The 144,179-nt window shown below is 37.6% G+C and overlaps 4 protein-coding genes and 1 long non-coding RNA gene across 15 annotated transcripts in view; 1 reads left to right on the top strand and 4 right to left on the bottom strand.

Annotated features, from left to right (window-relative positions):
- Positions 1 to 23,991, top strand: part of LOC121894133 (dedicator of cytokinesis protein 3-like) — a 215,056-nt gene extending 191,065 nt beyond the window's left edge. For 8 of the 11 annotated variants that reach the window (XM_042406509.1, XM_042406510.1, XM_042406504.1 and 5 more), the window contains 27 exons: positions 160 to 254; positions 414 to 489; positions 997 to 1,097; positions 2,127 to 2,185; positions 2,439 to 2,587; positions 2,763 to 2,848; positions 3,020 to 3,046; positions 3,808 to 3,903; positions 4,236 to 4,296; positions 4,750 to 4,843; positions 4,935 to 5,083; positions 6,070 to 6,156; positions 6,559 to 6,663; positions 6,992 to 7,133; positions 7,402 to 7,568; positions 8,717 to 8,803; positions 9,264 to 9,443; positions 10,627 to 10,710; positions 11,059 to 11,175; positions 11,679 to 11,809; positions 12,465 to 12,609; positions 13,278 to 13,359; positions 13,515 to 13,633; positions 14,101 to 14,188; positions 14,366 to 14,485; positions 18,458 to 18,543; positions 19,677 to 23,991. In XM_042406509.1, coding sequence (XP_042262443.1) covers positions 160 to 254; positions 414 to 489; positions 997 to 1,097; positions 2,127 to 2,185; positions 2,439 to 2,587; positions 2,763 to 2,848; positions 3,020 to 3,046; positions 3,808 to 3,903; positions 4,236 to 4,296; positions 4,750 to 4,843; positions 4,935 to 5,083; positions 6,070 to 6,156; positions 6,559 to 6,663; positions 6,992 to 7,133; positions 7,402 to 7,568; positions 8,717 to 8,803; positions 9,264 to 9,443; positions 10,627 to 10,710; positions 11,059 to 11,175; positions 11,679 to 11,809; positions 12,465 to 12,609; positions 13,278 to 13,359; positions 13,515 to 13,633; positions 14,101 to 14,188; positions 14,366 to 14,485; positions 18,458 to 18,543; positions 19,677 to 20,369 — 3,426 coding nt within the window. In that variant the 3' untranslated portion in view covers positions 20,370 to 23,991. The remainder of the gene's footprint in view (positions 1 to 159; positions 255 to 413; positions 490 to 996; positions 1,098 to 2,126; positions 2,186 to 2,438; positions 2,588 to 2,762; positions 2,849 to 3,019; positions 3,047 to 3,807; positions 3,904 to 4,235; positions 4,297 to 4,749; positions 4,844 to 4,934; positions 5,084 to 6,069; positions 6,157 to 6,558; positions 6,664 to 6,991; positions 7,134 to 7,401; positions 7,569 to 8,716; positions 8,804 to 9,263; positions 9,444 to 10,626; positions 10,711 to 11,058; positions 11,176 to 11,678; positions 11,810 to 12,464; positions 12,610 to 13,277; positions 13,360 to 13,514; positions 13,634 to 14,100; positions 14,189 to 14,365; positions 14,486 to 18,457; positions 18,544 to 19,676) is intronic. The other 3 variants (XM_042406506.1, XM_042406512.1, XM_042406507.1) reach the window with 3 other exon arrangements.
- An 8,853-nt stretch (positions 23,992 to 32,844) lies between these two features.
- Positions 32,845 to 126,713, bottom strand: LOC121894142 (butyrophilin-like protein 1). The gene is made up of 10 exons (XM_042406525.1): positions 126,517 to 126,713; positions 120,299 to 120,634; positions 119,594 to 119,632; positions 116,705 to 116,983; positions 82,268 to 82,291; positions 66,090 to 66,290; positions 43,342 to 43,479; positions 39,140 to 39,418; positions 35,516 to 35,641; positions 32,845 to 35,034 (listed from the first exon to the last, which is right to left on the bottom strand). Exons 1-10 carry the CDS (start codon positions 126,614 to 126,616, stop codon positions 35,015 to 35,017), a joined length of 1,542 nt encoding a protein of 513 aa, XP_042262459.1. The 5' UTR covers positions 126,617 to 126,713; the 3' UTR covers positions 32,845 to 35,014.
- Positions 99,178 to 105,220, bottom strand: LOC121894137. Its single transcript, XM_042406514.1, has 2 exons — positions 99,426 to 105,220; positions 99,178 to 99,260 (listed from the first exon to the last, which is right to left on the bottom strand). Exon 1 carries the CDS (start codon positions 105,210 to 105,212, stop codon positions 99,780 to 99,782), a length of 5,433 nt encoding a protein of 1,810 aa, XP_042262448.1. The 5' UTR covers positions 105,213 to 105,220; the 3' UTR covers positions 99,178 to 99,260; positions 99,426 to 99,779.
- On the bottom strand, positions 109,971 to 114,197 carry LOC121894150. Its single transcript, XR_006095491.1, has 2 exons — positions 113,139 to 114,197; positions 109,971 to 112,639 (listed from the first exon to the last, which is right to left on the bottom strand). It is a non-coding gene; the product is annotated as an uncharacterized LOC121894150 (long non-coding RNA).
- Positions 126,714 to 129,215: 2,502 nt separating the features above from the next.
- LOC121894148 (butyrophilin-like protein 9) lies at positions 129,216 to 138,993 on the bottom strand. Its single transcript, XM_042406537.1, has 5 exons — positions 137,997 to 138,993; positions 137,596 to 137,668; positions 136,406 to 136,684; positions 131,974 to 132,049; positions 129,216 to 131,479 (listed from the first exon to the last, which is right to left on the bottom strand). The coding sequence occupies exons 2-5, from the start codon at positions 137,648 to 137,650 to the stop codon at positions 131,431 to 131,433; spliced, it is 459 nt and encodes a 152-aa protein (XP_042262471.1). The 5' UTR covers positions 137,651 to 137,668; positions 137,997 to 138,993; the 3' UTR covers positions 129,216 to 131,430.
- Positions 138,994 to 144,179: the final 5,186 nt, after the last annotated feature.

Raw genomic sequence — 144,179 nt, 5'->3', positions numbered from 1 at the left:
GTATAGTCATAAACAGGACATAGTGCAGGCGAAAGGAAAACAACAATTTTGCCCAAATTCCTAGTTTTGCCATAAATTGATGGCAGTTTTTGTGGAGGTTGTTTAAGAGAAGCTAACACTTATACTCCTCCATCTTCTCCTCTCGTCCCCTCCCTTCAGGAGTTCTTGTTGAAGATTCTGTGTGTGTTTAGGAATCTGATGAAGCTCAGTATTTTCCCCCGCGACTGGAACGTCATGAGGCTCCTCACCAGCAAGTAAGACACAATAAACTCCTACACAGAGAGCTTTGACGGTGTTTGTACAGATGTTAGTGTTTGTGTAACAGTGTTTAGCATACATCACAGACTCAAGCTGGATTGAATAAGACAAACTCAGACTACCAACAACTGTCTGTGTGTGTTTCCTCTCTGCAGCATCATCCTGACCACAGCTCAGTACCTGTCTCCCGCTCTGCACAAGAACTTTATAGAAGCCGACTTTGACTTTAAGGTTTGTGGACTTAAACTGACACACTTTCATTCACGCACAAACCTACAAATTTGTCTGTTCAAACTGGGAGTCATCATGGTAACTGGGATGTGAGCCTAACCACCAGTTTCTCTCTCCACTGAGTTCAAAAGAAAAGTTTTTCTGTTTTTTATTCTTTTCTCTTGGACAGAAAATACCTGCTATCCAGATGCTATTTGAATGTAATGTTGAATATTTCTTTCACATAATTGCTCTTTAGTCACTTTCAATGACAAAAAGCTTAAAGCATGTCCTCACTCCGAACCACATAACACTGAAACTAATAGCAGTGAATCCATCGCTGAGAATGAAAACCATTTGAACTTCTGTCAGAGAAGGCCGCAGGCTGCTGGCAGTCACTCAGCAGCAGGAGGAGCAGGGACTGTCGGAGAACCAGCTGAGCGCTCTGAACAAAAAGAGTAAAGACAAATGTAACCTCAGGAAGTGGAACCTGTGTGTTTGTTTGTTTGTTTGTTTGTGTGTGAGCAGGTCTGGAACTCCTACTTCAGTCTGGCGGTGTTGTACATCAACCAGCCCAGCTTACAGCTAGAAAACCTGAGTCCTGTGAAGAGGAAGAAGGTCTTGGACAAGTAAGGACACACACACACACACACACACACACACACACACACACACACACACACACACACACACACACGCACACACCAACACCAGCAGACATACAGGAAGAGAAGAAACCACGCAGTTGAAAAACAGATACACTCCTTCTCTCTCACTACTACTTACAAAGTGCAGACAACATTACACACATAAAGGCACACACATGTAGTTTTTCCGTGCTTGTTTGCGTAGCACTGCATACACAGACATGTGGCAACACACACACACACACACACACACACACACACACACACACACACACCATCATACAGACTTGGCTGCCAGCATCTTTTTCATCAGTGTCATTCTCAATGTTGTGTGTCGTCGGCAGCTAAAATGCTGAGAGTCAGAAGTTGAAAGAAGCCGTTTTCCTCTTTGAAGTACAGCAGCGCTACAAACTTGGCGACCTACTTTATCAATCCTGCAGGAACACTTCTTTACTCCAGGAAAGCTCATTTCCCTCTTTATCAGGCCTTTTCCACCAAATAGTTCCAGGAAGGAGGGAGCCCCTGATACTAAACTATTAAAATACCTCAGGCGTTAGAAGTTCCTCCAGCTTCTCTACATCTCCGTAATACTGAAAATTAGGCATATTAGGTCGATATGAATTTAAAAGTCGTGACTTGGATTGAAAAAGCAAAATCTTGTGGGACTGTGATGTTTGAGAGGATGTAGGGAAGGAAAAGTGCAGCGGTGGAAAGATACAATAAAAACAGCAAGACAAGACACCTGTTTCTGAATTATTGATCATCTGCTAGTTCATTTTCCTCTTCAGTATTTATCTGTATTAAAACAATTAGCAAAGAAAACTTATTTTAAAATTTGTCAGGAAGTCGACTACGCAACAGTCATTTAAACATCAATAATGTAAAAATAAACCACTGTAGTAGATTTACTTATTTATAAAAGGAAACAGAGGAGCTGAAAGACTGCACTATGATCCAGAGAGTATTAGTAATGTAAGTGGTTCGACTTATTACTTTATCTTTCATCTGCAGGTATGGTGACATGAGAGTGATGATGACCTATGAACTCTTCAGCATGTGGCAGAACCTGGGTAAGATTTTCTCTACACCTCACCAAAGAGATGAGTTTAGTTTACATTACTTCAGTAGCTGCAATGTTAAAGTCTCAGTTCTCTTTGATTAACGTCTGTACAAAGAAATGTCTTTTTCATTCTTCTTCGTTCTAAAATCTGAAGTATAAGATCTTTAATCCTCTTAATCTTTCCTGATATGGCTAATTTACACACACACTAATTGATTTACTGGTTGACTGAAGATGAGTTGATACATGTGTGATTGTTGCAGGTGAGAATAAGATCCATTTCATCCCCGGTATGATCGGTCCGTTCCTGGGAGTGACGCTGGTCCCTCAGGTGGAGGTACGAAACATCATGATCCCAATCTTCCACGACATGATGGACTGGGAGCAACGCAAGAACGGAAACTTCAAACAGGTACACAAACACACACACCTGGGAGCAACAACAACCTTAAAACAAACAGCACTTACAGTATTTTTGTGTGTGTGTGTGTGTGTGTGTGCGTGCGTGCGTGTGCGCGTGTGCGTGTGTGTGTGTGTGTGTGTGTGTGTGTGTGTGTGTGTGTGTGTGTGTGTGTGTGTGCATGCAGGTGGAGGCTGAGCTGATTGACAAGCTGGACAGTTTGGTTTCTGAAGGGAAAGGTGACGAGAACTACAGAGAACTCTTCGGTTTGCTGTAAGCAGCTCTTCTTTCTCGTCGTCTCTGCCTCTAACTCTTCTTGTCTCGGTCTGATTTATAACCAGTGTGAATCCTTCTGTTCTGTCTTTGGTAACAAAGATTAACTCTCAGTTTTTCTGCTCTAACGCTGCTGTTGTGTGTTTGCTTTGCTCTGTGCTGCGGGACTAGAACCCAGCTGTTTGGGCCCTACCCCAGGTATGACATCACTAACTCATAAGGAGACAGAAGGGCTGATATTTTACTGATATGGTGGCGTGAGTCTGTAAAACCTGCAATTATGTCTCAGTTAACCTACCTTGAAGAGTCAAAAAAATGTCTGGTTTTCCAGTTTTTTGTATTGTAAAAAAAACAACAACAATCTATTAACCCACAGTTTGGACATTGAAGACGTTTTTTATTTGTTTGTTGTTTCAGAGGTTTGTTTACTCTCCTGAAACCAAAGTCTTTATCACTTCACACATTGTAGTTATGAAAACTCATAAAAACAACCAGAGTTTTCAGATAGACTGATTGATTTGTTCTTTGATTGATTAAAGATTAAGTGATACATGCTGGTTGTAACTTTGTTTTCAACAATCAGTTCTTGCTAATGAACAGACCATCACTCCTTTGTTAAAATACATTATTCATATTTTAGTTAACGAGATACTTTAAAGGATGAATCCAAATAACCAAGAAAACCACATTTGCTACCATTTGAACTTACTAACTCAGGTTTACTCTCTGATTTTCTTCTAACCAGCAATTTTCTGGGGCTCTTCGACATTAAGCCTCATTATTTTTCTGCTGTCTCACAAAAACATTGCGTCTTCACACGTTTAAGATAACTGTTAAGGAAAACAGAAACCAGATTATATAAATGATCGAGGCTCCAGCAACTACATTTCTGTTCTGGTTTTTGCATAGATCGCAGGGTTGTAACATTTGTGACTCATTTTTGTCTGTTTTCTTTGAAGTTTGTTGGAGAAGATCGAGCAGGAGACGTGGAGAGAGACGGGGATCTCCTTCGTTACCTCGGTTACACGGCTGATGGAACGACTGCTGGACTACCGGTAACATACATGTGTTTGTATTTGTAGTACATAAATTATTATCTAGTATTTGTCCAGGATAGCTGTCTGTTGACATGTTGAGCAGCATTTTGTTTACATCAACATCTACATTAGACTTTGACTCATGGGAAATGTTGTTTTTTTCTGCTTAAACTTTTATTGTCCAGTACAGTATAAGCTTGGAATATCAACAACAAACTCCAGGAACATGTTTCAGCATCTGTAAGAAAACCCACTGAGTTACAATCACAGGTGGAACAGAGGCTCATAAGGAGAGAGACGGACTTCAGCTTTTTATTGTTGTTCATTAACTTGGTCCATCTTGTCTTTAGGGACTGTATGAAGGGAGATGAGACAGAGAACAAGAAGATTGGCTGCACTGTTAACCTCCTGGTAAGATTTATGTCTTATTCAGCCAACCACTGTCACAAATGCAAAACCTTTAGTATTTAGCACAGTATATGACCAGTGAACCAAATACTATTGTAGGTTTGGATCAAAACTGACATAACATATAAGTAGAAACTGACACTGGATTGAGAAGTTTTGTATGTGGTAACATGTCGTGTCTAAAGGCGTGTCTACACGGGGTGTTTCAGACTCATGCACATCTGATGGAACGGATATACTTCTGTTTTAATCAATAAATCTGTCTACACTGGGCATGTAACAGCAATCTTTACACTTCAAGAGTATTTTCTTCCGTTTAAACACGTAACTACAGTGTTACACCGTCATCACTGTGCCTGAATGCATCCTGTATAGACCCACAGATGGAGAACTGAAGCTGCTGCTACGCTACGCCTCCTGTGTAGACACGTTGTAAGTTTGTCTGTATCTTTTTAGAACTTTTACAAGTCCGAGATCAACAAGGAGGAGATGTACATCCGCTACATCCATAAGCTGTGTGATATGCATCTACAGGCGGAGAACTACACTGGTACAGCACACAAACACATACACACACATACATACACTGTGTGAAAGAGGTATGACTGCTGTCCTATTGTACCTGGGTTGTTTGTCCACAGAGGCTGCGTTCACTCTGCTGTTATACTGGGAGCTGCTGCACTGGGACGAGCGGCCTCTAAAAGAGTTCCTGCATTATCCCGCTCAGACAGAGTGGCATCGCAAGGAGGGGCTCTGCCGCAAGGTTATCCACTACTTCAACAAAGGCAAGGTAAGGGATCCCACATACACACCCACTCAACACACACGTTAGGATTCATCCACTAAATGATCAAATAAGATAATACATGTTGAGTCCTGATATATGAAATAACTGACACGGTGGAGGCAAAGAACGCTGCAATACAAAACAAGTCAACTCTGCTCTCTATGTCAGGACGCCTCAGTGTGTTATCAAGCCGCTGATAACAGGCAAGAAGAAAAGCTGTCATCCATTTTTTACATTTTGTTTGTAGTCTGTCTGTTTTTCAAGCTTGTCTCAATCAACAGCCAGGTGCCGATATGAACATTGAAACAGGTTTTGCATGCTGTAATCGTTCCTCCTGCTCATACTAACCATGAAAAGTTTTTCATGGCTTTTCAAGTGATGGGAGACAAAATCCACTTTGTCCTCGTTCTCTGCAAAAATGTGTTCCACAGTTTATCTGAAGCTAATATGAAGCTTCGGCAGACTGAGGTAGACAAATCAAGTCTAAGTAGATCAAAATTCCTTCTTTGTGCAGCTGTTTGTGTTTTAATGTTCATATGAGCAGCTGACTATTGTTCTAAGACAGACTTAAAAATTGTGAACCCTATGTCTTTTTCACTAGTGGATTATTTGGTAACATAGCATGAAGCAGAGGCACTGTTGCTATGGTTACCTTCAGTTTAATCCACCTTGAACAGTGATTTGGAACTGTGTCTAAACTGTTGTATGGATCTGCGCTTGTGGTACTTTATTATCTGCCAGTTTAATGTGAGGTCATATTACATGATTTTAATGGACGTCTGCCGTCTAATCTGGAACATCTTCTGTGACTCTGGTATAAACACACACACACACACACACTCATAGCTGTTCATTCACTACTCCAACAAGATTAGGGAAGAGAGAAAGATAAGTGTAGTGAACATCATGAACACCATTTTTGCTTAAAACCATACTAAAAAAGTTTGTGTGTGTGTGTGTGTGTGTGTGTGTGTGTGTGTGTCCTCCAGTGTTGGGAGTATGGTATTCCTCTGTGCAGGGAGTTGGCCTTTCAGTATGAATCTCTCTATGACTATCAGAGTCTCAGCTGGATACGGGTGAGCTGCATCACACTCAAACTGTGGTTTCATATCATGACTCAGAAACCACATCACTACTAAATCTGGCACACTGTTACACAACTTTCATATCACTTCTATCAGCGTTCTCAGTTACCATAGATGCCAAAAATATTTCATGATATTCTGAAACTCATTATTTAGGGTCCATATAGAATGATCTAAAAACAAGAAATAAACTAGTAGTGTCTTTATTTGTCCCTCACTGGCACCTGTAGTAATTATATAGTTCTCTATTTCACTGTTTACATATAAACTGACAGTGAAACAAATAAACAAACATACAAATAATGAACATAATTTTAGAATTTAGTAATGAAAGGTATAGTAAATATGACTTTATCCTCCTCATCATCTTCCCTGTGTGGCCTGTGTGTGTAGAAAATGGAGGCAGCATATTATGACAACATCATGGAGCAGCAGCGTCTGGAGCCGGAGTTCTTCAGGGTCGGCTTCTACGGCAGGAAGTTCCCCTTCTTCCTCAGAGTGAGTCACACCTTTATCTTTTAGATTTGTTTCACAGTATTCTTCAATGTTTACCAATTCAAGTATAACATCAACAAGTTATCATAAAAGTAACTGTCATTAATACAACAGATAAAAGCCTTAAAGATGGCTCACTAGTTTGCTGGTTACCGCAAAGAAATGTAAACTTTAGTATCTCTGCTTTTATATAAGAGTAGAGATAAACATTGTGTTGAGGAAATACATTGGTATGTATTTTACTATAAATAATCAGACTAATAAAGTGATTTTCATTAAAACTCTGATCTCTTTTACCCTCTTTTGTTTGGTTTTGATTTATCATCACCAGAATAAAGAGTTTGTCTGTCGCGGCCATGACTATGAAAGGCTCGAGGCCTTCCAGCAAAGGATGCTGGGAGAATTCCCACAGGCCATTGCAATGCAGCATCCCAATCAGCCGGATGAGGCCATTCTGCAGTGTGACGCACAGTGTATCCTTCAGCAAAAGAGGAAGCACTTTACATTGATGTGTGTGTGTGTGTGTGTGTGTGTGTGTGTGTGTGTGTGTGTGTGTGTGTGTGTGTGTGTGTGTGTGTGTTACATGTGATTCATTTTAATATTAATACAGGACTCACATGTTCATAAGCTAATTATTCTGTGGCATCTCTTCTAAACACCACTACATTAGTCTCATTACAGTGCCAGTGCATGGTGTATCACATTTATTCAGTTAGTTCTTTGACCTCCTTCTCGGCTCAGACCTCCAGATTTACGCAGTAACACCGGTACCAGACAGCGTCACCGTCCTTCAGATGGACCGAGTCCCCGACCGCATCAAGAGCTTCTACCGCGTCAACAACGTTCGCCGTTTCCGTTACGACCGGCCCTTCCACAAAGGACCCAAAGACCGAGATAATGAGTTCAAGGTGAATGAGACGTTCAAACTCAGGACTGCTGTGTGTTTGTCTGTTGTATCTGTTTTTTTTTTCCTTTATTTGAATGTGTCACATTTACTAGATCTGTATTTTTTTACTGTTAAAATGTGAAAATGAATAAAAACTTAAACGACAAAAAAATGAGGACTGCACACAGACTTGCTTGTTATATCAATTTCTTCTTTATTCAAACAGCATTGTGCTGAATCAAAGGCCAAGGTTTCAGCTTCATCAGGAGCCAAACAGGAATAATGGGTTGAAAACCACCTTTTATGAATTTTCAAACATCACACAAGACGTCCTTTAGGATAAATACATCATTCAGTAATCAAACCATCGTCAGCATCACCTGTTACCTGTTACCTGTCTTTGCTTTACAGATTGTAGCACCATCTTGTGGTTAAATCAAAACAAACAAAACATCTAATTCTGATTTAATTTCCAACAAACTGTAACAAAGCTAAATAATAACAGTTAAACTCAGTTTGTAAAGAAACACCTCAAGTCTTCATTCAGTCTATGTGGCAATAATGTGTTTAATTTGTGTATCCAAACTGCTTCACTTTCAAAAGCAGTAGATCCAATAGAAGCCACCTCACTCATTGCAACTCACTGTCTTAATGCCTTGAAAGTGAGCTGGTTCTAGAAAATGTTTTTCTACAGGAGAAGTTGGATCCTGCTTCATAATGGTGCTTTTGTGTTGTACTGGTGTCTCAAGTAACACCCCCCTTTACATGAAGGTCTGTCCTGAACAGGGATGCCTGAATTATCTGAGATGTTCAGACTAAACTCTTCCTCACAGCTGGTTCCAGTTTCTACTGGTTTGACTAAACTTAAGCTATGATCAACATCTCATAACATTGGATAGAAATGTAAATAATAACTTCTGTCCAATTCGTTATGATGTTTGAAACGACTCCAAAAGACCAAAATTAAAAACAACAATCATTAAACATTGCTGAATTCCCATTAAACGTGACCTGAACAGCACATTACAGTGTAATTTATAATGATTGAATTGAATGATTATTGTACCTGTACATCAGAATGACCTCAGTGATGCTGATGTTGGGATTAAACGTGTCACCTTGTAGATTCTGGACAGTCCGTCTCACTGGTTTCTGTGTGATGTGTTTCAGAGTCTTTGGATAGAGAGGACGACTCTGATCCTCACTCACCCTCTGCCTGGTATTTCACGCTGGTTTGAAGTGGAGAAGAGAGAGCTGGTGAGTGAAAGAAAAAATATCTTAATAGTTGAAGGGAGATACATATTTTCTGTAGAGCTGCAAAGATAAGTCAATTAATCATTTAGTTGCCAACTGTTGCTTTGGGAAACAGAATTTTATGGACCAAACAACTTAAATCAACAACTTAATAATTGGCAGATTAATTGATAATAAAAATCATTAGTTGCAGCCCTCATTTTCTGGTCTCTATCACCAATCTCTAGTAACCTACTCTACCAGTTAATGAAAGTCTTCATATGTCCTGAACACTCAATGTTTGGTAGTGTTTTATGTTCCAGCAACAGCAGTTAGTGTTGAGCAGAGATATAACTGGGTAGTTAGCTGAGCAGTGATGGGCTCTGTATCTGCAAACAGGAAATCTCAATGTATCTCTCTTTATACGTCCGTCCACCCATTTCTGTTTGTATTTCTCACTTTGACTCCCTCATCTCTCACTCAGGTCGAGGTGAGTCCGTTAGAAAACGCCATCGCTGTGGTGGAGAATAAGAACCAAGAGCTGCGGACTCTGATCAGCCAATACCAACACAAGCAACTGCACGGCAACATCAACCTGCTCAGCATGACCCTGAACGGAGTCATCGACGCCGCCGTTAACGGAGGCATCGCCAGATACCAAGAGGTCAGCCAAAAAGCGTTAAAGTCCCTCTCCACTCAAAAATAGATTTTTCCTCTTGTTCCCACAGTTGTAATGTGCAGAGTTTGACACTAGAAGGCTGTTTTCTGCTCAAAGTGGAAAGTTAATCTGAGCTCATCCTGGTCCGATATGAGGGAGAAGAAGGAGATGTAATTTTAAGGATTTTAACAAGATAATTGAACTTTTGGTGGAGAAAAAGCACAAATTATTATTCAAAGTAGAGATTTTATATGCATCTTAAAACATGTCTGGAAGGATCTTTAAAAACATTGAGTCAGTCCCCATGAGGCTTAAATACATTTCAAGCAAGTGTAAAAAACCTGAAAATGTAAACTTGTATTGTTGTTCATTTGAATATTAATATGCTAATGGAGATTCAGTGTTGCTTCTGCTAAAAGCATTTTCCTTCCAGATGGAAGTTATTGATTGTTTTTATTTTATATGCATAACTTAACATACGAGACTCATCTGTTTTTTTTCTCAGGTTATTTATGATAATGACATGTTACATCATTAATGTGTATGTCCTTCTATAGAACTAATTTTCAAAAAAAGCTGCGTTCCAGGAACTTGTCAGGTGCAAGGGAACAAATTAAAATTCAAAAAAGCTTTCGCACTCAGAAAGATGTCTCAGAAATCTCTTTTATTAAATAACAGAAACATAGAGGCAAAGAGATTTCTGAGACATCTTTCAGAGTGTGAAAACCTTTTTGACTTTTTGCTTTTATAAAAGCAATAAACCAGTTAATGCTGTATAATGACTTTAATGCACATCAACTTACAAACACAGTCACAGATACATAGAATCATAGTTTATATACACGCATATAAAATATTTTGCTCAAACTTCTGTGTGCATCACAAACAATCCAACATGATCTTCTAATCAAATGACATTACAGATAGTTTTAGCATGAAGGTAACTGATGCATTCATCCGTCGGGTGCTGGGTAAAGAGGTGAGTTAGGGTGAAATCTTCTTCCTGCTTCTCTTCACTGGTAGTTTGCATATCTGTTAAAACAGGGACGTTCTGTGCTCTAACAAGGCTCAATATAGCCTCAGGTTATTATGAAAATTCACCTGCCATCACTGTTCAGGTAGTTGCATAAGAAAATAACATTCATTAGTGATAATAGCTTATAATGATGTTTTTTTTCTTGGTGACTAGGCTTTCTTTGACAAAGACTACATCACCAGCCACCCTGAAGACACAGAGAAGATCACACAGCTCAAAGATCTCATGCAGGAGCAGGTGAGATATTATTTAAAGGCCCTAAGTGTATTCTCATTTACAAGAAATTAGAAGCCTTTCATTGATGTTTCGTTTATGGACAGCTGACTAACTAAATAATCAGATAAGACAAATCTGTCTCATAAACCTCTTAATATGAGATTTTTATCCTTTGGCCTGTTCCTTAGTCTGACTGATTCTCATGTCAAACACTGAAGAAATCCAGCCAATAGTTGATAATTGATAAAAAGATACAGTTTCTCATCAAGTGTTGGTCAATGAGGAAAGTTTGACCTAATAGTCGCACTAGGACGTCCACTCTCTCTACACACTAAAAATATTCAGTGATGTTTGGTTGGTTTCCCACAGGTTCACATTCTAGGAGTCGGCCTGGCGGTGCACGAGAAGCTGGTGCACCCAGAAATGCGTCCCCTGCACAAGAAGCTGATAGATCAGTTCCAGATGATGCGGAGCAGCCTCTGCCACGTGAGTGCAGAAAAACATTCACACCAACAACTTTCAGTCTGTTCTACTTCAACTTTTTTTTAAAGCCGCAGAGCTCAGGGAAGAAAAATAATGAGAAAAACATACACATAACAGTTGTTCAGAAATACTTTTGTAAGCTCTTCAAAGCCAAAATACAGTATGACTAACCAAAACTAAACTAATGTTGAGTCTAGAAGAGGATTCCTTCTATTGTAAACATGCTGGAAGCATGAAGATCATCACAGTGGAAAAAGCTAATTAGCAGCTTCTTCAAAGAGGATGTTATTATGCTTCTAGCTAGCTTGTGACACTGCCTGTGAAACTGAACATTTCACCTTTTAGATCCTACTCAGCAGCTTCAAGTGATTTTCCCAACATAACTATATGTGAATTTGTCTGGTCAACACTCTTGTTTTAAATTTAGAGTCTCTTTCAAACATGCATGCATACATACACATATGATACAAGCATATATCCGAAGGCAGTGTGAATATTCAGAGCAGTGTTTCTACGTGGCGTTGCAGGGTCTGCCTGGTTTAGACAAAGCTGGTTCAGGAGCCAACACTCCCAGAGGGATCCTGGCTTCTCACAGCCCCATGAGCCCCGAGGGCTTCAAACTCATGCACCGGCACAGGTCAGCAACACACACACACAAACGTTCACTTTAACCACGACTGAGACTTTGCACTGTAATATTGTTCTGCTTCGTCTTCATTGAGCAACGGCCTGTCACACTCACATGGTGTCACATCCTCATCACACTTTATAGTCAACACACATACACCTCTCAGCTCTTCTCCATCTCTCCTCACAATGACGTGTGCTGTTATCATCTGCTGTATCTGTATCATTAAGGATCTCTGCTAATTTCCTCACTGCATCTGTGTACTTTCTACTCTTTACTTCACACATCACACTGACTTTCTACCATTTTTCTCTCTCTTTCTCTCTCCCTCTTTCTCCATCATCACTCTACATCTTTGCTTCCTGCATGTCTTGACTCCAAACTCCTGCTTCATTCTCATTCTCATTAAATCACCTCATGCATGTTTTGGGTGTTGCTTGGTCTCCTTCCTATTATTTTCTGTTGTATTCTGCACGGCTCCTCGTTTGGACCTTCTTCCTGTCCATCCCCTCCCCTCCTCTCCTCGCCATGCCTCTTCCCCCACTCTGTTCTTGTTTCCTTCCTCTTGGCCTCCTTCCCTACCCTCCTTCTCTTTCTCCTCCCTCCCTCTACTTCAACCCCCACTCCTCTTTTTCCCCGCCGTCCCTCCTTTCCCTCCTCCCAGTCCCATAGCCGTTTTGACTCCAGTGCGCAACTCCTCCTCCTCTCTCTCCTCTCACAACTCCAGTGAGACGGGGAATGTTGGCAGTCTGCTCATCCTGGCCGATGGCATGGTGGTGGAACACCCAGAGGACTTCTACCGCATGCAGGTCAGTGGTGCTCAGGGCTGTCAGGGTCAGTAAAACAAGTGCACATTGGGGCAAATCCATAAGAGGACAACAGATATTTATCAATTTGTTGTTGAAACTGTGTGATTTTGTCAAATAAAAAATACATACAGCAATTTAAACCGATGCTTTATGACAAGGAACAGTAGTTAAATTTGATTGGATGAACTTCCAACTTTATAATATATTAAATTATACAGTATGAAATATAATGTGCAACAAGGTAAATTGGAGCATGCATGGGAGCAGTTATTGACACACAGGATAAAAGGAAACAGAGAAACTAATCTCAGAAACTAAAAGTCCTTTTTGTACATTTATGTTAGTGTTTCCACTACGTCTGAAAATCATGTAGAACAGGCTGATTAGACCCATGGCGAGTTAAAAAACACCACATTACATCAATAACACAACTTTAAATGCTATCTTTTAACAAAGATTGATCTCCATGTTAAAACTTTTTAAGACTAAAATATAAGGCTGCTTTAATTAGTAGGTTTATGAAAGAATTAATATTACAACTCTAGTTATAATTATCTCTTTTCTTTTTCATTTGTTTTTACATAGTTGAACGTCACTGCTTTCAAGTTTCCACAATTTTGTGTCACTGTAGTTCATATTTTCTTACTATCACGACTTTCTCGCTGCAGGCAAGCCCCTCCTCCTCCAGTCTTAGCTCCACCCACTCAGCACCCTCTCAGATGATAAACTCCGCCCCCTCCACCATTAGAGGTAAGCAGCGCAGATACAGATACATAACTGCACTATTTCAACACAGAAAAATGTGTTTACATGAGGTTACATGAGACATTGTTTTTAGACGCATGCATTTGTCAGAATTTTACAATATACATTTTTTTCTGGTACATTTTATCTCCTGTCTGCAGTTGGCTCTCCTTCTCTGCCAGACAAATACAGACACAACAGAGAGATGCTGATGCTGCTGCCACCACACAGAGACAGACCGAGCAGTGCAATGTACACCAACATCACAGAGAATGGGCAGGTATGGAAGGGATGGAAGCAATATGACGCAATGATGCTTTTAAGTTTTGAAACTGACTTTGTCTATATCTCTGCCTGAACCACAGTAGTGACAGTCGTCTGTGGTGAACAGTGACAAATTATAATCTGACCTTTCAAACAGAAGTAATACATAGGCCACATGCCTCAGGACTGGTTTTGTACTACAGTCTATGTCATCCAGGTCCATGTTTTTCTGTTCACTGACTAGAAACCTTCAGTTTAGTGGGAGAAACACACACTGTGTCTATTAATTTATCTTGAGGTGGCTTTTGGATGGCTGAGAAAGAAAAAAAAGTAATCTTTCAAAATATTGTATTTCCAACAGTGTCAGCAGGATGCAGGATGAACTGTATGAGATGCATAAAACAGTAACTTTTTATACAGTGATTATACTTTAGCTCATCAAGTATAATTAGTTGTATAACTGTTAATTTACTTTCTCTTCAGCCAACAAACTTCCAGCGAGCGTTGTTCCATCAGGTGATTGGTCCATGTAAACCCTGCAGTGACCCCAACCTCTCTGTAGCTGAGAAAGGTAGCACAAACACTCATACAGACGTACACAGTGTGCAAGATTATATGTAAAAATACAGTCCATTGATCTTCTTCCCCCTCTCCTCCTCCTCTCCTCTCCTCTCCTCTCTGCTCCTCTCCTCTCTTCTCCTCTCCTCCCCTCTCCTCTCCTCTCCTCTGCTCTTCTCTCCTCCTTCAGTCCTCACCACCCCCAGTAGTTGGAGTTTGGACAGTGGTACCAGAGAAGCCCTCCCCTTCCTCTCTGCCCACGTTGGCAGTGTCATGGCGCCTCCTGTGCCCCCACGCAACCAGCCTCATGGTATGACACTACTGCTAAGTGTGTGTGCGTGTGTGTGTGTGTTTGTTCTGTGTTTGTATGCATTTTTGTGCATGTGTTTGTCCATCTCTGAATTGGGTCAAGTGCTTTCTGCCTGTTTAGAATGGTGGTTCCCAAACTTTTTTAAGGAAAAGCAAATGTTATGGAACCCCGAGCAATCAAACCCTCAATATAATATGCATATATATATACACACATGCTTATCAGTTTTAACAATTTTAGATTGAATTAAAGCTGCAAGCAGCGTTGAACGGGCCCTCGCGCCTCCGTGCATGTCGGGCTGCGGTGCAATCGAAGGGCTTCTGTCATGGGCATGTAGATGTCTTCAGACCCGGACTGTTTTCAGACAGTGCAAGAAGGAGATAAACATCACTTCCTTTGTCCACTATTTTGCCTGCTGCTGGCACTGCGTCACTGAAATTTCGTAGGGGGCGCTATTCAGCCAGTTTCTATCACTGATGGAATATTGTCATGTAGACGTGTTCAGCTCAAGTTTTGGGCCCATTCACTTGAATTTCAATTAGTAAATTGAAAACTCTTGATGAGTTTGTGTGTAAAACAAATTAATTTCCTAATTTTCATCAAGTCTATTTTTAGAAAAGTAAAGACTTTTAACCCACATGACCTGGTGAAAGTCTGATTGAAATGTGTACTGTCAGGTGTGTAGAGACAATAAGTAACTGCAGCTCGACACAGAAAAATACTCATATATTTGAATGGAGAGTGTGAGCAAACCGCTAGGTGCTCGGGCCCTAATAAAGGAAAAACTGCAGTACAGAGCTACAAATTTTAGTTTCGATGGTATTTTTCTACAGCACTGTTTTACTAAACTATCACGCTCACTCAAAGAGACAGAGAGAGAGAAGCTGTATCTGACTCACGTTATCTGATGTCTTCTTCTTTCTATCATAGAGATGAAGTATGCATGTCATAACATCCATTTATGACTGTTTGTCATCTTGTTTGTTAGTTAACAGAACTTTATGGCTGCTGCTTAAACAATTTGCTATCATTAGCAACAACGCTAACTCTCCTAGTTGTGTCTTCGGTTGCTGCTTTCTCTAGCCGCTCCCTAGTGGTGTCCTGCTGCTGCTGCGCTGCACAGTCCAGATAATTTCTCCCATTAGCTTAGCAACAGTCCTTAACAGTCCTTCTATGGATGTCTTAAGAGTCCTTCAGGCTACTACAACAAGCCAGCTGTTGCATTGGCTAACGCAAGGAGCTATCTACTGCTCGTTGTCTACTGCTGCTACTCTGCCTTACAGTGGAGAGAATTGAAGATGAATTCTGGAAACTATCATTGGACCAACTCGATGTCAATATTGCATTCTGGTTGTTGATTGGTCAGGGAGGCCGTCATCCCTTGGAGCATCATTTTACTTGTCTCTTCCAAAGAAGAGAGAAAAAATATGTTGTAAATAATACTGAGATTTGGTAATTGTTTATTTCAACCAAATATTTGAGAGGAGAGGAGAATTTCAGAGTGCTCTTCTTGTGAAATCTCCTCATTATTTTGGCCAAATCTTACATTAAAATCATATTTTCTTATAGGAAATTTCGTTGCAAATCCATTGATACAGGTTGGAAAAGTGGTTAGACTTATGGTTAAGACGTCAAAAGCCTCTGTTTGACACAAAGTACATGCCTCCCCATTGCTTTACATTGTAAGGGTGATGTGGCAGTGCAACTGTCTGGGCTTATAAAATCCAAACTGTTCGAGTTATTACAGTTAAAATCGATACCATTAACGCCCTGGGAGGAGATAGCGTTTGTTCGGGGGCCAAAATTGAGGCAAAGTCTTATATTGACAGGCTAATTGCGGACTCCCTGTTGGATTTAGGTCAGGGGTGTATTATTTGTAGGTCTTGATGAGACGAATAATTGAGTTTTGGTTTGATCTCTCTACGACATTCCTACGGGCCTTGGTGGCCATTTTAGTTACACATAGGTAGTTCTAGAGAGCACATTTTGGCACTTTGGGTGTTCATTTTTACATTTTATCAAATATTTCATGAGACCTGATGTGCGTGCCAAATTTGGTGAGTTTTTGAGCATGTTTAGGGGGTCAAATTTAGGTCTGAAGTGGGGGAATAATAAGAAAGAAACAAACAAACACACAAAATACAATAGGCCCTAATAACAGCAATAAAATTGTTTCATCTCTCAGGAGAGAAGTTCCTAGTACGGCAGACGCCACTGCACATTTCATTTACAGAGCTTCAGTGCTACATACTGCATCACAACCTCTTGACTTTATTCTGATGTTCCTTGAGAAATTTATAATGTAGTGCAAAGTCAAGAGGTTGTGATATGTAGCACTAGCCGAGCCTGACCAAACTCTTCATAATGAAGCAAAATGTCTCCCAGTGCAGCGATGTGGCTCACATAACAACGGAGATCTACAGCACAGAGGAATAAGATATATCAGACTTTGATACAGATGCAGCTATATTCTTTAAATAATATAGACCCATTCTCAATCACTCGGAATTAAAGCCAGTATATGCTGTACACATTTACAGATAAATATTTAACATGAAATAAACAATTAACACTATTGGATATAATCATTGTAATATTAAATAACATGTATTTCTTTCATTTTCCTCTAAATTAAAATGAGCTTGTATTTAAGATGTACAAGGACAAACAAAACAAAACAAAAACAAAAGGTTGCAGGCATTTTAAAGGGTTATGTGAGCTGCTGAGCTGCAGGTTTGACTCCACTGATCAGCCGTTTGTCTTCATGTTTACCAGCGACGAAACCGTCTCAAACTGTTCCGTCACGTGTTTTCTGACTGCTGAGCTCCTGAAAAACTCAGAGAAAGTGTGTTGTGTTACTTTGACAATTAACAACCATGAGTTGTCACCTTATTAGCTACAGAGTTTTTAATATGGTAATTTTAATATTTATTGTTTTTTTATTCCGTTTTTATATATTTAAATATGTAACATAAAACTATTTTTAAATTGATTAAATACTCACAGTAAATGCACAATGATATGATTAATCTTGTGGTGTCCATGTTGGGAACCACTGGTTTAGAGACTAGGTGTATTGTGTGTGTGTTTGTTTGTGCATTTTGTTATGTGTGTGTGTCCCAACCTCCACTCAGGTCCCTCAGCAGTGTATTTGCATTGTTTGTATGCTGGTGTGTGTGTGTGTGTGTGTGTGTGTGTGTGTGGTGCTTTGTTGAGATGTGGTTTCATATGTGTGAGATGTTGTTGTTGTGTATATCTCAGGTCTGAACTTTGACTTACAGCTGAAGCTACAGCTCAACAACTTCTGGTGGTTTAACTCATAATCAGGATTAATTGCAGTAACTTTGGTCATTCTAGATGTTGAACTACTTTCAACTGAAGACATTTTCACACTGACAGCTGAGTAACTGAGACTTGTTTCTGGAAACATGTCACCACAAATGATACTCCAAATGACACTGAATACTGTGGAGTTGTGAGGTGGATATCTCTCTCTGCATGGCTTGATACCACTGTGGGTAAGAGAGAAAGCGTTTTTGAGTGTGTGATTTGGTCAAACTGTCCCTTTAACTTCTGTTCATCAGTACAGACTGATCTCGTTTAAAATAAGTTGAAAATTATTTATAGAATCAAAACCAGTTGACCAGTGTAGCAGCTCCCTCCCCCCTCCCCACACACACACGCACACACACTCCTCCACCTCCTCTCTTCTGGTCCTTCTCCCTACTTCTACTCTCTCCTTTTCTTCCTCTCCCTTCTCTCCATCCTCTCTCTCTTCTTCCTCCCTGCCCTCCCACTCCTCACGTCCTCTTCCCCACTTCTACTTCACTCTCTCTCCCTCTGCCTTCTCTGCCCTCTCCTCCTCTCCTCCTCCTCCTCCTCCTCCTCCTCTTCTTCTCTGGTCTGAGGTGTGTGTGTGTGTGTGTGCGTGTGCATCTCTCTCAGTCAGTCCTGCTGTGTCTCCCCCTGTAGGGCAACACCTGTCGATGCACTTTGACGCTTTCCACCACCAGGTCAGCGACCTCCCTCCAGCCCTCCCTGCGCGCTCCTTAAGAAAGGTACCCTCCTCCTCCTCTTCCTCCTCCTCCTCACTCCTGCTGTTGGTCTGGATGATTGTTTGTCTGTCTGCACTCCCCAAGAAAGACACATCAGTTTGTCTGAATTTCTTTGTGTCAATTTTTGTTTGAACTATGTTGAATAGTTTACAATTTCACTGACTGTCATCACATCAGATGTTTTCATCTACATTTCTGCACAATTTTGTGCAAAATGTGAAAAATCCACAACTTTCAAGAACACTGAAGAAATGTGAGACAGCATTAACAACAAAACAAGCCATCCAGAGAAAGACTTTGTGAAAGTTTATGAGCAAAATTCATTTGAGTTCATTCTGTCCCTGTGTGTTTGTTTTTTTTTGATACTTCATGCAGTTCACTATTGAGTTTTAACTCTGAGATGAGAGGAGATGAGTGAAGGAGATCTCTCTAGTTTCTGTCTGGTTTCCTGCTCATAGTTGATGCTTTTCAGATACCTTCCTCTCCGTTTCTCTATGTCGTCCTGTTTTCTGTCTGTTATTCAGTTTTCTTTAGTTTGTACTTTTCTAACCTCCCTGTTGTCGATTTCACGCGTAAACACAACACAAACACTTAACTTATTCAGTTCATCCTGTTATTTTGCCCAAGAAAATACTTCACACACGTTTATTCTTACAGGTTATTATAAACACTGTGTTAATGCTACAGTACTGACCTTTGAACGAGAGCAAAGAGAAGACAGCTCTTATCTTTGATTTATCTTCGCTGTACACAAGACCTTTATTACATGTTAACACCACCAGCTGTTGCTCCAGCTGTTGAGCAGTTTTTAAACACACTTTTTGTATTTCTAAATAAATAATATACAGATTATATGTTTACCTGAATACTGGATGGAACTATTTGCTAATAGCAGCTTGTTTAAAGCAAATACATACTGTAGCTTTATTATTTTTAAGCAACGTATCATCACTGCTAATGACACCATATTTGAGCATTTTTATGTAACTGCTGTCAGCCACACTGGGCAAATTTTATTGTATAAATGTTTTTACATGAGGATCATCAGATCATTATGTTACAACACATGAATCTACATACAGTGTGTATAAATATTTGGATAAATCAATGCTAACTCTCTCTCTCTCTCTCTCCAGTCTCCCCTGCACCCTATACCTGCCTCGCCCACCAGTCCACAGTCCATCCTGGATGGCAGTAACTCCACCTTGTCAGGCAGCGCCAGCTCTGGAGTCTCCTCCCTCAGTGAGAGCAACTTTGGTGGCCCCGCCTCCTCCTCTGACCCCCCAGCCAGCCGCACAGACACCCTAGAGTCCGTCCCCAGCAGCCAGGCCTGGACCACTGACCAGGAAGACCTCGACTCGCCTTACCAGCCTGTCAGGTACAGCGTCTCTGAGCCTGAAGTCCTGGACGGAGTCAAACCCCCACCCTGCCGCAGCCACTCCGCTCCAGGAGGCGTCACCCCGGCCCAGGCCGGGGGCCAAATCCAGCCCCAGGCTCCGGGTTTGGCCTCCACCGGAGCTCCAGCACAACCACAGCAGCAGGATGGCCTGCCGCACCCCCAACACATCTACTATCACCACCACTTCCACCCACACTACATCCCACACCACCCGCCTCTTTACCATCTCCATGAGCCTCCTCCAGCCCTGCCCCCCAAACCTTACCTCAGAGAGGGGTGTATCCCTGAAGAGGACCTGAACACCCAGTCTGCACCACCACAGCCGTCTGCACCCCGGCCCATGCCACGCAAGATCTCCCAGCCCATAATCGCAGCAACTAAGGAGGAGCAAGCTAAGGTGGCGTGGGGACACGGCGTCAGTGAGGAGTGAAGTGTCGGCTGATAACTTGGAGGATTTAAATAAACAGAATATAAACTCTTTCCAGAAGAGAGCGAGAGGAGAAAGAAGTGAGAAGTGATGTTGAGAGAAACCCCCCAGGTGTCCTGGTCCAGTGACCAAACTAAACTAATCACTGAAGGTAAAAATCTGAAGGTCCTAAGTGAGCAGGAGAGATGAAGGTTAAAGTATTCTGCTCTCTCACATCCCATCTTCAGCAAGCCAACTCTGTGTCCTCACACCTGGAAATGTTTTCCTTTAACCAAACAACCGTTCTGATGTCATTACATCCTGATACGAGCACATCAAGCTTCATTTGCTTTGTTACATTAAGAAATATGTTTTAATCAAGTAATTTAATTCTGACACACGTGTGCTTTATTGATTTTATTGTCACTTATAACATTAATCAGATATTATGATTCAGAAAGGTTAAAGATCTTTAATTAAAAAGGTAAATAGAGGTTATATCCTGTTGATACCTTGTTCTGAAGATGTTAAAACAAGCAGCACTTTAATGAAGCAACAAAGCACCAAAACATATAAGAATTATAATCTTCACATATTTGTTTAGAAATGCAGAAACGTTGAGGCTCGGGATTATTTAGATGCTGCGTACAAATAAAGTGATGATCAAACTGAAACAAAAAGAGGAAAAAGTGAAGAAGAATAATAATGAAGACGTCAGTATCACTCACACGCACAAGTTAGTTCTTCCACCTGAGCAACAACCAGCCAAATAACATATAGAAGCTGTAAATGCTTCTGCTTCATTCCTCACATCTTCACTTTATTCACGGGATAAACAGAAAGTGTTTTTTATGCAAACAGATCGACAGTGTGACGACTGAAAGAAGCCATTTCAATCTCACTTTCCCCCGAAGTATTAACAATAAACAACGGACATGACGGAGCCGAAAAGTATTTATATTTTCCAACAAAAGAATCAAAGTATGTAGATAAATGTAATACAGTATATAGAAATATATAAATATAATTTATATTTAATCCTTATACTTTTGATCGAAGGTGAAACCAGTGTAGAAATATGCAAGATAAATGGCCTCTGGAGCCATCAGTAGCTGCTTGATGAAACATGATGTGCACTTGTTTAAAGGGACGACGTGAAGACGCCTTACACACAAACACTGGCAGGTTTTGATGTCGTAGCTTCCTGAAAATGTTGTATTCCAACATTTCAGGGGTCAAGAAATAATTGAATTGAAGGTTGTGAAGTTGAAGAGGATTTGTTAACCTGTGAGGGTTTTATTTTAGCTGATGATGCGTTCAAGGGAAGAAAGACAAACCTGTAAATGTGTGCGAGGCATCAGATGGATTTATAGAGAATAATTAACTATAATAAATATACACTTTTTGCCATTTTTTTATGAAAGTAATGAACTGTAATGACTGTATTTTTTTTAATCAGGGTACTGTTTTGTATGCATGTTCATTTATTGAAAGGTACGGCTTAAATAGAGACTGTGAGAGATCCACAAAGATAAATTACTGGAACACTGGAGGAGTTCTGTGCACTGATGTCTGTTTATAGTTTTAAGAAGCAGAACCACTTAAATCACCAAGAACATTAAATCTACAAGATTTCATCTGGGTGATACTGGTGTAAAAGTACTGTGAAGGACTATACTCTTGTGTTTTTTTGTTTTAAAAAATGTCAAACTTTTTATTTTTAGCCACCAGCTTAGAGTGTGTTGATGCTGTCGCCCTGAGCCACCAACCCCTCCTCTCTGTTTTTTGGTTGAGATGAAGAAAACATAAGTGAGAACAGCTGTTAGCTCACCAGATTTAGCTGGTTAACCACCACACCTTGCTTCTGTCACAATGCTCAGTGTATTCTGCCTGATTCTGGATCATATTCTCACTATAACAAGAGAAGACGCTGTACATTATGAGCTGTAACTTTGTATGAAAAGCATTTGAGTCCAGTCAGATTTATGTGTGTAGATCTTAATCACAAAGTCTCAAACATACAAGAAACTCAAAATCATACATTTGTTTCTAACTAGATGTTGTTTTTATCTGCTTTGTTTTTGCTCAGTGCCACAAACACACCGTCCTGCTGCTGTAAATACTCACTAGAGCACCAAATGTGTATTAATCCGCCGCTGAAAATAGTCCTCAACACACTACTTAATCCTGTTTGAGCAACATTTGCTAGAAACTGTTTTAGGAAATTATGAAGCCTTTTTGAAAAATTAAACTACATATTTGTGACTAATTTTTAAAGATCTACAGCTGGAACAAATGTGCTTGGAGCTGAGAGCCAAAGAGAGAGTAGAGAAGTCAGAAAGTATCAAGAGACAAACACACACCAACAACACATCGTCGGTTTTGGTTTTTGGAATAACACTCGTCTCATCCTTTAAATGTGTTGGTGAATATGAACATGAATATTTTATTTCCTGCTTCAGATGCTGGCTGTGTGGATTGACAGGTCATTAGATTAATGAGCTGTGCAGGAGAGACGTTTGTTCACAGCAGATATTTTAATGTGTCATACTGTAGCAGGAAAAGCACAGGTGTGATTAACGACATTAACGACGGCTGCATTCCATTCAGGTGTGTCAGTTTCTGGGTCCTAATGCATGTTGACTCAATGGGATGTTATTAGTTCCAGCTGGGACAAGTCCACATGTGCTGTGGAAAAGGTGTATTAAACAACACAAGTTGTGAAGGAAACATCAACCAGAACTGGACACAAACCAGCTTCAGTTCAGTGAAGGTTTAGTGAGTAGAGTGGGAGGGTTTAGGACGCTGCCTTGTGGCTGTCGTTGGATTTCTAGTGTTTCCAAATTAACTTTCAATTGACAATAAAACATTTGTTTTCAGTATTTTACTGTTGCAGCAGCAGCTTCGTTCAGACATGTAAAGTGTTGAACTGATTTGGTGCAGGAGATGTTTGGTCAGTGTTTGGTTGAAGTTGGTGAAATTTCAAACATACAGTTTAATGGCTGTAGGTTTCCCAGTGTTCACTTTAACTTTATGTTGCCATAGCAACCTCAGCCACATGGGTTTGTTGGTGTGTGAGGCTTCGACAACATTAGTTCTGTGGCCGTTCTTCATACAGTGTTCTGGGAGATGAAATTCTGAGTTAAAGTAGTAAATCCTGTTTACTTCTTTATGTGCTTGAAATGACTTTTTCACAAAGCAAATTCATTTGTATCTCTGACGTGCATACTGTGATTTAAATATTTTTTTCTTTAACTCATATATGAAAGGAATCTGAATCTTGTATTTAAACTGAGTTTCTGGCAGGTTTGATTCAGAATATTTACTGATGGACGAGTTTGTTGTACTTATGTTGCTGAATCAGGACAGTTCATCAGACGGTTCATCTTCACCTTGTTTCCTTCTTTCTTTACCCATTTTTAATGCCTGTGAATCCAGAACTGTATATCTACTGTATCTGTCTCCATAAACCTACAGTCCTAATACAGTGATGATCACTGATGACTCGGTCAGACCTGATCCTGCCCATCAAAACATTAAGAGCACCAACTGTTTGACATTCATCCACTTATTATCTATTATTTATCTATCTATATATTTGACAGCAGCACAACACAGAACATAAAACAGATTTCAAAATATATAACACAGACTTCTAAAGAATTTGACAAAATGTAAATTCATAAAGCACATGAGATGAAATATAATTAAATAAGATGAATTAAAGTAGCAGCAATACATAGAAACAGAAATAAACTCTGCTGAAACACCTGCAGTCTATCAACCAAACTCTCTCAATTACTGATATAGAAAAAACCGTAAAATCATAATTGATCTCACTCTGAACATGACCGTTGTGAATACTCTGGTGTCAGTGTGAGAGTTTAGGATGTAAAGCCTTGCTTGTATTTTTCATAATGTCCATTTTAAAGTATTCAACTTCTATTTGTTCCCGCTGGGCTTCTTAGTGTTTGAGTTATTTAATAAAGAATCAAACAGTATTCAAGCCTGAGAGCGAGGAAATGTTATAAGTGTTGGTTCTTTACAAAAGTGACAAAAGCAAAGTGTCCTACTGATTGTGAAATGTTTGTTAAACATGTGAAAAGGTGACTGGAGGAAGGGAGAGGGCTACAGTCTGTGAAATAGTCTGTAAAGATAATTCTCTCTAAGTGATGCACAGGTTAGACGAGCAACAGCATGACGTGACACTAAAACCACTGAACACAGTTTGTATGTCTTTGTTTTTTATAAACGCTGCGACGGATAAGAAGAGGAGGAATGTGAAGGGAAAGACGACATTCGGTGATTTCTGTGTACATAAACTAGCAGAGAGTGTATTTATACCGATCATAAAGGGCAAACCTTGTATACATGTAGACTGTGATCGTCTTGCCTTGTACTTTCTGATGTAAAACTGTTTTTAAACCTAAACAACAGCAAACATTACGATTTCCTTTTGTCTAATTATTCTGATTATTTCAGGGCAGCTGATGGGAGGTTTATTATTTTGTGTATTTTGCATCAATGACAAATCCAGATAGTGAGTTACTATGATGGTACTCCTTTGTACAATGATGCTAAGAAGTATTTCTTGTATATATATAAAAGTCTTCATGGTGTTAGCATGGGTATAAACTGTGACGTGTATGACAGTAGATGTAAATACTCACGTTTTTTTTTCCTACTCACTAAACTGCTGTGTTGTGGATTCATGATTAACATTAAACAATAATGTTTTATTGACTCAGCTGTGATTCAGTCTGTCTTCATTTCACATGTTTAAAGTTAAACTACAAACACACAGAAGCTGCAGGAGCTGACTGTAAGTACTGCAGTGGTGGAGGAAGTATTCACATCATTTACTGCAGTAAGCAAAACCTCAGTGTAAAAGTACTTCATTATAAGTAAAAGTACTGCAGTTTTACCTAAGTAAAAGTTCAAAAGTATTATCATCAAAATGTACTTAAAGATCTCCTCCAGACATGTATTAAGACAGATGAAAATACTCTGCTTGGAACAATAATGTGTGTCTGATGTATAATTACCACTTTAAAATCCATAACATTACATCTCCTCCTTCTCCCTCATTAAAAATCCAGAATCTATGAATATGCAAATATTGTTTGTTTATGGAGTTTAACTGCTGGACACAAGATGTTTCCTCCTTCACTGTAAAGTTCATTCTCAGTGTTTGTGCACTGGAGGCTTCAAGTTTCCACATCACACCTGTGTAAGTTGAATTTTGGACCACGATTGGCTCCAAACTAGTTGTGATGTCACAAATCCTGCTCACAGGTTCACGCTTTAAACTCAGATTTTGAAAAAACAGATAACATGATTTTGAGAAAACATGTTTGTGAGTGGAGGGAGACTTTAAAGTATAAAAAGTAAAAGTTCTCACTGTGCAGGTAAAGTGGTCTTATTGCAGAGGTGAACTTGGTTGAGACGCCAATATGGACACTGACTCCAGTTAAAGAATCAGGATCCAGAGAAGAGACGTCTTTCTAATGTCATATTATGTCCAGTGCAGTCTGTGTCCATATGTAGGACTTCATCCTCTCACATTACAGATTTACATGATGCATATGCAAAATATTTACATCTTCCACATTTGATTTTTAAATGAGAACTTTGATAACTACATTTAACACACTGTCATAAATATGTATAATCTTATCTCTCACCTTTTCTCTAGTTTTTCAGTTCACAAACACAATGACCAATTATTGTTGCAGAAATATTTTATTTTAAAAAGCAAACATAAAACAGCAGAATCATGGTTCAATAACTGTAATATGACAAAAAAATCTTGTCATGGAATGAATTTTAGTGGTACAGAAAGTGGAAGTTTCAGGCATATGAGAAATGCAGCATGAGTAAAAAGGTGCTGCTTACTTTGTACACCTGAAAACTAATTTGCTCTGTATATAATGTATCACTTGAAATTCATGTCATATGTCAAGATCACTTTGTAAATTAATTAACAATGATTAATTACAGACAGTAAATGTTGTGACTGCAGTATATGCAGCTCCAACCTCTGCTTCATGAAGGAGTTCCTGCATCTTCATCCAGGACTGTCTCTCCGGGGGGGAGCCTCCTCATCAATGGTGATAATATCAGAATCAGAGTGTGACATCATCCCTCTGTGCTCTCTCTGCCTCCCTCACTTCCTTCCTCTTCAAATACTCTAACATGTCACTACTCTTCCTCTTGGGTTTGGCTTATCTGGGCATCACTCTCACTCTCACTGATCAGAGGGGTATTCAGATTGTTCATTTTTAACATTTGTATAAGTTGATTTAAGAATACATTTACTACTTAATTTGATATGTCAGGTTTATCATTGTTTTGTATGATCAATAACTGGTTTGTGGCTTCTGTAAGATTTGGTTTGAAGATTGATTTATTAATTAAATATCACTCAGTACAGTACAGATGATGTATTATGAATTCATTTTAAATCTGTTCCTCATGTTTGACTGATTGTCATTCACATATTTTGATACTCGTAAAAAGATAATTGTAATTTCCAAAGTGTATTTGTTTAGTCTGGTTTATTTTTCCATCATTAAATGGTGGAGGAAGGCAGACAGGCTAGTTGATATAGACTGATTGAGGATTTGATGAGTTCCCAGTTTGGGTTTATGTTCACAATGTAGATTCTAGTGATGATGAAAATGTAATTGAGCCTGATGTGGTACAGAGAGCTCTTCTCCTGGATAAAATACTGTCCTTCCTTACAAGCTATATTTTGTTGATTGCTTTGCCTTGTAAAATTATGCTGCTGGTTCTTTTTCTCTGCACAGTGTGTTTAATGTGCTTCTAAACTAACATGTACGATCCAGAATCACAAAGAGAAGGAAAAACAAAGATGACAGGCAATACAGTCACACTGAAGCTGTGATTTTGGATGTAAATCGCATTTCTTTGCATTTTACATTTTAGCTCTTTGTCATGTTGTAATTTTTGAGTCTTTAAGAGGGAGTTCCTTTCATCAACGTTAACCTGCAGGAAGGAAAACAACATTTTATTAAAAAAAAAAAAAATCCCAACAGTCTTGATCCCATCCTGAGTGCAAAATCTATCACAGTATTTCCCTGTACACACTATATATATCAGAGAGGTTGACCTACAGTGGTGTGAAAGTGTTTGCCCCCTTCCTGATTTCTTTTTTTTGTGCATGTTTGTCACACCTAAATGTTTCAGGTCATAAAACTAATTTAAATATAAGACAAAATGAAGGTTTTTATTATTAAGGGAAGACAAAATCCAAACCTACATGGCCCTGTGTGAAAAAGTGATTGCCCCCTAAACCTAATAACTGGTTGGGCCACCCTTAACAACAACTGCAATCAAGTGTTTGTGATAACTTGCAATGAGTCTTTTAAAGCGCTGTGGAGGAATTTTGGCCCACTCATCTTTGCAGAATTGTTGTAATTCAGCCACATTGGAGGGTTTGAGCATGAACCGCCTTTTTAAAGTCATGCCACAGCATCTCAATAGGATTCAGGTCAGGACTTTGACTAGGCCACTCCAAAGTCTTCATTTTGTTTTTCTTCAGCCATTCAGAGGTGGACTTGCTGGTGTGTTTTGGATCATTGTCCTGCTGCAGAACTCAAGTTTGCTTCAGCTTTAGGTCACAAACAGATGGCCGGACATTCTCCTTCAGGATTTTTTGGTAGACAGCGGAATTCATGGTTCCATTTATCACAGCAAGTCTTCCACGTCCTGAAGCAGCAAAACAGCCCCAGACCATCACACTACCACCACCATATTTTACTGTTGGTATGATGTTCTTTTTCTGAAATGCGGTGTTGCTTTTACGCCAGATGTAATGGGACACACACCTTCCAAAAAGTTCAACTTTTGTCTCGTCAGTCCACAGAGTATTTTCCCAAAAGTCTCGGGGATCATCAAGCTGTTTTCTGCCTTAATGTTCTTTTTGCTCAGCAGTGGTTTTCATCTTGGAACTCTGCCATGCAGGCCATTTTTGCCCAGTCTCTTTCTTACTGTGGAGTCATGAACACTGACCTTAACTGAGGCAAGTGAGGCCTGCAGTTCTTTGGATGTTGTTGTGGGGTCTTTTGGGACCTCTTGGATGAGTCGTCGCTGCACTCTTGGGGTAATTTTGCCAGCCACTCCTGGGAAGGTTCACCACTGTTCCATGTTTTCACCATTTGTGGATAATGGCTCTCGCTGTGGTTCACTGGAGTCCCAAAGCTTTAGAAATGGCTTTATAACCTTTTCCAGACTGATAGATCTCAATTACTTTCTTTCTCCTTTGTTCCTGAATTTCTTTGGATCTCGGCATGATGTCTAGCTTTTGAGGATCTTTTGGTCTACTTCACTTTGTCAGGCAGGTCCTATTTAAGTGATTTCTTGAAAGAAATTGAACTCAGGTGTGATAAACCACAGTTAAGTTATGCTTTAACGGGGGGGGGCAAACACTTTTTCACACAGAGCCATGTAGGTTTGGATTTTTTTTTCTCCCCTAATAATAAAAACCTTCATTTAAAAACTGCATTTTCTGTTTACTTGTGCTATCTAATATTTAAATTTGTTTGATAACCTGAAACATTTAAGTGTGACAAACATGCAAAAAAATAAGAAATCTGTTGTTTTTTTTTTTCCCCAAACTTTCTTAATGATACACTGATGTGACATTTTTGGAAAGACATGAATTCAGTTCTGTTTTGTACCAAACTCCCAACAGTCAATACTAACCTATCAGTTTTAGAATTGATTTTGAGATTTTATTGATAATTTAAAGGATACAGCTGGAAATTCTATGAATACATCATTAAAAACAGATCAATATGCTGCGTTGTACTGGGTTGATATGTTAATTGCCATAAACTCAAGTCACAAAGTCAAGAGGTTGTGATATGTAGCACAACAAGCAAGTGAAGCTATAAACAGAACCACATTCCTGCACATGCTCAGTAGCGTCTACCTTACACAGAACTACTCTCCTGAGACTGAGAACGTGATCACTGTTATTTGTCTTTGGAGCCGTTTCTAAACAAACTAACGTGACCAAACTCATCATAATGAAGGAACATGTCACCCAGTGCAGCAGTGTGACTCACTGATGTGTTTTTAATAGTTTTTGGACAACGGAGGAATAAGATATATCAGGCTTTGGATACACACACAATACTTGTTAGTAGATCAGTTCGTTGTTGGTTTGAATCCAAGCATGAGATTTGTTGACAATAAGAAACAGATAGAAAACTTCCAGCCTTATGCTTTAAATCACTTTTGAAAACCAAATTTTATAAAAAGACTTTCATCAAGGGATTGATCATAATGACTGAACAGTTACAGATTTGGCAGAAAAGATTCTGCTCTTTGTGGGATCTCTCAAAGAATCTGAGCAGTGACAAAGATTCAGCTGAGAGAGCTAATCCTTAATAAACACAAATCTTAGTTAAATCAACAATAATATGAAAAACATAAGGAGGAGGTCGGGGTGGTGGAGTGAACTGCAGCAGCAAATCAAGTTGGGATAATTGTTAACAGCAGAGTAAACATTAATACAAGTGTCATAGTGTAATAGTGTCATTGCTGTACACCTGCATGAATGTGATTTGATGTTATTGATCACACTGGATGTTATTAATAAAAATCTCTTTTTAAACTTACGTCGAAGAGCACAGCAACAACAGGAAAACAGAAAAAGAAGAAGAAAAACAATAAAAAGAATAAGAAAAGTCTTCTCCCCTGAAACACAGAACAAAATGTGTGTTAATACTCAGAATGTAACTGTGTGTGTGTGTGTATGTACTGTACATTGGTCATGACCTACACTAGGAGAACAATTAAAGGTTTTTTACATGCTGCACAAATCTTTGAAAACAGATAAACACATTATTTGTAGATTTCAAAGCTTTTATGTGTCTTCATGGTTCATGGTATCATATTATTACCAGGCTCTGTCATTGTATATATTTAGAGTTTGGTCCTAGTTTTTAGTTTCAGTTCAGTTTCTAGTTAAGAAATAAAATAATAAAATCATAAATAACTAAAATCTTTGAGTCTTATGTTGTTTGTTGTGTGATTCATGTGTGACTTGGCTGCTGTAACACTGTAATTTCTCATTGGGATTAATAAACACTCTATCTCTCTATCTAGTCTAATTACTGCTAATAAGAAGTTCAGTTAGCTTCAGTATATTTTGGTGACACATTAACTATCTACTAACTACTATCAATGTAAGACCCTTTTTTCTTTTCATTTATAATATGAAACTTTTACTGATTCTAAGGATTTCAGTCTCTAAATCAGCCATGTTGTGACAACCATTTATAAATCTATTACAGGGTTTGTGTGTGAATTATTTAACACATTTTTAGTAACAACTAAGTAGTGTCAGACCAGTGATTTAACTGGGTTTTACCATTCAAGTTAAATGAATGTCTGAGTGGAGCCTTTTGTAATGTGTAAACTGGTTTTCAGGAAACATTTGTTTCACCATCAACAAACCAAATGCAGAAGTTATTACAGCATCACAAGCTGCAACATAACTTACTAAAATATGTTTTAAGATGTCAGGAGATATTAAACCTAACAGCTAATAGTAACTGTAAAGGTTCATCAAGTATTAATTTGGTTTTAATCTTTCTAGATGCATTTATGGAGGAATGTTTTAGTTTAAGAATAATGTGCATTAATACAGTTTAGAGTGAGAGTGAAATATCAGATGATGCTACATAACAAACATAACTGACTCATTTAGTTTAATATTATTATTGTCATAACTTCTTTGAAATACAGTTTAAGGACGATTGAGTAAGGCTGCTTTGCCAGAAGAGACTAAGCATCCACTCATTCTGTCAAAAGATCAATACATCTCCATGCTCATATTGAGGCATATTCACCAACAGGTGGGTCATGGTGGAAGAAATCACACTCTGTCCAAGCTGCGCAACAAGTTTTGGATAACAAATTCCAATGCAGCTGTGAGGAAAATCATATCACAATGCGGCTTCTGCAGGCGACATAAGGGAAGAGTAGGCGAGCAAAAAATGGCAGACCTACCGAAGGAAAGGCTTCTTCCTGATCTCCCTCCCTTTACAAATGTCGGAGTAGATTACTTCGGGCCTTTGGAAGTAAAGAGAGGTCAAAGTCTCTGTAAACGTTCAGTTCAGTTCAGTTCAGTGTCCAGTATGCGTTCAGACAATGGAACCAATTTTGTGGGAGCAGAGAAAGAGCTGAGGGACGCGCTATCATCATTAAATCACAAACGGATACAGGGAGTTCTGTTGCAAGATGGCATCCAGTGGAACTTTAACCCACCTTCAGCATCACACCATGGTGGTGTCTGGGAACGTGCTATCCGGATGGTGAGGAAAGTCCTGTGTGAGGTCGAGTCTATATTGAATGGTCGTCCCCTCACCAAGCTCTCAGACAATCCTAATGACCTCGAGCCTCTCACTCCCAACCACATTATTCTGATGAAAGGGAAACCAGTCATGTCACCTGGACTTTTTAACAAGGATGATGTATATGTGAAAACGAGATGGTGACAAGTTCAGTACATTGCAGATCTATTTTGGAAAAGATGGGTACAGGAATACCTCCCTCTGCTGCAAGAACGCCAGAAATGGAATCAGAAAAGGAGAAACTTAATTCCTGGAGACATTGTTGTTGTAATGGATTCTGCTGCTCCTCGTTGATTTTGGCTTTTGGGCAGAATTTTGGAAACTTTCCCGGACAAAAAAGGGTTAGTACGCTCTGTGCGTCTCCAGACGAAGACAAACGTCTTGGAAAGACCTGTCAGTAAGCTTTGCTTGTTGCAGGAAGCCACAAGCAATTAGGGATGAGGTATAGTGACCTCCGCAAAAAAAGGGGTTATGTTTACAAATGTTTGAATTTTCTTTTTTTTGTTTTGTTGTTGTTTGGGTTCACTTTTATATGCATGTCACTCAAGTTATGGCTCTATTTGTTTACACGTGAAGGTAATTGTAATGTCTGTGGCCATTCAATTAGAGGCCGGTGTGTTAGAGCCGTTTGTATCTAAAACTGTGTTAAGGTTACTCCCTGGTTGCCACATTAGGTGGCGTGTTGAGCAGCAGTCTACGGAAATGTATATGTAGAGGAAGAGGTAATTACTCCTCAGGTGTGCTGCTTACCGGGAGAAGCACACAGTTTTTTGACCGCCGTTTAGAGGCTAATCTTTAAGCCTTTTTGTTGTTTTCATGCAAGTTATAGATATAAGTGTATGGATAGCAAATGCTTTAGTGGTGCACGTTGATAAATAAACACATCTGAAGCGCAAGTCCGAGGATGTTTGATTTAGTACATGGAGCCGCCGCATGACGACGCGTCTATTACATGTCCCGGTAACAGCCCCTCACTGTGGCTTAGGTTTTGTTTTTGTTGAAATCAAGTCACTACAGTCATCTTAAAATCCAGCCAATACAGTATCATCACTTTTGTTTCTCTTATCAAAGTTTGAACAGACAGAAACATCCAAATCAGTCACAACATACAGTTTGACATTTTCATGTTTTATTCAAACATTTGAACAAAAATGATGAAGAACTGCCTGAAATTACACGATAACCTGCAAGTGCATCATCAGTAAACATGAACATACATGAACTTTCAGCACGATTCAAAGATCAGTCAACAGTTTATAGTTCAGTATGAAACTGTACCTGACTGATTCTGGCTGAGAACATTAAAAATACAAATAAATAACACATGCTTGTTTAAAAATCAACAACACATTTTATTTCAGTTTAGCTGAAAAAGGATGGAAGGAGGATTTTTAAGGATGATAATATTTGCTAAATGTGCTGCATCTATATAGAACTTTTATCCAAAGTGCTTCACAATTTTTCTCTCATTCATCCATTAACACTCATAAACACACTGATGGCAGTGAGCTACCATGCAGGCTGCAGGCTGAGGACAGGAGCAGCAGGGACTGGACTGAGTTTGGTCCCTTTTTAACTCAGTTCACTTTAATTCTGTTGTGTGTTGATTTATATTTTCAGTGATTGTTTGATTATCCTGCTTTGCTACCTCATTATCACATTTTTTATTTTTCATTCTGTTTAAGTCTTAAATCCAAAATGACTAATCACAAACTGTCTCAGGTAGTTTGATTGTGTTTCTATGCAGGTTCATGTCATTTATCTATGAACTATAATGTTCTCAACAACAGTCCAGTGGATGGTTTTATAGTTGTATTTCAGCTTGACATTAAACCATTTTATGAATGAGATTAATCTATTGTACATGGACAACAGAGCCTGAATAAAACTGAAATACATTACGAGGTGATAATAAAACCATCAAAATACTAAAATAAAACAATAAAAACACAACAGAGCAAAGAATCAGAGAGGAAATGACTGAGTCTGCTCTTAGTCTGAGTTTTCTTCAAAGCACAAGAGTGGAACTACTCTCTGTTGCAGTTTATTAGGTACACAAGCTAAAACTGATGCAGTTTAATACAACAACCTGCAGTAATCTCATAACTTTATAGAAGGTTTAATGTTCAACTTTTGCTAACTTTGTTTTCTAAAAGGTGTTAAATCAACTTTATGTTCATTTTGGAGGCTGTAGTTTGTGACACTGTTGACTCAATGAGTTGAAAACACCTCTCAGTATAAAACCCAATACAATTCAACAGCACCACAAACTAAAGCCTCCAAAATAACTCAAGTTGAGTCGACACCTCTGTCATACAGGTTCAACAAAAACTGAACATTAGAACCTTGATGAAGGCAGGATTTACTGCAGGCCTGTTGTATTAGACTGTATTAGTTTTCCATCAGAGTATTAAACACATACAGTTAATATAATTCTAATTAAAGGAAGGTTCAATGACAATCAGTTCTGTCAGCATTAAACGGTAAATAATCTCTGCTGCCATCAGCCTGTTAACTCCAGTCTTTAAAAAAACTGCTCTTCATATGTTTGTTCTATTTTATTATGTGTTTTATATATTTGAATGCACTATTTTAGATGAACTATGTAACAGCTGTTGAGGGACTGTGGATGAAAATCAGACTTTTGGTTAACTCAGCATATTTACAGCAATTTTTATCAAAACAAATCAGACAGAACAGTGAAATTCTGCAAATGCACAAATTAAATTCTATGACATTTTTGAACATTTAAAGGTTAGTTTTGGACTTTTTCAAGTGTAACCTTTCATACCAGTGTTTGCTTTCTCTCAATTATTCCAACAAAATGTTAGTGAGGTTACTATAGTATGACTTAATGAGGTTAAATGTTTGGGATTGGGGTTATGAAAAAAACAAGTTTTAAGGTCAGTAGCAGAAACTGTTCTGTTCTCTGTTTTGGGGTATTTTAGTCTTTTATATTTGATATCATGTTGTTGCTACACTGCCTCCTCCTGGTCCTGCTGCAGTCAGACAGGAAGTTTAATCTTTCAGTTAACAGCTTTATACAGTCGTCTATTTCTATCTTTAAACCTAAAACCAAACCTCAACTTAGAAACAACTCTTTGGATAAATGAGAACTGGACAAAATGCCCAAACTGCTCCAAAAATGTCTACACTCTTTGGTCTAAAACTCAAACTGATCCTCATAAAAATCAAGATACAACAACACAAACACACTTCAGCTGCCAGCTTCAAGACACGCGTCAAACTGGAAAACCTCCTGTTGATTATGTGGACTGTTTCTTAAATCACACCACTTCTGCCTGTAGGAGAGAAAACACAATTATATTAAAGAAAATCCTGACTTTGGAAACACAAGTTCTCCAGTAAATAAACACATGAACTGCATTGTGTCCATTTAACTCATATATTTGAATTAAAACACATGAAAGACATAATTATCTTGTTACAGTGTGTTACTGTTTGTTTGTTTTTGTTTATGTGTTCTCCTTATAGAAAAGTTAAAACTGAGATTAATTGATTAACTGCTGTTATGCACTGATTCAATACAAAAACATGGATGGAACTGAATAACATTTGAAAGTCTGTATGAATGGACAACTGGAAATAGACTCATGTATATTCTATATTTATCTTTAATTTAATCATTAATAGATGAATTTAGACTCTGTGGATTTTTTATGGGTGCCAACAAAAGGATAAAAACAAATGTTAAAACAATAAACATGAGATATTTATAAAGAAGCATCATTATGATTATATTGATATATTATTTAAACTTACCTTTCTTTATATTCAGTGTGATGCAACCCTTCCATTTGAGCACAGCTAGAAGAATAATACCAACAACAACAACAACAACAACAGTACCGAGAACTGCAACAGCAACAATCCATCTAGTGCAGGAACCTGAAACAGATAAAAAGAAGTTAATGTAAGACTCAGAATGTAACTGTAAATCATGTACAGAAATCATAACCTACACAAAGAGAACAACTAAAGGTGTGCATGCTCCTAAAATCTAAAATGATTGACAGATTAAAGCAGCAGTGAGATGACTCTCAGCAGACACAGTGATATTAGCATCGATCTTATGAGCAGTTTCCTCCTGCTGGGCTACACAGCTCAGAGGTTGGTTTTGGTCCCAGTAGTGAGGAGGGTCATGTTGTTGTAGCATCCTCCTGTTTCTGAGACGTGTTGATCCTCAGTAGGAAGGATGTTTCAATCACTGTCCTGTCGCTCCACTTTAGGCTTTTTACAGGTGACTTTTGCTACACTCCTGCCGTACCTGAGATCTGCACATGTGTGTGGAAATCTGTCCATAGTCCAGGTTTTCTACATCCTGAGCCGAGGATCACAAGTACAAGTCTATGATGGACTCTGGATTAACATCTTCACTTTATGATAGTTGTTGTCATCACTAGTATTGATAAACTTTGGTAAAACAAGATATTATCCAACCAGCTGAACATGCAGCTTAGAGGTTTATGTTTCACTGAGACATTAAGTAGCACTAGCTAGCTAACATAGACTTACACTGCTGCAGCTAAACTGCAACAACTACTGTCCAGTAATGTCAAGATTTAAATCAACAGATGCTTCTGCCTGGTGGTGAGTCGACTCTACAGCTACTGAAGCACAATGACAGCAGAGTGATACAGTCTGGTATTATGCAGCAGGAGTCTGTTGAAGCTAAATACACTTTAACTCGTTAATAAAAAGTCATTTACATTCAGTTTATGACTAAATACCTTCAGATTCTTTTTCACATGTTCATATCTGATAAATATTTAGATTTCTGGACACATTCACATATTTTAGTTCACATGTATACTGAGATACAGTTTTACTCTCCACACACATTTGCTAATAATACAGACCCATAAAATTCTCTTTTTAACCAACAAAAGCTCACAGCAGCATTTTGTGGTTCTCTGCTGCAGCCTCATGCTTTCACAACATCTATTATTGGTTGAATTAGAAACATGATAATAAATAAGTTCTGCTTGTAATCAACCAACAGTCAGTTGTAATGAATGAAGAAAGTGTTTTGAAGCTACATTTCTACAAACATGTTTGTCATGTCTAGTATTCTCACTGCAGCACAATGACTGAAGAGAATATTTATTCATTTCAAGTTGACATTTTACAATAATCACTGCAGTTCCAAAGCCTATATGTGTCTTCATGGTATCATATTATTACCAGGATCTATCATTGGATATATTTAGAGTTTGCTTCTAGTTTTTAGTTTGACTTCAGTTTCTAGTTAAAGGAAACATATTTTGCTCTTTGTGGTTTTCTGTTATTTATATACTGTTATCATGTTGGATGTTAAACATGGTCAAAGTTCCTAAACATCTGTTGCAGCGTCCAATCAGAATCAACCATCAACAATGTAAACATGGAAGTTATTGCAGCATCACGATCTGTAACACAACTTATGAAAATAAGATTCAAGCAGCCAAATGATAAACTGATGATAAACTAAACTGCTGATTCTTTGTAAAGGTTCAACAGATATTACATGATTTTATTATTATTATTATTATTATGAAGGATGTTTTAGTTTAGAATAGTTTTAGTGAGAGTGAAATATCAGATGATGCTACATATAAATATTTGTTATCAAATATTAAACATGTTTGTCAAAGGTACATAAACCTCTTATATTATCAGCTCTTCATTGTGTCAGAGAGAAATATTTGATCATGCTGCTGAACAGAAAATTGACCATCAAATTTATTGTAATTCTTATTTTGCAACCAACAGACGCTGATGAAACATTTCACTGGAGTGTTTTTATTTATATAAGAGCAGCATTTTATGTGAGTGACGGTAGATTAAATATTATAAACAATATTATAAAACACAGCCTGCGTTGAATCAACATCTTTCTTAAAACAGTTACAACAAAAACCTGAATATTAAAACCTTCATGAAAGTGGAATTCATTACAAAACTCATCAGACTTCATTAGTTTTAGTGAGGTGAACTTAATAAAGTGATTGAGTTTATATAAGTTGGTTTTCATTGTGATGGACAGTTTAGATTGATGCATTTATCTGTGTCAAAGTATCAAGAGACACACTGTCAGAAGCAACTGTTGAGTTGGAGCAGAGGATGTAAATGACATGTTCAACACAACACACAAACAGACAGAGACTGAATATGACTTTGTATGGTGTGTTTTTTAATCCTCACAGCACCACTAAGGGAGGTTTCTTTCTGGAGCAGCTTTGGGTTGCAGCCGACACAGATAAGAGCCACAGTGAGGTTCAACCTGTAGGAAGACGTTCTGGGATCAACTGAAAGAGGTTTTATTTCTGATCATCAAGACCGCTGGTGAGTCTGTGTCTGTTGGGAAAAGGGAGGTTCTGTTTGCTTAAAGCTTCAGAGACCGAGGTGCTGATTTACAGATTGTGTTCACATGTTTTCACTTATTAAGTCTCAAATTATCACCACTGAAGTACACATTCTATGTATTGTACTTTCACTTTATTTGATCTCATTTTTATTAATATTATCAAGTAGGTTTTATTTTCCATTTTATGTTACATTAATGTTTTTTTTTTACATGTTTTTATGTTCTTTTCATGTGAAGCACTTGGTGCATTAATTTATTTTGTTGTAAATCACTTTGAGCTGCAGATGATACTATATAACATAAATAACTGAGTCATTTAGTTTAATGTTATTATTGTCGTATCTTTTTTAAATACAGTTTAACTTTAAGTGAATCACATTAATTTAATCTGTCAATTAAAATCTGTGATGTTGAGTGATTCATGTTATCGCTCATCATAGTTTAACAAGTGGAGTTCACCCACTATAACTCCAGTTTAACCAGTGTCAGGTCAAATAATGACCTGTTACCTCTTCTACTCACTCTAAGCCAGTGAGAGAAGAAGTGGAGACCAGATGTGATATAGTATATTATAGTGTGAGATGGAATAACTTGTGTCTTCATACTGTGAGTTTCAGACTGAACACAAAGTTCATTTGACTGCTGGAGTGTTTTTACAGTCTGTGTTTATTCAGCACAAAAACTTATTGTACTGAACATACAGACGTTTACTATAACTGGCTGAGAATGTACACACTTACTGTGTGTGTGTGTGTGTGTGTGTGTGTGTGTGTGTGTGTGTGTGTGTGTGTGTGTGTGTGTCTTTGTTATTTCCTCCAGACTCTCTCACTCTCCCTCTTATCTCTGCACATTACTGAAGTGGAGTCACAGAGCTTCAGTGTAAGTGTGAAGTTTTCACTCAGTTTAAAATGTTTTCAACTTGCTTTGAGTTCATTCACTTTGTGTTCAGTCTGAGCACACATTGAAACTTATTCAGAACTAAAAACATGTTAATAATTAAAATCATTTGAATATTAAAATGTGATTAAGAAGAAACTCACAAGAGATAAACACGTATATGTCAGACCATATCTGATGTTTGATTTCCTCCTGCGTAGCAACACAGCGATAGTTGTCGGTCTTGGTCACATTAATGTTGAGGATGACGTCGTAGTGGCCTCCTCTTTCTGTCACCTTTGGTTCTTCAGCTGGAAGTTTTTTTCCATCACTGTTCTCCCAGCGTAATTTAGGTTTTGGAGAAGCACCTCGAACTTCACACTGCAGCAGCGCCGAGTTCTTTGTTAGATCAACTATCATGACATTTGGCTTTGTAGCTAAATCTGTGAACAAAGTATAAAACAATAACTTGTAAAGAACAATTACAGGATCAGACATGAACTGTAATACTGGGATGTTTTGTTCAACCTGTCTCTGCTTGTATATGATCATATTTCAGAGGAAAAACAGAGAAACAGTGAAATAGAAAAGCACATCAGCCTTAACTACACATCTCAGGAATGTTTGATAGAACATATTTCAAACAAGTTTCAACTAAATATTTGGTAACTTATCACCACTGCAAACACTATTTCTGACTCACATCATGACAGAGACACATACAGTGAAGAAGTTTGGACAAAACTTGAATTACTGTTCAGTTTCTTGAGATACAAAAATAAAAATGAAATCAGGTGTAATTTGTTGTCTGAGATGTAGACAGTATTTTCTATCACACTAAAGTCATATAAACATTGTGTATAAAATATGAATCATAGGTTCTTGTAAAGCATGTTTGAGCCTTTGTGTTATCAGAGTTTAATTGTGTCAGTGAGAAACATTTGATCAACAGTCTCAAGCTGCCAGAATGAAAAACTGACCATCAGATTAGTTGTAGTTCTTCTTTAGTAGCCGACAGCAGCTGATCAAACATTTAACTGGAGGTTTTTATTTTCTCACACAGGAAGGAGAGCATTATTGTTTTAAACTAAAAACTACAGGTTTGTTCATGTTTTATAATCTGAATTCCTCCTAAAACCTAAAATCCATTAAAATTAAGATTCAATTTTCATCAAATATTTAATATGAACCAAATGAAGCTCTAATGAGACAAGAGGTAAACCTACATTTTAATACCATATTCTTCATTTGTGTGTAAAGAGACACTTTACTGATGTCAAAGATGATTACTGGTCATGAGGAGGACGACTCAGCCTGTTAAACTGTTGTTTAATGTCTTCTGAGGCTCTGGAGCAGCTTTAGTCTTTAACAATAACCAGAGTAATGTCATCAGTGTTATCTCAGCTTGGACTTCAAGACTTTGACAAAAAGTCAGTGTGAACAACTGGAGTTAAAAAATAAAGTTTAGTTTTACAGAAAATATTGTATAAATCTCAGAAAGTAAATAAATGTGAAGAAATTTATCTCCAAAGTAATTGTGCAAAACTTAAAGTGGTGTCCAAACTTTTCCAAAGTAAATGTTTATTATTAAATAAACAATAACAATGAAGTCTGAGATTCATACAATATTCTGTACGACACTAAACTAGTGATGTTACACTCGATGCAGACGACTCAATATCATATCAACCTTTCAAAGCAAATGTATCGCAGCACGACGTTTCAATGCTTTGCTTCACTACGCCAAAAATCATGTGACCACCCTGCAGACGCCTCGTTACATCACACTCGTACCTGAGAGGTGTTGTGCTGGTTTTGGATACAGGGTGTGCTTCTCAATCTGACACAATATCTTTGATGTAAACTCTGTTTAAAAGTGATCTGTTTATATAATAGTCTATAGACTTTACTGAACAACATACCAATAATGAATCAATAACACCACCTATATTCTGACTAACTGTTTCATCACAGTCTCAGATTGAATCCATCCATACAGATGCAATACCAATAGTTGCTCTGCAGATGTCGCTATTTTGACTGAATCAAATGCTTCAGAACAGTGAACCATTTTCAACACAACTGCTTCATATTGATCCAATGCTTCAGAAATCTGTTTCCCCGATCAATACACTAAACTAATATAAAACTGTCTCATGATGCTCAGATCTCATATTCAGGTTGTGGCTACAGGTTTGAGACACTGACTAACACTCAGATTAGCTGCAATTCTTCCATTTTAGCAAAAACAATCTGATGAACAATCACACTGTAATTTATTTAATTCTGGAAAATGTTTAAGGAGATCATGATCATTTATTTTGTTTTTCATCTTAAACTCTTGATTTCTGAATCTGAATTGATCTTACATCCTAAAATCCTTTAAGATTCCTCAGAGATCAGTGATCAGCTTTTCCTGATGACACATCTAAACAGTAAATAAGTTGAACAGTTTTCTTTATTACTTTAGTGTAACAGAAAACACTGCTGAGATCTCAGACAACATATTTCAAATAAGAGAATTTTAAGATGATTTTGTAGCAAAACAAACTGAGCAAAAAGTTGAAGAATAAACAAACTTTTATAAATCACTGCTCGTTCAATAATAAACCTACCAGTGTGATTATTGTGCTGAGAGAAACAGAAAGAGAGAGGTTGTTGTTTTATTTGCTGAGAAGAATATTTACACATTAATTCTGCTGTGAGGAAGCTGCCAGACAGCACTTAGAAATATACAAACACCTGACTGTAACACAGACAAAAACTCACCAGTGAAAACACTATTTCCAGTAAACACATATAACACATATATAGTGTAAAGAAGTTTGAATTCTTGTATAAACAGTCATTATGTAAAACTTGTTATTGGTGTAGAAATGTCTCCACTCATAAGTGATGTGAAATTAGACTCAAGTAAAAATACAAGAATTATCCCTGATCTGTTTCACAGTTATACAGATTTTCTAGTTTGTGAATGATTGAGGCCTGTAGGAGTCAAAGCATCTGGTCTCATATTTCTCAAAGAAATGTAACCAGCATTAACGGGTGTATTCTACCATTGAAAAGGAGGCTCTTGCCCTGTTTTGGCACTTCAACATTTTGAAGTTTATGTTGGTTCTGCCAGTGTGCCGACCGTTGTTTATACTGACCAGAGTCCTCTTGTATTTATTAATCAAATGCGGAACACAAACCAAAGCCTTATGTGCTGGGTGCTCTTTCTGCAAGCCTTCAACGTGGAGGTCAGGCATGTTAAGGGCAGAGAAAATGTCCTGACCGACACGTTGTCACGTTGTTAACTTTGATGTGTGAATCACCTCCATTGTACTTCTGTTGTTCACCATCTTAGGGTGGGGGTGTTACGTGTGGCATGTAGGTGCATTACTGCACACTGCCTGTGGGACTGACTCTCTCTCTCTCTCTCTCTCTCTCTCTCTCTCTCTGCCTCTCAATTCAGTTCAATTCAATTCAAATAGCTTTATTGGCATGAACAAAAAAGACATGTTGTTGCCAAAGCAGTTTACAGAAGATTCATATATTACATATACGTCTCTCTCTCTCTGCCTTCCTTTGTAGGAATGAAGCACCTGGAGCAAATTATCCATGAGAGAAAAGAGGGACCTGAGAGGTGGTGTGGACACACACCTGACAGCCTGCAGCAGCTTCTGGGGAATCCTTCCCCTTCTCTCTTTGGTTGTTTTCTATCCAACATTATTTAGAGTGTTGGGTTTTGTTATTTCAGTTTGGGATGGAGATCACTGGTAGTCCAGTTATTGGGTTTAGTTTTGATTAAGTTGAATACATTTTTCTTTTGGTAGGTAGGGGGATGAGCTGGGTGCGACTGCCCACTGCGTGGCTGGCTCAGTAACTTCACATCTTTTGTTCTTTTTGGCTGGGATCTGCATCTCCTTTTGTTTGCCTTTCTTTACCTTTTCAGTATGGTTGATTTGTTGAAAAATAAAATGAATGGTTGTTGTTAAATTAGAGGTCTTGGATCCTTGTCATGTTTCAGTCTCCATGGGAGCCTTTGTTTGGTTGAGGCTGTAACAATACAGTCTCCCCTTCAAGACATCCATGCTGTTAAAATCAGGAGTTTGAGAGAGAAGTTTCTCTTTCTTACCTCCACACACCTGGACAATCACTGCATGAAGCTGGATGTACTTAATAGGTTTAAGAAAGTTACAAAATTTATTGGACGCAGTGACACAAACTGCAATGTGTCTCAAATATCCATCATGTTTGATAAAGAGGGAATCTCGGCCTCTGATCGAGGCCCTGCCAGATGTGTTTTCTGACTATTTGACTTGAGTCCATCTGAGACTCTTAAACCAGTCACATCAGTAAATAAACATCTTATAAAAACACTCACCAACAACAAGAAGCTTAATGTGGGATATTTGTCTTGGCTGAAGTTGTGGAAAGTCACAGGTGTAGTTTCCACTGTCAGCCACCTTCGTATTTCTGATGATTATGGAGGCGTTTCCTGACTTCAGTTCATCATCAAAATGTGAGAATTGTCCTGAACCGCTGTTGCTATGAATGCCTGAATCATAGAGGAACACCGTCTTCTGACCATCTTTCTTCCATTCAAACCTTTCAGACACAATGCTCTCCTTGCTGCTGAGTGAACAGGGTAAAATGACGTCACTTCCTTCTTCCACGATCACTTTGATGACATTTGGCTCTGGAGGACAAAAACATGTATTAATCAGTATGTTTACATGCAGAATAATCAGGTTAAGACAGACATATGGAAGTTTGTTGTCATAGCAACATATCAACTTATGTTATAACAAGAAACTTTTCTTGTTTCTTGTCGTCTGGAACATTGTCTTCAACAAATCCTTTGCTCTGAACATTATATATCTGCACTTGTGAATATTTTACTCTGTAAATATATTTATAATTTTATGTATGTATGTATTATTGTTATTATATATTATTATAAATGATATTTATTATTTCTCTATTTGTTTTCATCTTTTATATTTCATTTTACTAGTCCTTATTTATCAGCATAACCTCAGGAGAACATCACACTCATTAATAAATAATAACATTTAAGTCTTTTAACTGTTTTTCCAAAATGATGATGATCTTCATCACTGACTACGTCATCAGACTATCTCTGTCTGTCCATCCAACACACAAATAAATATTACAGCTGGTTGAAAAAATGAGTGAGAGAAAGAAAGAGAAGCCAGAGAGAGCGCTGCAGATCGAAGAGGAAAACTGAACTAAACAAAGTGAAACTTAATTCACCATAATTCATCATGATCACTATGAACTCAATAAAAAGACAGTAAGGACGAACCTCTGAACTACACAGACAGAAAACACCTGCCTGAAGCCTGAAGTCACATCTGAAATGCATCAAACTGTCAAAACTTCTTTCTATCTAAACACTGTGGAGCCATTTGGTAACAACTATGGAAACAAAGCATGAAATAAATAATCTGGAGAACAAGAAACATTAAAGAGGGAAATCAGGAAGCTTGAAGTGGAAGAAATGAGTCTAAACATGTATTTACCATCAGGTTAGAGAGTCGATTCCATTATTTGAAAGAAACTGAGCTGATCAAAAGAATTTAGTGTTTAGTGTCATTTAGAGGATGGATCAGACTATTTTCAATATGAAAAATGTTTGTTGCTTCACATCTATGACACTCTGTGTCCTTGTTCTGTTTCATTTACTTAAATAAAGATTAAACATGATGATTAACTTTAGTCTTTGTCGTTATTTGATAACCGCTAATAAATAAAACAATGTGTATATAAATATGATTACTTGTATATAAGTAAAAATTGACTTCAGGCAATTAGATTTGTGAATTAAAACATTAACATTGAATCTGCTTCCTGATTGAACACATTTCTCATCTCTGATCTACAGATACGATTTGTCTCCACACTAAACACACAAACAAGCTGCTCCCTAAAATAAACCTGACTGAAGAAACTAACCAGAGAGAAATGAACATGTTCTGAATATTATCATAGACATTACTTTATATACTTTCTCTGAATCACAACAATTAACCCTTTGAATTTGACATTTGAAAGAGGTTCTGGTTCATTGTGTTACTTTGACCAACACAATAAAAAACTCTCAACAAAACTCCCAGAGACCCTCAGGCAGCAGACACACTCAGATTTTATATTTCATCAGAAATATCAGCATCCAAAGTTACACAATAGATGATGTGTTGCAGCTGTCAGTCATGTTTGATACGCAGTTTATCAGAAATAACAGCAGGAAGTAGACGCCGCCATGCACATCTGCTCCCAAACTAACGTCAGCTCTGAGTAGGTCTATTATAGGACTTAATTAATCAGAGGGATGCTGTCATCACATCACGTGTGTTATGGAGCTGATATTTAACATTGATCTGTGCTAATCATCAGGATGTTAGCACAGATATTATATATATTATATTATACATCAGGAATGTAGCTACTCGAGACGTTTATGATCTCGGACTCGACTCTCAGTCCCCCGTCTCGACTTTTAAGGATCCGGTCTCGACAATAAACTGTATATAAAGATCTTTAGTTTATTGTCTCCACCGAGTCTCTCTCTTTGTGTGTGTGTGTGTGTGTGTGTGTGTGTGTGTGTGTGTGTGTGTGTGTGTGTGTGTGTGTGTGTGTGTAATTAGACACTAATAAATGATCATAAAAGAAGCATAACCTCTTTCTAACATACAGTGAGCGAACTCTAGTGGACGCAGCGCGAAAATTATCCAACGAGCGATGTCGCAGCGCTGAGTGTTGTTCCGGGTGTTATTCCTCCAGAAACTCCGGTTCTGCCCCCGGCTCTCTCCTCCAGAGCTCCCCGGTGCTCTGTCGCCGAGCAGCGGCTCTGTTCCTCCGCTCCGTCCGGTCCTCCACACACACACTCAGCGCTGCGACATCGCTTCGCTCGTAGTATATATGGACCTACAATAGACCTACTCAGAGCTGATGTTAGTTTGGGAGCAGACGTGCAGGGCGGCGTCTACTTCCTGCCGTTATTTCTGATAAACTGCGTATCAAACATAACCGACAGCGCTGCGACATCGCTCCTGGTTTAACTGGATCATGTTTCGCGCTGCGTCCGCTAGAGTTCGCTTGTTCGCTGTATGTTAGGACAAGGTGTCAAACTGTCAAAACGTCTTTCTGTCGAAACACTGTGGAGCCATTTAGTAACAATTATCGAAACAAAGCATGAAATAAAGTAAAAGATAAAAACAAGCAAACCTGGTCACATGATCTGTGGGTTACAGAATACGGTGTAACACCTGTTTTCTCCTAATTATGAGTCAGTATAAGTAGTTTTAAAATGAGGAAGTTATAATTACGAGACAAGAACTCAGTTTCCTTCTTTCGTGAAAGCAACGCGCTTCAATAACTTTATAATTCAGTTTGATCATCAGTCTAAATATTTTCTTACCGCTTCTGACACCAAACGTTACTTCAAACCAGATGAGAGGAAACACGAGAAGAAGAAGCTTCATAGTTATCGGCGTCTGAAGATTAAACATCATTTTAACATCGCTTGACGAAGCCTTTACTACTCGAGACAGAATAACAGTCTCACCCGAAAAATACTTTCGGTTTCGCAGCTTCCGGAAGCGGCAACAGCACTGACGTCATTACTTCTTTTTATACCATTCCCTACTTTATCTTACACATTTAATCTGTAACTGTGTAAGAAACAAAAAGAAACACAGAGCCAGGGCGACAGGAAGTAAAAGTTCTATAAACGGGGGAGGCACATCAAATATTTTTTAAGCATTGGGGAGGGACAGACAACTTTAATTTTGTATTTATTTTAAATACGTTTTTTCTTTTCAAAATACGTGTTTTACCGAGGAGGGTCAAGATTTTAAAAACAAAAAACGTAGACTAGTCACACCCCAGCCATCTCCTCTGTCGGGTAGAGTAACAGGAATGAACCCAAATACAGAGACTTCAGGCTCTTTATTAAATGTTCGTGCAAACAGGACAAGACTGACAGGAGCAGATCAAACTGAACAGAACAAACCAGAACGAAACTGAGGATCCAACAGAGACTGAACAGAAAACCAGGGCTAAAATACAAACTGAACTAATGAGCAAATGGGGATCACGTGACTGGACATAACGGCAGGCTGGGAGCTGATAGGCTGAGGGAAACACAGGGAGCAGGACTGATGAGGGTAATGCGGGGCAGGTGAGAGGAGGAGCACATGAACACAGGAGGAGTGAAGGAACATACAACAGAAAACACAATACACTTAATACAACCCAGCATATCAATGAGCAGAAACCATATATATCAGACAGTCCTTCAAAAAGTCCAACTCAAAATAAGCCCTCTCCCACACAGTCCAATATTCACAAAACAGAAAAAGTCTGAGGGCATCTGGAGGATAATGGCAACCAAGGAATTGAAAGACAGACTAACAAGAGTCTCTAGAGTCAATAACAGAACCACGACACCCTCTCTGGTAAATAACAAACAGTCTCTAACTTTGTCCAAATAAAACACTGCAGGCCTTCATATTTTTCTATTCTGCACAACTGTGAGATTTTGAAGAGTTCGTCTTTGATTATAAATCTGTGGTTCAAATTTAAACACAAATGCCAATGACATTCACAACTCCTCCCAAGTCCTCCAGTCTCTGAGCAATGCATTTCTGGAAAACCTCCAGAGCTGATGAGACACCAAAGTGCAGCTGTTTGCATCAGTGCAGTTTTGTCACTGAAAGGCGGTGCCCTACCAAATGGTGTGTTAAAGGTACATAGCTTAGAACTGTCCTCATCTAGTTGTATTTGCCAGAATGGTTTGTGTCCAATACAGAAAAGAACTTTGCATTTGGTATCTCTGCCACAACCTCCTCTACTGTCTGCAGGTGATAATGTTCCCTCTTTGTGGCTTTGTTGATGTCTTGGGGATTAATGCAGATTCTTGTTTTTTGTTTGGCTTTTGGACACTGACCAAGCTGTTAACCCAGTCAATGGGTTCTGTCTGTTTTTCAACCAAGTTTCTTCACCCTTTACAGTTCACTTATGATTTTATCTTTCGGTGCTAAACACACTTTTCTGGGTGGGTCAATAACTGGAGCTCCTGCTGGATCAATCTGAATGTGATTCTGTCCAGGTCCACACCTCAACCCTGTGAACACATCTCTGTATTCCCTCATTATGTCTGTTTCCTCTTCCCTGTCCAACTTGTAGAGTCTTCTTATTAGTCCCATTTGTGTGCAGGAATCTCCTCCTAAGATAGCAGGGAAGTTTGTTTCTATTATCTAGAATTTCAACTCATGCGCTTCAGTATTGTACTCACATTTCAGCTTTGTCATGCCCAATGGCACCACCTTGTGGCGGGAATACGTCACCAACTTGGAGCTGGACTCCAGTAAGGGTGCATCTATTTCAGCCTCTTTTCAAAAGGTTGTAAGACGAATCACGTTGCAATCATTGATTGTATAAAAGATGGACGTCATGACAGCTCCCCAAAACATCTCGACCACCCCCTGGTGGCTGGCTGCAGTATAGGTCATAAGTCCTGCCCCCTCCATGTTAGCGGATGGGGCATGAGCCAAAGTAAAAAATCAAAGTACACATCAGATACATTTGTCCCAAAAATGGTTTCTGTCATTTACATCATTGTTACATAATGATTGACAGCTGTGACGGCCGCTGTTAAACCTCCATCAGGCGGCAGGATGGTTGAGGGGGCGTGTCAAGCTTAAATTAATGTCCCAATGCAAACATTAAATTAGCCTATTAATTCAAATATTGAACCATCAAACACTTCTATTCAAATCACCAACATTTTCCAAGAGAAACATTTCATTTGTACTAGTCAGGGCTGAGTTGTAGGCTGTAATCATTAGACGAGTGTTTGTTCACCGGTGGTGGATTCACCAGGCTTTGAGTGACTGACTCAGTGAGTGATTCATAGTGAAAAGATTCAAACCTAGCATCTCTGATGTTTACTGAATGATTATTCTACCTCATTATTGCATGTCATTCAGCAGGTAACTAACTTAACAGCACCTCCACAGGTTAAACTCTAGTTACTTCTTATCACAACAGGTACATAACATAACGTGTTTTATCTGACCAGAACAGATCTGTCAATAACAGTAGTTTAGCTTCAGCCATAAATGAAGCAGGCCACTGTTTATTGATTGTGGATTACTAATAAGAATTATGACATCTGCCCTCAGATACAAACATAAAACTGTTTTATACAAACAAAAACATGCAAAAACATGTTTTCACCATGTCTGTACAGCGTCATCCCCCGAAAAACAGTGCTGAAAAAATCTGGCCCATGGTTAATGGTTAATAACTTAATTGGTGACATCTGTTGTATATTAATTACTATGACTCTAGAATTGCAGAAGAACAGAACAAATTATACATGAAAATACTGATCAGTGCTCACACTAACATTTAATGTGTAGTGTAGTGCTGTAAAACAGCTACAGGTCCTCAAATCCAACCGTAGCCTTCACCTCCTCTTTTACTGTGATTGCAGAAATCTGAACTCGTCATAACACACAACAAACAAAACCTTTTCAGTGTGTTTTCTTCAGCATAACAGGATCATTTCTACAAATTAACTCCATTTGACAGAGAACGAAAGTGATTTAGCAGTAAAATGGGGTATTTCTTGTCAGCTGCATGTTTTGGCTTTGTAGAACAAGTTCATCCATGGTATAAATGTCTTTACCTGCTCACTTTTACTTCTTTCTACTGTATATAAGAAGGTCGAACAAAACTTATTATTAAAGTTTTCTACACTGTCAGGAATTTAAAAAAAAAACATCAACCAACACAATAAATTTTCAGCTATATTCATCATTTATCAGGCTGGTCAACTGTCTGTTAGTTAGAAGCAGTTTTAAATACTTTGTATCTGCTTCATAGTTTCATTCAGAGTGTTTTTATCCTCAAAGTCTTCATCAAAATCAGATGTTGTGTGTAAAAATCCAGCCAATACAGTATCATCACTTTTCTTTCTCTTATCAGACAGAAACATTCAAAACAGTCACAACATACAGTTCAATATTTTTCATGTTTTATTCAAACGTTTGAATAGAAATTATAAAGTACTGCTGGAAATTACATGATAACCTGCAAGTGCATCATCATTTAACATGAACATAGATGAACTTTCAGCACAATTCAAATATCAGTCGACAGTTTATAGTTCAGTATGAAACTGTACCTGACTGATTCTGACTGAGCACATCAAAAAATTCAAAGAACACATGCTTGTTTAAAATAAAAAAGTCACATTTTATTTAATTTTAGCTACAAAATATTCACATTTATTCAAAGCATGACAGCAGGCTTTAGTTCAGTGAAGTCTTACATTTTTCTTCATGACCAAGTCAGTGAGGATCTTTAAGAACTACAAGCAGTATGATAATATTTGCTAAATCAACTGCATTTATATTGTAATTTTACCAAAATGTTCCTCTCAGTCACACATCAACACTCACAAACACACTGATGGCAGTGAGCTACCATGCAGGCTGCTGGTCTAAACATCAGCAGTAATTTGGGGTTCAGAGTTTTGCTCAAAGACACTTTGACATGATGACAGGAGCAGCAGGGATCAAACCAGACCACATTTCAACTTTATCTTTTAAAGTCCGAGTGACTACGATGGTTGTTTATTTCAGCTGAGGATCACAGATAAAATGTAGTCGATCCTGAATATAACAGTTCTCATTATTCATTGATATTTCTTAATAATGTTATAATAGTCAAACTACAAGTGACATTATAAACATTTTAATCTCTTCTGAGTTGCAGCCTGAAATCCTCAGTCAGGAGTCTCCTGGTTGTTTCCATCAAGTCAGCTGATTGTCCAGGATGACTGAACTTTTATTGGTCTGAGACCCTTAAAAATCAGAACATAAATCAATATGATCTTTTAAATCCCTAAAAACTCACTTTCATCACAAGACCTTCTCCTAGTTTGGTCCTTTTTAATTTGACCCATTTTAATTCTGTTGTGTCTTTTATTGTTTTATTTTCAATGATTGTTTAATTATCCTGCTTTGCTGCCTCATTATCACATTTTTTTATTTTTCACTTCACTTATTTCATTTTCAAAGCCCAAAATGACTAAAAACTGTCTCAGGCAGTTTGATTGTGTTTCTATGCAGGTTCATGTCATTTATCTATGAACTATAATGTTCTCAACAACAGTCCAGTGGATGGTTTTATAGTTGTATTTCAGCTTGACATTAAACCACTTTATGAATGAGATCAATCTATTGTACATGGACAACAGAGCCTGAATAAAACTGAGAAATAAATATTAAAATAAAACAATAAAAACACAACAGAGCAAAGAATCAGAGAGGAAATGACTGAATCTGCTCTCAGTCGGCGTTTTCTGCTAAAGCTGCATAAGAGTGGAACTATATTCCATCAGAGTATTAAACACATACAGTTAATATAACTGTCACTTAATCTTATCACCAGACAGAACATTGACATTCTGCAAACACCCAAATTAATTTCAATGACGACATTTTTGAACATTTAAAGGTTCATTTTGGATATTTTTACATCTATCCTTTAGTGCCAGTTTTTGTTTTTCATTAATTATTCCAACAAAATGTTTGTGACCTTAAAACAAGTTTAAGGTCAGTAGCTGAAACTGTTCTGTTTTGGGGCATTTTAGTCTTTTATATTTGATATGTTGTTGCTACACTGCCTCCTCCTGGTCCTGCTGCAGTCAGACAGGAAGTTTAATCTTTCAGTTAACAGGTTTATACAGTCGTCTATTTCTATCTTTAAACCTAAAATCAGACCTCAACTTAAAAACCATCCTTTGGATAAATGAGAACTGGACAAAATGCCCAAACTGCTCCAAAAATGTCTTCACTCTTTGGTCTAAAACTAAAACTGATCCTCACAAAAATCAAGATACAACAACACAAACACACTTCAGCAGCCAGCTGTTTCAAGCTTGACATTCTCATGTTGATTATGTGGACCGGCAGCACGTCTGTCTGCAGGAGAGAAAACACAATTATATTAAAGAAAATCCCAACTCTGGAAACACAAGTTCTCCAGTAAATATTCACATGAACTGTATTGAGTCAATCTGACTGATATATTTGAATTAAAACACATGTAAGACATAATTATCTTGTTATAATGTGTTACTGTTTGTTTGCTGTTTGTGTGTTCCCCTTATTGTGTTATAATAAAATATAAAATAAAGTATTACTTAGATGATTAAATGTCTTGAAATGTAAAATTCAAGCCCTCCATTTAAAATGTTTGTACTGATTTAATAGATCTGATGATATTCAAAACTCTGTATGAATCAACAATTGAAAATAGACTCATATATTTGCTATATTTATTTTTAATTTAATCAATAACAGATGAATGTAGACTCAGTGGATTTTTTATGGATGCCAACAGAAAGATAAAAACAAATGTTAAAACAATAAACATGAGATATTTATAAAGAATCTGTTCATTATGATTATATTGATACAATATTTTATTCAAACTTACCTGTATTACATTCTAGTATGATGCAACCCATCCATTTGAGCACAGCTAGAAGAATAATACCAAGAACAACAACAACAACAACAACAAGAGGACCGAGAACTGCAACAGCAACAATCCATCTAGTGGGGGAACCTGCAACAGATAAAAAGAAGTTAATGTAAGACTCAGAATGTAACTGTAAATCATGTACAGACATCATAACCTACACAAAGAGAACAACTAAAGGTGTGCATGCTCCTAAAATCTAAAATGATTGACAGATTAAAGCAGCAGTGAGATGACTCTCAGCAGACACAGTGATATTAGCATCGATCTTATGAGCAGTTTCCTCCTGCTCGGCTACACAGCTCAGAGGTTGGTTTTGGTCCCAGTAGTGAGGAGGGTCATGTTGTTGTAGCATCCTCCTGTTTCTGAGACGTGTTGATCCTCAGTAGGAAGGATGTTTCAATCACTGTCCTGTCGCTCCACTTTAGGCTTTTTACAGGTGACTTTTGCTACACTCCTGCCGTACCTGAGATCTGCACATGTGTGTGGAAATCTGTCCATAGTCCAGGTTTTCTACATCCTGAGCCGAGGATCACAAGTACAAGTCTATGATGGACTCTGGATTAACATCTTCACTTTATGATAGTTGTTGTCATCACTAGTATTGATAAACTTTGGTAAAACAAGATATTATCCAACCAGCTGAACATGCAGCTTAGAGGTTTATGTTTCACTGAGACATTAAGTAGCACTAGCTAGCTAACATAGACTTACACTGCTGCAGCTAAACTGCAACAACTACTGTCCAGTAATGTCAAGATTTAAATCAACAGATGCTTCTGCCTGGTGGTGAGTCGGCTCTACAGCTACTGAAGCACAATGACAGCAGAGTGATACAGTCTGGTATTATGCAGCAGGAGTCTGTTGAAGCTAAATACACTTTAACTCGTTAATAAAAAGTCATTTACATTCAGTTTATGACTAAATACTTTCAGATTCTTTTTCACATGTTCACACCTGATAAATATTTAGATTTCTGGACACATTCACATATTTTAGTTCACATGTATACTGAGATACAGTTTTACTCTCCACACACATTTGCTAATAATACAGACTCATAAAATTCTCTTTTTAACCAACAAAAGCTCACAGCAGCATTTTGTGGTTCTCTGCTGCAGCCTCATGCTTACACAACATCTATTATTGGTTGAATTAGAAACATGATCATAAATAAGTTCTGCTTGTAATCAACCAACAGTCAGTTGTAATGAATGAAGAAAGTGTTTTGAAGCTACATTTCTACAAACATGTTTGTCATGTCTAGTATTCTCACTGCAGCACAATGACTGAAGAGAAGATTTATTCATTTCAAGTTGACATTTTACAATAATCACTGCAGTTCCAAAGCCTATATGTGTCTTCATGGTATCATATTATTACCAGGATCTATCATTGGATATATTTAGAGTTTGCTTCTAGTTTTTAGTTTGACTTCAGTTTCTAGTTAAAGGAAACATATTTTGCTCTTTGTGGTTTTCTGTTATTTATATACTGTTATCATGTTGGATGTTAAACATGGTCAAAGTTCCTAAACATCTGTTGCAGCGTCCAATCAGAATCAACCATCAACAATGTAAACATGGAAGTTATTGCAGCATCACGATCTGTAACACAACTTATGAAAATAAGATTCAAGCAGCCAAATGATAAACTGATGATAAACTAAACTGCTGATTCTTTGTAAAGGTTCAGCAGATATTACATTATTATTATTATTATTATTATTATTATTATTATTATTATTATTATTATTATTATTATTATTATTATGAAGGAATGTTTTAGTTTAGAATAGTTTTAGTGAGAGTGAAATATCAGATGATGCTACATATAAATATTTGTTATCAAATATTAAACATGTTTGTCAAAGGTACATAAACCTCTTATATTATCAGCTCTTCATTGTGTCAGAGAGAAATATTTGATCATGCTGCTGAATGGAAAATTGACCATCAAATTTATTGTAATTCTTATTTTGCAACCAACAGACGCTGATGAAACATTTCACTGGAGTGTTTTTATTTATATAAGAGCAGCATTTTATGTGAGTGACGTTAGATTAAATATTATAAACAATATTATAAAACACAGCCTGCATTGAATCAACATCTTTCTTAAAACAGTTACAACAAAAACCTGAATATTAAAACCTTCATGAAAGTGGAATTCATTACAAAACTCATCAGACTTCATTAGTTTTAGTGAGGTGAACTTAATAAAGTGATTGAGTTTATATAAGTTGGTTTTCATTGTGATGGACAGTTTAGATTGATGCATTTATCTGTGTCAAAGTATCAAGATACACACTGTCAGAAGCAACTGTTGAGTTGGAGCAGAGGATGTAAATGACATGTTCAACACAACACACAAACAGACGGAGACTGAATATGACTTTGTATGGTGTGTTTTTTAATCCTCACAGCACCACTAAGGGAGGTTTCTTTCTGGAGCAGCTTTGGGTTGCAGCCGACACAGATAAGAGCCACAGTGAGGTTCAACCTGTAGGAAGACGTTCTGGGATCAACTGAAAGAGGTTTTATTTCTGATAATCAAGACCGCTGGTGAGTCTGTGTCTGTTGGGAAAAGGGAGGTTCTGTTTGCTTAAAGCTTCAGAGACCGAGGTGCTGATTTACAGATTGTGTTCACATGTTTTCACTTATTAAGTCTCAAATTATCACCACTGAAGTACACATTCTATGTATTGTACTTTCACTTTAGTTGATCTCATTTTTATTAATGTTATCAAGTAGGTTTTATTTTCCATTTTATGTTACATTAATGTTTTTTACATGTTTTTATGTTCTTTTCATGTGAAGCACTTGGTGCATTAATTTATTTTGTTGTAAATCACTTTGAGCTGCAGATGATACTATATAACATAAATAACTGAGTCATTTAGTTTAATGTTATTATTGTCATAACTTCTTTGAAATACAGTTTAACTTAAAGTGAATCACATTAATTTAATCTGTCAATTAAAATCTGTGATGTTGAGTGATTCATGTTATCGCTCATCATAGTTTAACAAGTGGAGTTCACCCACTATAACTCCAGTTTAACCAGTGTCAGGTCAAATAATGACCTGTTACCTCTTCTACTCACTCTAAGCCAGTGAGAGAAGAAGTGGTGACCAGATGTGATATAGTATATTATAGTGTGAGATGGAATAACTTGTGTTTTCATACTGTGAGTTTCAGACTGAACACAAAGTTCATTTGACTGCTGGAGTGTTTTTACAGTCTGTGTTTATTCAGCACAAAAACTTATTGTACTGAACATACAGACGTTTACTATAACTGGCTGAGAATGTACACACTTACTGTGTGTGTGTGTGTGTGTGTGTGTGTGTGTGTGTGTGTGTGTGTGTGTGTGTGTGTGTGTGTGTGTGTGTGTGTGTGTCTTTGTTATTTCCTCCAGACTCTCTCACTCTCCCTCTTATCTCTGCACATTACTGAAGTGGAGTCACAGAGCTTCAGTGTAAGTGTGAAGTTTTCACTCAGTTTAAAATGTTTTCAACTTGCTTTGAGTTCATTCACTTTGTGTTCAGTCTGAGCACACATTGAAATTTATTCAGAACTAAAATCATGTTAATAATTAAAATCATTTGAATATTAAAATATGATTAAGAAGAAACTCACCAGAGATAGACACGTGTGTCTCAGCATAAATCTGATGGCTGATTTCCTCCTGCGTAGCAACACAGCGATAGTTGTCGGTCTTGGTCACATTAGTTTGGAGGATGATGTCGTAGCTGCCTCTTCCTTCTGTCACCTTTGGTTCTTCAGCATGAAGGATGTTTCCATCACTGTCCTGCCAGTGTAATTTAGGTTTTGGAAAAGCACCTCGAACTTCACACTGCAGCAGCGCCCAGTTCACTGTTTCATTAAGTGATGTGACATATGGCTTTGTAGCTGCACCTGTGAACAAAGTATAAAACAATAACTTGTAAAGAACAATTACAGGATCAGACATGAACTGTAATACTGGGATGTTTTGTTCAACCTGTCTCTGCTTGTATATGATCATATTTCAGAGGAAAAACAGAGAAACAGTGAAATAGAAAAGCACATCAGCCTTAACTACACATCTCAGGAATGTTTGATAGAACATATTTCAAACAAGTTTCAACTAAATATTTGGTAACTTATCACCACTGCAAACACTATTTCTGACTCATATCATGACAGAGACACATACAGTGAAGAAGTTTGGACAAAACTTGAATTTCTGTTCAGTTTCTTGAGCGACAAAAATAAAAATGAAATCAGGTGTAATTTGTTGTCTGAGATGTAGACAGTATTTTCTATCACACTAAAGTCATATAAACATTGTGTATAAAATATGAATCATAGGTTCTTGTAAAGCATGTTTGAGCCTTTGTGTTATCAGAGTTTAATTGTGTCAGTGAGAAACATTTGATCAACAGTCTCAAGCTGCCAGAATGAAAAACTGACCATCAGATTAGTTGTAGTTCTTCTTTAGTAGCCGACAGCAGCTGATCAAACATTTAACTGGAGGTTTTTATTTTCTCACACAGGAAGGAGAGCATTGTTGTTTTAAACTAAAAACTACAGGTTTGTTCATGTTTTATAATCTCAATTCCTCCTAAAACCTAAAATCCAAATTTGAACAAAATTAAGATTAAATTTTTGAACAACATACCAATAATGAATCAATAACACCACCTATATTCTGACTAACTGTTTCATCACAGTCTCAGATTGAATCCATCCATACAGATGCAATACCAATAGTTGCTCTGCAGATGTCGCTATTTTGACTGAATCAAATGCTTCAGAACAATGAACCATTTTCAACACAACTGCTTCATATTGATCCAGTGCTTCAGAAATCTGTTTCCCCGATCAATACACTAAACTAATATAAAACTGTCTCATGATGCTCAGATCTCATATTCAGGTTGTGGCTACAGGTTTGAGACACTGACTAACACTCAGATTAGCTGCAATTCTTCCATTTTAGCAAAAACAATCTGATAAACAATCACACTGTAATTTATTTAATTCTGGAAAATGTTTAAGGAGATCATGATCATTTATTTAGTTTTTCATCTTAAACTCTTGATTTCTGAATCTGAATTGATCTTACATCCTAAAATCCTTTAAGATTCCTCAGAGATCAGTGATCAGCTTTTCCTGATGACACATCTAAACAGTAAATAAGTTGAACAGTTTTCTTTATTACTTTAGTGTAACAGAAAACACTGCTGAGATCTCAGACAACATATTTCAAATAAGAGAATTTTAAGATGATTTTGTAGCAAAACAAACTGAGCAAAAAGTTGAAGAATAAACAAACTTTTATAAATCACTGCTCGTTCAATAATAAACCTACCAGTGTGATTATTGTGCTGAGAGAAACAGAAAGAGAGAGGTTGTTGTTTTATTTACTGAGAAGAATATTTACACATTAATTCTGCTGTGAGGAAGCTGCCAGACAGCACTTAGAAATATACAAACACCTGACTGTAACACAGACAAAAACTCACCAGTGAAAACACTGTTTCCAGTAAACACATATAACACATATATAGTGTAAAGAAGTTTGAATTCTTGTATAAACAGTCATTATGTAAAACTTGTTATTGGTGTAGAAATGTCTCCACTCATAAGGGATGTGAAATTAGACTCAAGTAAAATTACAAGAATGATCCCTGATCTGTTTCAGTTATACAGATTTTCTAGTTTGTGAGTGATTGAGGCCTGTAGGAGTCAAAATTACAGCAGGTGTCAGATGTAGAGACAGTGACGTCATCATAATCAGGACTCACCTGGGATGTTTTCAGCTGTTCTGTCTTTTAAGATACGATCTAAAAGGAAAACATAGTTATGTTAGAAGGTTTGTATGATATCATCAACATGGCAGACAGGTAGACTAATACTGGGAAAAACAGAACTTTGCTGCCTGTTTATTGAACAGAACTGATTGGAGGAAAAAAAGAAACCACAGTCTCAGATTTCACAAACATCCTGGTTTAAACTGGCCGCACATTCACAGACACGACTGCTTTGTGTCAGTCCCAGATGGGTTAAGGCTGGAGTTCACTTGAAATGAACTACTGTAGGTCTTACAACGTGTCATCTAAAGGTAAAAGTGTTTATAGCTGCTCTGAACTGAGTGTAAAGCCTGGCGTTATAGAGAGGGGCGAGACGTGATAATCATTTAAATGGTGATAACAGCTCACACTTTCATACAGTCTCCCCTTCAAGACATCCATGCTGTTAAAATCAGGAGTTTGAGAGGGAAGTTTCTCTTTCTTACCTCCACACACCTGGACAATCACTGCATGAAGCTGGATGTACTTAATAGGTTTAAGAAAGTTACAAAATTTATTGGACGCAGTGACACAAACTGCAATGTGTCTCAAATATCCATCATGTTTGATAAAGAGGGAATCTCTCCATACATGGTTGCAGTGCTGTGGGGACGAGGCCCTGCCAGATGTGTTTTCTGACTATTTGACTTGAGTCCATCTGAGACTCTTAAACCAGTCACATCAGTAAATAAACATTTTATAAAAACACTCACCAACAACAAGAAGCTTAATGTGGGATATTTGTCTTGGCTGAAGTTGTGGAAATTCACAGGTGTAATCTCCACTGTCAGCCACCTTCGTATTTCTGATGATTATGGAGGCGTTTCCTGACATCAGTTCATCTTCAAAATGTGAGACTCGTCCTTTAAAGTGCTCATCTTGACCTGTATGGCCCTTATTGGTATGAATGCCAGCATTATACACAAACACCTCTTTCTGACCATCTTTCTTCCAGTCAAACAGTTTTGACACAATGTTCTCCTTGCTGCTGAGTGAACAGGGTAAAATGACGTCACTTCCTTCTTCCACTTTGATGACATCTGGCTCTGGAGGACAAAAACATGTATTAATCAGTATGTTTACATGCAGAATAATCAGGTTAAGACAGACATATGGAAGTTTGTTGTCATAGCAACATATCAACTTATGTTGTAACAAGAAACTTTTCTTGTTTCTTGTCGTCTGGAACATTGTCTTCAACAAATCCTTTGCTCTGCCCTGAACATTATATATTTGCACTGAATATTTTACTTTGTAAACATATTTATAATTTATGTATTATTGTTATTATATATTATTATAAATGATATTTATTATTTTCATCTTTTATATTTCATGTTACTAGTCCTTATTTATCAGCATAACCTCAGGAGAACATCACACTCATTAATAAATAATAACATTTAAGTCTTTTAACTGTTTTTCCAAAATGATGATGATCTTCATCACTGACTACGTCATCAGACTATCTCTGTCTGTCCATCCAACACACAAATAAATATTACACCTGGTTGAAAAAATGAGTGAGAGAAAGAAAGAGAAGCCAGAGAGAGCGCTGCAGATCGAAGAGGAAAACTGAACTAAACAAAGTCAAACTTAATTCACCATAATTCATCATGATCACTATGAACTCAATAAAAAGACAGTAAGGACGAACCTCTGAACTACACAGACAGAAAACACCTGCCTGAAGCCTGAAGTCACATCTGAAATGCATCAAACTGTCAAAACTTCTTTCTATCTAAACACTGTGGAGCCATTTGGTAACAACTATCGAAACAAAGCATGAAATAAATAATCTGGAGAACAAGAAACATTAAAGAGGGAAATCAGGAAGCTTGAAGTGGAAGAAATGAGTCTAAACATGTATTTACCATCAGGTTAGAGAGTCGATTCCATTATTTGAAAGAAACTGAGCTGATCAAAAGAATTTAGTGTTTAGTGTAATTTAGAGGATGGATCAGACTATTTTCAATATGAAAAATGTTTGTTGCTTCACATCTATGACACTCTGTGTCCTTGTTCTGTTTCATTTACTGAAATAAAGATCAAACATGATGATTAACTTTAGTCTTTGTCGTTATTTGATAACCGCTAATAAATAAAACAATGTGTATATAAATATGATTACTTGTATATAAGTAAAAATTGACTTCAGGCAATTAGATTTCTGAATAAAACCATTAAGGTTGAATCTGCTTCCTGATCGAACACATTTCTCATCTCTGATCTACAGATACGATTTGTCTCCACACTAAACACACAAACAAGCTGCTCCCTAAAATAAACCTGACTGAAGAAACTAACCAGAGAGAAATGAACATGTTCTGAATATTATCATAGACATTACTTTATATACTTTCTCTGAATCACAACAATTAACCCTTTGAATTTGACATTTGAAAGAGGTTCTGGTTCATTGTGTTACTTTGACCAACACAATAAAAAACTCTCAACAAAACTCCCAGAGACCCTCAGGCAGCAGACACACTCAGATTTTATATTTCATCAGAAATATCAGCATCCAAAGTTACACAATAGATGATGTGTTGCAGCTGTCAGTCATGTTTGATACGCAGTTTATCAGAAAATAACGACAGCCCCAAACTAACATCAGCTCTGAGTAGGTCTATTATAGGACTTAATTAATCAGAGAGACGCTGTCATCACATCACATCACGTGTGTTATGGGGCTGATATTTAACATTGATCTGTGCTAATCATCAGGATGTTAGCACAGATATTATATATATTATATTATACATCAGGAATGTAGCTACTCGAGACGTTTATGATCTCGGACTTGACTCTCAGTCCCCCGTCTCGACTTTTAAGGATCCGGTCTGGACAATAAACTGTATATAAAGATCTTTAGTTTATTGTCTCCACCGAGTCTCTCTCTTTGAGAGTGTTTGTGTGTGTGTGTGTGTGTGTGTGTGTGTAATTATTAGACACAAAGTGATGATAAAAGCAGCATAACAAGTACATCAACCACACGCAGGCATCTCTGACCTGAAGCCTGAAGTCACATCTGAAATGCATCAAACTGTCAAAACTTCTTTCTATCTAAACACTGTGTGTGTGTGTGTGTGTGTGTGTGTGTGTGTGTGTGTGTGTCTTTGCTATTTCCTCCAGACTCTCTCACTCTCCCTCTTATCTCTGCACATTACTGAAGTGGAGTCACAGAGCTTCAGTGTAAGTGTGAAGTTTTCACTCAGTTTAAAATGTTTTCAACTTGCTTTGAGTTCATTCACTTTGTGTTCAGTCTGAACACACATTGAAATTTATTCAAAACTAAAAACATGTTAATAATTAAAATCATTTGAATGTTAAAATATAATTAAGAAGAAACTCACCATGGATATACACGTGTGTCTCAGCATAAATCTGATGGTTGATTTCCTCCTGCGTAGCAACACAGCGATAGTTGTCGGTCTTGGTCACAGTAATGTTGAGGATGACGTCGTAGCGGCCTCCTCTTTCTGTCTCCTTTGGTTCTTCAGCTTGAAGGATGTTTCCATCACTGTCCTGCCAGTGTAATTTAGGTTTTGGAGAAGCACCTCGAACTTCACACTGCAGCAGCGCCGAGTACTTTGTTACATCAAGTGATGTGACGGATGGCTTTGTAGCTGCACCTGTGAACAAAGTATAAAACAATAACTTGTAAAGAACAATTACAGGATCAGACATGAACTGTAATACTGGGATGTTTTGTTCAACCTGTCTCTGCTTGTATATGATCATATTTCAGAGGAAAAACAGAGAAACAGTGAAATAGAAAAGCACATCAGCCTTAACTACACATCTCAGGAATGTTTGATAGAACATATTTCAAACAAGTTTCAACTAAATATTTGGTAACTTATCACCACTGCAAACACTATTTCTGACTCATATCATGACAGAGACACATACAGTGAAGAATTTTGGACAAAACTTGAATTTCTGTTCAGTTTCTTGAGCGAAAAAAATAAAAATGAAATCAGGTGTAATTTGTTGTCTGAGATGTAGACAGTATTTTCTATCACACTAAAGTCATATAAACATTGTGTATAAAATATGAATCATAGGTTCTTGTAAAGCATGTTTGAGCCTTTGTGTTATCAGAGTTTAATTGTGTCAGTGAGAAACATTTGATCAACAGTCTCAAGCTGCCAGAATGAAAAACTGACCATCAGATTAGTTGTAGTTCTTCTTTAGTAGCCGACAGCAGCTGATCAAACATTTAACTGGAGGTTTTTATTTTCTCACACAGGAAGGAGAGCATTATTGTTTTAAACTAAAAACTACAGGTTTGTTCATGTTTTATAATCTGAATTCCTCCTAAAACCTAAAATCCATTAAAATTAAGATTCAATTTTCATCAAATATTTTATATGAACCAAATGAAGCTGTAATGAGACAAGAGGTAAACCTACATTTTAATACCATATTCTTCATTTGTGTGTAAAGAGACACTTTACTGATGTCAAAGATGAGTTTACTGGTCATGAGGAGGACGACTCAGCCTGTTAAACTGTTGTTTAATGTCTTCTGAGGCTCTGGAGCAGCTTTAGTCTTTAACAATAACCAGAGTAACGTCATCAGTGTTATCTCAGCTTGGACTTCAAGACTTTGACAAAAAGTCTGTGTGAACAACTGGAGTTAAAAAATAAAGTTTAGTTTTACAGAAAATATTGTATAAATCTCAGAAAGTAAATAAATGTGAAGAAATTTATCTCCAAAGTAATTGTGCAAAACTTAAAGTGGTGTCCAAACTTTTCCAAAGTAAATGTTTATTATTAAATAAACAATAACAATGAAGTCTGAGATTCATACAATATTCTGTACGACACTAAACTAGTGATGTTACACTCGATGCAGACGACTCAATATCATATCAACCTTTCAAAGCAAATGTATCGCAGCACGACGTTTCAATGCTTCGCTTCACTACGCCAAAAATCATGTGACCACCCTGCAGACGCCTCGTTACATCACACTCGTACCTGAGAGGTGTTGTGCTGGTTTTGGATACAGGGTGTGCTTCTCAATCTGACACAATATCTTTGATGTAAACTGTTTAAAAGTGATCTGTTTATATAATAGTCTATAGACTTTACTGAACAACATATCAATAATGAATCAATAACACCACCTATATTCTGACTAACTGTTTCATCACAGTCTCAGATTGAATCCATCCATACAGATGCAATACCAATAGTTGCTCTGCAGATGTCGCTATTTTGACTGAATCAAATGCTTCAGAACAGTGAACCATTTTCAACACAACTGCTTCATATTGATCCAGAGCTTCAGAAATCTGTTTCCCCGATCAATACACTAAACTAATATAAAACTGTCTCATGATGCTCAGATCTCATATTCAGGTTGTGGCTACAGGTTTGAGACACTGACTAACACTCAGATTAGCTGCAATTCTTCCATTTTAGCAAAAACAATCTGATGAACAATCACACTGTAATTTATTTAATTCTGGAAAATGTTTAAGGAGATCATGATCATTTATTTTGTTTTTCATCTTAAACTCTTGATTTCTGAATCTGAATTGATCTTACATCCTAAAATCCTTTAAGATTCCTCAGAGATCAGTGATCAGCTTTTCCTGATGACACATCTAAACAGTAAATAAGTTGAACAGTTTTCTTTATTACTTTAGTGTAACAGAAAACACTGCTGAGATCTCAGACAACATATTTCAAATAAGAGAATTTTAAGATGATTTTGTAGCAAAACAAACTGAGCAAAAAGTTGAAGAATAAACAAACTTTTATAAATCACTGCTCGTTCAATAATAAACCTACCAGTGTGATTATTGTGCTGAGAGAAACAGAAAGAGAGAGGTTGTTGTTTTATTTGCTGAGAAGAATATTTACACATTAATTCTGCTGTGAGGAAGCTGCCAGACAGCACTTAGAAATATACAAACACCTGACTGTAACACAGACAAAAACTCACCAGTGCAAACACTATTTCCAGTAAACACATATAACACATATATAGTGTAAAGAAGTTTGAATTCTTGTATAAACAGTCATTATGTAAAACTTGTTATTGCTGTAGAAATGTCTCCACTCATAAGTGATGTGAAATTAGACTCAAGTAAAAATACAAGAATGATCCCTGATCTGTTTCACAGTTATACAGATTTTCTAGTTTGTGAATGATTGAGGCCTGTAGGAGTCAAAGCATCTGGTCTCATATTTCTCAAAGAAATGTAACCAGCATTAACGGGTGTATTCTACCATTGAAAAGGAGGCTCTTGCCCCTGTTTTGGCACTTCAACATTTTGAAGTTTATGTTGGTTCTGCCAGTGTGCCGACCGTTGTTTATACTGACCAGAGTCCTCTTGTATTTATTAATCAAATGCGGAACACAAACCGAAGCCTTATGTGCTGGGTGCTCTTTCTGCAAGTCTTCAACGTGGAGGTCAGGCATGTTAAGGGCAGAGAAAATGTCCTGACCGACACGTTGTCACGTTGTTAACTTTGATGTGTGAATCACCTCCGTTGTACTTCTGTTGTTCACCATCTTAGGGTGGGGGTGTTACTTGTGGCATGTAGGTGCATTACTGCACACTGCCTGTGGGACTGACTCTCTCTCTCTCTCTCTCACTCTCTCTCTCTCTCTCTCTGCCTCTCAATTCAGTTCAATTCAATTCAAATAGCTTTATTGGCATGAACAAAAAAGACATGTTGTTGCCAAAGCAGTTTACAGAAGATTCATATATTACATATACGTCTCTCTCTCTCTGCCTTCCTTTGTAGGAATGAAGCACCTGGAGCAAATTATCCATGAGAGAAAAGAGGGACCTGAGAGGTGGTGTGGACACACACCTGACAGCCTGCAGCAGCTTCTGGGGAATCCTTCCCCTTCTCTCTTTGGTTGTTTTCTTCCCAACATTATTTAGAGTGTTGGGTTTTGTTATTTCAGTTTGGGATGGAGATCACTGGTAGTCCAGTTATTGGGTTTAGTTTTGATTAAGTTGAATACATTTTTCTTTTGGTAGGTAGGGGTGCGACTGCCCACTGCGTGGCTGGCTCAGTAACTTCACATCTTTTGTTCTTTTTGGCTGGGATCTCCATCTCCTTTTGTTTGCCTTTTCTTTACCTTTTCAGTATGGTTGATTTGTTGAAAATTAAAATGAATGGTTGTTGTTAAATTAGAGGTCTTGGATCCTTGTCATGTTTCAGTCTCCATGGGAGCCTTTGTTTGGTTGAGGCTGTAACAATACAGTCTCCCCTTCAAGACATCCATGCTGTTAAAATCAGGAGTTTGAGAGAGAAGTTTCTCTTTCTTACCTCCACACACCTGGACAATCACTGCATGAAGCTGGATGTACTTAATAGGTTTAAGAAAGTTACAAAATTTATTGGACGCAGTGACACAAACTGCAATGTGTCTCAAATATCCATCATGTTTGATAAAGAGGGAATCTCTCCATACATGGTTGCAGCGCTGTGGGGACGAGGCCCTGCCAGATGTGTTTTCTGACTATTTGACTTGAGTCCATCTGAGACTCTTAAACCAGTCACATCAGTAAATAAACATCTTATAAAAACACTCACCAACAACAAGAAGCTTAATGTGGGATATTTGTCTTGGCTGAAGTTGTGGAAAGTCACAGGTGTAGTTTCCACTGTCAGCCACCTTCGTATTTCTGATGATTATGGAGGCGTTTCCTGACTTCAGTTTATCATCAAAATGTGAGACTCGTTCTTTAAACTGCTCATCTTGACGTGCATGGCCGATATTGGTATGAGGTCCTGAATCATACACGAACACCTCCTTCTGATCATCTTTCTTCCAGTCAAACCTTGTAAACTCAATGCTCTCCTTGCTGCTGAGTGAACAGGGTAAAATGACATCACTTCCTTCATCCACAGTCATGTTGATGACATTTGGCTCTGGAGGACAAAAACATGTATTAATCAGTATGTTTACATGCAGAATAATCAGGTTAAGACAGACATATGGAAGTTTGTTGTCATAGCAACATATCAACTTATGTTATAACAAGAAACTTTTCTTGTTTCTTGTCGTCTGGAACATTGTCTTCAACAAATCCTTTGCTCTGCCCTGAACATTATATATCTGCACTTATGAATATTTTACTCTGTACATGTGTTTGTAATTTATGTATTATTGTTATTATATATTATTATAAGTGATATTTATTATTTCTCTATTTGTTTTCATCTTTTATATTTCATTTTACTAGTCCTTATTTATCAGCATAACCTCAGGAGAACATCACACTCATTAATAAATAATAACATTTAAGTCTTTTAACTGTTTTTCCAAAATGATGATGATCTTCATCACTGACTACGTCATCAGACTATCTCTGTCTGTCCATCCAACACACAAATAAATATTACAGCTGGTTGAAAAAATGAGTGAGAGAAAGAAAGAGAAGCCAGAGAGAGCGCTGCAGATCGAAGAGGAAAACTGAACTAAACAAAGTCAAACTTAATTCACCATAATTCATCATGATCACTATGAAGTCAATAAAAAGACAGTAAGGACGAACCTCTGAACTACACAGACAGAAAACACCTGCCTGAAGCCTGAAGTCACATCTGAAATGCATCAAACTGTCAAAACTTCTTTCTATCTAAACACTGTGGAGCCATTTGGTAACAACTATCGAAACAAAGCATGAAATAAATAATCTGGAGAACAAGAAACATTAAAGAGGGAAATCAGGAAGCTTGAAGTGGAAGAAATGAGTCTAAACATGTATTTACCATCAGGTTAGAGAGTCGATTCCATTATTTGAAAGAAACTGAGCTGATCAAAAGAATTTAGTGTTTAGTGTCATTTAGAGGATGGATCAGACTATTTTCAATATGAAAAATGTTTGTTGCTTCACATCTATGACACTCTGTGTCCTTGTTCTGTTTCATTTATTTAAATAAAGATTAAACATGATGATTAACTTTAATCTTTGTCGTTATTTGATAACCGCTAATAAATAAAACAATGTGTATATAAATATGATTACTTGTATATAAGTAAAAATTGACTTCAGGCAATTAGATTTCTGAATAAAACCATTAAGGTTGAATCTGCTTCCTGATCGAACACATTTCTCATCTCTGATCTACAGATACGATTTGTCTCCACACTAAACACACAAACAAGCTGCTCCCTAAAATAAACCTGACTGAAGAAACTAACCAGAGAGAAATGAACATGTTCTGAATATTATCATAGACATTACTTTATATACTTTCTCTGAATCACAACAATTAACCCTTTGAATTTGACATTTGAAAGAGGTTCTGGTTCATTGTGTTACTTTGACCAACACAATAAAAAACTCTCAACAAAACTCCCAGAGACCCTCAGGCAGCAGACACACTCAGATTTTATATTTCATCAGAAATATCAGCATCCAAAGTTACACAATAGATGATGTGTTGCAGCTGTCAGTCATGTTTGATACGCAGTTTATCAGAAATAACGGCAGGAAGTAGACGCCGCCCTGCACATCTGCTCCCAAACTAACATCAGCTCTGAGTAGGTCTATTATAGGACTTAATTAATCAGAGAGACGCTGTCATCACATCACATCACGTGTGTTATGGGGCTGATATTTAACATTGATCTGTGCTAATCATCAGGATGTCAGCACAGATATTACATATATTATATTATACATCAGGAATGTAGCTACTCGAGACGTTTATGATCTCAGACTCGACTCTCAGTCCCCCGTCTCGACTTTTAAGGATCCGGTCTGGACAATAAACTGTATGTAAAGATCTTTAGTTTATTGTCTCCACCGAGTCTCTCTTTCTCTTTGTGTGTGTGTGTGTGTGTGTGTGTGTGTGCGTAATTATTAGACACATAGTGATGATAAAAGCAGCATAACAAGTACATCAACCACGCAGGCATCTCTGACCTGAAGCCTGAAGTCGCATCTGAAACGCATCAAGCTGTCAAAACTTCTTTCTATCTAAACACTGTGGGTGTGTGTGTAATTAGACACTAATAAATGATCATAAAAGAAGCATAACCTCTTCCTAACATACAGTGAGCGAACTCTAGTGGACGCAGCGCGGAAAATTATCCGACGAGCGATGTCGCAGCGCTGAGTGTTGTTCCGGGTTTTATTCCTCCAGAAACTCCGGTTCTGCCCCCGGCTCTCTCCTCCAGAGCTCCCCGGTGCTCTGTCGCCGAGCAGCGGCTCTGTTCCTCCGCTCCGTCCGGTCCTCCACACACACACTCAGCGCTGCGACATCGCTTCGCTCGTAGTATATATGGACCTACAATAGACCTACTCAGAGCTGATGTTAATTTGGGAGCAGACGTGCAGGGCGGCGTCTACTTCCTGCCGTTATTTCTGATAAACTGCGTATCAAACATGACCGACAGCGCTGCGACATCGCTCCTGGTTTAACTGGATCATGTTTCGCGCTGCGTCCGCTAGAGTTCGCTTGTTCGCTGTATGTTAGGAGAAGGTGTTAAACTGTCAAAACGTCTTTCTGTCGAAACACTGTGGAGCCATTTAGTAACAATTATCGAAACGAAGCATGAAATAAAGTAAAAGATAAAAACAAGCAAACCTGGTCACATGATCTGTGGGTTACAGAATACGGTGTAACACCTGTTTTCTCCTAATTATGAGTCAGTATAAGTAGTTTTAAAATGAGGAAGTTATAATTACGAGACAAGAACTCAGTTTCCTTCTTTCGTGAAAGCAACGCGCTTCAATAACTTTATAATTCAGTTTGATCATCAGTCTAAATAGTTTTCTTACCGCTTCTGACACCAAACGTTACTTCAAACCAGATGAGAGGAAACACGAGAAGAAGAAGCTTCATAGTTATCGGCGTCTGAAGATTAAACATCATTTTAACATCGCTTGACGAAGCCTTTACTACTCGAGACAGAATAACAGTCTCACCCGAAAAATACTTTCGGTTTCGCAGCTTCCGGAAGCGGCAACAGCACTGACGTCATTACTTCTTTTTATACCATTCCCTACTTTATTTTACACATTTAATCTGTAACTGTGTAAGAAACAAAAAGAAACACAGAGCCAGGGCGACAGGAAGTAAAAGTTCTATAAACGGGGGAGGCACATCAAATATTTTTTAAGCATTGGGGAGGGACAGACAACTTTAATTTTCTATTTATTTTAAATAGGCCTACGTTTTTTCTTTTCAAAATACGTGTTTTACCAAGGAGGGTCAAGATTAAAAAAAACGTAGGCTAGTCACACCCCAGCCATCTCCTCTGTCGGGTAGAGTAACAGGAATGAACCCAAATACAGAGACTTCAGGCTCTTTATTAAATGTTCGTGCAAACAGGACAAGACTGACAGGAGCAGATCAGACTGAACAGAACAAACCAGAACGAAACAGAGGATCCAACAGAGACTGAACAGAAAACCAGGGCTAAAATACAAACTGAACTAATGAGCAAATGGGGATCAGGTGACTGGACACAAGGGCAGGCTGGGAGCTGATAGGCTGAGGGAAACACAGGGAGCAGGACTGATGAGGGTAATGCGGGGCAGGTGAGAGGAGGAACACATGAACACAGGAGGAGTGAAGGAACACACAACAGAAAACACAATACACCTAATACAACCCAGCATATCAATGAGCAGAAACCATATATATCAGATAATCCTTCAAAAAGTCCAACTCAAAATAAGCCCTCTCCCAGACAGTCCAATATTCACAAAACAGAAAAAGTCTGAGGGCATCTGGAGGATAATGGCAACCAAGGAAGTGAAAGACAGACTAACAAGAGTCTCTAGAGTCAATAACAGAATCACGACACCCTCTCTGATAAATAACAAACAGTCTCTAACTTTGTCCAAATAAAACACTGCAGGCCTTCATATTTTTCTATTCTGCACAACTGTGAGATTTTGAAGAGTTCGTCTTTGATTATAAATCTGTGGTTCAAATTTAAACACAAATGCAGCCGCGAACCAAGAGACAAGAGGTGCTGAGAAAGGATGCTGCAGTTAATCACAGACACAATGCAAGTCTGAATCAGAGTCAGCTGGGTGAAGCACAGACAGGAGCCATGAACCAAACCTCCAGATAGTCTCAGGAAAAACGATAGGAGGAGGAAGAAGAGATGAAGAAGAGGGAAGTGCTGAGACGACAGACAGTCCAGAGCTGAGGAGCCTCGTTTCTACAAAAAAAGGGGACAAAGAGACAGAAAGACACACAGCTTGATGCTCATGTGTTCAACTGTTGGACTTTCTCAACTGTTGGATCTTTATCTAGATTATTGTCAGCAGGACAGACCTAGAATTTAATGATTAAGTCCTGGTTACACTCACTATGTGGCCAAATGTATGTGGACGCTCACACATCAGACCGTTATATGATTATTATCTCATTCTGACACCTTCATCTGCTGCTATAACAGCCTCTTCTCTTCTGGTTTCAGTCTTTCCAGCAGATGATGGAACCTGGCTGCAGGGATTTGCTCCCATTCAGCCACAAGAGCATCAGTGAGGTCAATACTGATGTTGGTGATAAGGTCGAGTTCACAATCAGTGTTTCAGTTCATCCCAAAGGTGTTGGACGGGGTTGAGGTCAGTACTCTGAGCAGGCCAGTCCACTTCTTAAGCACCAAACTGGAAAACCTTTTTTTTATGGAGCTGGATTTATGCACAAAAAAAGAAGAAAAAAAGAAAAGAATGCCTGATGATCTGCCTGAAATATTGTATTTACAGTCATGTGTGAAATTATTTTTCCTAATGACAGGCAACATAAATAAACATGTTTTATTCATAATCATCGTCTCATTGAGTCTAAAAAGTCTCCTCATGTTGTCCTGAGTGCCAGAGATCCAATAAGAGAATAAAAGCTGGGCTACCTCTGTGGTTTAGGGGTTAAGATGTTGAACATGAACCACAACAACACCAGTTCAAACCAGTGTTTCATGTCTTGTGCTTCTCTGCTCTTTGACACTTCTAGCCCTTTGAGTCTAGTTACTGCAGTATCTGCATTTATCTAACACCTGCTTCTCTGTCTCCACAGTTTACCTCCGCCTGACTTCCTCATCGGCTCAGCACAATTCCCTGCTCTCTGGATACCACTCTGCCTGGCTCCCCTCAGCATCCCTTCTGTCCTGCTCGGTCCAGTTTTATGCCCAATTCTCATCCTCAGTCTCCCAGCTACCAACTCAGCAATAAACTATCTTTCAACTTTACTCTCTGCCTCCTGCCTCGGTGTTCTGCACTTGGCTTCATTAGCCTAGCCACCACAACATAGTTCATCCAGAGTGTTTCTTGTCCTCAAAAAGCTTTTATCAAAAACAGATGTTGCATGACAATAATCTTAAAATCCAGCCACAACAGTGTTAGTGACACTGTAGCACCAGGCTGGTGCTGAGCTCCACTAAAAGTCCAACAACAGCTGCAACGCAGCGTCTTAAACCCTCCCACTCTACTCACTAAACCTTCACTAGACTGAAGCTGGTTTGTGTCCAGTTCTGGTTAATGTTTTGCTTCAGAACTTGTAATAATTTCTTGTAATTTCAAATGTTTGTCCTGTAATAGTGCTTGTGTTATTTAATAAACCTTTTCCACATATTAACATGTGCAATAATTCATTGTGAGCATAAATCTCAGTAGGAATCTTAAAATGTACGTGTTTAACATTAGGTGATGAGGGAAATACAAGATTAGGCCTACTGTTTATATTTTACTTATTTATTTTATTTGTAAGGGACCATGTACAGTGTTAAACATAAATGTTACCATTTGATGTTCTGTCCCAGAGTTAGTTTACAGCTAATATTCATGTGCAGCCTCTTCAGCAGATCACAATTAAAACATATAACAGCACAATAACAAACAGTACGATGCAAAAAACACAGACAGCACACACACACACACACACACACAATGTCAATTAAAAGGACAAATGTATGCTTGACAAATTAAAAGCAAAATTATTTGTGTTCATGAGAAGAACATGAGATCAAATGTAGAGTCAGTGGTTACAGAGCTGAGTAGCTTTTAACAGGCTGTTTAATTTGGTTTTAAACGTGCTGATGGAGCTGCAGATCTTCAAACTTTAATATCTTAGAGCTTAGAGTCTTTCACAATATGTTTTATAAAAAGAAAAGACCAGAAACTGCCTCATGACTTTCATTCTTTCTCTTCAATACAAGGTTCAGCAAGAAGGAATTAAACATTTAAAAGCTACAGTTAAAAAGTCACACACATCATGGTGTTTTCATTTTATTCCTTGTGATTATTATGAGTCTTCACAAGTTGAACAGTTGAAAAGAGTTGAATACTTTTAAAAAGGTGTTTTAGTTCTTCTGAAGGTCTAACAGTTGATCCCTAAAATCAGTTCCAATAGTAGTGAATAACTCAGATCTGAGCCATTCACAGCCAGAACATCACATCGTTCTTCTCTCATTACTGAAGTGCTCTTGAGCAAGACTCTGAACCCCCAACAGCTCCAGAGACCAGCAGATCAGACTGTGTGAATGAGTGTTACTGAGAGACAGAGCAGTGGTTCTCTAGTCTACCCTGAATAGTTAAAGGTTAATAAGAAAGTGTGAATGTATTTAACATGAGCCATTATATTTCAGGTTTCACTGAATAGAGAAAGTTTCATTGTTAGACAGTAGAGGGCGCCACATTGTTGAGAATAGAGGTTAAAATAACATCACATGAGGAATTATCACATAACAGTCCATAATCAGAAGTCAGTTAACACAAGTAATTAATTTATAACCTTTTCTATGATAAATATTTAGATTTTTATCTCATCTGATCAACAAGAACACCTGTAGGAAGCAGTGTGGATTAGAGTCCTCCCTGTAAAACAACAACCTATTATCACTGCCGTCTCATTTATTATATATAAGCACAATGATTTAATGTGCAGGAATTAGTGACTATCATCCACAATCCAGACAAAAACCTGAGGAGCAGATCTACATTTATTTGTCCTCTGATCTGTGAGACAAAGCAACATTTACTCACATCTGACAGGCTGCATATTCAGTGTTTATAATCTTCACCCTCTAGATTCAGTTGACTGGAGGATGCAAAGACAACAGTATTCAGTAGTGCAATATATAAACTAATCAAACAATAAATACTCATAAATAGCATATTAAAAAACAATAAATACATGCATGGAAATAAATAATTCATGAGAACAAATCATCTGTTTTAGAATATATTAAAGTCATAAACTACAAAATCATAGCCTACTAGTTTTAAGTGAGGTTAAAAATATGTCTGAGTAGTAAGAGAAAACGAAAATCAAATATATAATAAAATGGAAAACTTGAGCCTTGGGGCATTGCTCACCAGTTTCTTCAGTTGTTCAAAGCTGTGTTGCTGCTGCTTCCTGCTGTCACACAACATCTCCCTCCAAAAGCTTTCTGAGTGGTGAACTCACATCAGGCAGGTTCAGGATGAACTATGAGAGGTACCGCACCATGCTGAGGAACCTCATCAGTGCAGCTTTGTCATGTGGTCGTGGCATGTCCATTACTGCTTTGACCTTTTCTTGGTCTGGTTTCAGGACCTCTGAACTCAGAATGTGTCCAATATATTTAATCTCTGTTATTCCAATCTTGTGTTTGTCTTTGTTCAACTGGAGATTGATGTTCCTTATTCTGTCAAGAAGCTGTCTCTGCCTTTTGTCTCGTTGTTCCTTATCTGCACCCACATCTGAATGTCCATCAATGACATTCACAACTCCTCCCAAGTCCTTCAGTCTCTGAGCAATGTATTTCTGGAAAACCTCCAGAGCTGATGAGACACCAAAGTGCAGCTGTTTGCATCAGTGCAGCTTTGTCACTGAAAGGCGGTGCCCTACTGAATGGTGTGTTAAAGGTACATAACTTAGAACTGTCCTCATCTAGTTGTATTTGCCAGAATGGTTTGTGTCCAATACAGAAACGAACTTTGCATTTGGTATCTCTGCCACATCCTCCTCTACTGTCTGCAGGTGATAATGTTCCCTCTTTGTGGCTTTGTTGATGTCTTGGGGATTAATGCAGATTCTTGTTTTTTGTTTGGCTTTTGGACACTGACCAAGCTGTTAACCCAGTCAATGGGTTCTGTCTGTTTTTCAACCAAGTTTCTTCACCCTTTACAGTTCACTTATGATTTTATCTTTCGGTGCTAAACACACTTTTCTGGGTGGGTAAATAACTGGAGCTCCTGCTGGATCAATCTGAATGTGATTCTGTCCAGGTCCACACCTCAACCCTGTGAACACATCTCTGTATTCCCTCAGGATGTCTGTTTCCTCTTCCCTGTCCAACTTGTAGAGTCTTCTTATTAGTCCCATTTGTGTGCAGGAATCTCCTCCTAAGATAGCAGGGAAGTTTGTTTCTATTATCTAGAATTTCAACTCATGCGCTTCAGTATTGTACTCACATTTCAGCTTTGCCATGCCCAATGGCACCACCTTGTGGCGGGAATACGTCACCAACTTGGAGCTGGACTCCAGTAATGGTGCATCTATTTCAGCCTCTTTTCAAAAGGTTGTAAGACGAATCACGTTGCAATCATTGATTGTATAAAAGATGGACGTCATGACAGCTCCCCAAAACATCTCGACCACCCCCTGGTGGCTGGCTGCAGTATAGGTCATAAGTCCTGCCCCCTCCATGTTAGTGGATGGGGCATGAGCCAAAGTAAAAAATCAAAGTACACATCACATACATTTGTCCCAAAAATGGTTTCTGTCATTTACATCATTGTTACATAATGATTGACAGCTGTGACAGCCGCTGTTAAACCTCCGTCAGGCAGCAGGATGGTTGAGGGGGCGTGTCAAGCTTAAATTAATGTCCCAATGCAAACATTAAATTAGCCTATTAATTTAAATATTGAACCATCAAACACTTCTATTCAAATCACCAACATTCTCCAAGAGAAACATTTCATTTGTACTAGTCAGGGCTGAGTTGTAGGCTGTAATCATTAGACGAGTGTTTGTTCACCGGTGGTGGATTCACCAGGCTTTGAGTGACTGACTCAGTGAGTGATTCATAGTAAAAAGAATCAAACCTAGCATCTCTGATGTTTACTGAATGATTATCCTACCTCATTATTGCATGTCATTCAGCAGGTAACTAACTTAACAGCACCTCCACAGGTTAAACTCTAGTTACTTCTTATCACAACAGGTACATAACATAACGTGTTTTATCTGACCAGAACAGATTTGTCAATAACAGTAGTTTAGCTTCAACCATAAATGAATCAGGCCACTGTTTATTGATTGTGGATTACTAATAAGAATTATGACATCTGCCCTCAGATACAACCATAAAACTGTTTTATACAAACAAAAACATGCAAAAACATGTTTTCACCATGTCTGTACAGCGTCATCCCCCGAAAAACAGTGCTGAAAAAATCTGGCCCATGGTTAATGGTTAATAACTTAATTGGTGACCCCTGTTGTATATTAACTACTGTGACTCTAGAATTCTGCAGAAGAACAGAACAAATTATACATGAAAATACTGATCAGTGCTCACACTAACATTTAATGTGTAGTGTAGTGCTGTAAAACAGCTACAGGTCCTCAAATCCAACCGTAGCCTTCACCTCCTCTTTTACTGTGATTGCAGAAATCTGTACTCGTCATAACACACAACAAACAAAACCTTTTCAGTATGTTTTCTTCAGCATAACAGGATCATTTCTACAAATTAACTCCATTTGACAGAGAACGAAAGTGATTTAGCAGTAAAATGGGGTATTTCTTGTCAGCTGCATGTTTTGGCTTTGTAGAACAAGTTCATCCATGGTATAAATGTCTTTACCTGCTCACTTTTACTTTTTTATACTGTATATAAGAAGGTTGAACAAAACTTATTATTAAATGTAGGAGTAAAAACAAATCTTCTGTGATTAGACTTCTTGGCAAAGTTATTCTTGTAAAGGTCAAAGTACGTGTCACTGCAGTCACATGATGACGTTTCAGAGGACAAAACAAATAAATCCTCACTTTCCTTTTTGGAAATTTAGAGTCAACTGAATATTGGCACTGATTATCAGCTATGAACAGTTTACATAAAAAACAGAGATTATCTGCCTTCAAATCCCCAAAACAAGGCACATTTCTTTGTATAACACCTTTAAACAAGGCGATTCAAAGTGCTTTACATAAAACATCTGCAGTCATATTGGTCATTGATATTGATCGATATTGTTTTAAGACAAGAAATGTAAGACATTTGTGAACCTATGCTTTAAGTAAAGTGTAATAAGTTGGAGGGGAAAGTGTCCTGTTGATCAGAGAAAAGACATCCAGCAACTTGCCGCCAAAAGCAGGTAAGACCACAAAACTGCAGGATCCGTTCACACAGAGAGAAAAGACACCTGACTTCACGTTTAAGGGGTTAAGATGCCGACCTTAAACCACAGACAACACAGGTTCTATCACTAATCACTATCTAATAAATGCATAAAATGTCTGTGTTAAAGTTTTCTACACTGTCAGGAATAAAAAAAACATCTACCAACACAATAAATTTTCAGCTATATTCATCATTTATCAGGCTGGTCAACTGTCTGTTAGTTAGAAGCAGTTTTAAATACTTTGTATCTGCTTCATAGTTTCATTCAGAGTGTTTTTATCCTCAAAGTCTTCATCAAAATCAGATGTTGTGTGTAAAAATCCAGCCAATACAGTATCATCACTTTTCTTTCTCTTATCAGACAGAAACATTCAAAACAGTCACAACATACAGTTCAATATTTTTCATGTTTTATTCAAATGTTTGAATAGAAATGATAAAGTACTGCTGGAAATTACATGATACCCTGCAAGTGCATCATCAGTTAACATGAACATAGATGAACTTTCAGCACAATTCAAATATCACAGTCAACAGTTTATAGTTCAGTATGAAACTGTACCTGACTGATTCTGACTGAGCACATCAAAAAATACAAAGAACACATGATTGTTTAAAATAAAAAAGTCACATTTTATTTAATTTTAGCTACAAAACATTCACATTTATTCAAAGCATAACAGCAGGCTTTAGCTCAGTGAAGTCTTATATTTTTCTTCATGACCAAGTCAGTGAGGATCTTTAAGAGCTACAAGCAGTATGATAATATTTGCTAAATCAACTGCATTTATATTGTAATTTTACCAAAATGTTCCTCTCAGTCACACATCAACACTCACAAACACACTGATGGCAGTGAGCTACCATGCAGGCTGCTAGTCTAAACATCAGCAGTAATTTGGGGTTCAGTGTTTTGCTCAAAGACACTTTGACATGATGACAGGAGCAGCAGGGATCAAACCAGACCACATCTCAACTTTATCTTTTAAAGTCCGAGTGACTATGATGGTTGTTTATTTCAGCTGAGGATCACAGATAAAATGTAGTCGATCCTGAATTTAACAGTTCTCATTATTCATTGATATTTCTTAATAATGTTATAATAGTCAAGCTACAAGTGACATTATAAACATTTTAATCTCTTCTGAGTTGCAGCCTGAAATCCTCAGTCAGGAGTCTCCTGGTTGTTTCCATCAAGTCAGCTGATTGTCCAGGATGACTGAACTTTTATTGATCTGAGACCCTTAAAAATCAGAACATAAATCAATATGATCTTTAAAATCCCTAAAAACTCATTTTCATCACAAGACCTTCTCCTAGTTTGGTCCTTTTAACTTGGCCCATTTTAATTCTGTTGTTTCTTTTATTGTTTTATTTTCAATGATTGTTTAATTATCCTGCTTTGCTGCCTCATTATCACATTTTTTTATTTTTAACTTCACTTATTTTATTTTTAAAGCCCAAAATGACTAAAAACTGTCTCAGGTAGTTTGATTGTGTTTCTATGCAGGTTCATGTCATTTATCTATGAACTATAATGTTCTCATCAACAGTCCAGTGGATGGTTTTATAGTTGTATTTCAGCTTGACATTAAACTATTTTATGAATGAGATCAATCTATTGTACATGAACAACAGAGCCTGAATAAAACTGAGAAATAAATATTAAAATAAAACAATAAAAACACAACAGAGCAAAGAATCAGAGAGGAAATGACTGAATCTGCTCTCAGTCGGCGTTTTCTGCTAAAGCTGCATGAGAGTGGAACTATATTCCATCAGAGTATTAAACACATATAGTTAATATAACTGTCACTTAATCTCATCACCAGACAGAACGTTGAAAATCTGTAAATGTCCAAATTAAATTCTATGACGACATTTTTGGACATTTAAAGGTTCATTTTAGATATTTTTACATCTATCCTTTAGTGCCAGTTTTTGTTTTTCGTTAATTATTCCAACAAAATGTTTGTGACCTTAAAACAAGTTTATAGTTCTTGCAGCTGAAACTGTTCTGTTCTCTGTTTGGAGTATTTTAGTCTTTTATATTTGATATCATGTTGTTGCTACACTGCCTCCTCCTGGTCCTGCTGCAGTCAGACAGGAAGTTTAATCTTTCAGTTAACAGGTTTATACAGTCGTCTATTTCTAACTTTAAACCTAAAACCAGACCTCAACTTAAAAACAACTCTTTGGATAAATGAGAACTGGTCAAAATGCCCAAACTGCTCCAAAAATGTCTTCACTCTTTGGTCTAAAACTCAAACTGATCCTCACAAAAATCAAGATACAACAACACAAACACACTTCAGCAGCCAGCTGTTTCAAGCTTGACATTCTCATGTTGATTATGTGGAGCGGCAGCACGTCTGTCTGCAGGAGAGAAAACAAAATTTTATGAAAGAAAATCCCACAAGTTCTCCAGTTAATATTCACATGAACTGTATTGAGTCAATCTGACTGATATGTTTGAATTAAAACACATGTAAGACATAATTATCTTGTTATAATGTGTTACTGTTTGTTTGTTGTTTGTGTGTTCCCCTTATTGTGTTATAATAAAAAATAAAATAAAGTATTACTTAGATGATTAAATGTCTTGAAATGTAAAATTCAAGCCCTCCATTTAAAATGTATGAACTGATTCAATAGATCTGATGATATTCATAACTCTGTATGAATCAAAAACTAAAAATAGACTCATATATTTGCTATATTTATTTTTAATTTAATCAATAATAGATGAATGTAGACTTGGTGGATTTTTTTATGGGTGCCAACGGAAAGATAAAAACAAATGTTAAAACAATAAACATGAGATATTTATAAAGAAGCTTCATTATGATTATATTGATACAATATTTTATTTAAACTTACCTGTATTACGATGTAGTGTGATGTAACCCTTCCATATGAGCACAGCAAGAACAACACTAACTACACAAAGAGTACCGAGAATTGAACCAACAACCCATCCAATCGGGAACCCTGAAACAGATAAAAAGAAGTTAATGTAAGACTCAGAATGTAACTGTAAATCATGTACAGACATCATAACCTACACAAAGAGAACAACTAAAGGTGTGCATGCTCCTAAAATCTAAAATGATTGACAGATTAAAGCAGCAGTGAGATGACTCTCAGCAGACACAGTGATATTAGCATCGATCTTATGAGCAGTTTCCTCCTGCTGGGCTACACAGCTCAGAGGTTGGTTTTGGTCCCAGTAGTGAGGAGGGTCATGTTGTTGTAGCATCCTCCTGTTTCTGAGACGTGTTGATCCTCAGTAGGAAGGATGTTTCAATCACTGTCCTGTCGCTCCACTTTAGGCTTTTTACAGGTGACTTTTGCTACACTCCTGCCGTACCTGAGATCTGCACATGTGTGTGGAAATCTGTCCAGAGTCCAGGTTTTCTACATCCTGAGCCGAGGATCACAAGTACAAGTCTATGATGGACTCTGGATTAACATCTTCACTTTATGATAGTTGTTGTCATCACTAGTATTGATAAACTTTGGTAAAACAAGATATTATCCAACCAGCTGAACAGAGGTTTATGTTTCACTGAGACATTAAGTAGCACTAGCTAGCTAACATAGACTTACACTGCTGCAGCTAAACTGCAACAACTACTGTCCAGTAATGTCAAGATTTAAATCAACAGATGCTTCTGCCTGGTGGTGAGTCGACTCTACAGCTACTGAAGCACAATGACAGCAGAGTGATACAGTCTGGTATTATGCAGCAGGAGTCTGTTGAAGCTAAATACACTTTAACTCATTAATAAAAAGTAATTTACATTCAGTTTGTGACTAAATACTTTCAGATTCTTTTTCACATGTTCATACCTGATAAATATTTAGAGATTTCTGGACACATTCACATATTTTAGTTCACATGTATACTGAGATACAGTTTTACTCTCCACACACATTTGCTAATAATACAGACCCATAAAATTCTCTCTTTTTAACCAACAAAAGCTCACAGCAGCATTTTGTGGTTCTCTGCTGCAGCCTCATGCTTACACAACATCTATTATTGGTTGAATTAGAAACATGATAATAAATAAGTTCTGCTTGTAATCAACCAACAGTCAGTTGTAATGAATGAAGAAAGTGTTTTGAAGCTACATTTCTACAAACATGTTTGTCATGTCTAGTATTCTCACTGCAGCACAATGACTGAAGAGAAGATTTATTCATTTCAAGTTGACATTTTACAATAATCACTGCAGTTCCAAAGCCTATATGTGTCTTCATGGTATCATATTATTACCAGGATCTATCATTGGATATATTTAGAGTTTGCTTCTAGTTTTTAGTTTGACTTCAGTTTCTAGTTAAAGGAAACATATTTTGCTCTTTGTGGTTTTCTGTTATTTATGTACTGTTATCATGTTGGATGTTAAACATGGTCAAAGTTCCTAAACATCTGTTGCAGCGTCCAATCAGAATCAACCATCAACAATGTAAACATGGAAGTTATTGCAGCATCACGATCTGTAACACAACTTATGAAAATAAGATTCAAGCAGCCAAATGATAAACTGATGATAAACTAAACTGCTGATTCTTTGTAAAGGTTCAGCAGATATTACATGATTTTATTATTATTATTATTATTATTATTATTATTATTAAGGAATGTTTTAGTTTAGAATAGTTTTAGTGAGAGTGAAATATCAGATGATGCTACATATAAATATTTGTTATCAAATATTAAACATGTTTGTCAAAGGTACATAAACCTCTTATATTATCAGCTCTTCATTGTGTCAGAGAGAAATATTTGATCATGCTGCTGAACGGAAAATTGACCATCAAATTTATTGTAATTCTTATTTTGCAACCAACAGACGCTGATGAAACATTTCACTGGAGTGTATTTATTTATATAAGAGCAGCATTTTATGTGAGTGACGGTAGATTAAATATTATAAACAATATTATAAAACACAGCCTGCATTGAATCAACATCTTTCTTAAAACAGTTACAACAAAAACCTGAATATCAAAACCTTCATGAAAGTGGAATTCATTACAAAACTCATCAGACTTCATTAGTTTTAGTGAGGTGAACTTAATAAAGTGATTGAGTTTATATAAGTTGGTTTTCATTGTGATGGACAGTTTAGATTGATGCATTTATCTGTGTCAAAGTATCAAGAGACACACTGATCCAGTATATACTGGATTGATACCAGTTTAGATAAGTTATTAAAGTATTATTGGTTATTGCACAGACAATTCAACCTGTCATATGCACATTAAATACCATTTGTAGGCACTTGTGTTATAAAATAGTAACAATAACCTTTTATAACCCTCTGGAACTATGTACCACTTTACCTCTGAACAAAGATAAAAACATGTAGGTATATGTCACTTGTAAGTGATGAATATTAGTCTGACCTTACACAAAGTAGAATGATCCAGTCAGTTTAACACAGTGAGGTTTACTGATGTAAACATTTTTCTGAATAATATTCAGACTTGCAGCACATACATGCAGATGTAGAGATCAGTCATTAAAATCAGGACTCACCAGGGTTGTTTTCAGCTGTTGTGTCTTTTAAGATGCCACCCAAAAGGAAAACGGAAAACATAATTATTCTTGTGTGATATCAACATGACAGACTGGTAACACTTTGTTAGCAGATTTAATCCTCACAGCACCACTAAGGGAGGTTTCTTTCTGGAGCAGCTTTGGGTTGCAGCCGACACAGATAAGAGCCACAGTGAGGTTCAACCTGTAGGAAGACGTTCTGGGATCAACTGAAAGAGGTTTTATTTCTGATAATCAAGACCGCTGGTGAGTCTGTGTCTGTTGGGAAAAGGGAGGTTCTGTTTGCTTAAAGCTTCAGAGACCGAGGTGCTGATTTACAGATTGTGTTCACATGTTTTCACTTATTAAGTCTCAAATTATCACCACTGAAGTACACATTCTATGTATTGTACTTTCACTTTATTTGATCTCATTTTTATTAATGTTATCAAGTAGGTTTTATTTTCCATTTTATGTTACATTAATGTTTTTTACATGTTTTTATGTCCTTTTCATGTGAAGCACTTGGTGCATTAATTTATTTTATTGTAAATCACTTTGAGCTGCAGATGATACTATATAACATAAATAACTGAGTCATTTAGTTTAATGTTATTATTGTCGTATCTTTTTTAAATGTAGTTTAACTTTAAGTGAATCACATTAATTTCCAGCATTTTTAGTCAGCGAGTTAAAATCTGTGATGTTGAGTGATTCATGTTATCGCTCATCATAGTTTAACAAGTGGAGTTCACCCACTATTACTCCAGTTTAACCAGTGTCAGGTCAAATAATGACCTGTTATCTACTCACTCTAAGCAGGTCATATATTGTGTTTTCTGTTGGTTGGTTCAGTCGGATACACAACACTTACAGCTGGTATTTAGTGGGTGTTAATATTTCTAACAACAAGCTCTACTGTATGGAACTAGTTTATGTGGTGTAACTCATTTCAATACAGTGATGCATAAATCTTCACTTAATAATTACACATACATGTATAAATAACTAGTCAAATGTTGGTGAATGTGAGACGTGAACATTTGTGAACTCCTGGTTTCAGGTCCAGACAGAGGAGGATGATTCTACTCAGATGTAAAAGACAGAATGTAGAAAGGTTCCCTGTTGTTTTCATATTAATCTTCACTTTAATAATCACAACGTGATGCTGGATTTGAAGTTAGTTCTGCTTGTAATGAACCAACATCCAGCTGTTCCACAAGCAGTGAATGAAGCGTCAGGAAGTCACATTATCATAAACATGTTTGTCAATAAAGTTTTACTATTTTAAACCCAAAACCTTTTTGTATTAAATTAAAGCTCCTTAGTGAGCGTCAGTCTGTTTTAGTTCACTTGTGGTACATTCATTCTTCAGTTTCATAACCTTTTTGTATTTGTGACGAGTTGAATAATTTAAATCTGTAAATCACCACATGTGGTGTTTTGATGTTTGTCTTCAGGACTGAGTTGCATCAGCTGTTTGTCTTTTACTGGGTTTGTGTGTGAAATATTTACTAACTTCTTATTAACTTATTAGTTTCAGACTAGTGATTAACTGTAATAGTGTTGGGCCTCAAACCATGAGGTCACACAGAGAATGCCTACAGGTAACCTTTGAGGCCTGACCACGAGGTGCTTTGTTCCTTTGTTATTCCCCAGACAAAGGAATAGCGCCAAAATGCTGCTTACAGACAATGGGAGTCCATTGCAAACTCCATTTCCAAGGATGCTTTGCGATTTTCACACCTCATCAGGGAACAGTCAACATACAGTCTCATTGGCGGAGACGCTCCTGAGTCAGCTTGACTAAAGGGGGTACCCCACGCACGTGTTTTCCCCTCATCGAAGACTCCCTTCGCCGGACGAGATGAGACTTCACCCGTGTTCACCCGAACACATTCCCGGATCCAAGAGAGACCGCTGCTGCAACCAGTGTCCTCAAATTCCCTCGAGAAGGAAGAAACTTCTTCACCGAGTCGACTCTGCTGTTCTTTCCGCCACGCCTGCTGAGAGCCAGCTGCTGTGCTTTTCGCCAACCGTGCGAGAACGGCCACCGTCTGCATCTGAGCGAAGGACTAAGCCGGACATAAAGACGGACTACACACACACCCTGCTCGCTTTCTGAAGCCACCAAGTAAGAGGCATAAGTCTGGGCAGAGGCAGTGTTAGTTGTGTGTTCCTATCAGCAACAGTTGCTGTTGTTTAGCATTTATTGCTGTTGTTTTGTTGTGTTGTTGACGGACTGCCACGTCCATTTTTCCTGCTTTACTCTCAGGAGTATTTTAAGTTTGCTGCCTGTTTAGTTGTGTTCACCACGCTAAACTGTTTTGTGTTTGTCCTGCTCGGGACTACTGCTGTGTTTGTGCCATTGTGAGTGAGGAAGTAAGTTGCTTTGTCGGTCAGAAACCAGACAACGTGCGTTACAGACTGCCGTCCGTACACACGCTGTCTGTGGACAAAGGAACCGCTTCTCTTCCTCTCACGATCGCTTTCTCTCCTTCTTCCCTCTCTCTTCTGACCAAAACATACACGCACCGGCATTTTTCTTTGGCACATCTGATGGTCGGATAACATCGGACAAATCTTTGCTTTGTCTTTCCTTATCTGCCATCAGACGTGTGTTTTTCACAGAAGTGGGTGAGTGCGAGACGCCGACCACTAGACGGCGCCGTCTTGCTTCTGTCTAACCAAGACACCACCACATTTCTGCCATCCGGTTCTCGTGCGACATGACTTCCTCCCATAGTCACGTCCACGTCACAGACGGACGACCTCATCACATCAGGCCCCGTTGCCATCTTGTCGCACACGCGCACACACACACACGCACGCTCGCGCGCGCGCACACACACACACGTACACACATGCATTCCCCTGCATGTGTCCAACCCTGTACATAGCTGTTTGTGTTTTGTTTGGTAGAATTAGATTTTAGAATAGTTGTTTATTGAATGAAGCATTTGTTAACTTTGTTAATTTTGCTAAGTTTAATAAACACTGTTATATCTTTAAAGAGAAGTTCTTCTGTCATTATTGTGTGTAATATTGTGAAAAGTGGCTGATTGAAGGAGTCAGAGCTCGAATTCAACCCTTCTTTGTTCACCCTGGAATGTTGATATCTCTCAGATATTAACATTCTAGGTGAACTCCCATTTATGAGACTACCTTGTTTGGTTATTGGTCCCGGTTTCTGGGTGGTGCCCCGTATTTGTTAGTTCATATTAATAATTTTATTAATTGTCATAATTAGTTAATTATCCTTGATAATTGATGATTATTGCAAATAATCAACTGTGTTCCTCACAGATCCAACAGTTGGTGCCCGAATTATTGATTAAGGTTAACAATATCTTATTTTTATAATTTATAATTATCTATGGTAATTATGAATTATTGCTAATAACCAAACGCACTACTGCCCGTCCCAACAATAGGCTGCAACTTTAAAACATAATGAATATCTTTACTGGTAAAGTCCATATTACTGTGTTATTTATTTACCAGTAAACATCTGTAGCTGCAATCAGAAAGTCATCAACAATGTAAACACACAAATCATTTCAGCATCACAACTTATAATCAAACTGAAAACAAGACGAAGGCTGTTTCTGACATCACTTCATGTTTACTATGTAGTGCACTATACTGACTGTCCACCATTTTATTTCAGTGTCTGAGTTTGTACATTAATCCATTTTTAATTATATTTTATATATTAATCTGTATTTTTTTCCATTTAAATTCCCTCCATGGAATAAAAAAGTAGAGTCCATGACACGTTCACTACTTTATGTTACAAACTCACAACACAAAGCTCCACATTTTATAAATGTGAAAATTACTTCTGTGAGACTCTACAGCTGTCAGTGATGAAGCTAAATGATGATGATGAGTGAAATCTCAGTTTATTAATATTTATGGATGTAAGGGGAATATTGAATGAGTGAATGAGGAAGTGATTTCAGACACAGCCAAAGAGTCTAAGAGCTAGGCTAAATGCTAAAAATGACAACGCTAACATGCTCATGTTTATCAGGTTGACATGTTAGCATGTTAGCATTTGCTAATCAGTGCTTAACAGCTGAAGCTGATGGGAAAGTCATTAGTTTTTCAGGTATTTTTGCTTGAACCAAATTATTTGACTAATTAAATTCTGACCTGATGTTGGTGATAAATGAAAACTGAAAATCATCAAATGTATTATGATTCATCCTGACGGGACATGAATAAATCCATCCAATAGTTTTTGAGATATTTCAGTTTGGACAAAGAGATGGACCAATCAGCACTGCCTTCCAAGAGCCACGACGCCAGTGTGGCTAAAAATAAGCTTCAGGAGGCCAAGTGATAGAAAACTTAGCTGTTAATATTTTGTAAGATACAGTTTGTGTATTTCTTTGTTGTGTGTGTGAATAATATTTATTTATGCAATTTAAAATGTGAGGAAAATTACACAACTAATGAACATTAATGAGTAATTTATTTATTAACAATATTTAACGTAAATCACACTGATGTCTTTAACATTCAGACATATTGAACTGGAACAGAGCTGGTTAGAATCTGTGATGATGATGATTCAGTTTATTATTATTATCACTCTTCACAGTCTGACAACAAGTGGAGCCTGTATACTGTAACTCTAAACTACAACAGTTTACATTGTTGTCAGATAAATATTTTGACTGTTATTTATTACATCTTGTACTATATTGTCCATTCTGTAGCAAGCTAGTTGTGTCATTACGTGTAAATATTTCATATGAACTTGTTTTTGTGGTTTAACTTCAGTGATGAATAAATCTCTACTGGAACCAGTTCTATTATAACTGGTCACATCAAGTCTGAACTTACAAACAGCTGCAGCAGCCGACTACAGGAAACTAATCTTAACATGACTGACTGAAAACAGACACAGTTCAAGCAGCTGGTGGATCTACACTGAAGTTTTTGTTCTGTGTCGTCATCTCAACTTGCAATAAAGCATCAACTGTAGAAAAAAGGGGCTCAGATTTAGGAATATTATTGGGTATCAACATGTGGTTATTTTCTGTATGTGAGTAACTCTGACATTCAGAACAAAATTTGATACGTAATTATTCAATCATCAGCTTCTGAGAATCAATAAGCATGTGTGTACGTATCAAATGAGACGTGTGATTTGCTAACCAGGAGATGTGTGTTTCAAATGTGTTTCACTACTAAACATGTTGCACTTCACTTCTCAATGATCAAACTTTCTGTCCTCCAACTTTTTCTCTGAAACTCTTCACAAAAGTCATAAATATAATAATCAGTATGTAACTGTGTATCATGTACAGCACATGTAGTAGTCATGTATGATCATTAATGTACAATCACATCCCACATAAAGAAAATTAATAATGATGCATTCAGAGTGAACAAAGTCAATATTTGACTCAGTTAATTGCTGTGAATTTGACTGTTGGAGTGTTTTTGCAGTCTGGGTGTTACTGGTAACTGTTCAGACTGATCTCAGAATGAGTATTTTACTCCAGATCCTCTCATTGATCCTCTTATCACTATTGATTAATGAAGTGAAGTGACAGAGCTTCAGTATAAGTGTGAATTTTTCACTCAGTTTTGAAACAGTTACACAAATGTGTTTTCATCCCAATTTGCACAGTTTTAAACTTTGTCTTCAGTCTGAACAGATTTAAAAAATGTCTGAAAAATAATAATACATGAACACTTTAAGTTATTTAAAGAATAAAATATGACTTGAAAAAACTCACCTTTGAAAGAAACATATGTCTCAACATAAGTCGTATGGCTGATTTCCTTCTGTGTGGCTACACAGCGGAAGTAGCCAGATTTGTTCACAGTAGTTTGGAGGATGATGTCATAGCGGCCGTCGCTTCCAGAATCCTGTGTCTTCTCAGCAGGAAGTTTGATTCCATCACTGTCCGTCCACTCTACCTCAGGTTTTGGAGAAGCACCTTGAACTTCACACTGCAGCAGCAGCCCGTCCTTTGTTTCTTTAAGTATTGTGACGGACGGCTTTCGAGCTGCACCTGTGAACATAATATGTAGAACAACAGCTATAACAAGACAATTACAATATCACAAATGTAACATTGGTATTTTTTTTTCTTTCTCTATTTGTATATGAGTGTCATTGTTTGACAGGACGTGTAAATTTTTTACAAACATTTTATAACTATTCACTGCTGGAAACACTGATATCATGACAGAAGCACAAATACAGCCAAGAAGTGGTGCTATAAAAACCATGTTGAGAAGGGTCTTAAAGTGTGTGTGCACCCTTTGTGTCATCAGGTCTTACTTGTGTCAGAGACAAAATATATTTAATCATGCTGCCGAATGAAAAACTGATCATTATATTAGTTGAAATTAATTCTTGGCAGCCAAGAAAATCTTATGGAAGATTTCACTGGAAAGTGTTTTATTTTTGCAACAAGTAAGGTGAGCATTTTATATCAATAAGGGTGGACAAAATATGAGAAACACCTCTCACTATCCATCCATCCATATATACTAGCTTAGGACAATAATGTAATGTTAATGTATCATTCTAGATGCACTGATCTGATATACTGGATTGATATCAGCACAGATAACTTATTTAAGTATTGAGTATTATCCTCATGTGACTGATGCACATTAAATACTATAAATACTTTATCTCAAATTATGAAATTGTAAAAATTAAATTTCATGAACTTTCTAAAACAATAAATCTAAATTTGCACAGATCTAAAAGATTCTGGTGTCTTTATGTTATCACTTACATGTGATATGTAATTTGTCTCATGTAAACTTTCTGAATGCTAACCTGAGCTTTTTATTGTAAAACACTATAAGTGCGATAAGAAAAAAAAAAATCAAAGACATATTCCAGATGTTAAAGGCTAAATAAATCATACAAGGAGTAAATGAAATATATAAAATAAGAAAGTTCAGACATTTATACAACTTACGTATGTTAAGAGTCTTTAAGGCTTTGGAGTTTGCGGACTGCTGCATGTTTGTGTTCATTTGTGACTGTGTTTGTATTTTATTTCAACACCCTGATGAAGCTTCCAGCTGAAACACTTTGGTGTCAGTCATGTGATGTTAAAGGCTTTTTATTATTATACTCAAGATTCAGGCTGCTTTGGATTTTTTCCTCATGTTTGTGAACAACATTGTGACCTTTGTCTCCAGAGAACATCTTTGTCCAGCATATTTGTTCTGAACTACAGACATCGTAAAAAATCTTAAGTTTACTAATAAAAATTAACAGAAATGTTCCAGTTAATATATCGGCACAATTTTTCAAATAACAGTAAAACAGGACTTTTATGTTAAATGTACAGACTAGTGACGTCATCATAATCAGGACTCACCTGTGATGTTTTCAGCTGTTCTGTCTTTTAAGATACCACCTAAAAGGAAAAAGAAAACATAGTTATGTTAGAAGGTTTGTATGATATCATCAACATGGCAGACAGGTAGACTAATACTGGGAAAAACAGAGCTTTGCTGCTTGTTTATTGAACAGAACTGATTGGAGGAAAAAAAGAAACCACAGTCTCAGATTTCACAAACATCCTGGTTTAAACTGGCCGCACATTCACAGACACGACTGCTTTGTGTCAGTCCCAGATGGGTTAAGGCTGGAGTTCACTTGAAATGAACTACTGTAGGTCTTACAACGTGTCATCTAAAGGTAAAAGTGTTTATAGCTGCTCTGAACTGAGTGTAAAGCCTGGCGTTATAGAGAGGGGCGAGACGTGATAATCATTTAAATGGTGATAACAGCTCACATTTTCATACAGTCTCCCCTTCAAGACATCCATGCTGTTAAAATCAGGAGTTTGAGAGAGAAGTTTCTCTTTCTTATCTCCACACACCTGGACAATCACTGCATGAAGCTGGATGTACTTAATAGGTTTAAGAAAGTTACAAAATTTATTGGACGCAGTGACACAAACTGCAATGTGTCTCAAATATCCATCATGTTTGATAAAGAGGGAATCTCTCCATACATGGTTGCAGCGCTGTGGGGACGAGGCCCTGCCAGATGTGTTTTCTGACTATTTGACTTGAGTCCATCTGAGACTCTTAAACCAGTCACATCAGTAAATAAGCGTTTTATAAAAGCACTCACCAACATGAAGCTTAATGTGGAATATTTGTGTTGGCTGAAGTTGTGGAAAATTACAGGTGTAGTCTCCACTGTCAGCCACCTTCGTATTTCTGATGATTATGGAGGCGTTTCCTGACTTCAGTTCATCTTCAAAATGTGAGACTCGTTCTTTGAACTGCTCAGATATTGTTTCAATGCCTGAATCATACCGGAACACCTCCTTCTGACCATCTTTCTTCCAGTCAAACAGCTGTGACACAATGCTCTCCTTGCTGCTGAGTGAACAGGGTAAAATTACGTCACTTCCTTCATCCACGATCACTTTGATGACATCTGTCTCTGGGGGACAAAAACATGTATTAATCAGTATGTTTACATGCAGAATAATCAGGTTAAGACAGACATATGGAAGTTTGTTGTCATAGCAACATATCAACTTATGTTGTAACAAGAAACTTTTCTTGTTTCTTGTCGTCTGGAACATTGTCTTCAACAAATCCTTCGCTCTGCCCTGAACATTATATATCTGCACTTGTGAATATTTTACTTCGTAAATATATTTATAATTCATGTATTATTGTTATTATATATTATTATAAATGATATTTATTATTTCTCTATTTGTTTTCATCTTTTATATTTCATTTTACTAGTCCTTATTTATCAGCATAACCTCAGGAGAACATCACACATTAATAAATAATAACATTTAAGTCTTTTAACTGTTTTTCCAAAATGATGATGATCTTCATCACTGACTACGTCATCAGACTATCTCTGTCTGTCCATCCAACACACAAATAAATATTACAGCTGCTTGAAAAAATGAGTGAGAGAAAGAAAGAGAAGCCAGAGAGAGCGCTGCAGATCGAAGAGGAAAACTGAACTAAACAAAGTCAAACTTAATTCACCATAATTCATCATGATCACTATGAAGTCAATAAAAAGACAGTAAGGACGAACCTCTGAACTACACAGACAGAAAACACCTGCCTGAAGCCTGAAGTCACATCTGAAATGCATCAAACTGTCAAAACTTCTTTCTATCTAAACACTGTGGAGCCATTTGGTAACAACTATGGAAACAAAGCATGAAATAAATAATCTGGAGAACAAGAAACATTAAAGAGGGAAATCAGGAAGCTTGAAGTGGAAGAAATGAGTCTAAACATGTATCAAAAGAATTTAGTGTTTAGTGTCATTTAGAGGATGGATCAGACTATTTTCAATATGAAAAATGTTTGTTGCTTCACATCTATGACACTCTGTGTCCTTGTTCTGTTTCATTTACTGAAATAAAGATCAAACATGATGAATAACTTTTGTCTTTGTCGTTATTTGAATATATGTTTACTCATATATAAGTAAAAATTGACTTCAGGCAATTAGATTTCTGAATTAAAACATTTACATTGAATCTGCTTCCTGATCGAACACATTTCTCATCTCTGATCTACAGATATGATTTGTCTCCACACTAAACACACAAACAAGCTGCTCCCTAAAATAAACCTGACTGAAGAAACTAACCAGAGAGAAATGAACATGTTCTGAATATTATCATAGACATTACTTTATATACTTTCTCTGAATCACAACAATTAACCCTTTGAATTTGACATTTGAAAGAGGAAGCTCTGAGCGCATGAGGACGGAGGAAGGGTGAGCAAAGAACTCTCTCTGGTTCATTGTGTTACTTTGGTCAATGCAATAAAAAACTATCAACAAAACTCCCAGAGACCCTCAGGCAGCGGACACACTCAGATTTTACATTTCATCAGAGGTATCAGCATCCAAAGTTACACAATAGATGATGTGTTGCAGCTGTCAGTCATGTTTGATACGCAGTTTATCAGAAATAACGGCAGGAAGTAGACGCCGCCCTGCTCATCTGCTCCCAAACTAACAACAGCTCTGAGTAGGTCTATTATAGGACTGAATTAATCATCACATCACTGTGTTATGGAGCTGATATTAAACATTGATCTGTGCTAATCATCAGGATATTAGCATAGATTTTTTATATAAAAATAATAATAAACTTTATTTATATATAACTTTTCGAACAGTTACAAGGCAATAAGAAATGGAAACAAAGGTAACAGACCATGAAAATATGTTAAGAATAAGTAAATGAGCAACAGCAAACAAAAAAAGCTCTAATTAAATGCAGTTAAATAAAAATGAGATTTTAAGAGTTTTAAAAGAGGACACTGAGGTAGCTTGTCTGATTTCCAGAGGAAGGTTATTCCACATTGAGGAGCCCTTCTACCCTCTGACTCAAGCCTTGCCCCGGGGACTGAGAGCAACAGCTGGGGTGTAAGGGAAGAGAAAGTTGGTGATATAAGATGAACAGAAGTGATTAGAGGAAAAAATAAAGCATCCACTGCCAGTAGATGAGTTTGCTTTCTTTTGCTTTCTGTTTTTTTTCTGTTGTATCATGTTTGACGTCACAACTAGCAGCTAGTTATCATGGCTAGCATCGTTAGCATAGCCGAGCTGAGCTGTGTGTAGCTCATAGACTGTATAAAAATAAGGTGTAGCCGCAGTGTTTCTGGTTTAACAGCACTGTGCTGGGCACGTGACAGGTGCATTTACAGTGTTTGTGTGTGCTGAAAGATGTAACAGTGTGGATATAAAGTCACACAGCTGATGGACTGTTAGCCTAGCATGCTAAAACTACAACATATGGATGAGACCATATGTTAATGTATGGTCTCTGTAATACCAAAGTACGTTTTACTTTGTTATTACAGAAAGACTATATGTAAACATATGGATAAGACTATATGTTTACAGATATCCACAGATAAAAACAGATGAAAGAGCAGCTGGAAAAGGGGCAAAAATTAGCGTGTCCACTCAAGTGTCATGTTTCCATTGTTGCTGATTGGAGCCGGGGCTGATAAATACCTGTGACTACTGCAGAGTCATTTGATCTGGCAATGAATGCCAATTGTACCTGTGTTGTAGCTTGACCGGAGTGGCTAGTCACTTGGTAGGAGGCAGACACAGGAAACCTTGTCCAGGTATCACAAGGTGGTTTATTTACAAGAAAAAAGTGGCACCATGCTACACATGTAACAAAAAACAAAAAAAACAACTAAATAGTTAACTTGGTCTAACTGATCAAAACTCAACTCATAACAACTGAACTTATATTAACTTATCATCATGTGCACACAGCTACACACTGATGTACTAACCCCCCCGGCAGCCAAAAAGCAACTGCTTAAACAGACCCTTCCATCAGTAGTCCATCAGAGTCAATCTGGGCTGTACCATTGCTGCAGGTACATCCCATGTGTCTCCTAAAAACAGGTAAGAGATAAAGTTATTCAATCTTACCAACCTCCAAGGTAAAACACTTTTCCATAGCTTACCATATAATACACTTGCAACCATACATAAACAGGTCAAAGTCACAGTAAATAACTTACTTAACATAATTAACTACCACCCCCCCCACATTATCCAACCCAGTGACATCACTAATGATGTCACCCAGTGTATAAATAGAGGCCATTGTTGGATGCCTCCTCCTTTTGTCTGTGGAACACATGGTGGGTATGGTAAGTAGCACAGAAAGAATATGATTGAATTATCAAACACAGACTAACCCAATGTTGGGCCTCAAACCACGAGGTCACACAGAGAAGGCCTACATATAACCTGTGAGGCCTGACCATGAGGTGCTTTTTCCTTTGTTTCCCCCGAGACAAAGGAATAGCGCCAAAATGCTGCTTACAGACAATGGGAGCCCATTGCAAACTCCATTTCCAAGGATACTTTGCGATTTTCACACCTCAGCAGGGAACAGTCAACATACAGTCTCTCATTGGCGGAGACACTCCTGCACAGCGGAGTGTCCTGATGATGCAGCCATGACATCACCGTCCCTTTAAAACTGAACATGCCCTGAAGCACACGCCTTTCCCATGTCACTGAGCTAGGGGTAACTCCTGTTCCTCTGTGAGTCAACTTGACTAAAGGGGGTACCCCACGCACGTGTTTTCCCCTCATCGAAGACTCCCCTCTCTGGATGAGACGAGACTTCGCCCGTGTTCACCCGAACACATTCCCAGATCCGAGAGAGACCGCTGCTGCAACCAGTGTCCTCAAATTCCCTCGAGAAGGAAGAAACGCTTCTTCACCGAGTCGACTCTGCTGTTCTCTCCGCCACGCCACTGAGAGCCAGCTGCCGTGCTTTTCGCCGACCGTGTGAGAACGGCCACTGTCTGCATCTGAGCCAAGGACTAAGCCGGACATAAAGATGGACTACACACAAGCCCTGCTCGCTTTCTGAAGTGACCAAGTAAGAGGCATAAGTCTGGGAAGAGGCAGTGTTAGTTGTGTGTTCCTATCAGCATCAGTTGCTGTTGCTTAGCATTTAGCTTTATTGCTATTGTTTTGTTGTGTTGTTGACGGACCGCCGAGTGCATTTTTCCTGCTTTACTCTTAGGAGTATTTTAAGTTTGCTGCCTGTTTAGTTGTGTTCACCACGCTAGACTGTTTTGTGTTTGTCCCGCTTGGGACTACTGCTGTGTTTGTGCCATTGTGAGTGAGAAAGTAAGTTGCTTTGTCGGTCAGAAACCAGACAACGTGCGTTACAGACTGCCGTCCGTACACACGCTGTCTGTGGACAAAGGAACCGCTTCTCTTCCTCTCACGATCGCCTTCTTCCCTCTCTCTTCTGACTAACACATACACACGCACGCACACACATACACACACCGGCATCTTTTGCACATCTGATGGTCAGATAACGTCGGACAAAGCTTTGCTTTGTCTTTCCTTATCTGCCATCAGACACGTGTGTTTTTCACAGAATTGGGTGAGTGCAAGACGCCGACCACCAGATGGCGCCATCTTGCTTCTGTCTAACCAAGACACCGCCATACTTCTGCCATCCGGTTCTCGCGCGACGTGACTTCCTCCCATAGTCACGTCTGCGTCGCAGACCGACGACGTCATCACGTCAGGCCCCGTCGCCATCTTGACACCCACATACACAGACACACAGACACACAGACACACACACACACACACACACACACACATGCATTCCCCTGCATGTGTCCAACCCTGTACATAGCTGTTTGTGTTTTGTTTGGTAGAATTAGATTTTAGGATAGTTGTTTATTGAATGAAGCATTTGTTAACTTTGTTAATTTTGCTAAGTTTAATAAACACTGTTATATCTTTAAAGAGAAGTTCTTCTGTCATTATTGTGTGTAATATTGTGAAAAGTGGCTGATTGAAAGAGTCAGAGCTCGAATTCAACCCTTCTTTGTTCACCCTTGAATGTTGATATCTCTCAGATATTAACATTCTAGGTGAACTCCCATTTATGAGACTACCTTGTTTGGTTATTGGTCCCGGTTTCCGGGTGGTGCCCCGTATTTGTTAATTCATATTAATAATTCTATTAATTGTCATAATTAGTTAATTATCCTTGATAATTGATAATTATTGCAAATAATCAACTGTGTTCCTGACAGATCCAACAGTTGGTGCCCGAATTATTGATTAAGGTTAATAATATCTTATTTTCATAATTCATAATTATCTATGCTTTAAGCTTTAAGGTTCACGTGGCCTTGATTGTTCAGCCATGTTGATTTGCCCAGTACAACATCAGGAGGATCAGACCCTAGATATCTGAGCATGCTGGTACAGGCTCTCGTAATATCACACACTGACCAATGCAACTCCTTACTGGCAGGCCTCCCCACATGTACGTTCAAACCTCTGCAGATGATCAGAATGCGGCAGCGCAGCTGGTCTTCAATAAGCCCAAAATAGCATGTCATCCCGTTGTTTATATCCCTCCACTGGCTCCCAGTTGCTGCCCGCATCAAATTGAAAACCTTGACGCTCGCTTACAAAACTCGCAACTAAAACAGCTCCCGCCTACCTGAACTCCCTCATTCAGGTCTACGCTCCCTCCCGCTCACTACACTCTGCCAATGAAAGGCACCTGGTATCACCACCACAATAGGGCCCTAAGTCACTAGCTAGACTCTGTAGTTCCCTGGTGGTGGAACAAGTTACCAAACTCCATAATAATGTTTATGTTGTCCAATCAGGACAGTCAGGTGAAGAGCAACTTATTGAACAGTAACATGGTTTATTAATCGAGTTACATGTATAGCACAGTTATATCTGTCTCACTGACTGACTTTATGTATCTACCTCCACCAGGTGGCGTAGTTTTACTGTGAACCATATTCCCGTGAACATCACAGGCCCCACTGGCTTGATAGGCACAATCATCATAATGCCACGGCCTGCTCTGTAGTCCAGCTGTCATCCCTACTTATCTAGCTCCACTAGTCTCACAAATAGTTACATCAGAAAACTTCTTTCTCTCACTGAGTACAGCTTTAAGGTGTTCTTGCATCCTATCAGCAAAGATCAGATACTCTGCAGCATGATGGAGACTTAGATCTACATTGTATTCTCTCACGCTTAACTACAGTGGCTGGTCCAACTGGCTTAATAGGCATCTCCATCTGATTGATGTGGCCCGTTCAACTGTCCAACCACCATCACTGTATAACTGGTTCCACTAGTTAGTCCACTTTTCTGTCACTAGTCCACTTTTAATATGTTTATTAAGTAGAAATTTATTTTGTGTTTATCCCTTTAACTTCCAATTTACATGGACGTTTCTCAGAACAGATTATTACAGAAATCAGGGAATATTCATATTAACACAGAGCACTAAGCATTGTTTACATAAAATTATGATGATGAATTACAAATATGGGGAAAAACTGCAGTGCTCAACACTCAAAGAAGCCACTTCCTGTTATGAGTGGCTTTTTTGACAAGTATTTCAAACCAATGGCCTGCTGAAAAGGCAAAATTATCCAACTCCAATTAACATTTTTAACCAAATGCAGAATTTATGGAAATAGGCTGAATGGCTCATAAACTACACACAAAAATAACAGATTATAACAATGCCTTTGTCAATTATAGCACATACCTCCCACATAGATAAACATTTTATTTCAGCTAATAAAAGTGTGTTTAAGAGAGGAAATGAAGCCTTATTATAGTTATTCAAACCCCCTTTTTTAAATGTGAAAAATATGTGTTGTTTTTTCCCTATAGGATGATATTTTTAGCAAGTCTAGGTTACATGTTTAATCAGGTGCAGTCTTATCTATCAGCTGACCCACTGCTGCGAAAGCAGCTCTCTCACATCCAGCCATCAAATCCACGACCAAATGGAGAAGTAGACGCGTGCTGTATGATGCAATAAGTTCAAATTAAATATTAAACGGATCCACTCGAACACAGCAATGTGCAATATGCCAGAAAGGTAAGTTTCTTGCTCAACAGAAATGACTGTTGCAGGTATATTTGTGGGATTGTCTGACTAAAGGCCACTTTGCTTCCTGAATACAAGCCTTTCATTGGCAGTAGAGGATGTGTGTGATGTAATATCTGTGTATAAAGAGAAGTAAACAAACCTGAAGCGATGCTTTCTAAGTGGCCTGTAACATGAACTAATCAAGCACACAGTTTTCTGTAAACTGATGTAGAAACTTCAATTTGATATCAAAACTGAACAAATAATAATATTTTGATATAATTGGTGAATAAACATTTAAACTTGTTGCTACTCTGCAAGTTTGCACATACGAAAGCTGCTCTGCAAAAACCACAAGACACAACCATCTGCCCGTCTGTCTCCTGCAGTGGGTGAAGTCTGAGTGAAGGGGGGAGCGTCAGGTAACTACAGATCCCTCGTCCACAAATGTAACGAAGAAAGGAAGTAAACCTTCTGCATTTCTAAGTGAAGGACAGGATGAGTCTATTAAATGGGACCAGTTTTCATCCTCTGACCATGAATCTCACATACAGTACAGTAGTAAAATAACTGACATACATGAATGTGTCACCTCTACTTTTCCAAACAGCATCTATTCACATGTAGCCTCCGCTCAACTGTGGCAACGATATTACTTCCATACATTTCTGTGTGCATTAAAAGGAATACAATGAATTTTGACTCTTTGGTGCTTCTTCTGTTCATGTGATGTTATTTTTTATTTACACATTGTCGAAATATTCTTTGATAAAACCATATCACTTGAAACTAACTAAATCAGGAGTCAGTATTAATGCAAATCCACTTCCTTGTTACTCTTTTTCAGTGTTTGAGTTTCACTGTGCAGAATGATGAACATTATGTGCAGAGTTTGTTTTCACTTTCATCTACTGAAGGAGGAAAGTTTCTCTGAGCTCAAGTTAAATCTCAGTTTAACATGTGTATGTACAAGATGATTTTGTGACATCACAACTAGTTTGGTGCCAATCGTGGTCCAGTATCCAAAATTTCACAAGTATGATGTGAAAACATGAAGCCTCCAATGCACAAACACTGAGAATGGACTTTACAGTGAGGAGACATCTTGTGTCCAGTAATTAAACTTTTGAAGTTCAAAATACTTAAAATATTCATAGATTGAGGATTTTTTTAATGAAGGAGAGGGAGTAGATGTAATTGTAAGACTTTTTTAATGAGGTAATTTAAATGTTTTTGTGGGAAAAAAATATAAGACAGATTATTGTTCAAAGCATAATATTTGTATGTGTCTTAAAACAAGTGTGGAGGGGATCTTTAAGGTAAATTGACCAATAAATGATGATTTATGTTGGTTTTTAGCTTTGAGGCTCTACAAATGTCAGCCACCCCCATAACTTTGGTCCAGACTGAAATATCTCCACGACTATTGGATGGTTTGCCTTGAAAATTTCTAAAATATATATATATATATGGTGTAGCATACCCCACCGAAAGATGGTCTGACACTTGAACTGATGATTTTAGGTTTAATGACAATCCCAAAACCAACGTAAGAGCTGGGTACAAATCACAAAACAAACAATATATTAGCCACCTTACATAGCTTAACATTAGCTCGTATTAAGCTAAAGCTAACTCAATTAGTTAAACAAACAGTAATATAACGTTACGTAAATTACTTTAAGAACTAACCACACATTAATATTACACTAAGTACTAACCTTGTGCCTCTTCGGGGGGTGCTAAAACATTGCATTTTTCCTTCTTAGTTCTTTCATCTTACTGTTTATCTTTACTGTTGCGTGAAGCAGGAACTGGGCGAGTACCAGAATGCCGCCTTCAAAATAAAAGCCCTTCTAATCAAAATAGGAAATAAGGCACTACAAACAGATCAAATATGTAATAAGACATATTGTAACAAAATGATGTTCAACAGGGCTATCTTTTCTTTAGAGCTAAGACATAAATTGGGTTATTTACACTCCCACCAAAATTATGAATGTTTCATAATAAATGATATGAACTATGAATAATTTTCACATTAGGAATGATAATGTTTGCTTACAGTCATGGGCTTAAGAAGCCTCTAACAACAGAACTAACTTCTGCACTGGTCGCTCTAATATGGAACGTGTACCAAGGCGTTCACCCTTCTTGTTCAGTCTTTTATCTCCTACTGAGATTTTCACTCTCCTTACAAGTCCATCTTTACCACTGACAGTTTTTAAGACTCTTGCGAGTCTCCATTCACTTCTGGGCAACAGTTCATCAATGTCCATCACTACATCACCCACTTGTATATTTCTCATCGGCATGTGCCATCGTTGCCTTGTGGTGATGTTGTGAAGATACTCCTGTTTCCAGCGGCTCCAAAACTGCTCTGCCAGATATTGTACACGCCGCCATCTTTTCGCTCCGTACAAGTCCTCTCTGGGGAATGTGCCAGGGGGAGGCAGTGCTATGCTGGATTTCATATTGATCAGATGATTGGGGGTGAGTGGCTCCAGGCTGTCAGGGCTATTTAAGTTATCCACGGTGAGGGGTCGGCTGTTGACTATAGCCATGGCTTCATAAAGTAGAGTCCGTAATGAGGCATCGTTGAGTCTGCCATGAGAAAGTGATAGAGTGGAGTTCAGGACACTCCTGACAGTCTTTATCTGGCGCTCCCACACGCCGCCTGCATGACTGGAGTGGGGTGCGTTCATGACAAAGTCACACTGCTTTTGTGACAGAAATGTACAGAGCCTCTGTGTGTCGAGCTCCTGCAGAGCTGCCTTGAATTCATTCTTTGCGCCAACAAAGTTAGTGCCTTGGTCGCACTGGATTTGACGGACTGCACCTCGAACAGCAATGAAGCATCGCAGGCCGTTGATGAAAGCATCGGTGGACATGTCGTCTAGCATCTCGATGTGGACGGCCCGTGAGCAAAAGCAGGTAAAGAGCAGGCCATATCGCTTATGCTGTTTTCTTCCCTCTGTAGTGACAAAAGGACCAAAACAGTCCATACCACAATATGTGAATGGTGGGGAGGGCTCTACACGTTCTGTAGGTAGGTCACTCATTCTTTGGCCCTCTGGGGGTCTCCTGAGCTTACGGCAAGTCACACACTGACGAATGTATGAAGCAACTGCTCGGCTCATACCAGGGATCCAATAGCCATTGGATCTGATTTCATTTGTGGTGAAGCCTTTTCCCTGATGTTTTGTCTTTTCGTGGTTGTGAGCTATTATTAGTTTTGTCACATGATGCTCTTTGGGGATGACAATCAGGTGTTTGAATGAGTCAGCAAGGGATGAGTGGCGGAGTCTTCCCCCAACCTTGAGGATACCGTCCGTGTCTAGAAAAACATCAAGGCGGTGCAGTTTGTTGCAATGTGGTAGTTGACTTCCTTTGTTTAACAGCTGGATTTCCTTCTCATATGCTTGACTTTGCAGGTCTTGGATTATGACACGTTTAGCACTTTCCTGTTCACTCACTGTAGAATGAACACATGATTTGATTTTCTTAGCCCGTCGCAGAAGGCGGGCCACAGCCTTGGTGGCTCGGGACCATGATGAGAACTTGGACATACGGTCGGCAAGACTCACTGGTTCTGTGGTCTTTGTTTGCAGTGTTTGTGACCTTTTGATTTCTGGATCTCCTACGCTTAGGTCCGGTATTACATCCCTAGGTGCAGGTATTTCCTTTTCCCAGAGGAACATGGGACCAGTAAACCAGTTGGATGTGAGCAGTTCATTTACAGTTTTTCCCCGGGATGCGCCATCCGCTGGATTCTTATCTGTGGGGACATACAGCCATTGCTGGGGACTTGTGCTATGGCGGATCTTCTGGACCCGGTTGGCGACAAAGGTGTGAAAGCGCCGTGCATCATTATTTATGTAGCCTAAGACTACCTTTGAGTCTGTCCAGAAGTACTCTTTCCCATCAGCATAACCAAGTTCCTCTCTGAGCATATTGCTGATGGTGACTGAAACCACTGCTGCAGTTAATTCAAGCCTTGGTATTGTAGTCAACTTTGTGGGAGAAACACGGGCCTTTCCTATCACAAGAGAACAGCGAATCTCTCCTCTTTGGTTTCTGACTCTCAGATAAGAGCATTGTCCGTATCCACTGGCGCTCGCATCTGAAAAGTGATGCAACTCTGTATCTATGACCTCTCCAAAATTGGCAGGTACATAACATCGAGCTATGTTTACTTTCTGCAGGTTGGCAAAGTCGTGACGCCAGCTCTCCCACCGTGGCTTCAGCATCTCTGGTAGGGGGTCATCCCAACCAATACCTTGGTGACACATTTCCTGTAAGATCCTCTTTCCTTTGAGAACATAAGGCGCAAGGAAGCCGAGGGGGTCATATATGGAGGCAACAGTAGACAGTATGCCTCTACGTGTCGCTGGTTGGTCTTTCAAGGTGTTGTTGAATCTGAAACTATCCCCCTCTATGCTCCAGTGAATCCCTAGTGCTCGCTCCAGCGGTATAACGTTGAAGGTCAAATCCTTTGTCTTGGCGTCTATTGCACATTCTGACGAGGGTATACTCTGTAGAACAGCATGGTTGTTTGACACAAATTTATGAAGACGGAGACCACCTTTGGCACATACCTCTCTTGCCTCGTGTGCCAACTGAATGGCCTTTTCCACCGTGTCTGTACTTGTGACTCCATCATCCACATAAAAGTCTCTGGTGATGAACTGGGATCCTATTGGATGTGAAAGACTGTTTTCCTTGGCTAGATATTTCAGGCCATAGTTCGCACAGCCAGGGGATGACACAGCACCGAAAAGATGTACCTTCATTCGGTATTCCTGAGGTTGTGTGTTTGTATCTCCATCTTTCCACCACAGGAAACGCAGGTAGTTGCGGTCATCCTCTTGGACATGGAACTGGTGAAACATTTTCTCTATGTCACACATGAGAGCTATGGGATGCTGTCTGAACCGTATGAGGACGCCCGTTAGGTTGTTTATCATGTCTGGCCCTGGAAGAAGGTGTTCGTTGAGGCTTGTGCCGGCGTGCTTTGCAGAACAGTCGAACACGACACGCAGTTTTTCAGGCTTTTTAGGGTGGTAGATGCCATGATGGGGAATGTACCATCGTTCACCGGGAGTTCCATCTTCGCATACCTCCTCGACATCACCTCTCTCAATGATTTCTTTCATGTATGTTGTGTAGTCTCTTTTATATTTCTCATCCCTGTAGAACTTCCGTCGTAGATGACTGAGCCTGATTTCAGCGAGTTTCCTGTTGTCAGGGAAGTGTAGCCTTTGCTTAAAGGGCAGAGGCATCTCATAATGTCCCTGGTCATTTTTCCTTATGCCTTCATTTAGTTCGCTCAGGAAAAGAAGATCCTCTTGTGAGACAGTCTTGTCGTCTCTTTTAGTGTCCTTAAAGTCCGACTCCAGGACACTTATCACATCCATCGGTGTTACTGGAGGGAGTTCCTTTACTGTGACTCTGTGACACAGACTAGAGTCTGTTTCATCAACGCATGGTGTTGAGCAGCCAACAATGCTCCACCCCAAATCTGTAAGAATGGCATAGGGCTCGTTGTCTTTTCCTGTTAATACCTGTCTGGGGGTTAGTGCTCTGGGACAGTTGTATCCAATTAGGAGTCCTACATCACAGCTAAGGAGAGGTGGCACCTTATCGGTGATTGCTGTTAAGTGAGGCCATCTCTTTGCTGTTTCATGAGTGGGTATATGGTCACGGTTCCCAGGAATGCAGTCTTTTGTATATGAAGGAGGAAGGTCGATGTGAAAGCATGAGTTGTAGCCTCTCACACGGAGTCCAGCCACCCTTTGACTCTTCATGATCATGCTCTCTCCGGGCATAGTGGTAAGTTTCAGTTTCACCGGGTGGGAATCTGTTTGTAATTCATTACTTATTCCATTGTCAATAAAGGTGCTGTCACTTTGAGTGTCTAATAATGCATAGACAAGCTGTTCCTTAGATGGGTTTGTAGCAGAGGACACCCATACAGGGACGATCATGGAAGTGCTGCATGACTGACCCCCTCTAGTGACATTGAGTGCCATGGCTGCTGTGGTTTCGTTTACTATGTTTGAAGCTGTGTTCACATTAGCTACAAGCCCTTCTCTACCTTCACGTCCTCTGTAGTTCTCATCATGGAGACAGGTAGGATGTCTTCCCTTGCATATATCACAAGTGTGGCGGTGACGACATTCCTTGCCAGTGTGACCGGGTTTCACACATCCGTAACACAGCTTATTGTCCTTCACATGTTTTCGCCGCTCCTCCAGAGACTTTTCCATAAAGTCTGCGCACTTTGGGAGTTGATGCTTGTCATCTTTGCACCACATGCAGGGGATTCTTGATTTTCCACTGCTTGATACTGATTTAACACTGTTTATGGCAGTTTGAGTGTTGAAGACATTGGCTTTGCTTCCCTTTACTTCCTTTGTGTTTCTTTTGTCCTGGAATGAGTTAGAAGAGTGAAGAGCATGTAGGGAAGTGACTGGATTGCATGCTATCTCTGCTTCTACTGAGACAAAGTTAGCGAAATCCTCAAAGGTGGGAAACTCCTTACCTCCCATGAGGGCTGTTGTGACCTGACGATTCCAACGGGATGCTAACCAGTCAGGAACTTTCTGTATCAGCTTTTGGTTTTCTTCACAGTCACTTAATATTTCTAGACCCTTCACATGAGGCATGGCTTGCAGGCAGGCATTTAGGAAGTCTGAGAATGTTCTTAATCCTTCTGCATCCTTAGACTGTATTTTTGGCCATTTTGCCAGCTTGTCCCTGAAAGCTCGTTGGATGACAAATGGCTGACCGTAGCGTTGGTTGAGCTTATTCCATGCATCTCTGTATGCCTCATCATCGTTTCGATAAAAGGTGCCTTCAAGACATTTGTGAGTGGGGCCACTGACATGCTTCTTCAGGTAATAAAGTTTATCAGCTGAAGAAATACCTTTTCTGTCTACAAGTGACTTGAATGAAGCCTTCCATTCAATGTAGTGGATTGGATCTCCACTAAACACTGTGGGCATTGGCATCGGGAGTCTGTTTATGGCTATGCTGTCTTGAATTGCTTGGGCCAGATAGGACACGTCTGTAGGGGATGCTGGTGCGACAGTGTGAGGGTTTTGGTGGTATACAGGGGGGCTCTGTTTAATTTCTCTGTCATAGATATCCAGTCTGGCACGAGCTGCCTCCATGTCCCTTTCTGCTTGTAGACGCTCTAATTCAGACCTCTGCATGTCTAATTCCTTCCTATGGTGCTCCTCCATTATTCTTATTTTTTCCTTTTGCTTTCTTTCTTCTTGCATTACTTTGTATTGAGCCTCCCTTGCAGCTAGCTCCGCAACTGCATCAGCCCTTTTTGCAGCTATGCTTGTTGATTCAGAGTGGTGACTGGCACCTGACAGAGAGGCAGTACCATATATGGAGTAAGCATAGTCATGGGCTAGTAGCTGATGGAGCTGGTGTCTTTCACGCTCTGCATCAAAATAGCCATCTATTGCTGATAAGCGTTCATAGACTATTTTCATAATGTTTTTAGTTACAGCCTCACATGCATCTATTTTGCGTCTTAGTTCAGTAGATGGTGTGGCACGCTCTCTTATTTCATTGTAAGCTCTCATGAGTCCATCTTTTCCTTTTTCAATGGTGTCTGCCATTGCAGCCAATTCTGTTTCTGATATGTCTTTCTTTAAATTTTCTTTGGATTTTCTGATTTGAATTTTCCATTGTTCATACATGCTGAGCAGTCTTTCCTTTTTACTCAATTCCTCCTTTTGGTAGGCGAGCATTTTCTCTGTGGACACACTAGGACGTTCTGAACGACGTGGTAATGTTAACCCATCAGTGTCATCCATTTTGTGTTGAAGCTCAGCTAGTCGTTTTTCTCTGCTTTCAATTGTCTCCTTTAATTCCTGCCTTGATACGTCTTTATTTTCCTCTTGATGTAGTAAGCTCCTACTTTCCTGTATTTCCGTTTGTAGCTTGTGTATCTGTTCCTTTATGTCATCCATTTTGACCGTAGTTGTATTCCTTAACGTCTCCTTTGACCATAACGTTAAGTGCTGCAACTTGCTGCTCTGTGTGCCGTGCTGTCGTATCGTGGATTACATAGGCAGCATGGTGTAGCAGGTACAGGCACAAGCTCTTACTGTAGCATACCCCACCGAAAGATGGTCTGACACTTGAACTGATGATTTTAGGTTTAATGACAATCCCAAAACCAACGTAAGAGCTGGGTACAAATCACAAAACAAACAATATATTAGCCACCTTACATAGCTTAACATTAGCTCGTATTAAGCTAAAGCTAACTCAATTAGTTAAACAAACAGTAATATAACGTTACGTAAATTACTTTAAGAACTAACCACACATTAATATTACACTAAGTACTAACCTTGTGCCTCTTCGGGGGGTGCTAAAACATTGCATTTTTCCTTCTTAGTTCTTTCATCTTACTGTTTATCTTTACTGTTGCATGAAGCAGGAACTGGGCGAGTACCAGAATGCCGCCTTCAAAATAAAAGCCCTTCTAATCAAAATAGGAAATAAGGCACTACAAACCTGAAACAGATCAAATATGTAATAAAAACATATTGTAACAGAATGATGTTCAACAGGGCTATCTTTTCTTTAGAGCTAAGACATAAATTGGGTTATTTACATATGGTGTCCAGAGAATGAATCCTTGTTATTCTACCATCATTAAAAAACAACACAAATAGATAACAAAATAAAACATAAAAACTTCTAAAGAGGATGAATACATTTTATAGTAGCTGTAGGAAGACTAGTTCAATTATTAGTTTATTACAGTGCTGTCTTCAGAAGGTGGAGCAGGAGGTGCACTAAACAGGTCTAACAATCTTACCTGGTAGGATTACTATCATGACCCTAATGTTGACCCTGCATGTCTGCTGGATGTGTAAATAGGCAGCTGTTTATCAACATCTTTGTAATAAGGTTTTTCACCTTATTCAGCTTGCTTCACTGCCCCCAAATGTCCAAATAATCTATTACTATTAATATCATAACAACTTCCACATTATGATGATCATCAAAACAGTGATCAGGTTTATCAGACAATCTCTGTCTTCAAACCCTGATAAGTAGAATCACACAAACAGGTATTTCTACCTGAAAAAATGAGAGAGCACAAGACAGAGAGAGGAGAAGAGGGGAAGTAAATAAAGTGAAACTTATTTAAACTTGGTCACAAAAATATCTTAACATGTTTTGGTTTAGGAGCAACACTAAACCAAATATGATATATTGGTGGGATTTTCACATTTGTTTTTGTCAAAATAATCAATAAACTACAAGCTACATTAAGTACCTCCCACCTGCCTGAGTCACTTGTAACACCTGAACACCTGCTGCCATTTCAAGTTGATGAAAACGTCTCAGCAAGCTAACAGAGAAGATTAAATGCAGTTTTTTTCCCTGTTTTTGTCGTGCATTTGTCTCTTAATGAAAAAATAAAATGAAATAAAGAAAAAGAGAAAAATATTGATAATGATTTGAATAGAGCTGCAACAATTAACCAATTAGTTGGTTAACAGAAATTTCTATATTGATGATCGATAATCGGACACGCTGCACATCCGCCTACATCTGCGGCAGTCATGACGTCACATCTAAAGTTATTAACCGTCATCTACCCACTAAGCTATGCAGTCATTTTTATTCTATATGGTTCCAGACTCCTGAATGTATTTACACATTTTAAATAAAATACAATTAATAAACATAATTCAGTCTGATTATGGAAGTGATTCGTTTTCTTACCGTTTTCATCAGCAAACGTTGTTCCAGACCAAGTCAGGAGAGAAACACACACGAGAGGAAGAAGCTCCATAGTTGTCTTTGTCACCTGGAGATGAAGCATCACTTTGACATCTCTATATAACGAAGCTTTAGCCACTCCTGACAGCGTCACTGCTTCATCCACAAACACTTTCGGTTCTAGGCTTCAACACCAGCTGCACATCCGGAACAGGCCTTTCACAATAAATGCGTCATCTCAACATACTGTATATCAGTGGTGGGCAAACAAATCTAACCCTTCAACAGAAATATTTGGGCCCTTAACGAAAGCTGAAGTTTTTCCTTTTATAGATTGCATCAAATATTTTACAGGACTCATCATAAATCTACAGAAGATAACAATATATAAACAAGGTTCACCTGAATCCCAATAAATATGAACTTGTAACCTCTTATACACTGATACAAGACATCCTATAAGGCTTAATGACTTAATTAATAAATAATTTACCAATGCTTTATAAATAATTCATAAGCCATTAACAAACATAATTTTGGGTTGCCAGGATGTGAAAAATCTCTCCTTTCTATACATCCATAACTTTTGCTTTATTTCATTCTTCAGGAAGACACCTCCGATGTTCAACCACTTACCTTCTGGAAAGGCTGCAGGTCATTCAAATGAACATTTATAACTGTAGAATTTAATTTTTCATTAATGACTATAATATAACTTCAGACATGATGACTTGGAACATGTGAAACACAAACCTTTTAATTAATGGCTTATAACCATTTATAACTGTAAATGTTTCACACTTTCTGATAAGTGATCAGCTCTTAAAAGTCATTAATAAATGGTAGTAGTATTTATGAACCATCAATTAAGTCTTTTATTAATGCTTATAAACCCTTTATAAAGGGTGCCTTATCAGAAAGTGGTACCAATAACAGCATCATCTCCACAAATTAACTTAAGCCCTTTGAATTTGAAACCTGAGTGCTAGTGAGCACAGAGAGGAGGGGGAGCAAAAGAATCTAAGTTATCTAATAGGTGGTGTGTTGCAACTATTGCGTAATTTGTTTGAATAACTTGAATCTACTTGATTCAGAGGCAACGCAATCACGTCATGTCTGCGAGGGCCACAAGGGGATACAAACTGTTTCCATGGAGATAAATTGAAATTCTTGACCCTGTAACTCATTTCAAAGTGTTTTCTGAACAGCTCTTAATGGTTCTGATATGAGCAGGTCTGCTTCTTTACACTCAACACATCTGGTCAGAATGATCAGTGAGATTTTTCCCTTTACATGAGCTGCTAAACACTGATATTATATTCACATTAAATCCTCAACTGACAGACAAAAACCAACCTTTGCCTGTCTACTTAAACAGATTATGTGTGTACATTATACCTCACTACACAACAAAAGTGAACAACGTCATTAAAAGTAAATATTTTACACCCTATTATCACTATTAATATCATTGTATTTATTTATTACTGTTTATTAGTAATAACTAGTAGTATTCTTTAAATCGTCACTTTATAGCCTATTGCTGCAGGATTATGGGTAATTTTCCATGTGAAGTCTAGTGAAGTCTGTACCCTGAGCGGACTCTATGGAAGTCTGCAGGAAGTCAGCTTGAGGTTCCTTGCAGACTTGATGAATTGTGGGTTTGGACCCTCAGTACTCGCAGACTTCCCAAAAACGCGCCGCAAAGTTCGTGAGTCTGCAAGTGCGGTGAAGTCCGGACATTTGGATTCAGCCCTAGTTTCCATCAGACCCGCCTGCTTTCCATCAGCAGCGGCAGCAACGCTTCCGCCGCAAATCCTTCCCAATAAAAGCATCATTTCCACTAATTTGTGAGCTGTGAAATCAAGACAAAAACTGTAGAGAGTTTGTCAGAATCTCCTCCTGAGCAATACTTTACCTCCACACTGACATTTAATCTCTGGTTGTGTAATCTGACTGAAATAATGTACTTTGTACTTTTGAATATTTTCTCCCTGACAGGCAACAGTGTGTATACTGTACTTTTTATTTACATATCGTCATGTCACTGAGTCTAAAAAGTTTCATTATACTGAGCGACATGAAATAAGAGTTTAGAAGTTGGGCACCTTTATGGTTTAAGATGTCAAACATGAACCACAAATGTCACCAGTTTGAATCCAACCGAGGATCTTTGTTGATCCGCCACTAATATCACCATGTAAGAAATTAATTAAAAAAAACAAAAACACTTTCAAGAATCCTTCCCTGAAAAGTTGAATCTATTAGCACAATAAACTTAGAGCTATATTCACCTTTTATCAGGCTGGTTAACTGTCTGTTTGTTAGAAGCAGTTTTAAATACAGTGGATCTGCTACATAGTTCGCTCAGAAGTCTTCATCAGAAACAGATGTTGTATGATGATCATCTTAAAATCCAGCCAATACAGTATCATCACTTTTGTTTCTCTCTTATCAAAGTTTGAACAGCCAGAAACATCCAAATCAGTCACAACATACACTTTGACATTTTCATGTTTTATTCAAACATTTGAACAAAAATGATGAAGAACTGCCTGAAATTACACGATAACCTGCAAGTGCATCATCAGTAAACATGAACATACATGAACTTTCAGCACGATTCAAAGATCAGTCAACAGTTTATAGTTCAGTATGAAACTGTAACTGACTGATTCTGGCTGAGAACATTAAAAAATACAAAGAAATAACACATGCATGTTTAAAAAAACAACAACACACATTTTATTTCAGTTTAGCTGCAAAATATTCACATTCAAAGCACAACAGCAGGCTTCAGTTCAGTGAAGTCTTATATTTTTCTTAATGCCCAAGTGTAGCCACTACTTTTCATAAAAGGCCACTAAGAGACTCAGTAGGCTCCTATATGTGACACGTCCATACAAAACCATCCTGAAGTCCAGATGACGTTTTACTGATGTTTTATTGAAAAAAATAAGCAAAAATGAAAGAGTCTGACAAGCAGCTGTTGCACAAAAAATATACAAAAAATGTAATCTGACTGTGAAATTAAAGTGATGAACAGACGATGGTAATGATTGATGGTGACAATCAACAGAAAATATCAGAGCTCTACCAACTCCCTTTGTCCAAAACTCCCACCACTACCTAAGTGAACAGGTAAAATAATAGGAAACCACATCCATGTGTCAAGCAACATAAGTGATGCAATACGTGATGCCCAAGTCAATATATAAACAGAAATAACAACATATTTTGGCTCCTACACCAAGTTTAACTCAGTGAGGATCTTTAAGGATGATAATATTTGCTAATGTGCTGCATCTATATAGTACTTTTATCCAAAGCGCTTTACAATTTTTCTCTCATTCATCCATTAACACACATAAACACACTGATGGCAGTGAGCTACCATGCAGGCTGCAGACTGAGGACAGGAGCAGCAGGGACTGGACAGAGTTTGGTCCCTTTTTTAACTCAGTTCACTTTAATTCTGTTGTATGTTGATTTATATTTTCAGTGATTGTTTGATTATCCTGCTTTGCTACCTCATTGTCATATTTTTATTTTTCATTCTGTTTAAGTCTTAAATCCAAAATGACTAATCACAAACTGTCTCAGGTAGTTTGATTGTGTTTCTATGCAGGTTCATGTCATTTATCTATGAACTATAATGTTCTCAACAACAGTCCAGTGGATGGTTTTATAGTTGTACTTCAGCTTGACATTAAACCATTTTATAAATGAGATCAATCTATTGTACATGGACAACAGAGCCAGAATAAAACTGAAATGCATTACGAGGTGATAATAAAACCATCAAAATACTAAAATAAAACAATAAGAACACAACAGAGCAAAGAATCAGAGAGAAAATGACTGAGTCTGCTCTTAGTCTGAGTTTTCTTCAAAGCACAAGAGTGGAACTACTCTCTGTTGCAGTTTATTAGGTACACAAGCTAAAACTGATGCAGTTTAATACAACAACCTGCAGTAATCTCATAACTTTATAGAAGGTATAATGTTCAACTTTTGCTAACTTTGTTTTCTAAAAGGTGTTAAAATCAACTTTATGTTCATTTTGGAGTCTGTAGTTTGTGACACTGTTGACTCAATGAGTTGAAAACACCTCTCAGTATAAAACCCAATACAATTCAACAGCACCACAAACTAAAGCCTCCAAAATAACTCAAGTTGAGTCGACACCTCTGTCATACAGGTTCAACAAAAACTGAACATTAGAACCTTGATGAAGGCAGGATTTACTGGATCCTGTTGTATTAGACTGTATTAGTTTTCCATCAGAGTATTAAACACATACAGTTAATATAATTCTAATTAAAGGAAGGTTCAATGACAATCAGTTCTGTCAGCATTAAAAGGTAAATAATCTCTGCTGCCATCAGCCTGTTAACTCCAGTCTTTAAAAAAATTGCTCTTCATATGTTTGTTCTATTTTATTATGTGTTTTATATATTTGAATGCACTATTTTAGATTAACTATGTAACACCTGTTGAGGGACTGTGGATGAAAATCAGACTTTTGGTTAACTCAGCATATTTACAGCAATATTTATCAAAACTCACCAGACAGAACAGTGAAATTCTGCAAATGTCCAAATTAAATTCTATGACATTTTTGAACATTTAAAGGTTAGTTTTGGACTTTTTCAAGTGTAACCTTTCATACCAGTGTTTGCTTTCTCTCAATTATTCCAACAAAATGTTAGTGAGGTTACTATAGTATGACTTAATGAGGTTAAATGTTTGGGATTGTGGTTATGAAAAAAACAAGTTTTAAGGTCAGTAGCAGAAACTGTTCTGTTCTCTGTTTGAGGCATTTTAGTCTTTTATATTTGATATCATGTTGTTGCTACACTGCCTCCTCCTGGTCCTGCTGCAGTCAGACAGGAAGTTTAATCTTTCAGTTAACAGCTTATACAGTCGTCTATTTCTATCTTATAACCTAAAATCAGACCTCAACTTAGAAACAACTCTTTGGATAAATGAGAACTGGACAAAATGCTCAAACTGCTCCAAAGATGTCTTCACTCTTTGGTCTAAAACTCAAATTGATCCTCACAAAAATCAAGATAAAGGAGCACAAACACACTTCAGCAGCCAGCTTCAAGGCACCTGTCAAACTGGAAAACCTTCTGTTGATTGTTTGGACCGGCAGCACCTCCGTCTGCAGGAGAGAAAACACAAATATATGAAAGAAAATCCCAACTTTGGAAACAAAAGTTCTCCAGTTAATATTCACATGAATTGCATTGTGTCCATCTGACTGATATGTTTGAATTAAAACACATGTAAGACATAATTATCTTGTTTGTTAGCTGTTTGTGTTCACTGTTGTTATAATAAAATAATGTATCAGACAATTAACTGTCTTGGAAGGTGAATTTCAAGCCCTACATTTGAAATGTATGAACTGATTCAACAGGAAAACGTGGGTGGAGCTGAATGATATTCAAAAATACATATGAATGAACAACTATGGAAATAGATTCATGTATTTGAAATATTCATATTTAATCTAAATTTAAGCTTTATGTCTGAAAAGCTCAGAACAATGGTTAAGATTAACATGATAGAAATCTGTTGTGTTGTCTGCTCATTATGAATATGTTGATAAAATACATTATTTAAACGTATCTTTATTACATTTTTGTGAGATGCAATACCTGGCTTCAATCCCAAGTAGAACAACAACAACAACACAAAGAACCACAACAGTAACAATCAGTCCAGTGGAGGAACCTGAAACAGATAAAAAGAAGTTAATGTAAGACTCAGAATGTAACTGTAAATCATGTACAGACATCATAACCTACACAAAGAGAACAACTAAAGGTGTGCATGCTCCTAAAATCTAAAATGATTGACAGATTAAAGCAGCAGTGAGATGACTCTCAGCAGACACAGTGATATTAGCATCGATCTTATGAGCAGTTTCCTCCTGCTCGGCTACACAGCTCAGAGGTTGGTTTTGGTCCCAGTAGTGAGGAGGGTCATGTTGTTGTAGCATCCTCCTGTTTCTGAGACGTGTTGATCCTCAGTAGGAAGGATGTTTCAATCACTGTCCTGTCGCTCCACTTTAGGCTTTTTACAGGTGACTTTTGCTACACTCCTGCCATACCTGAGATCTGCACATGTGTGTGGAAATCTGTCCAGAGTCCAGGTTTTCTACATCCTGAGCCGAGGATCACAAGTACAAGTCTATGATGGACTCTGGATTAACATCTTCACTTTATGATAGTTGTTGTCATCACTAGTATTGATAAACTTTGGTAAAACAAGATATTATCCAACCAGCTGAACATGCAGCTTAGAGGTTTATGTTTCACTGAGACATTAAGTAGCACTAGCTAGCTAACATAGACTTACACTGCTGCAGCTAAACTGCAACAACTACTGTCCAGTAATGTCAAGATTTAAATCAACAGATGCTTCTGCCTGGTGGTGAGTCGGCTCTACAGCTACTGAAGCACAATGACAGCAGAGTGATACAGTCTGGTATTATGCAGCAGGAGTCTGTTGAAGCTAAATACACTTTAACTCGTTAATAAAAAGTCATTTACATTCAGTTTATGACTAAATACTTTCAGATTCTTTTTCACATGTTCACACCTGATAAATATTTAGATTTCTGGACACATTCACATATTTTAGTTCACATGTATACTGAGATACAGTTTTACTCTCCACACACATTTGCTAATAATACAGACTCATAAAATTCTCTTTTTAACCAACAAAAGCTCACAGCAGCATTTTGTGGTTCTCTGCTGCAGCCTCATGCTTACACAACATCTATTATTGGTTGAATTAGAAACATGATCATAAATAAGTTCTGCTTGTAATCAACCAACAGTCAGTTGTAATGAATGAAGAAAGTGTTTTGAAGCTACATTTCTACAAACATGTTTGTCATGTCTAGTATTCTCACTGCAGCACAATGACTGAAGAGAAGATTTATTCATTTCAAGTTGACATTTTACAATAATCACTGCAGTTCCAAAGCCTATATGTGTCTTCATGGTATCATATTATTACCAGGATCTATCACTGGATATATTTAGAGTTTGCTTCTAGTTTTTAGTTTGACTTCAGTTTCTAGTTAAAGGAAACATATTTTGCTCTTTGTGGTTTTCTGTTATTTATATACTGTTATCATGTTGGATGTTAAACATGGTCAAAGTTCCTAAACATCTGTTGCAGCGTCCAATCAGAATCAACCATCAACAATGTAAACATGGAAGTTATTGCAGCATCACGATCTGTAACACAACTTATGAAAATAAGATTCAAGCAGCCAAATGATAAACTGATGATAAACTAAACTGCTGATTCTTTGTAAAGGTTCAGCAGATATTACATGATTTTATTATTATTATTATTATTATTATTATTATTATGAAGGAATGTTTTAGTTTAGAATAGTTTTAGTGAGAGTGAAATATCAGATGATGCTACATATAAATATTTGTTATCAAATATTAAACATGTTTGTCAAAGGTACATAAACCTCTTATATTATCAGCTCTTCATTGTGTCAGAGAGAAATATTTGATCATGCTGCTGAATGGAAAATTGACCATCAAATTTATTGTAATTCTTATTTTGCAACCAACAGACGCTGATGAAACATTTCACTGGAGTGTTTTTATTTATATAAGAGCAGCATTTTATGTGAGTGACGTTAGATTAAATATTATAAACAATATTATAAAACACAGCCTGCATTGAATCAACATCTTTCTTAAAACAGTTACAACAAAAACCTGAATATTAAAACCTTCATGAAAGTGGAATTCATTACAAAACTCATCAGACTTCATTAGTTTTAGTGAGGTGAACTTAATAAAGTGATTGAGTTTATATAAGTTGGTTTTCATTGTGATGGACAGTTTAGATTGATGCATTTATCTGTGTCAAAGTATCAAGATACACACTGTCAGAAGCAACTGTTGAGTTGGAGCAGAGGATGTAAATGACATGTTCAACACAACACACAAACAGACGGAGACTGAATATGACTTTGTATGGTGTGTTTTTTAATCCTCACAGCACCACTAAGGGAGGTTTCTTTCTGGAGCAGCTTTGGGTTGCAGCCGACACAGATAAGAGCCACAGTGAGGTTCAACCTGTAGGAAGACGTTCTGGGATCAACTGAAAGAGGTTTTATTTCTGATAATCAAGACCGCTGGTGAGTCTGTGTCTGTTGGGAAAAGGGAGGTTCTGTTTGCTTAAAGCTTCAGAGACCGAGGTGCTGATTTACAGATTGTGTTCACATGTTTTCACTTATTAAGTCTCAAATTATCACCACTGAAGTACACATTCTATGTATTGTACTTTCACTTTATTTGATCTCATTTTTATTAATATTATCAAGTAGGTTTTATTTTCCATTTTATGTTACATTAATGTTTTTTACATGTTTTTATGTTCTTTTCATGTGAAGCACTTGGTGCATTAATTTATTTTGTTGTAAATCACTTTGAGCTGCAGATGATACTATATAACATAAATAACTGAGTCATTTAGTTTAATGTTATTATTGTCATAACTTCTTTGAAATACAGTTTAACTTAAAGTGAATCACATTAATTTAATCTGTCAATTAAAATCTGTGATGTTGAGTGATTCATGTTATCGCTCATCATAGTTTAACAAGTGGAGTTCACCCACTATAACTCCAGTTTAACCAGTGTCAGGTCAAATAATGACCTGTTACCTCTTCTACTCACTCTAAGCCAGTGAGAGAAGAAGTGGTGACCAGATGTGATATAGTATATTATAGTGTGAGATGGAATAACTTGTGTTTTCATACTGTGAGTTTCAGACTGAACACAAAGTTCATTTGACTGCTGGAGTGTTTTTACAGTCTGTGTTTATTCAGCACAAAAACTTATTGTACTGAACATACAGACGTTTACTATAACTGGCTGAGAATGTACACACTTACTGTGTGTGTGTGTGTGTGTGTGTGTGTGTGTGTGTGTGTGTGTCTTTGTTATTTCCTCCAGACTCTCTCACTCTCCCTCTTATCTCTGCACATTACTGAAGTGGAGTCACAGAGCTTCAGTGTAAGTGTGAAGTTTTCACTCAGTTTAAAATGTTTTCAACTTGCTTTGAGTTCATTCACTTTGTGTTCAGTCTGAGCACACTTTGAAATTTATTCAGAACTAAAAACATGTTAATAATTAAAATCATTTGAATATTAAAATATGATTAAGAAGAAACTCACCATGGACATACACGTGTGTCTCAGCATAAATCTGATGTTTGATTTCCTCCTGCGTAGCAACACAGCGATAGTTGTCGGTCTTGGTCACATTAATGTTGAGGATGACGTCGTAGCGGCCTCCTCTTTCTGTCACCTTTGGTTCTTCAGCATGAAGGATGTTTCCATCACTGTCCTGCCAGCGTAATTTAGGTTTTGGAGAAGCACCTCGAACTTTACATTGAAGCAGCGCCCAGTTCTTTGTTTCATCAAGTGATGTGACGGATGGCTCTGGAGCTGCACCTGTGAACAAAGTATAAAACAATAACTTGTAAAGAACAATTACAGGATCAGACATGAACTGTAATACTGGGATGTTTTGTTCAACCTGTCTCTGCTTGTATATGATCATATTTCAGAGGAAAAACAGAGAAACAGTGAAATAGAAAAGCACATCAGCCTTAACTACACATCTCAGGAATGTTTAATAGAACATATTTCAAACAAGTTTCAACTAAATATTTGGTAACTTATCACCACTGCAAACACTATTTCTGACTCATATCATGACAGAGACACATACAGTGAAGAAGTTTGGACAAAACTTGAATTTCTGTTCAGTTTCTTGAGCTACAAAAATAAAAATGAAATCAGCTGTAATTTGTTGTCTGAGATGTAGACAGTATTTTCTATCACACTAAAGTCATATAAACATTGTGTATAAAATATGAATCATAGGTTCTTGTAAAGCATGTTTGAGCCTTTGTGTTATCAGAGTTTAATTGTGTCAGTGAGAAACATTTGATCAACAGTCTCAAGCTGCCAGAATGAAAAACTGACCATCAGATTAGTTGTAGTTCTTCTTTAGTAGCCGACAGCAGCTGATCAAACATTTAACTGGAGGTTTTTATTTTCTCACACAGGAAGGAGAGCATTATTGTTTTAAACTAAAAACTACAGGTTTGTTCATGTTTTATAATCTCAATTCCTCCTAAAACCTAAAATCCATTAAAATTAAGATTCAATTTTCATCAAATATTTTATATGAACCAAATGAAGCTCTAATGAGACAAGAGGTAAACCTACATTTTAATACCATATTCTTCATTTGTGTGTAAAGAGACACTTTACTGATGTCAAAGATGAGTTTACTGGTCATGAGGAGGACGACTCAGCCTGTTAAACTGTTGTTTAATGTCTTCTGAGGCTCTGGAGCAGCTTTAGTCTTTAACAATAACCAGAGTAATGTCATCAGTGTTATCTCAGCTTGGACTTCAAGACTTTGACAAAAAGTCTGTGTGAACAACTGGAGTTAAAAAATAAAGTTTAGTTTTACAGAAAATATTGTATAAATCTCAGAAAGTAAATAAATGTGAAGAAATTTATCTCCAAAGTAATTGTGCAAAACTTAAAGTGGTGTCCAAACTTTTCCAAAGCAAATGTTTATTATTAAATAAACAATAACAATGAAGTCTGAGATTCATACAATATTCTGTACGACACTAAACTAGTGATGTTACACTCGATGCAGACGACTCAATATCATATCAACCTTTCAAAGCAAATGTATCGCAGCACGACGTTTCAATGCTTCGCTTCACTACGCCAAAAATCATGTGACCACCCTGCAGACGCCTCGTTACATCACACTCGTACCTGAGAGGTGTTGTGCTGGTTTTGGATACAGGGTGTGCTTCTCAATCTGACACAATATCTTTGCTGTAAACTGTTTAAAAGTGATCTGTTTATATAATAGTCTATAGACTTTACTGAACAACATACCAATAATGAATCAATAACACCACCTATATTCTGACTAACTGTTTCATCACAGTCTCAGATTGAATCCATCCATACAGATGCAATACCAATAGTTGCTCTGCAGATGTCGCTATTTTGACTGAATCAAATGCTTCAGAACAGTGAACCATTTTCAACACAACTGCTTCATATTGATCCAGTGCTTCAGAAATCTGTTTCCCCGATCAATACACTAAACTAATATAAAACTGTCTCATGATGCTCAGATCTCATATTCAGGTTGTGGCTACAGGTTTGAGACACTGACTAACACTCAGATTAGCTGCAATTCTTCCATTTTAACAAAAACAATCTGATAAACAATCACACTGTAATTTATTTAATTCTGGAAAATGTTTAAGGAGATCATGATCATTTATTTTGTTTTTCATCTTAAACTCTTGATTTCTGAATCTGAATTGATCTTACATCCTAAAATCCTTTAAGATTCCTCAGAGATCAGTGATCAGCTTTTCCTGATGACACATCTAAACAGTAAATAAGTTGAACAGTTTTCTTTATTACTTTAGTGTAACAGAAAACACTGCTGAGATCTCAGACAACATATTTCAAATAAGAGAATTTTAAGATGATTTTGTAGCAAAACAAACTGAGCAAAAAGTTGAAGAATAAACAAACTTTTATAAATCACTGCTCGTTCAATAATAAACCTACCAGTGTGATTATTGTGCTGAGAGAAACAGAAAGAGAGAGGTTGTTGTTTTATTTACTGAGAAGAATATTTACACATTAATTCTGCTGTGAGGAAGCTGCCAGACAGCACTTAGAAATATACAAACACCTGACTGTAACACAGACAAAAACTCACCAGTGCAAACACTATTTCCAGTAAACACATATAACACATATATAGTGTAAAGAAGTTTGAATTCTTGTATAAACAGTCATTATGTAAAACTTGTTATTGGTGTAGAAATGTCTCCACTCATAAGTGATGTGAAATTAGACTCAAGTAAAAATACAAGAATGATCCCTGATCTGTTTCACAGTTATACAGATTTTCTAGTTTGTGAATGATTGAGGCCTGTAGGAGTCAAAGTTACAGCAGGTGTCAGATGTAGAGACAGTGACGTCATCATAATCAGGACTCACCTGGGATGTTTTCAGCTGTTCTGTCTTTTAAGATACCACCTAAAAGAAAACATAGTTATGTTAGAAGGTTTGTATGATATCATCAACATGACAGACAGGTAGACTAATACTGGGAAAAACAGAACTTTGCTGCCTGTTTATTGAACAGAACTGATTGGAGGAAAAAAAGAAACCACAGTCTCAGATTTCACAAACATCCTGGTTTAAACTGGCCGCACATTCACAGACACGACTACTGTAGGTCTTACAACGTGTCATCTAAAGGTAAAAGTGTTTATAGCTGCTCTGAACTGAGTGTAAAGCCTGGCGTTATAGAGAGGGACGAGACGTGATAATCATTTAAATGGTGATAACAGCTCACACTTTCATACAGTCTCCCCTTCAAGACATCCATGCTGTTAAAATCAGGAGTTTGAGAGAGAAGTTTCTCTTTCTTACCTCCACACACCTGGACAATCACTGCATGAAGCTGGATGTACTTAATAGGTTTAAGAAAGTTATAAAATTTATTGGACGCAGTGACACAAACTGCAATGTGTCTCAAATATCCATCATGTTTGATAAAGAGGGAATCTCTCCATACATGGTTGCAGCGCTGTGGGGACGAGGCCCTGCCAGATGTGTTTTCTGACTATTTGACTTGAGTCCATCTGAGACTCTTAAACCAGTCAAATCAGTAAATAAACATTTTATAAAAACACTCACCAACATGAAGCTTAATGTGGAATATTTGTCTTGGCTGAAGAAGTGGAAATTCACAGGTGTAGTCTCCACTGTCAGCCACCTTCGTATGTCTGATGATTATGGAGGCGTTTCCTGACTTCAGTTCATCTTCAAAATGTGAGACTCGTCCTATGAACTGCTTATCTTGACCTGAACGGCCGTCATTGCTATGAGGTCCTGCATCATACCGGAACACCTCCTTCTGACCATCTTTCTTCCAGTCAAAGTGCTGTGACACAATGTTCTCCTTGCTGCTGGGTGAACAGGGTAAAATGGCGTCACTTCCTTCTTCCACGATCACTTTGATGACATTTGGCTCTGGAGGATAAAAACATGTATTAATCAATATGTTTACATGCAGAATAATCAGGTTAAGACAGACATATGGAAGTTTGTTGTCATAGCAACATATCAACTTATGTTATAACAAGAAACTTTTCTTGTTTCTTGTCGTCTGGAACATTGTCTTCAACAAATCCTTTGCTCTGCCCTGAACATTATATATTTGCACTGAATATTTTACTTTGTAAACATATTTATAATTTATGTATTATTGTTATTATATATTATTATAAGTGATATTTATTATTTCTCTATTTGTTTTCATCTTTTATATTTCATTTTACTAGTCCTTATTTATCAGCATAACCTCAGGAGAACATCACACTCATTAATAAATAATAACATTTAAGTCTTTTAACTGTTTTTCCAAAATGATGATGATCTTCATCACTGACTACGTCATCAGACTATCTCTGTCTGTCCATCCAACACACAAATAAATATTACACCTGCTTGAAAAAATGAGTGAGAGAAAGAAAGAGAAGCCAGAGAGAGCGCTGCAGATCGAAGAGGAAAACTGAACTAAACAAAGTCAAACTTAATTCACCATAATTCATCATGATCACTATGAAGTCAATAAAAAGACAGTAAGGACGAACCTCTGAACTACACAGACAGAAAACACCTGCCTGAAGCCTGAAGTCACATCTGAAATGCATCAAACTGTCAAAACTTCTTTCTATCTAAACACTGTGGAGCCATTTGGTAACAACTATGGAAACAAAGCATGAAATAAATAATCTGGAGAACAAGAAACATTAAAGAGGGAAATCAGGAAGCTTGAAGTGGGAGAAATGAGTCTAAACATGTATTTACCATCAGGTTAGAGAGTCGATTCCATTATTTGAAAGAAACTGAGCTGATCAAAAGAATTTAGTGTTTAGTGTAATTTAGAGGATGGATCAGACTATTTTCAATATGAAAAATGTTTGTTGCTTCACATCTATGACACTCTGTGTCCTTGTTCTGTTTCATTTACTGAAATAAAGATCAAACATGATGATTAACTAATGTCTTTGTCATTATTTGAATATATATTTACTCATATATAAGTAAAAATTGACTTCAGGTAATTAGATTTCTGAATAAAACTATTAAGGTTGAATCTGCTTCCTGATCGAACACATTTCTCATCTCTGATCTACAGATACGATTTGTCTCCACACTAAACACACAAACAAGCTGCTCCCTAAAATAAACCTGACTGAAGAAACTAACCAGAGAGAAATGAACATGTTCTGAATATTATCATAGACATTACTTTATATACTTTCTCTGAATCACAACAATTAACCCTTTGAATTTGATATTTGAAAGAGGAAGCTCTGAGCACACGAGGACGGAGGAAGGGTGAGCAAACAACTTTCTCTGGTTCATTGTGTTACTTTGACCAACGCAATAAAAAACTCTCAACAAACCTCCCAGAGACCCTCAGGCAGCAGACACACTCAGATTTTATATTTCATCAGAAATATCAGCATCCAAAGTTACACAATAGATGATGTGTTGCAGCTGTCGGTCATGTTTGATACGTAGTTTATCAGAAATAACGGCAGGAAGTAGACGCCGCCCTGCTCATCTGCTCCCAAACTAACATCAGCTCTGAGTAGGTCTATTATAGGACTTAATTAATCAGAGGGATGCTGTCATCACATCACATCACTGTGTTATGGAGCTGATATTAAACATTGATCTGTGCTAATCATCAGGATATTAGCACAGATTTTATTTATAAAAACAATAATAAACTTTATTTAAATATAACTTTTCGAAAGGTTACAAGGCAATAAGAAATGGAAACAAAGGTAACACCATGAAAATATGTTAAGAATAAGTAAATGAGTAAAAGCAAACAAAAAAAGCTCTAATTAAATGAAATTAAATAAAAATGAGATTTTAAGAGTTTTAAAAGAGGACACTGAGGTAGCTTGTCTGATTTCCAGAGGAAGGTTATTCCACATTGAGGACCCTTCTACCCTCTGACTCAAGCCTTGCCCCGGGGACTGAGAGCAACAGCTGGGGTGTAAGGGAAGAGAAAGTTGGTGATATAAGATGAACAGAAGTGATTAGAGGAAAAAATAAAGCATCCATTGCCAGTAAATGAGTTTGCCTTTCTGTTTTTTTTTCTGTGTGTTTACTTTGTTATTACAGAGAGACTATATGTAAACATATGGATGAGACTATATGTTTACAGATATCCACAGATAAAAACAGATGAAAGAGCAGCTGGAAAAGGGGCGAAAATTAGCGTGTCCACTCAGGTGTCATGTTTCCATCACTGCTGATTGGAGCTGGGGCCGATAAATACCTGTGACTACTGCAGAGTCATTTGGTCTGGGAATGAATGCCAATTGTACTTGTGTTGTAGCCTGACCAGAGTGGCTAGTCACTTGGTAGGAGGCAGACACAGGAAACCTTGTCCAGGTATCACAAGGTGGTTTATTTACAAGAAAAAAAGTGGCACCATGCTACACATGTAACAAAAACAAACAAAAAAATATGTACAAAAAACAAAAAAACAAACAAACAACTAAATAGTTCACTTGGTCTAACTGATCAAAACTCAACTCATATCAACTGAACTTATATTAACTTATCATCATGTGCACACAGCTACACACTGATGTACTAACCCCCCCGACAGCCAAAAAGCAACTGCTTAAACAGACCCTTCCATCAGCAGTCCATCAGAGTCAATCTGGGCTGTACCATTGCTGCAGGTACATCCCATGTCTCTCTTAAAAACAGGTAAGAGATAAAGTTTTTCAATCTTACCAACCTCCAAGGTGAAACACTTTTCCATAGCTTACCATATAATACACTTGCAACCATACATAAACAGGTCAAAGTCACAGTAAATAACTTACTTAACATAATTAACTACCACCCCCGACATTATCCAACCCAGTGACATCACTAATGATGTCACCCAGTGTATAAACAGAGGCCATTGTTGGGTGCCTCCTCCTTTTGTCTGTGGAGCACATGGTGGGTATGGTAAGTAGCACAGAAAGAATATGACTGAATTATGAAACACAGACTAACCCAATAAACAATAACTAAACTTAACAATACTTGTCAGTGTTTTACTTTAACCAAAAATGTTGCTGGCATGTGAACTGTAACCAAACATAATGCAAACCACAAACAAACCCAGGATAGTATGTGTCTGCAAGTTACAGATTGGTCATGGACATATGGCTAAACAAACAATTAACAAGCATGGTTAAATTTGTAAGCTATGTGGCATTGATGGTGAAAGTAGGGACAAATGGTGTATTCTTATGCACTTTATCACAGTACCCTTTCCCACTGAAGACAAAAGCCAAACATCAGTGGTTGTTGGTGGGTTTTTAGTCCAGTGTGAAAGGGGCTTAAGACTGAGCTCCTTGTCATCCCAGCCAGTCCCTCTATACAGCAACAGATCAATATCCAGCTCAAATCAACCCAACTCATGCCCACAAAGTCCGCCCGAAACTTGGGTGTCATGATTGATGACCAACTAAGCTTTAAGGTTAAGGCCACTTAGAAAGCATGTAATATCTGTGTATAAAGAGAAGTAAACAAACCTGAAGTGATGCTTTCTAAGTGGCCTGTAACATGAACTAATCAAGCACACAGTTTTCTGTAAACTGATGTAGAAACTTCAATTTGACATCAAAACTGAACAAATAATAATATTTTGATATAAGTGGTGAATTAACATTTAAACTTGCTGCTACTCTGCAAGTCTGCACATATGAAAGCTGCTCTGCAAAAACCACAAGACACAACCATCCGCCCGTCTGTCTCCTGCAGTGGGTGAAGTCTGAGTGAAGGGGGGAGAGTCACGTAACTACAGATCCCTCGTCCACAAAACTTAAGGAAGAAAGGAAGTAAACCTTCTGTATTTCTGAGAGGAGGACAGGATGAGTGTATTAAATGGGACCAGTGTTCATCCTCTGACCACAAATCTCACATACAGTACAGTAGTAAAATAACTGACATACATGAATGTGTCACCTCTACTTTTCCAAACAGCATCTATTCACATGCAGCCTCAGATCAACTTTGGCAACAATATTACTTCCATACATTTCTGTGTGCATTAAAAGGAATACAATGAATTTTGCCTCTTTGGTGCTTCTTCTGTTCATGTGATGTTATTTTTTATTTACACATGTCGGATATTGTGGAAATATTCTTTGATAAAACCATATCACTTGAAACTAACTAAATCAGGAGTCAGTATTAATGCTAATCCACTTCCTTGTTACTCTTTTTCAATGTTTGAGTTTCACTGTGCAGAATGATGAACATTATGTGCAGAGTTTGTTTTCACTTTCATCTGCTGAAGGAGGAAAGTTTCTCTGAGCTCAAGTTAAATCTCAGTTTAACACGTGTATGTACAAGATGATTTTGTGACATCACAACTAGTTTGGTGCCAATCGTGGTCCAGTATCCAACTTTCACAAGTATGATGTGAAAACATGAAGCCTCCAGTGCACAAACACTAAGAATGGACTTTACAGTGAAACAGGAGACATCTTGTGTCCAGTACTTATTTTTATGGAAAAAAAATTTAAGACAGATTATTGTTCAAAGCATAATATTTGTATGTTTCTTAAAACAAGTGTGGAGGGGATCTTTAAGGTAAATTGACCAATAAATGATTTATGTTGGTTTTTAGCTTTGAGGCTCTACAAATGTCAGTCACCCCCATAACTTTGGTCCAGACTGAAATATGAGATGAGTATCAAAACACTGATCAGGTTTATCAGACAATCTCTGTCTCCACATCCTGATAAGTAGAATCACACAAACAGGTATTTCTACCTGAAAAAATGAGAGAGCACAAGACAGAGAGAGGAGAAGAGGGGAAGTAAATAAAGTGAAACTTATTTAAACTTGGTCATTTAGCCTCATAAATAAAAATAAATCACGATAAACCAATTAGTCATAACCAGGAGAAACGACAGCAGCTGCCAGTCGTGGAAAGATTATTCACTCAAGTAATTTGAAACAAACAAACAAACAAACAAACAAACAAACAAACAAACAAAAAACAGAAATTAAGTTTTGGTACAAAAATATCTTAACATGTTTTGGTTCAGGAGCAACACTAAACCAAATATGATATATTAGTGTGATTTTCACATTTCTTTTTGTCAAAATAATCAATAAACTACAAGCTACATTAAGTACCTCCCACCTGCCTGAGTCACTTGTAACACCTGAACACCTGCTGCCATTTCAAGTTGATGAAAACTTCTCAGCAAGCTAACAGAGAAGATTAAATGCAGTTTTTTCTGTTTTTGTTGTGCGTTTGTCTCTTAATGAAAAAATAAAATGAAATAAAGAAAAAGAGAAAAATATTGATAATGATTTGAATAGAGCTGCAACAATTAACCAATTAGTTGGTTAACAGAAATTTCATCGCCGACTATATTGATGATCGATCGATAATCGGACACACTGCACATCCGCCTTCATCTGCAGCAGTCATGACGTCACATCTAAAGTTATTAACCCCCTCTTATAAGAGCTCCTAAATTATGATAAACATCTAAACTCTGAGCAGGTTTATTATAAGACTGTAATGAATCAGAGGGAAGCTGTAATCACATCACATCACCTGTGTTGTGATGTTTTAACACTGATCTGTGATCATTATTAGGATACATATTAATATACTGATTATTAAGATCACATACTTGCTGATGTCACAGTTGTAAGTGATGACGTCATCTACCCGCTTAATCATGCAGTCATGTTTATTCTGCATTGTTCCAGACTCCTGCATTTATTTACACATTTTAAATAAAATACAATTAATAAACATAATTCAGTCTGATTATGGAAGTAATTCGTTTTCTTACCGTTTTCATCAGCAAACGTTGTTCCAGACCAAGTCAGGAGAGAAACACACACGAGAGGAAGAAGCTCCATAGTTGTCTTTGTCACCTGGAGATGAAGCATCACTTTGACATCTCTATATAACGAAGCTTTAGCCACTCCTGACAGCGTCACTGCTTCATCCACAAACACTTTCGTTTCTCGGCTTCAACACCAGCTGCACATCCGGAACAGGTCTTTCACAATAAAAGCATCATCTCCACATACTGTATATCAGTGGTGGGCAAACAAATCTGACCCTCCAACAGAAATATTTGGGCCCTTAACGAAAGCTGAAGTTTTTCCTTTTATAGATTGCATCAAATATTTTACAGGACTCATCATAAATCTACAGAAGATAACAATATATAAACAATGTTCATCTGAATCCCAATAAATATGAACTTGTAACCTCTTAGACACTGATACAAGTACATCACATAATGTGTCCTTTCTGACCAGAACAGATCTGTGTTAATAACAGTACTTCAGCTTCAACCATGAATGAAGCATGCCACTGTTTATTGTGTGTGGATTACTGATGAAAATTATGACATCCGCCCTCAGATACCATCCTAAAACTGTTTTATACAAACAACAACATGTAAAAACATGTGTTTTCACTGTGCCTGTACAACGTCAGCCCCCAAAAAACCATGCTGAAAAAATCTGGCCCTTGGTTGAACTTGATTGCCGACCCCTGCTGTATATGAACTACTGTGACCTGATCAGTGATTTATCTTCACAATAACATTTCATTTGTAGTTGTGTAAGAAATAAAACCACAGGAGCAGAGACATAATCAGCGATGCATCAAAAGATTGATGGCTGCACCACGGTTGAAACTTTAAACAGGAAGGAGCTGCTGTTGTGAACGATCAGCAGCTGAAAATGAAGAAAGTTTCACACAGATGAGAGACAACAGGGAACAGACAGTTAGTGTAAATATGCAGGTAGTTGAGGAGATAGCCATACCCCCAGATCTAGTGGGTGAGCCTTGGGAAGCAGTAGCATGGCTAGAAGAGGTACAATGCCTGTGTCTGAGTGATAGTGGGTCACAGGTAACATGTATATCCTAGTCATTTTAGCAGCAGCAACTTTCTCACAGGAAGCTGCTCTGCAAAATCTTGCAGACACTGGTATACTACAGTTGATGTCACATTTCCGGCAGAGGAATGTGGCACAGATGTAACCATATCAACCCTAACTGTAGTCGGCCCTGATCAAAGGTTTAATGCCAAAACACACCTTTTGGTGGGGAAAAATATTCTCAGGCATCCAGGAGACTGCAAGAGGCTGGGTGGTAATGAATACCTTGATAAATTACCAAGCCAAGCTAACTTCATTTTGGCCTACAAGGCCTATGAAGAGAGTAACAAAACCAATGACTGTGCACTTTGTGGGAAAGACACCAATTACAACCCCTCAAGGAGGCTTGTGTGAAGTGAATGGTAGATATTATGCCAATATATCAGAGGATGAAGCTACAGGAATAGTAGAGGAACTTAAAATGCATTCATTCCCAGGGGGCCTAGTGGTAAGCAGCCAGCTTATACTGGTTAAGTGTAAGTCTCATGTACAGGTCAAAGTAGTCATTCAGAACATGTCCACACATCTTGTCACTTTGCACCACGGTGGATTATTGTGGAGTGTTTCCTGTCAACAGGCTCAAACCTATCAAAGTAAATGTACGTGATGCTTCCATCAGAGCCCAGATGTTCTCTGTAAGCCAGAATAAGAGTTGTTCCCCTGAAGAGCCTGTTGATCTGTACTTTGAAGATGCCCCTGTCTCTGAGCAGTTTAAAAAGCATACTACTGAAAGGATTAATATAGAGGCAGCAAATGCATTTGCCCAGCAATGCTGTGTGTTTGTCCTCTCTATGTGGGATCAGTAATTGTCAACAGCCTATAATTTAATTATATTTTTTTATCTTAACAACATTTCAACTTATAATGAAGCTTTTGTTTCTTGGGTTTGTTTAGCATATGAACCAGTCCTTTGCACTTACAATGAACTTTTGACATTTTATCATATATTGAAGGTCATAATTTCACAAAAGGTTTCTCAGTTTCCTCTTCAGTCGCGCTTGGATGATGTCCACCCTCCGGACCTGCGGACTGAGCCCCTCGCGGACTTCAGTTGTACATACTGTGACGTGTTCAACGCAATCACGTCATGTCTGCGAGGGCCGCAAGGGGATACAAACTGTTTCCATGGAGATAAATTAAAATTCTTGACCCTGTAACTCATTTCAAAGTGTTTTTCTGAACAGTTCTTAATGGTTCTGATATGAGCAGGTCTGCTTCTTTACACTCAACACATCTGGTCAGAATGATCAGTGAGATTTTTCCCTTTACATGAGCTGCTAAACACTGATATTATATTCACATTAAATCCTCAACTGACGGACAAAAAACAACCTTTGCATCTACTTCAACAGATTATGTGTGTACATTATACCTCATTACACAACAAAAGTGAACAACGTCATCAAAAGTAAATATCTTTTTTATAGTTTTAAATACAGTGGATCTGCTACATAGTTCATTCAGAAGTCTTCATCAGAAACAGATGTTGTATGATGATCATCTTAAAATCCAGCCAATACAGTATCATCACTTTTGTTTCTCTCTTATCAAAGTTTGAACAGACAGAAACATCCAAATCAGTCACAACATACAGTTTGACATTTTTCATGTTTTATTCAAACGTTTGAACAAAAACGATGAAGAACTGCCTGAAATTACACGATAACCTGCAAGTGCATCATCAGTAAACATGAACATACATGAACTTTCAGCACGATTCAAAGATCAGTCAACAGTTTATAGTTCAGTATGAAACTGTAACTGACTGATTCTGGCTGAGAACATTAAAAAATACAAAGAAATAAATCATGCTCATTCAAAAATGCTAATTCAAAAGAAATTAAGTCACATTTTATTTCAGTTTAGCTGCAAAATATTCACATTTCAAAGCACAACAGCAGGCTTCAGTTCAGTGAAATCTTATATTTTTCTTAATGCTCAAGTCAGTGAGGATCTTTAGAGCAGTATGATAATATTTGCTAATGGGCTGCATCTATATAGTACTTTTATCCAAAGTGCTTTACGATTTTTCTCTCATTCATCCATTAACACTCATAAACACACTGATGGCAGTGAGCTACCATGCAGGCTGCAGGCTGAGGACAGGAGCAGCAGGGACTGGACAGAGTTTGGTCCCTTTTTAACTCACTTCACTTTAATTCTGTTGTGTGTTGATTTTTATTTTCAGTAATTGTTTGATTATCCTGTTTTGCTACCTCACTATCACATTTTTTATTTTTCATTCTGTTTAAGTCTTACATCCAAAATGACTAATCACAAACTGTCTCAGGTAGTTTGATTGTGTTTCTATGCAGGTTCATGTCATTTATCTATGAACTATAATGTTCTCATCAACAGTCCAGTGGATGGTTTTATAGTTGTACTTCAGCTTGACATTAAACCATTTTATGAATGAGATCAATCTATTGTACATGGACAACAGAGCCAGAATAAAACTGAAATGCATAATGAGGTGATAATAAACCATCAAAATACTAAAATAAAACAATAAAAACACAACAGAGCAAAGAATCAGAGAGGAAATGACTGAGTCTGCTCTTAGTCTGAGTTTTCTTCAAAGCACAAGAGTGGAACTACTCTCTGTTGCAGTTTATTAGGCACACAAGCTAAAACTGATGCAGTTTTAATACAACAACCTGCTGTAATCTCATAACTTTATAGAAGGTTTAATGTTCAACTTTTGCTAACTTTGTTTTCTAAAAGGTGTTAAATCAACTTTATGTTCATTTTGGAGGCTGTAGTTTGTGACACTGTTGACTCAATGAGTTGAAAACACCTCTCAGTATAAAACCCAATACAATTCAACAGCACCACAAACTAAAGCCTCCAAAATAACTCAAGTTGAGTCGACACCTCTGTCATACAGGTTCAACAAAAACTGAACATTAGACCCTTGATGAAGGCAGGATTTACTGCAGGCCTGTTGTATTAGACTGTATTAGTTTTCCATCAGAGTATTAAACACATACAGTTAATATAATTCTAATTAAAGGAAGGCTCAATGACAATCAGTTCTGTCAGCATTAAAAGGTAAATACTCTGCTGCCATCAGCCTGTTAACTCCAGTCTTTTAAAAAACTGCTCTTCATATGTTTGTTCTATTTTATTATGTGTTTTATATATTTAAATGCACTATTTTAGATTAACTATGTAACACCTGTTGAGGGACTGTGGATGAAAATCAGACTTTTGGTTAACTCAGCATATTTACAGCAAATTTTATCAAAACTTATCACCAGACAGAACAGTGAAATTCTGCAAATGTCCAAATTAAATTCTATGACATTTTTGAACATTTAAAGGTTAGTTTTGGACTTTTTCAAGTGTAACCTTTCATACCAGTGTTTGCTTTCTCTCAATTATTCCAACAAAATGTTAGTGAGGTTACTATAGTATGACTTAATGAGGTTAAATGTTTGGGATTGTGGTTATGAAAAAAACAAGTTTAAGGTCAGTAGCAGAAACTGTTCTGTTCTCTGTTTGAGGCATTTCAGTGTTTTATATTTGATGTCATGTTGTTGCTACACTGCCTCCTCCTGGTCCTGCTGCAGTCAGACAGGAAGTTTAATCTTTCAGTTAACAGGTTTATACAGTCGTCTATTTCTATCTTTAAACCTAAAATCAGACCTCAACTTAAAAACCATCCTTTGGATAAATGAGAACTGGACAAAATGACCCGACTGCTTCAAAAATGTCTTCACTCTTTGGTCTAAAACTCAAACTGATCCTCACAAAAATCAAAATACAACAACAAAAACACACTTCAGCAGCCAGCTTCAAGGCAGGTTTCAAGCTGGAAAATCTCCTGTTGATTGTTTGGACCGGCAGCACCTCCGTCTGCAGGAGAGAAAACACAAATATATGAAAGAAAATTCCAACTTTGGAAACACCAGTTTTCCTGTTAATATTCACATGAATTGCATTGTGTCCATGTAACTGATATGTTTGAATTAAAACATGTGTAAGACATAATTATCTTGTGTGTTACTGTTTGTGTTCACTGTTGTTATAATAAAATAATGTATCAGACAATTAACTGTCTTGGAAGGTGAATTTCAAGCCCTACATTTGAAATGTATGAACTGATTCAACAGGAAAACGTGGGTGGAACTGAATGATATTCAAGAATACGTATGAATGAACAACTATGGAAATAGATTCATGTATTTGAAATATTCATATTTAATCTAAATTTAAGCTTTATGAAAAGCTCAGAACAATGCTTAAGATTAACATGATAGAAATCTGTTGTGTTGTCTGCTCATTATGAATATGTTGATACAATATATTATTTAAACGTATCTTTATTACATTTTTGTGAGATGCAATACCTGGCTTCAATCCCAAGTAGAGCAAGAACAACAACACAAAGAACCACAATAGTAACAACCAGTCCAGTGGAGGAACCTGAAACAGATAAAAAGAAGTTAATGTAAGACTCAGAATGTAACTGTAAATCATGTACAGACATCATAACCTACACAAAGAGAACAACTAAAGGCGTGCATGCTCCTAAAATCTAAAATGATTGACAGATTAAAGCAGCAGTGAGATGACTCTCAGCAGACACAGTGATATTAGCATCAATCTTATGAGCAGTTTCCTCCTGCTCGGCTACACAGCTCAGAGGTTGGTTTTGGTCCCAGTAGTGAGGAGGGTCATGTTGTTGTAGCATCCTCCTGTTTCTGAGACGTGTTGATCCTCAGTAGGAAGGATGTTTCAATCACTGTCCTGTCGCTCCACTTTAGGCTTTTTACAGGTGACTTTTGCTACACTCCTGCCGTACCTGAGATCTGCACATGTGTGTGGAAATCTGTCCATAGTCCAGGTTTTCTACATCCTGAGCCGAGGATCACAAGTACAAGTTTATGATGGACTCTGGATTAACATCTTCACTTTATGATAGTTGTTGTCATCACTAGTATTGATAAACTTTGGTAAAACAAGATATTATCCAACCAGCTGAACATGCAGCTTAGAGGTTTATGTTTCACTGAGACATTAAGTAGCACTAGCTAGCTAACATAGACTTACACTGCTGCAGCTAAACTGCAACAACTACTGTCCAGTAATGTCAAGATTTAAATCAACAGATGCTTCTGCCTGGTGGTGAGTCGACTCTACAGCTACTGAAGCACAATGACAGCAGAGTGATACAGTCTGGTATTATGCAGCAGGAGTCTGTTGAAGCTAAATACACTTTAACTCATTAAGAAAAAGTCATTTACATTCAGTTTATGACTAAATACCTTCAGATTCTTTTTCACATGTTCATATCTGATAAATATTTAGATTTCAGGACACATTCACATATTTTAGTTCACATGTATACTGAGATACAGTTTTACTCTCCACACACATTTGCTAATAATACAGACCCATAAAATTCTCTTTTTAACCAACAAAAGCTCACAGCAGCATTTTGTGGTTCTCTGCTGCAGCCTCATGCTTACACAACATCTATTATTGGTTGAATTAGAAACATGATAATAAATAAGTTCTGCTTGTAATCAACCAACAGTCAGTTGTAATGAATGAAGAAAGTGTTTTGAAGCTTCATTTCTACAAACATGTTTGTCATGTCTAGTATTCTCACTGCAGCACAATGACTGAAGAGAATATTTATTCATTTCAAGTTGACATTTTACAATAATCACTGCAGTTCCAAAGCCTATATGTGTCTTCATGGTATCATATTATTACCAGGATCTATCACTGGATATATTTAGAGTTTGCTTCTAGTTTTTACTTTGACTTCAGTTTCTACTTAAAGGAAACATATTTTGCTCTTTGTGGTTTTCTGTTATTTATATACTGTTATCATGTTGGATGTTAAACATGGTCAAAGTTCCTAAACATCTGTTGCAGCGTCCAATCAGAATCAACCATCAACAATGTAAACATGGAAGTTATTGCAGCATCACGATCTGTAACACAACTTATGAAAATAAGATTCAAGCAGCCAAATGATAAACTGATGATAAACTAAACTGCTGATTCTTTGTAAAGGTTCAACAGATATTACATGATTTTATTATTATTATTATTATTATTATTATTATTATTATTATTATTATTATTATTGTTATTATTATTATTATTATGAAGGAATGTTTTAGTTTAGAATAGTTTAGTGAGAGTGAAATATCAGATGATGCTACATATAAATATTTGTTATCAAATATTAAACATGTTTGTCAAAGGTACATAAACCTCTTATATTATCAGCTCTTCATTGTGTCAGAGAGAAATATTTGATCATGCTGCTGAATGGAAAATTGACCATCAAATTTATTGTAATTCTTATTTTGCAACCAACAGACGCTGATGAAACATTTCACTGGAGTGTTTTTATTTATATAAGAGCAGCATTTTATGTGAGTGACGGTAGATTAAATATTATAAACAATATTATAAAACACAACCTGCATTGAATCAACATCTTTCTTAAAACAGTTATAATAAAAAACCTGAATATTAAAACCTTCATGAAAGTGGAATTCATTACAAAACTCATCAGACTTCATTAGTTTTAGTGAGGTGAACTTAATAAAGTGATTGAGTTTATATAAGTTGGTTTTCATTGTGATGGACAGTTTAGATTGATGCATTTATCTGTGTCAAAGTATCAAGAGACACACTGTCAGAAGCAACTGTTGAGTTGGAGCAGAGGATGTAAATGACATGTTCAACACAACACACAAACAGACGGAGACTGAATATGACTTTGTATGGTGTGTTTTTTAATCCTCACAGCACCACTAAGGGAGGTTTCTTTCTGGAGCAGCTTTGGGTTGCAGCCGACACAGATAAGAGCCACAGTGAGGTTCAACCTGTAGGAAGACGTTCTGGGATCAACTGAAAGAGGTTTTATTTCTGATAATCAAGACCGCTGGTGAGTCTGTGTCTGTTGGGAAAAGGGAGGTTCTGTTTGCTTAAAGCTTCAGAGACCGAGGTGCTGATTTACAGATTGTGTTCACATGTTTTCACTTATTAAGTCTCAAATTATCACCACTGAAGTACACATTCTATGTATTGTACTTTCACTTTATTTGATCTTATTTTTATTAATGTTATCAAGTAGGTTTTATTTTCCATTTGATGTTACATTCATGTTTTTTTTTTTTTTTACATGTTTTTATGTTCTTTTCATGTGAAGCACTTGGTGCATTGATTTATTTTGTTGTAAATCACTTTGAGCTGCAGATGATACTATATAACATAAATAACTGAGTCATTTAGTTTAATGTTATTATTGTCGGATCTTTTTTGAAAAATAGTTTAACTTAAAGTGAATCACATTAATTTCCATCATTTTTAGTCAGCGAGTTAAAATCTGTGATGTTGAGTGATTCATGTTATCACTCATCATAGTTTAACAAGTGGAGTTCACCCACTATAACTCCAGTTTAACCAGTGTCAGGTCAAATAATGACCTGTTATCTACTCTCTCTAAGCAGGTCATATATTGTGTTTTCTGTTGGTTGGTTCAGTCAGATACAAAACACTTACAGCTGGTATTTAGTGGGTGTTAATATTTCTAACAACAAGCGCTACTGTATGGAACTAGTTTATGTGGTGTAACTCATTTCAATACAGTGATGCATAAATCTTCATTTAATAATTGCACATACACGTATAAATAACTAGTCAAATGTTGGTAAATGTGTGAAGTGAACATTTGTGAACTCCTGGTTTCAGGTCCAGACAGAGGAGGATGATTCTACTCAGATGGAAAAGTCAGAATGTAGAAAGGTTCCCTTAACAATCAGAATGTTACTGTATATCATGTTCATAACATACAGTAGTCATGTATAATTATTATAGTCATGGGTGTTTGGTAACTGTTCAGACTGATCTCAAAATTTACCACAAACTCCAGTTGTATTTGTTATTTCACTCCAGATCCTCTCATTGATCCTTTTTTTGTTGTAATTAAAGTTTTTATTAGCACATATATAAAACAGACAGTATTATCAGTTTCATTTACAACATATTCAAAGGCCTTTGACAAACATGCATATTTGGAGCGAACATTTGGCAATTACAGCGATGCAATCAGATCACCACCATGTCCCAGCAACTCTATGAGCAGGGAGGCGGTCCCATGACCTCTTAAAGCTCTCGTTTTCATTGTTAATTTGGCTAACGTGTTCATATGATACTATTTTTAACATACATTCGATTCATTGTTTAATATCAGGATAAGATGTACTTTTCCATAATATAAGGACCACTCTGGCAGCCGTAACCATCCCTACCTTTACCACTGTGAAATCATATTTTGATATGTTGGACAGTTCCGTTTGGTCTCCTAATAGGCATATTCTTGGTGATACTGGTGCCGTCTAACCTAACCATCTCCCTATGTGTTCCAGTACTCTCTCCCCGGATAGGTAAACTAGTTAACACTCCCAAATTGCATGTGTAAATGTTCCTATTTCTGTCTGACATTTCCAACAATTATTATTGTTTAATAAACCCATCCTGTGAAGTTTAGAAGGAGTCAAATAAAACCTGTGTATTAATTTATACTGAGTAAATTTCCCCCTAGCCTCCTCTCATTGATCCTTTTATCACTATTGATTAATGAAGTGGAGTCACAGAGCTTCAGTATAAGCGTGAATTTTTCACTCGGTTTTGAAACAGTTTCAGTTCGCACAAATGTGTCTTCATCCCAATTTGAACTGCTTTGAGCTTTGTGTTCTGTACATGAACAGTTCAAATGATTTAAAGAATAAAATATGACTTAAAAAAACCCACCTTTTAAAGGAACATATGTCTCAGCATAAATCTGATGGTTGATTTCCTTCTGTGTGGCTACACAGCGGAAGCGGCCGGCTTTGTTCACAGTAGTTTGGAGAAAGATGTTGTAAGTGCCTCCTCTTTCTGACACCTGTGGATCCTCAGCAGGAAGGATGTTTCCATCACTGTCCTGCCATACTACCTCAGGTTTTGGAAAAGCACCTCGAACTACACACCGCAACAGCATCCCATCCTCTGTTTCATCAAGTGTTGTGATGTATGGCTCTGGAGCTGCACCTGTGAACAAAGTAAAAACAACATCTTATGAAGACATATAGACAATAGATGTTCTATTGGAATGTTTTTGTGTTCATCCCTTTTCTGTTTGTATCTGTGGATCACAGTATGTTTAAGAGAAACACTCACACACTGTGGATTTTGGCCTCCATCACTTACACTGAAAGCACATTTAAAGGGGATCTTTTAATATCCAGTATGAACAGGAGGAATGATTACAGCGAGGAAAACCTCTTTCACTGTTCATATGGACACCTGACTGTTGCTTTAACACACACTTGAAAAATCTACACCTCCCAGAATTGTTTGACAGGACATAATATTTCATTAATATTTCAACATTTTTAACTTCATCCAAAGATTTAGTAACTATTCAACATTGCAAACACAAGTTTTGACTGACATTATAAAATTAGTATTTATACAGAGTAGAAGTTTTAACAACCATTGAATCTCCGCTGGATTTGTTGTGTTACAAAAATTATCTTGAAAATAAACTTATGGTCTGTGTAATGGTCAAGAAATTTACAAAACTGTGTTACACAATATGAAAAATGCTGTATTCAAAGGTGTGTAAATTCCTTGTTTATCAGGGCTTCATTGTGCAATTGAGAAACAGTTGATCAACAGTCTTTTAGTAAACTAACTAACGCTGTTGAATACTTTTGATTGGTCAGTTAGACTTATGACTCCAAAATTAAACTGACTCAACTTCTCTCTACAACAGTACAATTGAACATTATAGGCTAATCTTCTTGAAAGTAGGATTTATTGCAGGGGTGCTGAATGAGACTGCATTAGTTTTAATTATTAATTTGATAATTAGGTGTATCTAATTATCTGGAAACTGAAACATTACAGCACAAACATGGAGATGCCAGATCAGTGACGTCATGATAATCAGGACTCACCTGGGATGTTTTCAGCTGTTCTGTCTTTTAACCTTTTAAGATGCAGAGGTTGCATGCGACCCGAGATTTACATGTAAAAATAATAAATAAATATACTACCTATTTTCATGTTGATTGTATATGTCAGTAAACACATATTTTATTTCGTTTGAAAACTTAAATGTTTGTTTTTTCAACCGATGTAAGCGTCTCAATTTAGGATTTACGACATAAAAACAGCAGCGTCACACTTTACGGCAGTTAGCAGTTAGTAATTTACCTACTAACCTGTCTCGCCGCAATTAAAAGGCTTTTATCGGCTTAATAACAGACATTCATAAACTAACGAGGGCTCGTTTTAAAGAACAAAAATCCACCGATTAAATCCAGCTCGTATAAATTCAAGCGAAAGTAAAAATAACCTGAATAAACGTGAATTATTTCCTTCGTCTAGTTTTAGCGCAGCTCGTCAAACTTCTGAAACAGCGACATTTTGGTCAATTTAACTGATCGATAACAGATTTGACCAATTATGTTCAGTATCAGTGAGATCAGTAAACGCCCAGCAACAAAACTAACCAATCCGCATCTTGCTGCGAACTAAAGTGATGAACTTTCAAGACTTTTAACTCTATCAACCAATCAGAGGAGCGCATCTGTACGCGAGCTCCACGTGTGTTTGATTGACAGCTGCTTTTATCCAATGGAAACTCTGCACCGTGAAAATACTCTGAGTTTGTAGTCACTTAAATTACCTGCCGAACCACATATGGAAGTTAATGTAGTTGGACTTTCTGTGGTGCTGAGACACCCACACAAGAGAGAAACTGTTTTATCTGTGAAAGGAGACATGATTCAATGATAATAAATATGTAAATCTTTATCTAAGTATTAAGAACTTCTTTTTATAATCAACTTTAACATTTAGGGAGATTTTTCAGCATCATTAAAGATATTTATCATCATTATTTATTAACTTTAAAGAGGTTTTAGAGAGCTCTGTAGCCATCTGCTGGAGATGCTCATTACTGCTCTTTCTGAAATATCTCAGAGCCACTTCTGTCTATTAACCTGAAATTTGGTCCAGATACTGTAGACATGTTGATAGAAATATCCTGTGAATTTCAGCCTGGTAGTCCTTATTATGACTGGTGTAACTTATTTGAATTGTTAAGTGAAAGAAAGAAAAAAAGAAATCTTCCCATTTTTTCTGTTTAATACTTTACCAATTCAGCTTTTTTGGAGCTGTAAATAAGAGCAACAAACCTATTGAAGTTTAACATTTTTTGCTTTACAATGATTCAAAGGAAATGTATCAGTTCTTTGTAGTTTTTGTATTATATAGATTTTAAAATGGGAAGGTGATAAGAGCCTGAAATGCATTAAATTAAATTGAGCCCTAAGAGGTTAAGATACCACCTGAAAGGAAAAAGAAAACAGTTATGTTAGAAGGTTTGTATGATATCATCAACATGGCAGACAGGTAGACTAATACTGGGAAAAACAGAACTTTGCTGCCTGTTTATTGAACAGAACTGATTGGAGGAAAAAAAGAAACCACAGTCTCAGATTTCACAAACATCCTGGTTTAAACTGGCCGCACATTCACAGACACGACTGCTTTGTGTCAGTCCCAGATGGGTTAAGGCTGGAGTTCACTTGAAATGAACTACTGTAGGTCTTACAACGTGTCATCTAAAGGTAAAAGTGTTTATAGCTGCTCTGAACTGAGTGTAAAGCCTGGCGTTATAGAGAGGGGCGAGACGTGATAATCATTTAAATGGTGATAACAGCTCACACTTTCATACAGTCTCCCCTTCAAGACATCCATGCTGTTAAAATCAGGAGTTTGAGAGAGAAGTTTCTCTTTCTTACCTCCACACACCTGGACAATCACTGCATGAAGCTGGATGTACTTAATAGGTTTAAGAAAGTTACAAAATTTATTGGACGCAGTGACACAAACTGCAATGTGTCTCAAATATCCATCATGTTTGATAAAGAGGGAATCTCTCCATACATGGTTGCAGCGCTGTGGGGACGAGGCCCTGCCAGATGTGTTTTCTGACTATTTGACTTGAGTCCATCTGAGACTCTTAAACCACTCACATCAGTAAATAAACATTTTATAAAAACACTCACCAACATGAAGCTTAATGTGGAATATTTGTCTTGTCTGAAGTTGTGGAAAGTCACAGGTGTAATCTCCACTGTCAGTCACCTTCGTATTTCTGATGATTATGGAGGCGTTTCCTGACTTCAGTTCTTTGTCAAAATGTGAGACTCGTCCTTTAAACTGCTCATCTTGACCTACACGGTCATTATTGGTATGTCTGCCTGAATCATACACAAACACCTCCTTCTGACCATCTTTCTTCCAGTCAAAGAACCCAAACACAATGCTCTCCTTGCTGCTGAGTGAACAGGGTAAAATGACGTCACTTCCTTCTTCCACTTTGATGACATTTGGCTCTGGAGGACAAAAACATGTATTAATCAGTATGTTTACATGCAGAATAATCAGGTTAAGACAGACATATGGAAGTTTGTTGTCATAGCAACATATCAACTTATGTTGTAACAAGAAACTTTTCTTGTTTCTTGTCGTCTGGAACATTGTCTTCAACAAATCCTTTGCTCTGCCCTGAACATTATATATTTGCACTGAATATTTTACTTTGTAAATATATTTATAATTTATGTATTATTGTTATTATATATTATTATAAATGATATTTATTATTTTCATCTTTTATATTTCATGTTACTAGTCCTTATTTATCAGCATAACCTCAGGAGAACATCACACTCATTAATAAATAATAACATTTAAGTCTTTTAACTGTTTTTCCAAAATGATGATGATCTTCATCACTGACTACGTCATCAGACTATCTCTGTCTGTCCATCCAACACACAAATAAATATTACACCTGGTTAAAAAATGAGTGAGAGAAAGAAAGAGAAGCCAGAGAGAGCGCTGCAGATCGAAGAGTAAAACTGAACTAAACAAAGTCAAACTTAATTCACCATAATTCATCATGATCACTATGAACTCAATAAAAAGACAGTAAGGACGAACCTCTGAACTACACAGACAGAAAACACCTGCCTGAAGCCTGAAGTCACATCTGAAATGCATCAAACTGTCAAAACTTCTTTCTATCTAAACACTGTGGAGCCATTTGGTAACAACTATGGAAACAAAGCATGAAATAAATAATCTGGAGAACAAGAAACATTAAAGAGGGAAATCAGGAAGCTTGAAGTGGAAGAAATGAGTCTAAACATGTATTTACCATCAGGTTAGAGAGTCGATTCCATTATTTGAAAGAAACTGAGCTGATCAAAAGAATTTAGTGTTTAGTGTAATTTAGAGGATGGATCAGACTATTTTCAATATGAAAAATGTTTGTTGCTTCACATCTATGACACTCTGTGTCCTTGTTCTGTTTCATTTACTGAAATAAAGATTAAACATGATGATTAACTTTAATCTTTGTCGTTATTTGATAATAAATACAACCTATTGTATATATGTTTACTCATATATAATTAAAAATTGACTTCAGGCAATTAGATTTCTGAATAAAATTATTAAGGTTGAATCTGCTTCCTGATTGAACACATTTCTCATCTCTGATCTACAGATATGATTTGTCTCCACACTAAACACACAAACAAGCTGCTCCCTAAAATAAACCTGACTGAAGAAACTAACCAGAGAGAAATGAACATGTTCTGAATATTATCATAGACATTACTTTATATACTTTCTCTGAATCACAACAATTAACCCTTTGAATTTGACATTTGAAAGAGGTTCTGGTTCATTGTGTTACTTTGACCAACACAATAAAAAACTCTCAACAAAACTCCCAGAGACCCTCAGGCAGCAGACACACTCAGATTTTATATTTCATCAGAAATATCAGCATCCAAAGTTACACAATAGATGATGTGTTGCAGTTGTCAGTCATGTTTGATACGCAGTTTATCAGAAATAACAGCAGGAAGTAGACGCCGCCCTGCACGTCTGCTCCCAAACTAACAGCAGCTCTGAGTAGGTCTATTATAGGACTTAATTAATCAGAGAGATGCTGTCATCACATCACATCAACGTGTTATGGGGCTGATATTTAACATTGATCTGTGCTAATCATCAGGATACTAGCACAGATTTTATATATAAAAATAATAATACTTTATTTATATATAACCTTTCGAAAAGGCAATAAGAAGGCAATAAGAAATGGAAACAAAGGTAACAGACCATGAAAATATGTTTAGAATAAGTAAATGAGCAAAAGTAAACAAAAAAAGCTCTAATTAAATGCAATTAAATAAAAATGAATTTTTAAGAGTTTTAAAAGAGGACACTGAGGTAGCTTGTCTGATTTCCAGAGGAAGGTTATTCCACATTGAGGAGCCCTTCTACCCTCTGACTCAAGCCTTGCCCCGGGGCTGGGGTGTAAGGGAAGAGAAGGTTGGTGATATAAGATGAACAGAAGTGATTAGAGGAAAAAAATAAAGCATCCATTGCCAGTAGATGAGTCTGCCTTTCTGTTTTTTTTCTGTTTGACGTGACAACTAGCAGCTAGTTATCATGGCTAGCATCGTTAGCATAGCCGAGCTGAGCTATGTTTAGCCCATAGACTGTATTAAAATAACGTGTAGCCACAGTGTTTCTGGTTTAACAGCACTGTGCTGGACAGGTGACAGGTGTTTTTACAGTGTTTGTGTGCGCTGAAAGATGTCACAGTGTGGATATAAAGTCACACAGCTGATGGACTGTTAGCCTAGCATGCTAATACTACAATAGACGAAGTACATTTTACTTTGTTATTACAGAGAGACTATATGTAAACAGATGGATAAGACTATATGTTTACAGATATCCACAGATAAAAACAGATGAAAGAGCAGCTGGAAAAGGGACGAAAATTAGTGTGTCCACTCAGGTGTCATGTTTCCATCACTGCTGATTGGAGCTGGGGCCGATAAATACCTGTGACTACTGCAGAGTCATTTGATCTGGGAATGAATGCCAATTGTACCCTTTCCCACTGAGGACAAAAACCAGACATCAGTGGTTGTTGGTGGGTTTTTAGACCAGTGTGAAAGGGGCTTAAGACTGAGCTCCTTGTTATCCCAGCCAGTCCCTCTATACAGCAACAGATCAATATCCAGCTCAAATCAACCCAACTCATGCCCACAAAGTCCGCCCGAAACTTGGGTGTCATGATTGATGACCAACTAAGCTTTAAGGTTCACGTGGCCTTGATTGCTCGGTCATGTTGATTTGCCCAGTACAACATCAGGAGGATCAGACCCTACATGTCTGAGCATGCAGCACAACTCCTGGTACAGGCTCTCGTAATATCATGCACTGAACACTGCAACTCCTTACTGGCAGGCCTCCCTGCATGTACGTTCAAACCTCTGCAGATGATCAGAATGCGGCAGCGGAGCTGGTCTTCAATCAGCCCAAAACAGCACGTCATCCCGTTGTTCATATCCCTCCATTGGCTCCCAGTTGCTGCCCGCATCAAATCGAAAACCTTGACACTCACCTACAAAACAGCAACTAAAACAGCTCCCGCCTACCTGAACTCCCTCATTCAGGTCTACGCTCCCTCCCGCTCACTACGCTCTGCCAATGAAAGGCGCCTGGTATCACCACCACAATAGGGCCCTAAGTCGCTAGCTAGACTGTAGTTCCCTGGTGGTGGAACAAGTTACCAAACTCCATAATAATGTTTATGTTGTCCAGTCAGGACAGTCAGGTGAAGAGCAACTTATTGAACAGTAACATGGTTTATTAATCGAGTGGCATGTACAGCACAGTTATATCTGTCTCACTGACTGACTTTATGTATCTACCTCCACCAGGTGGCGTAGTTTTACTGTGAACCATATTCCTGTGAACATCACAGGCCCCACTGGCTTGATAAGCACAATCATCATAATGCCACGGCCTGCTCTGTAGTCCAGCTGTCATCCCTACTTATCTAGCTCTACTAGTCTCACAAATAGTTACATCAAAAAACTTCTCTCTCTTACTGAGTGCACCTTTAAGGTGTTCTTGCATCCTATCAGCAAAGATCAGATACTCTGCAGCATGATGGAGACTTATATCTACATTGTATCTGCTCACACTAAACTACAGTGGCTGGTCCAACTGGCTTGATAGGCATCTCCATCTGATTGATGTGGCCCGTTCAACTGTCCAACCACCATCACTGTATAACTGGTTCCACTAGTTAGTCCACTTTTCTGTCACTAGTCCACTTTTAATATGTTTATTAAGTAGGAATTTATTTTAGTGTTTATATCTTTAACTTCCAATTTACATGGACGTTTCTCAGAACAGATTATTACAGAAATCAGGGAATATTCATATTAACACAGAGCACTAAGCATTGTTTACATAAAACTATGATGATGAATTACAAATATGGGGAAAAACTGCAGTGCTCAACACTCAGAGAAGCCACTTCCTGTTATGAGTAACTTTTTTGAAAAGTATTTCAAACCAATGGCCTGCTGAAAAGGCAAAATTATCCAACTAATTTACATTTTTAACCAAATGCAGAATTTATGGA

This window comes from Thunnus maccoyii, chromosome 3, assembly GCF_910596095.1.
Source record: "Thunnus maccoyii chromosome 3, fThuMac1.1, whole genome shotgun sequence".
Taxonomy (NCBI): Eukaryota; Metazoa; Chordata; class Actinopteri; order Scombriformes; family Scombridae; genus Thunnus; species Thunnus maccoyii.
This window is presented reverse-complemented; position numbering and strand designations above follow the sequence as displayed.

What these genes read in the sequence shown, in the direction of transcription:
- LOC121894137 (XM_042406514.1), bottom strand. Translation starts at nt 105,212, where the DNA reads ATGAAAATAGTCTATGAACGCTTATCAGCAATAGATGGCTATTTTGAT.
- LOC121894142 (XM_042406525.1), bottom strand. Translation starts at nt 126,616, where the DNA reads ATGCTTCATCTCCAGGTGACAAAGACAACTATGGAGCTTCTTCCTCTC. An exon ending in CCACATTAAGCTTCATGTTG is followed by an intron (nt 119,633 to 120,298) that starts GTGAGTGTTTTT and finishes GTTTTCTTTTAG; the next exon opens with GTGGTATCTTAAAAGACAGA. An exon ending in AACAGCTGAAAACAACCCTG is followed by an intron (nt 66,291 to 82,267) that starts GTGAGTCCTGAT and finishes TTTGTCCTCCAG; the next exon opens with AGCCAAATGTCATCAACATG.
- LOC121894148 (XM_042406537.1), bottom strand. Translation starts at nt 137,650, where the DNA reads ATGCAACCTCTGCATCTTAAAAGGTTAAAAGACAGAACAGCTGAAAAC. An exon ending in AACAGCTGAAAACATCCCAG is followed by an intron (nt 136,685 to 137,595) that starts GTGAGTCCTGAT and finishes CTTTGTTCACAG; the next exon opens with GTGCAGCTCCAGAGCCATAC. An exon ending in GACATATGTTCCTTTAAAAG is followed by an intron (nt 132,050 to 136,405) that starts GTGGGTTTTTTT and finishes TATCTGTTTCAG; the next exon opens with GTTCCTCCACTGGACTGGTT.